This window comes from Bombina bombina, chromosome 9 (assembly GCF_027579735.1).
Source record: "Bombina bombina isolate aBomBom1 chromosome 9, aBomBom1.pri, whole genome shotgun sequence".
Classification (NCBI taxonomy): Eukaryota; Metazoa; Chordata; class Amphibia; order Anura; family Bombinatoridae; genus Bombina; species Bombina bombina.
The window spans coordinates 155,966,565-156,110,743 of NC_069507.1; the positions used below are offsets into that span (position 1 = coordinate 155,966,565).

At 40.3% G+C, this 144,179-nt stretch overlaps 2 protein-coding genes across 3 annotated transcripts; both read left to right on the forward strand.

The window, feature by feature from the left end:
* Positions 1-15,278: 15,278 nt before the first annotated feature.
* On the forward strand, positions 15,279-41,805 carry LOC128640106 (calcium homeostasis modulator protein 2-like). Its single transcript, XM_053692448.1, has 3 exons — positions 15,279-15,391; positions 34,308-34,905; positions 37,626-41,805. The coding sequence occupies exons 2-3, from the start codon at positions 34,363-34,365 to the stop codon at positions 38,040-38,042; spliced, it is 960 nt and encodes a 319-aa protein (XP_053548423.1). The 5' UTR covers positions 15,279-15,391; positions 34,308-34,362; the 3' UTR covers positions 38,043-41,805.
* LOC128640104 (calcium homeostasis modulator protein 2-like) lies at positions 15,315-106,025 on the forward strand. 2 transcript variants are annotated; one of them, XM_053692447.1, is made up of 4 exons: positions 15,315-15,391; positions 74,081-74,252; positions 78,047-78,650; positions 104,125-106,025. In XM_053692447.1, exons 3-4 carry the CDS (start codon positions 78,108-78,110, stop codon positions 104,557-104,559), a joined length of 978 nt encoding a protein of 325 aa, XP_053548422.1. In that variant the 5' UTR covers positions 15,315-15,391; positions 74,081-74,252; positions 78,047-78,107; the 3' UTR covers positions 104,560-106,025. The 2 variants fall into 2 exon arrangements, with proteins under 2 accessions (XP_053548422.1, XP_053548421.1); XM_053692446.1 differs by lacking the exon at positions 15,315-15,391 and adding an exon at positions 71,058-71,787.
* Positions 106,026-144,179: the final 38,154 nt, after the last annotated feature.

A 144,179-nucleotide genomic window follows, 5' to 3' on the forward strand; every position in this document is an offset into this window, starting at 1 on the left:
ACATACATATTGATGTATGTTAATTTGAAAATATGTGCATTGGGTAACTGCAAATCTTCTTTGTTATATATATATTCAAACAAAAAATTGCACTCACATGGCTTTTTCAAATCAATAAGATAACTTTTTAATGGAACGTTTTCAGGGATGTTATCCCCTTCATCAGAATGATAAAAGTGAAGAAAAACACACAATTTATAGTTGTCAGGGTGCCAGGAATCAGACTGAGACGAGAAGTACAAAAATAATCACACATTTATTAATAGCAAAAAATAATAAAAATTCCAAGGAGTCAAAACCAGAGCTGGTAGTCAGAAGAGCCGAGTCAGGAGCCAAAGCGAATAGTCAGAGGAGCCAAGTCAGGAGCCAAAGCGAGTAGTCAGACGAGTCGGTAACAGGAACAAGGAGAACAGCAGAGTCAGGAACAAGCCAGGGATCCGGAACCAGGAGGGACATCAGACAGCAAGGTAATACACAGGAACACTCACAAACAGGTCTGAGACAACGCAAGGGCAAAGCATACTGAACAGAGGCCCTTAAAATAATAATTGATGATATCACAATTCTGAGACTGCAACCTGTCTCACATGGATGATGTACACCAGTCTGGTCATAAAAGGGCATGCAGGAAATGAGCAGCATCACACACTATGCACCAGAGTCAGCAAGAGAGGTGAGTAAAATGGCTTCCAGCAGCACATGGCAAACAAAGCAGGGAAAAAACCCTGACAGTACCCTCCCTTAAACGACCCCTCCCCCGCGGGAGGACAAAAGGCTTATTGGGGAAACAGGCATGGAGGGCACAGAGGAGGGCGGGAGCATGAACATCAGAGGAGGGAACCCATTAACTCTCCTCCAGACCGTAACCCCTCCAGTGAACCAAATACTGTACGCGGCCCCTGGACATACGAGAGTCAATAATGCTGCTGACCTCATATTCTTCATGATTGTCAACAAAGATAGGATGGGGATGAGGCAACACAGTGGTAAACCAATGGTTTCAAGAGGGAGACATGAAAAACATTGGAGATGCACATTGCAGGAGGAAGGTCAAGAGCGTAGGCCACAGGATTGACCCGTCGGAGTATTTGAAAACAACCAACATAACGGGGAGCCAGTTTATTGGAAGGCACACGAAGGTTCAAGTTGCGGGGGGACAGCCAAACCCTGTCACCAACCTGGTAGGAAGACGCGGGCAGACGCCTATGATCAGCCTGGAACTTTTGGCACTGCATAGAACGATGAAGGCAATCCTGAATCTGCACCCATGTGGAACGGAGTTGCCGGAGATGCTCCTTCAAAGTTGGAATACCCTGAGACATGAATGAATCAGGCAACAAGGATGTTTGAAACCCATAATTCGCCATGAACGGGGATAACTTGGAGGAAGCATTAATAGCACTATTACGAGCAAACTCAGCCCAAGGTAACAGTTCAGACCAATTATTGTGGTGATCCAAGACATAGCAACGGAGGAACTGTTCCAGAGCTTGATTAGACCGTTCCGCAGCCCCATTGGATTGAGGGTGATATGCCAAGGAGAAGGAAAGCTGGATCCCCATTTGAGAACAAAAGGAATGCCAAAATCTGGAGACAAACTGGCTACCCCGGTTCGACACTATCTCCTTGGGTAACCCATGTAAACGGAAGACCTCCCGGGCAAAAATTGAAGCAAGCTCCTGAACGGTAGGCAGCTTCTTCAAGGGAATGCAATGTGACATTTTAGAAAAACGGTCAACCACCATAAGGATAACAGTATTGCCATTGGAAACAGGGAGCTCGACAATGAAGTCCATGGAAAGATGTGTCCAAGGACGCTCACCATTAGCAATAGGTTGAAGAAGACATACAGGAAGACATCGAGAAGTCTTATTCTGTGCACAAACTGAGCAGGAGGCAACATACGCAGCAACATCAGAACAAAGACCTAGCCACCAGAATAGACGAGTGACAGACCATATCATTTGGTTCTTGCCTGGGTGACCTGCGGCTTTAGGATAGTGGTAAGTTTGCAAAAGTTTAGTTTGAAGATTCTCAGGGACAAAACACTTACCACTAGGTTTCTCAGGAGGTGCATTGGTTTGTGCCGCCAGGATCTCCTCCCCCAAGGGAGAAGTCAAGTTAGTATGTATGGTAGCCAAAATATGATCAGGAGGTATAACTGGAGTAGGTACAGACTCCTCCTTGAACAGAGGGGAAAATTGTCGAGAGAGGACATCAGCCCTAACATTCTTACTACCAGGCAGGTAGGAAAACACATAATTAAACCAAGACAAAAAAAGCGCCCATCTGGCCTGTCCGGGCGACAAATGTTTTGCTTCAGATAGATAAGTTAAATTCTTGTGGTCAGTAAGAATGAGCACTGGTACGCTAGTACCCTCGAGAGGATGCCTCCATTCCTTGAGTGCAACAATTATGGCCATTAATTGCCTGTCGCCAATTTCATAATTGCACTCCGCTGGAGACAATTTCTTAGAGAAGAAACCGCACGGATGCAAAGAACCATCAGGCATAGGACGTTGAGACAAGAGGGCACCTACTCCAGTCTCAGAAGCATCGACCTCAAGAATGAAAGGCAGGGCACGGTTAGGATGAGCCAGAACTGGAGCAGCAGCAAAGGCAGTCTTAAGACTATCAAAGGCCTTAATGGCAGTCGGTGACCAATGGAGTGGATCATTCTCTTTACGGGTCATGTCTGTGATAGGTTTGACCAAGGAAGAAAAGTTTTTAATAAACTTTCTATAGTAATTGGCGAACCCCAAAAAACGCTGAATAGACAGAACTGCAGACAACTTGTCAGGATCTATGGAGAACCCTGCAACGGAGATAACATAACCTAGGAAGGTTACTTGAGTCTGATGGAACTCACATTTCTCGAGTTTACAAAACAGGCCGTTCTCACGTAGTCTCTGAAGAACCCGTGTAACATCAAAACAATGAGCCTCAAGCGTGGGCGAGTGTATGAGGATGTCGTCTAAATACACCACAACACACTGTTGCAACATATTTCGTAGGACATCATTAATAAATTCCTGGAAAACAGCGGGAGCATTACATAGGCCAAAGGGCATTACAAGATACTCATAATGCCTGCTCCTGGTGTTAAATGCTGTTTTCCATTCGTGGCCCTTCTTAATCCTAATGAGATTGTACCCTCTGCTCAAATCAAGTTTAGAAAAGACCGTAGCTCCCTTGAGGCGGACAAAGAGTTCCGTAATGAGCGGAATAGGGTAAGCATTCTTAATGGTAAGACGATTAAGACCTCTATAATCGATGCATGGTCTTAACTTGCAACCCTTTTTCTTCACAAAGAAATCCAGCCCCTGCAGGAGAGCAGGATTTGCGGATTATCCCCCACGACAGAGCATCGGCAACATACTCCTCCATAGCACAACAGACAGAGGGTAAACCCGGCCCCGAAGAGGAATGGCTCCGGGTTGCAGGTTTATGGCACGATCGTAAGACCGGTGAGGAGGCAACGCACTTTGTCAAAACGTCTAGGAACTCTTGGTACTCCTCTGGCAATTGAGATACTGAAGAAGTGCACAAGACTTTAACTGGTTTCCGAAGACAAGTAGAAATACATTGCAGAGCCCAAGACAAAATTTCGGACCTGCGCCTGTCGAGACTGGGATCGAGACTGGAAAAAGCAGAGAATTTATCACCTGGAACGGGAGGGTTTCAAAATGGAGAGTCCCAACAGCCATGGATAATGGAACGGTCTCGTGAGTAACAAGTGCGCGCTGAAGGGGCCTGCCATCAATGACCTCAATAGCAAGCGGAACGGACCGAGGCAAAACAGGAATGGAGTGCTTTGATGCAAAAGCACTGTCAATGAAATAGCCCGCAACACCGGAGTCAACAAGAGCCTGGGTGACTATGGAGGAGTCCACCCAGGAAAGGACAACCGTGACCAAAGGTTTCTCCTTTAGCAGTTCCGGGGACGAGGATAAACCACCCAAGGTCTGCCCCCGACAGGACCTTAGGTGTAAACGTTTCTCCGGCCGTGTAGGACAAGACTTCAAAAGGTGGCCCTGTAACCCACAATAGAGGCAGAGCCCCTCCCTCCTCCTAAAGGCCCTCTCCGACGTGGAGAGACGCGTGAATCCCAACTGCATCGGCTCAGCAGTACCTGGTGACTCGGGATCAGGAGGCATGGGAGGAGAGGGAGGCATGGGTGGGAACGAACACGTAGGAGACAAAGGAACAGGAGGCTTCCGCAAGCGCTCCTTGAAAGAGGGCCTCTCTCTGAGTCTGATGTCAATTAGGATAAAAAAAGACACCAAAGCCTCAAGATCCTCTGGTAAATCTCTGGCAGCAACTTCGTCTTTAATCGCATCAGAGAGCCCATGAAAGAAGGCGGCAACAAGGGCTTCATTGTTCCAACCTACCTCTGCAGCAAGCGTACGGAACTCAATGGCATACTGAGCAACAGATCTCGTACCTTGCTGAATGGAGATGAGTCGTTTAGCAGCAGAGAAGGAAAGGAGGCCACAAATTCAGGGTAATTTGAAATCACAGGTTTATTAGTCTCCCACAAGGGATTAGCCCAGGCAAGAGCTGTGTCAGAGAGTAACGAGATGAGAAATCCCACCTTAGCTCTGTCAGAGGGAAAAGCCTGAGGTAACATCTCAAAGTAAATGCCCACCTGGTTCAAAAACCCTCTGCACTGAATAGGATCACCTCCATATCTCTGAGGTAGAGGTGCAGAACCGGACATGCTCCTTAGTAGGAACAGGAGCAGCCATAACTTGCGGAACACTTTGGTCCAAATGTGCAGTGCGAGTCAGCAGGGTTTGCAGGGGTAGTGCAAATTGATCCAAGCGGTGATCCTGTTCATCCATTCTGGAAATGATGGTAGGTAAAGGTGGATTATTAGCACCATCAGGATTCATGGCCCTTGTGTAATGTCAGGGTGCCAGGAATCAGACTGAGACAAAAAGTGCAAAAATAATCATACATTTATTAATAGCAAAAAATAATAAAAAGTCCACAAGTCAAATAACAAGCCAGGAGTCAAAACCAGAGCTGGTAGTCAGACGAGCCAAGTCAGGAGCCAAAGCGAATATTCAGACAAGCCGGTATCAGGAACAAGGAGAACAGCAGAGTCAGGAACAAGCCAGGGATCAGGAACCAGGAGGGACGTCAGACATCCAGGTAATACACAGGAACTCTCACAAACAGGTCTGAGACAACGCAAGGGCAAAGCATACTGAACAGAGGCCCTTTAAATAATAAGTGATGACATCACAATTCTGAGACTGCAACCTGTCTCACATGGATGATGTACACCAGTCTGGTCATAAAAGGGCATGCAGGAAATGAGCAGCATCACACACTATGCACCAGAGTCAGCAAGATAGGTGAGTAAAATGGCTGCCAGCAGCACATGGCAAACAAAGCAGGAAAAAAACCCTGACAATAGTGCACAAATCAAAGAATCAAATCCCCTACCTGTCTAATGTGTCAGTGGCGCCAAACGCTAGTGCTGGAACGCATGTTTGCATTCCAATGTCTCGTGTAACTGGAAGAGTAGTAACATCACTTCCGGTTGTGCATATGTAACATATTCACTTAAATCGATAAACATTTAGTTATAACCCCATATGTATTTACAACTGTACTATGCATATGCGATATTGGTATGTTGTTAACATATGAACAAATTCGCATAATGCATACCGCATATTGCGATGTGGGTAGTGATGTCGCGAATAGTTCGCCGGCGAAAAGTTCCCGGGGAACATAGCATGTTCGCGTTCGCCGCGGCGGGCGAACATATGCAATGTTCGATTCGCCCCCTATTCTTTATCATTGAGTAAACTTTGACCCTCTACCTCACAGTCAGAAGACACATTACAGCCAATAAGCAGCAGACCCTCCCTCCCAGACCCTCCCACCTAATGGACAGCATCCATTTTAGATTCATTTGGAAGCTGCATTCTTAGTGAGAGGAGGGACAGTGTAGCTGCTGCTGATTAAATAGGGAAATCGATAGCTAGGCTAGTGTATTCAGTGTCCACTACAGTCCTGAAGGACTCATCTGATCTCTGCTGTAAGGACAGCACCCCAAAAAGCCCTCTGTAGGGCTAGAACACCAGTCTGCTTTTTTTTTTTTTCCTGTGTAATCTAATTGCAGTTGCCTGCCTGCCAGCGTGTGTGTCAGGCTCACAGCGTATACTGTGCCCACTTGCCCAGTGACACCACTCATATCTGGTGTAACAGTAGTGTACATTTGAAAAAACAACACTTCTTTGACTGTGAAATAATAGCAGACAGCTGCCAGTACCCAAGATGGCCGCCAATAAGGCAGATGGGGAGGGATCAGGGAGGTTGGTGGCTAAGGGGGGATGCTACACCACAGCATATGTAAATATGCTAAAAAAATATATTTTTTTAAAAAACCTTTTATTTTAGTACTGGCAGACTTTCTGCCAGTACTTAAGATGGCGGGGACAATTGTGGGGTGGGGGAGGGAAGGAAGCTGTTTGGGAGGGATCAGGAGGTCTGATGTTTCAGGTGGGAGGCTGATCTCTACACTAAAGCTAAAATTAACCCTGCAAGCTCCCTACAAACTACCTAATTAACCCCTTCACTGCTAGCCATAATACACGTGTGATGCGCAGCAGCATTTAGCGGCATTCTAATTACCAGAAAGCAACGCCAAAGTCATATATGTCTGCTATTTCTGAACAAAGGGGATCCCAGAGAAGCATTTACAACCAGTTGTGCCATAATTGCACAAGCTGTTAGTAAATAATTTCAGTGAGAAACCTAAAATTGCGAAAATATTTAAGTTTTTTTAAAATTTGATCGCATTTGGCGGTGAAATGGTGGCATGAAATATACCAAAATGGGCCTAGATCAATACTTTGGGTTGTCTACTACACTACACGTAAGCTAAAATTAACTCTACAAGCTGTCTACATGCTCCCTAATTAACCCCTTCACTGCTGGGCATAAAACATGTGTGGTGCGCAGTGGCATTTAGCGGCCTTCTAATTACCAAAAAGCAACGCCAATGCCATATAAGTCTGCTATTTCTGAACAAAGGGGATCCCAGAGAAGCATTTACAACAATTTATGCCATAATTGCATAAGTTGTTTGTAAATAATTTCTGTGAGAAACCTAAAGTTTGTGAAAAAGTGAACAATTTTTTTTTATTTGATTGCATTTGGCGGTGAAATGGTGGCATGAAATATACCAAAATGGGCCTAGATCAATACTTTGGGTTGTCTACTACACTACACTTAAGCTAAAATTAACTCTAAAAGCTCCCTAATTAACCCCTTCACTGCTGGGCATAAAACACGTGTGGTGCGCAGTGGCATTTAGCAGCCTTCTAATTACCAAAAAGCAACGCCAAAGCCATATAAGTCTGCTATAATGATTAAATACATGGACCCTTTGTGGCTGTCTTGGCTCCCCCTCAAAGCCAAAGGAAGAATATTCCTCTGGCCAGGAATCTTGCCCGGGGTCATATGGCAATGGTGGTGGCATCACTCCCGGGTCAACTGAAGCCATCCAACCATGCTCATGCCTGGGAGCATACTGTTCTTGTGGTTGCCTGAAGACTGGTGGTGGTGGTGACGGTATGGATGTTTGTATCCTTGTGACATGAAGTTCTGTGGAGGGGTCAAAGGATGAGAGGGATTAGTACAGTAAGATATATGTCTATGTGGGCATACATTGTACATTGATACATGCTAGGGCCTATACGGATTCTCATGTCAAACTCTATAACATGCATGTGCACATTGTGAGTTGTTCTCTGATTGATTTGAATATGAGCAGTATACAGGGATGTGTTTCATACAATAGTTATGTGTCTATTCAATAAAAACTCTACATGTGGCTTGTGGCCTGTGTTACTCGAGACATGTTAGTATTGCACTATTCCACCTCATATCATGAATTGCATTGTGTTAAGTAGCAGTAATGTCAAGTATAATTGTAGATGTTTTTGTTAGTAGGCCAAATACCATGCTCCTCATTGTGTACATAAATGTGTGATGTTAAAGGATGTTATATCTCAAATATAAATAATACTAGTGTGTGGGATGTTACTCACCAGCATGATGTGCTGTGGTTGCAGCCCCTGAGTCTCGAACCCCTGGAAGTCCACGGACTGCTGTGATACTCGGGGCCCTGCGTATCATCTCCTGCCAGGTGTTATACTCTATATCCAGGGATGGACCACTGCCTGTTCCCTTCTGGTGCATAGCTTCCAGCCCCATCTCTTCTTTGACCCGCCTATTGCAGTCATTCCAGCGCTTTTTCAGGCCCTCAACATTCGTCCTCTGCGGGATCACACTGTTGACAGCATCCTCTACCACCAACCATGCCGTTTTTATATTTTTGGAAATGCCTTTGCCCTTCTCCTGCCCGAAGAGGGCACTGTAATTGTCCATGATGGCCTGGACAAGGGGAACATTTTCCGCAAATGAGAAGTTTGGACATCTCAACCTCTCATCCTCCATGGCCACTTGGCTTTCTCCCTGTGATGTCCCTAGTGTGGGTTCCTCCCTAGCCTCTCCCTCCTCCCCCCATCTGCACCCTCTGTCCCTCTCCTAGATGTGCCTGCTTTCTGGGGCTCTCAGGCATCTCCCCTCCCATCATCCCTTCTGGCTCTCCCTCTCCTCACTCCACTTACTCCCTGACAGGGACCCCACTGCTCCTCCTATCCAATACTCCTCTCCTTGCCACTCCTCTCCCCTCCTCCCCCTGCCATCCTCACACTAAATCACACTACACACACTCACACTCCCAGTTCAATCACACACAATCACAACCAAACACTCAGCCCATCACACTGTAAATATCAAATAAAATATATGTGAGGTGATAGAAAAAAAGTGTGGTGTGTGTAATATATATATATATATATATATATATATATGTGTATGTGTGTGTGTGTGTGTGTGTGTGTGTGTGTATGCAATATGTAAGAATATGTGTAAGTGTACAAGCTTACTCAACAACAATGCGACCTAACTCCTCTGTTTGCGCCTCTCTCTCTACTCTGACTAACCCTCCACTCCAGTTTAGTGTGTTGTAGCTCAAAGAACAATCCAAAACACACTGAATAAAATAGCGGCTGCGCATGGGTTTATATATGAATAGCGTAATTACGTGTAGCATTTTATCTGAATTCCGGTTTAATTTTTACGAGTGTTAACCTAATTTGCATAAAACTACTCTTTATTGACACTTTCCGTGGACATAATACTGGCGTAAGTTACTTGCAACGACTAAAATGTGTATTTGCGCACATTTCAGAAGATCGCCAGTTTGTCCTACTTACGCCAGTTTAGCATCTAAAGGCACAGTATATGTAATACCCCGATGTGCAAGGTGAAATTACGGGCGGCGTGGGTTTCCACGCTTGCACCGAAGCCTGTGACTTATATGTAATCTCGCCCAAGACTACAGACTAGGGATCAGCATCTCCTTGGTGTTATTGAAGCATGTGAGAGAGCAGGTGTAAATGACCGTTCGTGATGTGTGCGGGTTATAGGACCCTAAAGTGGACTCAACGTCATATGTAGTGACGTGATAGCACGGCCAGATCCAACCTAGTGAAGCTATAATGCAGGCATTTAAATGGCTTTGCATCAGTGCTCGAGTTCAATGTTTGTACGAACTGACAAGTAAAGATAGATTGTTATCATGTGAGGTTTATGCATGTGCTTAGCTGTGCTCCATGAGAGTCACGAGCGCTTAATATCAGCTTCAACAGAAGCCTTAAACGTTTGTTTAATATGATGCAAAAAAAAAACGGCTTAAGCCTTGCCGGTATTTTAATAATGCCGTCACCGGCTCCTAATCGCCGATTACCTACTGGGTGGCAACCCTACTTGTACTGAAGGCTTGCATTATTTGTTTTGCTAACGCTGGACATAATTAACATGGATTATTAAAATGAACTGCACAGTTTGGAATTGTGTAGTAGCAGGAAACACAGCTATCTACACACTAAACTATCTAAAGTTTTTTAGTCTTTTGTCATCAGAAATTATTAGGTGGTTCACTGCATAACACTTTGGTAAGTAAAATACACTTTCTACAAAGTAAATTTATCGGTGCAATAGTACAACTATGCCCCAAGCAAAGAAATCAACTCTAGATCTGCGACAATGGTGATTTAAGACCCCTGCTAAGTGACATTAAACCAGAGATTGCGAATCTGGTATCACTTCATCAGGACCATAAGTATTTTGAACAGTGAAGTAATTACTAATTGTAGTTTATAACTTTTTGCACAGTGGCAATCAACTTTAAAAAGCTGGGGCCCGATCCGATATGCAGCGTAGCCCGCAAAAGCCGGCAACGCCAAATTTTGCGCTGGTTTGGTATCACATATACGGCGTAACATAGAAGTTACGCTCGTATATTTCTGCCTTCGGCCGTAGTTTTTTGGCCCATAGACAGGTATACCAAACCCACGCAGTTTGGTATCCAATATACAGCGTAAGGACTTACGTGGTGAAAATTGAGAAATCTTACTCCATTTTCACCTTGCCACAAAATGCAGGCATAGTAAGCCTTACGCTGAGTATTGGAGCCCCGTAACTCCCTAAACTGCCTGCAAAATAAAACCTAACACCTAACGAATACGCAATGTCTATCTACCTGTCAACCGCAATCCCTAATAAAGTGTTTAACCCCTAAACCGCCGCTCCCGGACCCCGCCGCCACCTACATTAAATGTCTAACCCCCTAATGTGATCCCCCTACACCGTCACCACCTACATTAAAATTATTAACCCCTAATGTAATCCCCCTACACAGCCGCCATCTATATTAAAATTATTACCCCCTAATGTGAGCCCCCTACCCCGCCGCCACCTATTTTAACTACATTACCCCCTAATCTAATCCCCCTACACCGCCGCCACCTATATCAACTATATTACCCCCTAATCTAATCCCCCTACCCCGCCGCCACCTATATTAAAATGATTAACCCCTAATCTAATCCCCCTACACCACTGCCACCTATAATAAATGTATTACCCCCTAAAATACTAAAATGTCCGTACCCTAAACTAAATTACAAATAGCCCTGAAAAGGTCCTTTTGCGGGGCATTGCCCCAAAGTAACCAGCTCTATTACCAGCCGTTAAAAGGGCCTTTTGCGGGGCATTGTCCCAAAGTAATCAGCTCTTTTACCTGTAATCTGACCCCCCTACACGGCCGCCACCTATATTAAATATATTAACCCCTAATCTAATCCCCCTACACCGCCGCCACCTATATTAAATATATTAACCCCTAATCTGACCCCCCTACACCGCCGTCACCTATATTAACTATATTAACCCTAATTATATTAGGGTTAATATAGTTATTATATTATATATATTAACCCTATCTAACGCTAACACCTCTAACTTAATTATTATTGCAATAAATCTAAATAATATTAATCTTATTAACTAAAATATTCATATTTAAAACTAAATACTTACCTATAAAATAAACCCTAATATAGCTACAATATAATTAATAATTACATTGTAGCTATTTTAGGGTTTATATTTATTTTACAGGTAACTTGGTATTTATTTTAACTAAGTACAATAGCTATTAAATAGTTAATAACTATTTAATAGCTACCTAGTTAAAATAATTACCAATTTACCTGTAAAATAAATCCTAACCTAAGTTACAAATACACCTACACTATCAATAAATAATTAAATAAACTACAATTATCTAAACTAAAATATAATTAAATACACTAAACTACAAAAAAAACACTAAATTACAAAAAATAAAAAAAAGATCACAAGAATTTTAAGCTAATTACACCTAATCTAAGCCCCCTAATAAAATAACAAAGCCCCCCAAAATAAAAAAAATGTCCCTACCCTAAACTAAATTACAAAAAGTAATCAGCTCTATTACCAGCCCTTAAAGGGATACTAACCCCTCATTTTTTCTTTCATGATTCAGATAGAGTATGCAATTTTAAGCAACTTTCTAATTTACTCCTATTATCAATTTTTCTTTGTTCTCATGTTATCTTGATTTGAAAAAGCAGTAATCAAAGGTTAGGAGCCGGCCCATTTTTTAGTTCAGCACCTTGGTAGAGCTGCTGATTGGTTTGCTACATTTAGCCACAAATCAGCAAGTGCTACCCATGTGCTGAACAAAAAATGGTCTGGCTCTAAAGCTTACAGTACTGCTTTTTCAAATCAAGATAGCATGAGAACAAAGAAAAATTGATAATAGGAGTAAATTAGAAAGGTGCTTAAAATCTCATGCTCTATCTGAATTATGAAATAAAAAAAAATTGGGTTTAGTATCCCTTTAAAAGGGCCTTTTGTGGGGCATTGCCCCAAAGTAATCAGCTCTTTTACCTGTGAAAAAAAAAGAACAACCCCCCCCATTGCAACCCACCACCCACACACGCCTACTCTAAAACCCACCCTACCCCCCTTAAAAAAACCTAAGTCTAACCCCCAAGTGCTCCTTATCTGTCCTAAAGACCGGCGGAGAAGGTCCTGTTCCAGGCGGAGAAGTCTTCTTCCAGGCGGCGACCTCTTCTTCCAGGAACCAGCCGACGCGGAGCGGAGGAGTTGAAGACCGATGACCCGCGGAGCTGAAGACCGTCCTCTCTGGAACTGAAGACCGGCGATGCAGGAACTGAAGACCGGAGCCATGGAGCGTGGAGGATCCTCTTCATACGATCGCCGTCGTACACTGAATCGGAATTCAAGGTACGCGATTAAAAATGGCGTCCCTTGAATTCCTATTGGCTGATTTGAGCCTTCAAATTCAAATCAGCCAATCGGATGAAAGCTACTTTAATTCTATTGGCTGATTTGATTAGCCAATAGAATAAGAGCTACTGTAATTCTATTGGCTATGCTGCATCTCTAGTTGTCAGAAGCAACAAAAACCTAGGACATCTCAGTACACAGATCTTGAGAGGGTAATTTAAGCCCATGATAATGCTAATATTAAACTATTATTTCTACTTTCTGGAACCACCCTACTTTACACAGTGAGCTCATGGGCTTTTCTAAATGTAGGGCACATTGAATTAAAGTGCATTTACTAATGATTGTTGCATTTACTAATACTTTTATTTACATTTGTTGAGTATGTACTGTAGGTGCTCTGACAAAATGCAGAAGGACATTTGGCAGACAGACATTTGGCAGACGGACATTTGGCCGACAGACAGAAAGCTAAAGAATGTTCCGATGACGGCCGAGGGCAGATGCGTTCCAGAGTGCTCTGTTCTAATCAGAGACTCGGGCGCCGCAACTGCCTCTGGGAACCTTACCATGGGTCCCAGGCGCACGTCTTGTAATTCTCTGTCTGGGAAATTATCTATCTATCAAATCTATCTATTTATCTATCAAATCTATCTATCGTATCTATCAAATGTATCCATTGCATCTATTGATCTATCTATCTATCTAATCTATGTATCTATCTATCAAATCTATCTCGTGGCCGGACTGTTATCCGACAGCCACTTGTGTTTCGGCCAAATGTCCGTTGGCTAAAAGTCCGGCCACGTGTACTGTACAACTGTATAGTCCTGTGTAAAATGTAGGTGGATTCTTTCACCACCCTGCCACTTTCAGAATCCACCTGGATGCAGCGTAGGCAAACCCGAAGCCTAAAAAAACAAAAACAAAAAAAAAAAACACAACCGCCCGCAAGAAATAAATAAAAAACACGTAACCGCCGGCACGAAATAACAAAGAAAACCTAACCGCACACAAAGTTTAACAAACAAAAAAATACTAACCGCCCGCACCAAGTATTAACAAACACCTAAACCGCAAACTCCCACATCGCAAAATAATAAAGTTTGACTGTTAGGGGGTAATTGGTAATTTGCTTAGGTAAAAGAGCTGTTTAACTTAGGGCAATGCCCTACAAAAGCCCTATTGGTAGTTTAGTATTAGATTAGGAGGGATTTTTTTTATAGGGGTATTAGTTTAGGTTTACATTTTTTATTTTGGATAGCTTTGTTAATTTTTTTAATGTAATTTTACATTTTTTATTTTGTGTAGTTTTGTTTGTTTTTTAAATAGACTGTCTTCTGGGCAGGCTTATTGTCTAGTATATTTATAATGTAATTTGAGAGCATCAAAACTAAAGAATTGATTAAAGGGACAGTTTACCCAAAAATGTTCTCCCCTTTAATTTGTTCCAAATGAACTATTTTACCTGCTGGTGTGTATTGAATTGTTTACAAGTAGCTCATTTACCCTTATTTCTGCATTTTAAATAACAAATTTAGCCTGTGGTATCCCCACATATACTGAAAGTGTTTAGACTTGAGTCCAGGTTATCGACAGGTTATGTAAACTCAGCCAGCAGAAGAAATTACACTTCCGGGGGGGTTAGAAGAGATAACTAATAAAATAATTTTCTATTTTTCTCTCTATGTATTGGGTTTGGTTTGCAAACAGACACAAGATAAGGAAGCATGAGTGTGTACACAAAGTGATAACATAATGAGATCTGATTTTACCTGCAAGCTAAACCCATTTCAATAGGCTGTGGTTTCAAAGCACAAAACCAGCAATTTCATATCCACAAATAAACCTGAAAATGCAATTTCTCGTACACTTTATACTCTGCAGCTGGTATAACAAGTCATTGGAAATACATTAACAGAAAAAAACTATTTTACTGTATTACTGTCCCTTTAACTGAAGCTTCTGCTTTTTCAATTTTAAAAATAGTCACCTTGAAAAGAAGCAATTGTATTATTCTTGTACAGTACTTCCCATCAATTGGTGTGTTTTCCTCAGCAGCCAGCGAACATCTATCCCTCAAGCTAGTTGTTCACTTCAGTTTGAAAAGAAAAACTAAAAAATTATTAACATTTTAAAAGCATTCTCATTATATGGGGGATGGGGGGGGGGTCTAAAAAGGCCAATAGTACTAGTCAGTCTGTATGGGCTTTAAACATTTTCAACTTTTCTACAAAAACAAACCAAGCATTTAGGCCAGAAATTCTGATTTACTATGAATGGGGAAGGCAATGAAACTAGGGATAAACCAAAGCAAATACACCCAGCCTTTAGACACAACTAATTTCCATATACAAAACAATTTCCATAAATAATAACCTTTTGCCTCTGGCTGGTTTGCAGTGGGACTGCTGTCTCTCTGGATAATAAACCAATTTACACTATTCAGCCCCTAGTTTCAGATCTCCCTTTTAGTAACAATCTGGTGCTATTTCCTATGTACACGCCCAGCAAAACATTCTGGTGCTACAAACCTCTGTATACGTCAGTCTGTGGTACTAGTGATCTCCCCTCCCTGGCTGCAAGGCATCACTCTCTCTCCAGTACATTTCTGCAGAAGGAATAATAATGGTACAATCGTTGAAGTCCTGCAAAGTTGCAAGTAAGTTAGAATTTAAATGTTTTATTTTCTTCTGCATGTGTCAAGCATTTAAGTTAGCACAAATAAACTGCATATGAAGGGAACAGGATGCATGTGGTTTTATTTACATTTGCAGCTGCTCAAAGTTTTAGTCTAAAATAGCAGACAAATGGAAAAAAATCTTCATGTTTTTAAGGAAGTGAACTTTGCCAAAAGCTGAAACCATTTTATAGCAGAAACTTTAAATATGCCTTCTCTGTGCATTTTATTATGCATTGAATAGATTAATTTATAATTCGAGGACGTGTTAAAACAGAGAGAAGTTTTGGAATGCAGCAAATAGAAATTAGTGCTCTGAGTAAATTCTATGCTCCCAAAGCGCCTAATTAGAGCTTTCGGCAACCACGTGATTAATCAATTATTTGATAGCGCATAGCGGACTGGAATCCACCGGAAGTGAGGAGTAGCCTTTGCTTTTTATCAGTACATTAATGAAAGGGTTAAAATAACACAAGATGAAATAACAAAACACACATTTGATGTCTTTGGGACAGTAGATAAAGTGTATCAAAAAGTGATGGCAATATTTCTGTTATGCTGCATAAGATCACTGCTATGTCAGAGGTAAAATATATTGAAAAACTAAATAATAAAAAAAGAGGTTGACCTGCAGACCCTTCTTCAATTGTAAAACTTTAACATCCAGTTTCACTTTTGAGTGAATGATGTTTCTGTATTGTGACTGATGATGGATAGTCCAAATAGAATATAATTATAAACTTTTGAATTAAAGTTTCTAAGGTATGGAACAGCCTTAAAAGTAAAGCCAGAGAGGTTAAATATAATAATAATATTTTTTTTATATAGATCACTTAAATGCAGATCAAATCATGTATTTTAAACAATCCAAAACTATCATCTATTTTATGAGGCATAAATACTCTGTATTGATTCTTGCTTAGTGCATTAGTACCATTACTTATGTTTTAAGTGTTAAATTACATATGCTAACAATCAATAATTCATTATCTCTGCATTATGTATATCTAGTTATCAATTTAGTTGCCTGCAAATGTTTATTTTGGATTGTATCCCATATTGCACTGCAGTGCTGTTATTTTTTTTTTTGGAAAAAAAATGTAAGTTGTATTTTGGATTACATTTTATTTGGGTTTTTTTAGCAAATATCTACATGCAGACACCCTTGATAAGCTCCTAAATTCTTCCTGGCTCCTAAATTTCAAATTAATTTGCAAACCACAATTTATAATATGCTATTTTCATTGACAAAGGGGGCTCAAATCACTTATGTGTGGACTATTAACCATTTCATTGAAAGAATTGATAAATAAAATAGCCATATGTGTTTTAAATTCTGAATTCTGCATTTGTTTCACAAACAAATGCTGTATATGGCCAGAGGCATTCAGCTATTTTCAGTGCTGGATATATTCGTGTTAAAGTTTAAAGGGCCACTAAACCCAAAATCTTTCTTTCATGATTCAGATAGAGAATAGAAATTTAAACAACATTACAATTTACTTCCATAATTTATTTTGCTTCATTTTTTTAAATATCCTTATTTGAAGAAAAAGCAATGTACATGGTGAGCCAATCACATGATGCTTCTATGTGCAGCAACCAATCAGCAGCTAGTGAGCATATCTAGATATGCTTTTCATCAAAGAATATCAAGAGAATAAAACAAATTAGATAATATAAGTAAATTAGAAAGATGTTTAACATTGCATTCTCTTTCTAAATCATAAAAGAAAAAATGTGGGTGGCATGTCCCTTTAAGACAGAAATAGCTGGATTTTCACAGATATTTGTGTGTTGCACTTTCGCACTAATATATCTGGCGCAGAAAATATCTGAATGTTGCAGCCATATTCAAGGTTTGTTTGTGAAATGAATGCCGCATTCCGGGTGTATGCACATACCTAGATATCACCTAGCCTGACAGGTATTGTAGCCGAAAAACTGTTTTTTATCCACTTTTTCTTCCTGTTAACTTCCTGGAAAGTGTAAGCGTAAGCAATAAGACAGGTTTGTTCATGTTTGTAATAAGATAACTTTGCGTGTAAAGGAACACAAAGAGACCGGGCTTGGGGCAAAGTGAAGTGTTTGGACATTCTATTTCTTTTTTTCTTTTTTTTTTTTTTTACAAAAGATAACCTGAACTGCAACAAATATGAAATGTATATAGTCTGTATGTCTCCCTCTCATTTTCTTTAAAGATACCCCCTAAGAAACATATCTTTAAAGGGACAGTAGTGTAAATATGTTATATAATTCTGCACTATGTGCAGAATTATGTATCATTAACCTAACGACACCTGGAGGGAAAAAAAAAGGATTCTAAAAATTTAACCCCACAAAACTGTGCTTACCTAACTTTTCTTGCCAGCCTCTTCTGCTCTTCTTTTTTTTCTCTTTCTCAAAAGCGCATCACAGGCGCACTGTAGCGCCATTAAGCTAAATGTAGAGCACTCTGGCAAAGGGAAAGCAGGGAAAAGCACTACATTTAGTACAATGGTGCAACCGCAAGGAAGGTAAGGTAAGTAAAGTTTTGGGAGATTAAATCTTTAAAATCCTTTATATTTTTTCACAGATGTCTCTAGGTTAATGTTACATAAATAAATAACATTGTGCTCATGCACGTGGAGTTATTTAAGAGTCAGCACTAATTGCCTGAAATGCATGTCTGTCAAAAGATCTAAAATAAGGAGGCAGTATGCAGAAGCTTAGATAGAAAGGTAATTACAGAGATAAAAAGTTTATTTATATAAGTGTTGGTTATGCGAAACTGGGGAATGGTAAATAAAGGGATTATCTATCTTTTTAAACGATAACATTTTTGGTGTTTACTATCAATTTCTTCCGTTTTCTTCATAGAGACATAAATATCAATAGCATGCTGTTCACTGATTTTGCCTTTCTAAAGGGCCACTAAAGCCAATTTTTTTATTTCATGATTCAGAGCATGCAATTTTAAGCAACTTTCTATTATCAGTGTTTCTTCGTTCTCTTGCTATCTTTATTTAAAAAGCAGGAATTATAAAGTTTAGGAGCTGGACCATTTTAGGTTCAGAACCCTGGATAGCACTTGCTTATTGGTGACTACATTCAGCCAATCAATAAGCAAGCGTAACCCAGGTTCTGAAACAAAAATGGTCCGGCTCCTAAGCTTTACATTCCTGCTTTTTAAATAAAGATAAAAAGAGAACAAATACAAATTGATAATAGGAGTAAATTAGAAAGTTGCTTAAAATTGCATTCTATCTGAATCATGAAAGAATTTTGTTGGATTTAGTATCCCTTTAACTCTGAGAATAAGACCTCATGCACATGCCCAAGAACAATCTTGGAGTCTAAAAAGGCGTGCACTTGTGTACATGCACTGTTTTTCCTATTGTGCTAGTGCAGAGAAGCATAATTACCATGTGATTGGCTCCTATGAGCGTATTATTAATATAATAATAAATATATTTATTAGTAATGCACAAACTGACTCTCCAGCACTATACACAGAGTACAAGAAACATACAAGACACTAAGTTTACTGGCCCCTGTCTACTAGAGTCTGCAGTCTTTCAGACTTTTTTTTGGTATGCAGATGCTGTATACACCCACCAAATGGATGCCCCATGGAGTTAATTTCAATTACAATGTATCTAGTTAATCAAAAGCTGATACTGATTGAATGAATAAAGGGACAGTCTACTTGAAAATTGTTGTTGTTTAAAGAGATAGATAATCCCTTTATTACCCATTCCCCAGTTTTGCACAACTAACACTTATATTAAAGGGACATTGCACACTAGATTTTTCTTTGCATAAATGTTTTGTAGATGATCCATTTATATAGCCCACCTGGGAGTGTTTTTGTAACAATACATAGATTTGCTTATTTTTTTTTTTTTTTTTAAATAACATTGTGCTGATTTTTAGACTGCTAATCAAGGCCCAAAGTATCAGATGTAGACCCAGGTCTACAGAGTCCTGCTACTCCTGTTTGTCTAAAGGGTCTTTTCATATGTAGGGGAGGGGGGTGTCTGCTTTTCCTGATTTCACAGCTCCTTTCACTGGGTGTCCCAGCCTAACATCATCAACAGTGCTAAACTGAGAGCTTCTAAGTAAGTTTTTAAAAGGTTTTATACTGGATTTTTAGATCAGTATCTGTGCATATTCTTCTTTATATTAGTGTCTATTACATGCAGTTATATAAAAAAAAATTGGTGTACACTGTCCCTTTAATACACTTTTTACCTCTGTGATTACCTTGTATCTAAGCCTCTGCAATCTACTCCCTTATTTCAGTGTTTTTTTTTGTTGTTGTTTTTTTTTTTTTTTTACAAACTTGTATTTTAGCCAATTAGTGCTGGTTCCCACATAACTCCATGGGAGTGAGCACAGTGTTATCTATATGGCACAAATGAACTAGTGCTGCCTGGCTGTGAAAAGCTAATAAAATGCACTAAGATAAGGCGAGTTCAAGTAAAGATTTAGAGGTTATAAAGTATATTAATATAACAATGTTGGTGGGGCAAAGCTACGGAATAGGTAGTAAAGGCGTTATCTATCTTTTCTAAGCAATAAGAAAAATCAAGTAGACTATCCTTTAAAGGGATACTCAAGTCCAAATTAAACTTTAATGATTCAGATAGATTGTTATTTTAAACAACTTTCCAATTTACTTTCATTAACATAATGTGCTGTCTTTTTATTTTTACACTTTTTGAGTCACCAGCTCCTACTGAACATGTGCAAGAATTCACAGGATATACGTATATGCATTTGTGATTGGCTTATGGCTGTCACATGATGCAGTGGGAGTGGCAATAGACATAACTTTAAAATGTGTCAGAAAAAAAGTCTACTAATCATTTGAAGTTCAGACTAAGTGCTATTGCATTGTATTTTTATCATGCATTTGTTGATTATGCAAATCTACTTTATTTACTGGTCCTTTAAGGAACAATTATGGTTTATGTTTTTGTATTTCCCTAAAAAAATAAAATAATGCTAGGTTAAAGGGACACTGAACCCAATGTTTTTTCTTTTGTGATTCAGATAGAGCATGCAATTTTAAGCAACTTTCAAATTTACTCCTATTATCAATTTTTCTTCGTTCTCTTGTTATCTTTATTTGAAAAAGGAGGCATCTAAGCTTTTTTTTTTCCGTTCAGGACTCTGGACAGCACTTTTTTATTGGTGGATGAATTTATCCACCAATCAGCAAGGACAACCCAGGTTGTTCACCAAAAATGGGCCGGCATCTAAACTTACATTCTTGCATTTCAAATAAAGATACCAAGAGAAAGAAGAAAATTTGATAATAGGAATAAATTAGAAAGTTGCTTAAAATTTCATGCTCCATCTGAATCACGAAAGAAAACATTTGGGTTCAGTGTCCCTTTAACATATGTGTAACGTAAGTTAACAGAAGTTGTAATCACTTTAAAACAGTTCTGTTAAAGGGACATTAAAGCATTTTGTATTAATATATTTATGCAGGGCTTGACAATTTTGTTCAAAATGTAAGAGCCAGCTTGTAAATTTAGGAGCCAGAAGTGTAAACTCACATACACATGACTGGTGCCAGCCGGGGGAATTGTGGGGCACCCATGGATATCTTGGAGACTCTAAACCAAAACACTGGGGCCTAATTTTAAATTGAAATGAAACCCAACATTTTTCTTTTGTGATTCAGGCGGAGCATACCATTTTTTTTTCCAATTTACTTCTATTAACAAATTTGCTTTGTTACCATGATATTCTGTGTTGAAGAGATACCTAGGGGGTTGTCTAGATCAGTGCTTGACAAATCTGTTTAAAAATTAGTAGCAAGTAAGAATATTTAGGAGCCAGATAGTTGGATTTGTATATAGATATATGGAGAATAACCCAGAAACTTAGGAGCCAGGGGTAAAATTCTAGGAGCCAGTGGCTCCCAGGCTCCTGAGTTTGTCAAGCCCTGGTCTAGATCACTACATGGCAGGAAATAATGCTGCCATCTAGTTCTCTTGCAAATGAATATTCTTGGAAAACTGCTGCCATATAGGGCTTCAAATTACATCCCTGCTTTTCAACATAAGATAACAAAAGAACAAAGAAACACTTATGTGTAGTAAAACAACTTAGCAATATATGGATTTTTCAAATTCAACAAACACGATTTAAATTTCTTTTAAAAATGTTTAGACTTGTCTGAGATTTTATTATCTAACAAGATAACAGAAATACATTGCAATTACATTGCATTGCAATAAGTCCCACACAGGAGCTGCAGAGTACTGCTGTTCCTGAGCAGGAAGTAGCCGGTGAGTCAGTCAGTACCACTTGCACAACCCCTCAGATCTCTCGCTGTGTTCCGCTCATTAGTTGCAGTGCTTGCAGTTTTGGTTTTGCAGGGATTAAACAGACAATTACAGAATCAGTAGTGCAATGAATTAGAACATTGTGTGCACTATTTGTAAACAATTTCTCCCTTTTGATGTGTTCCCAATGATTTATTTAACCTTTTAATGCTGTTATGCTGTTGTATTCCATCACAACGGCACTGGGCTTTAAAGCCGTTATGACGGAATACAACGTCTTCGCAAACGGCTGTCCTGAAGCCTACTAGGCTTGCAGGATTTGATCGCGGTCTGGAGGGCGTTCCTAGCGTTTTAGGGACGCCCCCCAGACCCGATCCCATAATTGAAATATCGCAATCTTTTGCACAATCGCGTGATTTCAATTTGTCTACATCGGAACGCTGTTCCGATGTAGACTTTTTAACCTGGTCATGAAAGGGTTAACCTGCTGTGTAATACATTTTTTACATATAGCTGCTTTACTTTTATTTTTTCATTCCAAATAGCTAGTTTTGACCATTGTGAACATCATATATTGTGAAAAAATGAATATTGCAGCACTAGCAATTAACCTCTTCCTGGCGGGACTTATTTGTCTACATTGGAGCAAAGTTCCAAAGTAAACAAATAAGAAAAAATTGAAATCACACAATCGTTCATGCGATAATGTGAACCTATGACACTAGGCACGCCCTCCAGCCAGCGATCCCATTGTGCAAGTGGCTATGGATTCAGGATAGGACGTTCCATCTGTCCTAATGGCGCTAAAGCCCAGTGCAGTTAGGACAGCATGGAATGTCCTAAAGGTGGGAAAGGGTTAAAAAAGCTGTGTAAAAAAAAAGATAGCAGCACCCATGAACCCTGACCTCAACTCCAATGAAGAAATTTGGGATGAATTGGAATGCCAGTTTCTCAGCCAACATCAGTGACGGACCTCACAAATTCCCACGTCACACTCTAATACCTTGTGGAAAGCCTTACCAGAAGAGTGGAGGCTTTTATAGCCAAAATGTGGATGGGTGGGGGATGCTATCTTGACCATGTTTTCCTGGACAATTATGCGTTACACATGGTGCAGGGAGGAACACGAATAGTCCAGCAGCACTATGTTCTGTTCAGAGGCACAATGCATGTTCCTCCCTGTACACCCTGCAGTATGTATAACTCATAACTGTCCAGGAAAACATGGCTGAGGGGGCAACTCCTAATACCCATGGTTGTGAAATGGGCTGTTCAACAAGCTCATAAAACTGTGATGATCAGGTGTTCACATACCATATAGTGTAAATTATTATTACACCTAATAAATATATATTTCTGATACAGCTAACCTATTGGCTGCCAGTTACATAAATAATACTGTAATTGGATCCCTTTAGCTGCCAGTAGACTCCTTGGCTACTGGTGAAACACAAAGCTGTAATTCACCTAAAGCCACCTGCCCAAACCTTACACCAGATGCACATCCTCAGCAACTACCCCAACTTCTTCCTTTTAGAGCACGTGCAAACAATTACTACTCATATCTTACATATGTGTCTTAGTTTGTGATTGTTTTGCAAGAGTCCCTTTGTTCAGGGGTACAGGGAAGTAAGTCACTAAAAGAAAAAAAAAATCAACCTGTGCTCATTTGTCAAAATGCATTATTCAGTGCAACATTACTCTCAAATATGAAGGTAAATTATCATGCAGCTTACGATTTGTGTTTAATATCCCTTTAAGGAGCAAATAAAGTTCTAACCTCATTGTGAACCTCAAAGCAGTGGCTGTGAATTATTCTATTTCTTTAAAAGTTACATTATAATTTTCCTTTAATGATCATCAATTTATTGAATTCAGAAGGATGGGAAGTTGTTATTTGTTCATGCAAATAATCCCTGGTAGTAGTCAGGGAAATAAGGGTAGGATACACACACCCCTATCCCTCCTAAGGTGAAACAACGTGCCTATAGGGGGGTAGTGCCTAGTGCATAGAGTTAGAAATGTACTGGGTCCCATAATATGAGAGGTAAGGTTAAAGTGAAAGTAAACTCAGGCTATACGTTATTAATATTTCAAATATATATTAAAAATAAAGGTTACTTTAATTAATCATTTTATTTGCAGCCTTTTCTAAATGCTTTTTTTTTTTTTTTTAATAAATATAAATAAGTTTGCCCAAGTCTCTCTGCGATCCTCCAACTGCATGTAAAAAATGTTTTCCTTTGCGGTGGCGAATCTAGTCGTATCAAACTGATTGGGTCCCCTATTGGCGTCAAAATCAGTAATGCGCATGCGGCTAACTCTGAACTCTGTCTCTCGAAGCGCCTTCATGCAAGCCGCATGCGCATTACCAAAGGGAATCCCCTACTATGCTTACATTATAAGTTTTGCTCGTTGTAGTCTTTGGGGAATCCCTCAATGCCGACACACTGCTAGTACGATCTCCGCTAAAATAGTAAACAATGAATTTAGTGACTCATTGTTAGTATGTATCTTAGCGGAGATCGTAAGATTGCGCATAAATTAATTACTTGAGTACGAGCACGCTTCCTTACGTATGCAGCGGGTGGGACTGCTGATCAAAGTAAGAACAATGAAGTCGGAAGAAAGGGAGGGGGCGGAGGAAGATACCGCAGAGTAAGATCACATTTATATAAATATTTCCAAAAATGTAAAAAATAAAAAGTTAGCGACTGAACTTGTTTATAGTCAATTAAACTAAAGCCATATTCCAATATGGTAAACTTTACTTTCACTTAAACCCCTTACCTCTCATATTATGGGACACAATACATTCCCCCCCTTATGGTTTCTAGATGTGCCTAAATAGTGCTTCTTTCCCCTTTTTTCAAGTTGTTATTAGTGTCTGGGCCCTGCGTCTGTCACTGAGCTATCATCCTGGTTGCAAGACTGTTATTTTTGGCTCATGGTAACTAAATTTGTATTTTTCCTTCATACAAAAAATATGTTTTGTGAAATAGCCTAGGATCTGCGATACTTTCTCTTATATGAGACAGCTCATCAGTATATATATAGCAATTAAATGGACACGGAAGTCAAAATTAAACTTTCATGATTCTTATAGAGCAGGGGTCAGCAACCTTGGCTCTCCTGATGGTTTGGAACTACTTTTACCATGATGCTAAGACATTCTTTAGGCTGTCTGAGCATCATGGGAAATGTAGTTCCAAAACATCAGGAGAGCCAAGGTTGCTGACCCCTGTAATATAGAGCATGCATTTTTTGTATTGTTTATTTTTTCAAAAATGACAATTTACTTCCATTATCAAATTGTGCAGTCCTTTTTTTTTTTTTTTTTTAATATAAACACTTTGAGGCACCAGCTCCTACTGAGCATGTGCAAAGGGTTCACAGTATATATGTACTTGAGTCTGTGATTGGCTGATGGATTTCATATTTCAGGGATCAGGAAAGTTGAAGGAAATTTGTAAGACATAAATCTACAATTTATTTGAACATTTAAAGAGTTTTGGGGGGTTTTTTTGCAGTATTTTTTATTCTACATTTGTTAATTATGCAATTTTACTGTATTTCATGTTCCTTTAATATCTCCCTTGCAAGTATAATTCATTGTGGCATTTCTAAACATTTTATTATTATTATTTTTATTTATTTTTTCTTGCAGTGTCGCCAAATAGACTTTCTGTTGCATCATATTCTCCTGCACATATAAATAGCAATAATCAAAAGGAAGCACGCTCGCACAAAAATGAAAGGAAATGCTGTTTTAGACCAGATGTAAAAATAGACATATGGTGCAGAACTTCATTTTTTTAATTGGCTCAAATGTATCCAACTAGTGGATTTTATTTAAATCAAATCAATTAAAATCACAATGTAAATCCCTAATCAGTAAGACTTGATTTAAGTCATGGTTTTATACATAAAAGCTCGTTCTTGATGGTTGTTATAATCTTAATATTAACAACCAGGTGATGGTCTAATTTTTGTATCTGTGTGTTTGGTAGAAGACATGCATTGTGTGTTTGGTGGAAGACATGCATTGTGTGTTTGGTGGAAGACATGCATTGTGTGTTTGGTGGAAGACATGCGTTGTGTGTTTGGTGGAAGACATGCGTTGTGTGTTTGGTGGAAGACATGCGTTGTGTGTTTGGTGGAAGACATGCGTTGTGTGTTTGGTGGAAGACATGCGTTGTGTGTTTGGTGGAAGACATGCGTTGTGTGTTTGGTGGAAGACATGCGTTGTGTGTTTGGTGGAAGACATGCGTTGTGTGTTTGGTGGAAGACATGCATTGTGTGTTTGGTAGAAGACATGCATTGTGTGTTTGGTAGAAGACATGCATTGTGTGTTTGGTAGAAGACATGCATTGTGTGTTTGGTAGAAGACATGCATTGTGTGTTTGGTAGAAGACATGCATTGTGTGTTTGGTAGAAGACATGCATTGTGTGTTTGGTAGAAGACATGCATTGTGTGTTTGGTAGAAGACATGCATTGTGTGTTTGGTGGAAGACATGCATTGTGTGTTTGGTGGAAGACATGCATTGTGTGTTTGGCGGAAGACATGCATTGTGTGTTTGGTGGAAGACATGCATTGTGTGTTTGGTAGAAGACATGCATTGTGTGTTTGGTGGAAGACATGCATTGTGTGTTTGGTAGAAGACATGCATTGTGTGTTTGGTAGAAGACATGCATTGTGTGTTTGGTGGAAGACATGCATTGTGTGTTTGGTGGAAGATATGCATTGTGTGTTTGGTGGAAGACATGCATTGTGTGTTTGGTAGAAGATATGCATTGTGTGTTTGGTGGAAGACATGCAATGTGTGTTTGGTGGAAGACATGCAATGTGTGTTTGGTGGAAGACATGCGTTGTGTGTTTGGTGGAAGACATGCGTTGTGTGTTTGGTGGAAGACATGCGTTGTGTGTTTGGTGGAAGACATGCATAGTGTGGCAGTAGATTAGGGACCCAGTTTGGAAGAGACCCTAATCTGGTCCTGGGCCTATCACGATTTGACCTAATGTCACTAACTCTTCCATTTTGCTCTTAATAAAGAAAAAAAAGTGCCAGACTTTGTGTTGTGTGTGTGTGGTTGTGTGTGTATATATGCATGTATATATATATGTGTATGTATATGTATATATATATATATATTCCAGCCGGTTGGCATTATGAAGTAGCCGGGGAGGCAGCGTATTACTTTGCAATATTATAACATAACATCTTTTATTTATAAATGTCACTTAAGCTATTCAATGCGCAAATTAATTGCATAATTAAACATCGATTGATTAAAGGGACAGTCTAGTCCAAAATAAACTTTCATGATTCAGATAGAGAATGTAATTTTAAACAATTTTCCAATTTACATATATCACCAATATTGCTTTGTTCTCTTGGTATTCTTAGTTGAAAGCTAAACCTAGGAGGTTCATATGCTAATTTCTAAGCCCTTGAAGGCCGCCTCTTCTCTCCGGGCATTTTGACAGTGTTTCACCACTAGAGGGTGTTAGTTCATGTGTGTCATATAGATAATACTGTGTGACGCACGTGGAGTTCAGGTGAGGCAGCTCTGATTGGCTAAAATGGATGTCTGTCAAAAGAACTGAAATAAGGGGGCAGTCACAGAGGTAAAAAGTGTATTTATATAACTGTGTTGGTTGTGCAAAACTAGGGAATGGGTAATAAAGAGATTATCTATCTTTTTAAACAACACAAATTCTGGTGTAGACTGTCCCTTTAAATGATAAATTGAGCAACAAATATTGAAAATATTTACTAATGTTAGCAGGAAGATGTATCGGGCACCCATGGATGTCTTGGGGACTAAAAACCAAGGTGCCAGGGCCTAATTTTAAGGCAACAGTGGCTCCCTGGTGCCTGGGTTTGTTGAAGCCTATAATCATAAAGTAAGACGAGATAAGGGCCTTAATGTGTACAACTGGGTCCTGGGGGAAAAAAAACATATATACTGTACATACATACAATTGTAAACATAATATTCATAATATGAGTTAAGCACATACAAATTTATTTGAAGCATTTAAAATGTTATAGATATTATTACATTGTTAAACATATTTATAAAAACCAGAAAATACAAGAAGATGCATTTAATGTTATATCCATTGGTGACGTGGTCTGGAATGGGTGGTTATTTGAGCATTTACACATTCTTACATTATATAATGGGATGACATGTCCATGCTAAAGTCCCGTTTTTTTAAAAAAATTTGTTGTTTTTTGAACCATTGAAATATACTTTAAATAAACATAAAACCTAAAATGTTTCCTTTATGATTCAGAGAGAGTGTGCAATGTAAATAAATAAATAAGCCTTCTAATTTACTTTTATTATCCAATTTATCCAGTTGTTCTTTAATCTTTTGTGGAAGACCATAACTAGTGCTTACAGGTGTATGACAATAGCTGCCATATAATGCTTCAGACATTAATATGCTCCTGAGCCTACCTACCTTGGACGCGATCCGATATAGATCACAGTTTGCGGCGCAAGCGAGGGAACCGGTGTCGCCCACAGTTTCAGCTCACAACTCGAGCCATCCCATATAAGTCGCCGTCAGATGCTAACGTGCTGTAAGTCTGACAAACCAGCGATGTCCAGAAATCTGCGCAAGTACAAATTTCTGGCGTCGCCAGTGACTTACGGCACGTTAGAAACTGCCGGCGCCTATAAAACCTGACTAAAGTCTAAAACACCCGCACTGTCTAACACGCCTCCCTAACATAGCCCGCACTGTCTAACACGCCTCCCTAACATAGCCCGACACGTCTAACCCTCTATCCGCTATCCCCCCTCACTATCCTAACAATAAAAAAGCTATTAACCCCTAAACCGCCGCTCCCGTACCCCGCCGCCAGCTATATTATATCTATAACCCCCTGAAGTGAGCCCCTAACACCGCCGCCATCTATATTAAAATTATTAACCCCTAATGTAAGCCCCTTACACCGCCGCCATCTCTATTAAAATGATTAACCCCTAATTTAATCTACCTACCCCGCCGCCAGCTATATTATCTATATTAACCCTAAGTATATTATAGTTAATATAGGTATTACATTATATATATTAACTATATTAACCCTAATTATATTAGGGTTAATATAGTTAATATAGTTACTATAGTATTTATATTAACTATATTAACTCTATCTAACCCTAACTAAATTTATATTAAATTAATCTAATTCATTTATAAACTAAAATATTCCTATTTAAATCTAAATACTTACCTATAAAATAAACCCTAAGATAGCTACAATATAATTAATAATTACATTGTAGCTATGTTAGGGTTAATATTTATTTTACAGGTAAATTGTTAATTATTTTAACTAGGTATAATAGATATTAAATAGTTATTAACTATTTAATATCTACCTAGTTAAAATAATTACCCAATTACCTGTAAAATAAATCCTAACCTAAGTTACAAATACACCTACACTATCAATAAATGTAATAAACTACAAACATCTATCTTAAAAATACAATTAAATTAACTAAACTAAATTACAAAAAAAAACAAACACTAAATTAAAAAAAATAAAAAAAAGATTACAAGATTTTTAAGCTAATTTCACCTATTCTAAGCCCCCTAATAAAATAATAAACCCCCAAAATAAAAAAAATTCCCTGCCCTATTCTAAATTAAACAAATTTCAAAGCTCTTTACCTTACCAGCCCTTAAAAGGGCCTTTTGTGGGGCATGCCCCAAAGAATTCAGCTCTTTTGCATACAAATACAATACCCCCCCCCCCCATTACAACCCACCACCCACATACCCCTATTCTAAAACCACCCAAACCCCCCTTAAAAAAGCCTAACACTACCCCCCTGAAGATCTCCCTACCTTGTCTTCACCACACCGGGCCGAACTCCTGATCCGATCCGGGCGATGTCTTCCTCCAAGCGACAAAGAAGAATTCTTCCTCCGGCGACGTCTTCCTCCAAGCGGCAGCAAAGTCTTCATTCTTCCGACGGCATCTTCAATCTTCTTTCTTCGCTCCGCCGCCGCGGAGCATCCATCCCGGCCGACTGCATAACTACGAATGAGGTACCTTTAAATGACGTCATCCAAGATGGCGTCCGCCGAATTCCGATTGGCTGATAGGATTCTATCAGCCAATCGGAATTAAGTTAGAAAAATCTGATTGGCTGATTGAATCAGCCAATCAGATTCAAGTTCAATCCGATTGGCTGATCCAATCAGCCAATCAGATTGAGCTCGCATTCTATTGGCTGTTCCGATCAGCCAATAGAATGCGAGCTCAATCTGATTGGCTGTTCGGATCAGCCAATCGGATTGAACTTGAATCTGATTGGCTGATTCAATCAGCCAATCAGATTTTTCTAACTTAATTCCGATTGGCTGATAGAATCCTATCAGCCAATCGGAATTCGGCGGACGCCATCTTGGATGACGTCATTTAAAGGTACCTCATTCGTAGTTCAGCAGTCGGCCGGGATGGATGCTCCGCGGCGGCGGAGCGAAGAAAGAAGATTGAAGATGCCGCCGGAAGAATGAAGACTTTGCTGCCGCTTGGAGGAAGACGTCGCCAGAGGAAGAATTCTTCTTTGCCGCTTGGAGGAAGACATCGCCGGGATCGGATCAGGAGTTCGGCCCGGTGTGGTGAAGACAAGGTAGGGAGATCTTCAGGGGGGTAGTGTTAGGCTTTTTTAAGGGGGGTTTGGGTGTTTTTAGAATAGGGGTATGTGGGTGGTGGGTTGTAATGGGGGGGGGGTATTGTATTTGTATGCAAAAGAGCTGAATTCTTTGGGGCATGCCCCACAAAAGGCCCTTTTAAGGGCTGGTAAGGTAAAGAGCTTTGAAATTTGTTTAATTTAGAATAGGGCAGGGAATTTTTTTTATTTTGGGGGTTTATTATTTTATTAGGGGGCTTAGAATAGGTGTAATTAGCTTAAAAATCTTGTAATCTTTTTTTTATTTTTTGTAATTTAGTGTTTTTTGTTTTTTTGTAGTTTAGTTAATTTAATTGTATTTTTAGATAGATGTTTGTAGTTTATTAAATTTATTGATAGTGTAGGTGTATTTGTAACTTAGGTTAGGATTTATTTTACAGGTAATTGGGTAATTATTTTAACTAGGTAGCTATTAAATAGGTAATACCTATTTAATAGCTATTATACCTAGTTAAAATAATTAACAATTTACCTGTAAAATAAATATTAACCCTAACATAGCTACAATGTAATTATTAATTATATTGTAGCTATCTTAGGGTTTATTTTATAGGTAAGTATTTAGATTTAAATAGGAATATTTTAGTTTATAAATGAATTAGATTAATTTAATATAAATTTAGTTAGGGGTGTTAGGGTTAGATAGAGTTAATATAGTTAATATAAATACTATAGTAACTATATTAACTATATTAACCCTAATATAATTAGGGTTAATATAGTTAATATATATAATGTAATACCTATATTAACTATAATATACTTAGGGTTAATATAGATAATATAGCTGGCGGCGGGGTAGGTAGATTAAATAAGGGATTAATCATTTTAATAGAGATGGCGACGGTGTAAGTGTCTTACATTAGGGGTTAATAATATTAATATAGCCGGCGGCGGTATAGGGGGATTAGATTAGGGGTTAATAATTTTTATATAGGTGGCGGCGGTGTAAGGGGTCAGATTAGGGGATAGATAAGGTAGATGGCGGCGGTTTTAGGGGCTCACAGTAGGGGGTTAGTTTATGTAGATGGCGGCGGGGTCCGGGAGCGGCGGTTTAGGGGTTAATAACTTTATTAGGGATTCCGGGGGGGGGGATCGCGGTTGACAGGTAGATAGACATTGCGCATGCGTTAGGTGTTAGGTTTATTTTAGAAGATCGCGGTTGACAGGGAGATAGACATTGCGCATGCGTTAGGTGTTAGGTTTATTTTAGCAGCCAGTTTAGGAAGTTACGGGGCTCCAATAGTCAGCGTAAGGCTTCTTACGGCTGCTTTTTGTGGCGAGGTGAAAATGGAGTAAGTTTTCTCCATTTTCGCCACGTAAGTCCTTACGCTGCATATTGGATACCAAACTGCGCGGGTTTGGTATACCTGCCTATGGCCCAAAAAACTACGGGCGACGGCAGAAATATACGGGCTTAACTTCTAGGTTACGCCGTATATGTGATACCAAACCCGCGCAAATATTGGCGTCGCCGGCTTTTGCGGGCGACGATTTATATCGGATCGACCCCCTGATTTTTAACAAAGGATTTCAAAAGAATTTAGTAGATTTTAAAGTTGTTTTATGATTGTACTCTATCTGAATCCTGAAAAAAATAATCTGGGTTTTAGTCTCTTTAATAAAATGTATACTCTGTCCCAGTCCATAACCTCAACTCTCCGCCTGTTGATATTTTTAAAACCCTCCATATCACTGACTCTCCCTGTCTTTATCCATGGCCTAATGCTTACACAATGGTACAGGCAGTCAGATGCTACTGCCTGTTGTAATGTCGGATCGCAGAGTTCTATGTGCAGAGCTGTACCAGCCCCATTTACATATAGTAGGCGGACACACATGCTCCATCATCCAAAACTACAGGGGGCGGTACAGCTTCTGATTGCCTCTGCCACCTGCTGTATACAGATAGGCAGAGGATCGAGACATAAGCGGTGAGCGCTAAGGAGGTTATAAAAATATTGATAGGGGAGAGAGTTGAGATTTCAGACTGAAACGATAATTTTATTGACAAGCATTTCAATGGATCCAAAAATAAAAATCGAAGATAAAACTGCCTGTATTTGTAACGGAAGCATCAACCTTCAGCATATAAGAATCAAACGTTAAAGGGACAGAAAGCTCTTCAATTCTGTCATGCATATAAAAAAGCACTATTTTAAAAATGTTAAAAAATATTTTGTGTGTTTAAAAAATGCTTTTGTTAACCGCTTAATGCCGGTAGGACGTTCCATGCCGTTCTAACAGCAATGGGCTTTAACGCCTTTAGGACGGCAGGGAACGTCCTACTTTTTTAGGCGTCCTGCACCCTCTTCCTTTTATTTAATCGGACTGGGGGGAGTGCCTAGCATTTCAGTCAGTCCCCCATTATCCTTAATATCATGTGATGTTAAACACTTGCACCTTGCATGAAGGGGTTTAAAGGGACTGTAAATCTTAACCCCTCTATTAATATATATAATAATTAACATTAATATTGTAACGATTGAACTCAGTTTGCAGAGTATAAGTGCTATGGAAGCGTTTTAAAACCAGTTCAAATAATTACCTCTTTCAATATCCACTATCCGCCCATGCAGCCACAGATATGTTTGTTTTTCATTGACAGCGCTGCCGTTACGTCAATCATTACCTTCAATACGCCCATTTTTGGATCCGGAGCGTGCATTTACACTTCTATTACGCATGCGCAGTTCAACCATGATTAGCATTATCATTAAACTATCATTAGCATTATGTAATATGAAATAAAAATTTTAATTTTCAAAAATAAGTCTTTAATAAAACATTACTTTCTATTTATTTAGTTGCTCATTCGTCAATAGGAGTGACTCACCGCTCATTCAGATACACAGTATCTCAATGCACGATGAAGCATTGAGATTCAGTGTATACGGCTGCAGACTGAGTGTAATGCGCATGCGCACGTGGAGAGGGAACGCGCGCTGTCAAAATTGCAGAAGACGGACGTTCGCTCTGCTGTTGGCTGCAGGGGCTATGACAGTAAATATTGAAAAAAATAATCAAACTCGTAGGCGGACAGAAGATGCGTTTTTGGGTAAGTATAAAATACTTATTTAAACGCTTCCACTGCGCTTTTGCCCTGCATAGTAAAATGAATCAATATAATAACTTGTATATTTTAATTTATTGGGAACTAAAGTTAAAGGTTTACTGTCCCTTTAAGTTGTTTTGATTTTGAAGCTAACTGTATACAACTGGGCCTTAACCCTTACCTGCCCGTACTTATTTGTCTACATCGGGGGGGAATCCGATGTAAACAAGTAAGTGAAAAATTGAAATCACGTGCTTGTTCATGCGATCGTGTTATTTCAATTATGGGTGGGAGTGCATATGAAGCTTGGCACGCCCTCCCGCCCACAATCCCATTTTGGAAGAGCCTTTGGATTTAGTACAGCCAAAAGGCTATGACGTTCTATGCCGTCCTAAGGGTTTTAAAGCCCAGTGCGGTTAGGACGGCATAGAACGTCATAAGGGTGGGAAGGGGTTAAAGGGACATTGCAGTATAAATATTACTCAAGCTTACAGACATATTCAAGCTCTCTGTTACTAACACGTGCATACACCTGCCCAGTTTGCTAATACTTAGCAATGATTCTGCTTAGAAGCTGCAGTATAAAGGTTTTATTGAATCATTCATAATTATTTTTAAAGACTAATAACATCAATTTACAAAAATAGTTTTATGGTATTTATTTAAAAAGTGTAATTTTACATTTAAAAAAAAATGAAGTAATTATTTAAATTGAGTCATCTCTGATAGAAATTGTTTATTTTAATTTCATTATAAAATGTGAAATTAAAAGATTCTGTAAAATTGAAAAAAAAAAAACCTAAACACTTTTTAAATCCTTTTTTCTTTCAGTTTGAATATTTCAAATTTCTTCAGCAACGAGGGTGTAAAATCAAAAACAAACAATATGGCTGCCTTAATATCCGAAAACCTGAAATTCTTCGCCCTATTTTTTAAAAGCAAAGATGTTATGATTTTTAATGGACTAATTGCACTGGGAACAGTGGGAAGTCAGGAGTTATTTTCTGTAGTGGCGTTTCACTGCCCTTGTTCTCCAGAAAGGAACTATTTATATGGATTAGCTGCAATTGGAGTCCCAGCTCTTGTGCTATTTCTAATTGGCATAATACTAAATAACAACACATGGAATATGGTGGCAGAATGTCGAACAAGGGCGCTAAAGAACTGCTCTGTGCCGGCCACATCATTACTTTTTGGGTCCATTATAGGCCGAGCAGCGGTGGCTCCTATCACATGGTCTGTGATCTCACTGCTCCGTGGTGAAGCCTATGTGTGCTCCATGAGTGAGTTCCTGAAAGTCACCTCATTTCATAACTTCCCGCTTGGGTATGGACCTGACACTATGGCTCGATTCCCTTGCAAAGATACGCCAGCAGAAGTCATCGCCTTTAAAGAAGAAGTGATAAGAAGACTAAAGTATGAATCTCAGGTGATTATTTTTGTTACATCTATTTTTGTTTATTTTTTTAATTATACTTTATTATTACTTATTACTCAAAACTGTAATAGAGGCAAAAGTGGTAAGGTTACCATTTGTGATGTCTTCCATGTTCTCATTCTTTTTTTCAAAACTGGAAAATCCACTACGTTCAGAATTTTAATGAAAGGATAAGGGGGCAAAATAAATAATACAAAGTTTGTTTACTACACAAAATTAATTATTTTTTATCACACTCTCAAAGTATTTGCTTCCCCTTTAACCTCTTAAGGACTGGGCATTTCAGACTAAAATTTCCCGAAAAGACCAGAGCATTTTTGCCATCACTCCATTTAAACAGAAATAGAGCCCTTTTAAAAAAAAATACCTATTAAAACTATATATATATATTATTATTATTTTTTTTAGTAAACAACCCAAAGTATTGATCTAGGCCCATTCGGTATATTTCATGCCACCATTTCACCACCAAACTTTAGGATTCTCACTGAAATTATTTACACACAGCTTCATGGCACAAATGGGTGTAAATGCTTATCTGGGACCAGCTTTGTTCAGAAATAGCAGACATATATGGCTTTGCCATTGCTTTTTGGTAATTAGAAGGCCACTAATTGCAGTTGCGCACCACACTTGTATTATTCCTGGCAGTTAATCAGGTAGGTTTGAAGGTTAATTTTAGCTTTAGTGTAGAGATTACCCTCCCACCTGACATTTCCCATCCTCTGATACCTACCTCATCCTTCTCAAACAGCTCTTTTCCCTCCCCTACCCCCCAATGGTCACCCCAATCTTAGATACTGGCAGACAGTCTGCCAGTATGCAGTTTTACACTATATATATATATATATATATATATATATATATATATATATATATATATATTATTCTCCTTAGTGTAGGATGACCCCCTTACCTTCCCACCTCCCTGATCCCTTCCAAAGAACTCTCTAACCCTCCCTTTCTAGCTAATTCCTGCCATCTTAGGTACTGGCAGCTGTCTGCCAGTACCCAGTTTTCTATTTTTTTTAAAATGTATTTTAATTAAAAAAAAATAATAATTCTGTAGTATAGCTGCCCAGCTCCCTCCTCCCTCCCTCATTTACCCCCTCCCCATCCACGATCCTTTCCCTACCCTCTAAGTGTTCTCTCCTTCCACCTCCCTGCTGCTCTCAGATATAAAAAATTCTGTAGCGTAGTGGTCCCGCCCCCCTCCAGCGATGGGTCGCCCACCCAGTATGGTGCTGGTCATTACGCTAGAGCTGCATAGTATATATGTGACATCAAATAATCATCTAAAACAAGTCCTGAAGTGGACATTATTGCTCAATATATGGGTGCTTGTCACTCTTGCACATTGCATATGCACAAATCAGCAGCTCTGTATGCTTCAACAGTGGCTCCATATGCATGTAAAATGGGCCAATCTCTCAATTATTAAAATAATTAAAAAAAAACTTATTTTATAAAGCATTTATATAGTAGAAAGTATATTAAACTGTATGCTGGGCACATGCAGTCTGGCACATTGTGCACTATAATTCCCCTTTAGACATAATTGAATACGTTTGTATTTTGATCCTTTAATAGCTATAGGACAGTATGCTTGTAAATAGCAGGCTTATAAAAGATTGGTTACAGCCACGAGTGTCCTTTAAAGGGACCTCTATTCTCATCTCATATCAGGCTCCAAAGTACAACAAAGCAACAACGTTTCGGGCCTGAAATCAGCCTTTAGTCATGACTAAGGGTTAATTTCAGGCCAGAAATATTGTTGCTTTGTTGTACATTGGACGCTGATATGAGATGAGAATAAAGGTCCCTTTTTAATGGGACAATCAAGTCAAAATATTAAACCTTCATGATTCAGATAGAGCAGCAATTTTAAACAACTTTCCAATTTACTACCATTAACATAATGTGCACATTCTTTTTATATTTACACTTTTTTTTTTGAGTCACCAGCTCCTACTGAGCATGTGCAAGAATTTATAGAATATACGCATATGCATTTGTGATTGGCTGATGGTTGTCACATGATACAGTGGAAATAGACATAACTTTGAAATTTGTCAGAAATAAATCTACTACTCATTTGAAGTTCAGACTAAGAGGCCCATTTATCAAGCTCTGTATGGAGCTTGTGGGCCCGTGTTTCTGGTGAGTCTTCAGACTCGCCAGAAACAGCAGTTATGAAGCAGCGGTCTAAAGACTGCTGCTCCATAACTCTGTCCACCTGCTCTGAGCAGGTGGACAGGAATCGCCACAATTCAATCCGATCGAGTACGATCGGGTTGATACCTCCCTGCTGGCGGCCCATTGGCCGTGAGTCTGCAGGGGGCGGCGTTGCACCAGCAGCTCTTGTGAGCTGCTGGTGCAATGCTGAATACGGAGAGCGTATTGCTCTCCGCGTTCAGCGAGGTCTTGCGGACCTGATCCGCACTATCAGATCAGGTCCGCAAGACCTTTGATTCATAGGCCTCTAAGTGCTATTGCATTGTCTTTTCATCATGCATTTGTTGATGATCTAAATCTGCTGTATTTACTGGTCCTTTAAAGAACACTCGTGGCTGGAACTAATCTTTTATACTTTTGTTCCTGGAAAAGTCTATCCCTGTGTTTCGTGCCTGATAAGTTTGCTGCTGTTTTCTACACCTGAATCTTTGGTAAATAGCATGCTCACAGTGTTTGACTTTTTTTCTTCATTATAGTTCCTTGGTTGGATGCTGATTGCGATAGTGGCATCTTCAATATTTCTACTCAAGTGTGTCCAACATTGCTCTTCACCTTTAAGCCATCACCAGCAAGCGTATTGGAATCAGTATCGCACCTGTGAGAAAGATCTCTTCAATCGCACGTCTGAAGTCCACGCTAAGATTCTCGCTGCTAATAATGTAAAACAGTTTTTTGGTTTTGTCTCATTGGACAAAGAAGAGAAGGAGCTTATTAACGAGTACAAAGTGAGTGAGGAGCAACCAAGCCCACAGTGGAATGAGATAACAGGAGTTTATCTGTACCGGGAAAACAAAGGATACCCGTTGTATAGCCGCCTTCATAAATGGGCCAAACACATTGTTGGCAACGGCACAGAACCTGTAAGCCGGGAAATGGCGCTTCTTGCCGTTTAAGATTCTATAAGGATATTACATTTGACAAGAAATTATTAGAATACCAGTTCTGCAGACAGCATGATTGTAGGCAAATGGGTTGCTGTACTAAAGCGGTAGTCAATTGAAATGTTGTTCCTCTTTAACAGTGGTCCGTAGACATTTTTGATACACAGGCTAGGTTATAATTCTTTTATAAAACCACTTTACTTTTTTCTCCCCTTTAATATGTTCGCAATTATCAATTTTGCTGGAGTGTATTAAAATGTTTACAATTAGCCCCCTCGCCTTTATTTTGTTAACTGAAGTAGTGCCTGTTGAAGCTGCTGTCTATACAATACTGCACGATTTTCTATAGAAAAGCTTTGTAAACAAGAGACAGCAGCAGCAATCAACCTCTCAGTGTGGGTGGGAGAGAGAGACCCCAGCCCATTTGAAAGCATGTTTCTGTTTTAGCTTTGAATACAATGAACTATCAGCTGTGTGCCTCAATACAATGTCCCTTTAATGTCTTGCTTTAGTGTTTTTGTGTAAACATCTGAAAATATAAAAATAATATTAAATGTTTGCTTGTATTTTAACATGTATCATATTGATTAAAGGGACACTAAACCCAAATTTTTTCTTTCATGATTCAGCTAGATCATGCAATTTTAAGCAACTTTCTAATTTACTCCTATTATCAATTTTTCTTTGTTCTCATGTTATCTTCATTTGAAAAAACAGTAATGAAAGGTTAGGAGCCGGCCCATTTTTAGTTCAGGACCTGGGTAGCACTTCCTGATTGGATTGCTACATTTAGCACAAATCAGCAAGTGCTACCCAGGTGCTGAGCAAAAAATGGTCTGGCTCTAAAGCTTACAGTACTTCTTTTTCAAATCAAGATAGCATGAGAACAAAGAAAAATTGATAATAGAAATACATTAGAAAGGTGCTTAAAATCTCATGCTCTATTTGAATCATGAAAGAAAAAAATTGGGTTTAGTATCCCTTTAAAGGGATAGGAAAGTCAAAATTAAACTTGCAGGATTCAGATAGAGCATTTAATTTTAAGCCACTTTTACATTCACTTTTATTTTCAAATGTGCTTCTTTCTCTTGCTATACCAAGCTTGAAAAGACTACTCACATATCCTACACTAGTGGGAACTAGCTGGTGATTGGTGCCTGCACATATTTGTCTCTTGTGATTGGCTAACTAGATGTGTTCACCTTGCTGTCAGTAATACAATGCTGTTCCTTCAGCAAAGGATAACAAGATAATGAAGCAAATTTGATAATAAAAGTAAATTGGAAAGTTGTTTAAAATGATATGTTCTATCCAAACCATGAAAGAACATTTTGGGGTTTCCTGTCCCTTTAACTTTCTAGCTGCCAAAAAAGGCAAAACATTTCAAACCACCTTGGCAAACAAGGAGTTACTGGGAATTTAAATATGTAAAAGAAATGGCGATATTTTAGCACCACCGTAATGATTTTAACATTTTATTGCAATTCTTAAAAAATGTCTGTTTGTGAGGGTATTTGAATTTGAGATTAAAGGGACACTAAACCCAACAATTTTCTTTCATGATTCAAGTAGAGAATACAATTTTAAACAACATTCCAATTTACTTCTATTGTCTAATTTGCTTCAATCTTTAGATATCCTTTGTTGAAGAAATAGCAATGCACATGGGTGAGCCAATCACACAAGGCATCTATGTGCAGCAACCAATCAACAGCTACTGGGCCTATCTAGATATGCTTTTCAGCAAAGTATATCAAGAGAATGAAGCAAATTAGATAATAGAAGTAAATTAGAAAGTTGTTTAAAATTGCATGCTCTTTCTAAATCATGAAAGAAAAAATTTGGGTTTCATGTCCCTTTAAGATTGGATTTCCTTACGCACTTCGGATCTTGTAACATAACAGACTGATTGGTGTGAATGCACCACACTTCATTTTGACTAATCACATGCAATGTGTACTCACAAATCCATATCTTCATATGTTTCATGGTTGGCTCTAAATGCAATTATAAAAAAACAATGACACAGAAATCGGAACAGATTCATAGAAGTAAACATGTTTATAACAGTTATAACTTATAATAGGACCAAATAATCCTCATTTGTTTTTTACACTTTTGTATTTCTTTAAAATGTTTGTTATAATTCATTATCCTTTTTTTTTCTTAAACTAAAAAAAACAAAAACAAACAGATTTGGTATATTGTTACGATTTTATGATCTTTTCTTATGTCAATATCTTTCACGTGCATCTTTATTGGGTTCCTTTGTTAATTTGTATGAAATGTCTTAGAGAGAATTTGCAACAACAATTTTGAAGGGACTTCCCAGACAAAATTGCAAGATACTTCAGTGCGTTTTAGTTTTGGTTCTAAGTATTTTTGCAATGGAGTTTTATTAGCAGAAGTTATCACTGTTTTCCGTTATAGATTGTATGTACTGTGCATGCGCACGTGAAGCATATCTAAGCATGCTTCATGCATCAGCATTTTAAACACTGTGTCTGGTCAGAGAGCTGGCAGTGACTTGTATGCTGTAAATTCAGTCATACCAACACAATGCAAGACGCCTACCGTTCTCTGATGAGATAGGCTTGTGAATAGAGCATATCTAGATATGTTTAATTGTATGTGCACAGTAAAAGCTTTACTTGAAAGCATTTTTGCTAGTGCAAATATATTGCAAAAATGCATTGAGTTTTGTCTGGAATGTCCTTTTTAGATCATCTTAAAGGAATATTAAAAAATCAAAAATTAAACATGCATGATTTAGATAGAGCATGTCAGTTTAAGAGACTTTTCAATTTACTTCAAATTTACTTTGTTCTTTTGATATCCTTTGTTAAAAAGCACATCTAGGGAAGCTCAGGAGCAGCAATGCACTACTGGGAGTTTGCTGCTGATTGACTGTTACACGCCCAGAGACAGAACTTTTTTTTCACTTTCTGCGCTGAGATTTTTTTAGTGAAAAATGTTTCTGCAGGTCATTTTTAAATAAAATAAAATTGTAAATTTGTCAGTTACACTAAAGCACCAGATCAATTGCAATGTGTTGGTTAACTTGAGAATAAAGCAATATTTAAAGTTTTATAATCTAGTGCAGTAGTTGAAAATTGCATTGCAGATTAGCTGCAGACAAAAAAAGTAATTGTAAAATGTCTCTTGAATTAATTGGTTTCCTTTTCACTTAGTCTAACATAGAAATGGAGTAATAAAGGTGCATTGCTCATACGAACATCTTACATTCAGAGAAAAACAGCTTCGCAGACTGTGAAAAGCTAGGGAACGAGCTTGCAAAAATCTCAGAGCCAGACAAAAATCAATGCACTGCTGCAATGCAGCACTACTGCATATTTGACTGTTGTCTTCAAACAGCATTTTGCTCTGAATGCACTGTGTTAAGGAAAACTTATACAATGCAGCCAGAGAACAGCTCTGTTTAAAAAGAACAGCCTAATGTGGAGCAGCACTGAGAAGATAAAGTGCTAACAGTTTTTGTTCTTTCTGCAGACATGCTGCATTTTCTGCGATGACATCTCAGATTACTCTGTGTTCTGCCTTGGGGGTTACACGTTTCTCTTGTCGTTGGCTCACAGTAGTGCATTGCGGGAGTTGAATCACATTGTTACAATGAAACAAGCATACAATAATAATATGATCTAACACATCATTTTCTTTTTGCCCTTTTTACACCACTTTAAAGGGAACATAAAACTCAAAATGTTTAAAATTGTATGATCCATCTGAATCACGAAATAAACAACTTTCCAAAGTACTTCTGTTCTAAAATGTTCTTTGTTTTTTTGCTATCCTTTGTTGAAAAGCAAGAAGGCACGTTCAAGAGTGTGTATGTGTCTGCAACATTATATGGCAGCAGTTTTGCAAAAATGTTCTACATTAGCAAGTGCAGTAGATGGCAGCACTATTTCCTCTTATGTTGTGCTCCTAACGTGCGCGCTACCTATCTAGATATCTCTTCAACAAAGAATGACAAGTGAACAAAGCAAATGTTATAATAGAAGTATGATGAAAACGTTTTTTAAAAAAATTATATTCTCTATCTGAATCATGAAAGAAAATGTTTGGATTTCATGTCCCTTTAAAGGGACACTCAAGTCAATATTAAACTTCATGATTCAGATACAGCATGTTATTTTAAACAACTTTCCAATTTACTTCCATTAACAAAAAGTGCACAGTCTTTTTATATTTACACTTTTTGAGTCACCAGCTCCTACTGAGCATGTGCAAGAATTCACAGCATATACGTATATGCATTTGTGATTGGCTGTCACATGGTACAGGGGGAGTGGAAATAGACATAACTTTGCAATTTATTTTTAAAAAATCTACTCATTTGAAGTTCAGACTAAGTGCTAGTGCATTGTCTTCTTATCATGCATTTGTTGATTATGCAAATCTATTGTATTGATTGGTCATTAGCAAATATAAGATTGCTCATTAGTAAGCATCTTTAACCTAAGTAAAAGATATTTGAATGTAAATGATTTCTCAGGACAGGATATATGTGTACAGTGTTTAAATTGTACAGGTGCATGTAACATTATCAAATAAATACTTTTTCACATTTTTTAAAAAAAAAAAAAGGTTGTGACTTTTCTAATATTGTTACCAAGTTATAGGTATCAGGTCAGGTTTTGCACTTCAACAATGTTTGGTTTTTTTATTTTAGAAAAATAAAAATAAAATTTGCACCACCAGTAACATTAAAATGATAAAGTTATAATCTGGGCAAGGAGTGAAACCAATCAATACCCAGAGACTGTAACCATATAATAATATACAAAGGTAAAAATAATGCTTCTTTTCAATACAATTACATTCCAGTACATTGTGCATTCCCTGCAAGATTCAATTTAAAGGGGTAAACAAGTCAAAATTTAAAGGGGCAGGAAACATAAAATTTATTTCCATAAGGCAGGGAGAGTCTACGACTTCATTCCTTACTGTTGGGAAATACAACACCTGGCCACCAGGAGGAGGCAAAGACACCCCAGCCAAAGGCTTAAATATCCCTCCCACTTCCCCTATCCTCCTAGTCATTCTTTGCCTTTTGTTACTAGAGGAGGATGGCAGAGAAGTGTCAGAAGATTTTGGATAGTCCTGTAATGGGTATGTTCCCTTCTAGAGAGGACTGGAGATTTAAGTAATCATGTCAACCTCTCAGTGAGAGTATTGATGAAAATTAGAGTCTGGAGATGCAGAGAAAGTTGTCGACTAACAACTCCTGAGCAATCAGTGTTGACGAGTTTCACTGCTTGCTGTTACACACTCAGGTCCCTGTCAGAGCGTCACTGCAAGACTGTCACACTTGAGAGGCTGTATCTGTCTATAGCAGGGATTCTAATATACGGTCACAGTGTGGCTCCTTAATAACTCAATAGGATCAAGGGTTAATATTTCCTTCAGGGAGATTATTAGGAACAGTTTGGGGGATTTTTATGTACTGCTTTCACTTTGTGAGGGTTTGGGCTCATAAGACTGTGTGCTTTTGGCTTGGAACAAACAGGTTTCACTTTCGTTTTTGAACAAATATCCTGAATCATGATTTCCAGGCTAACAAATTTTAAAGGAGTTGCGCAGTTTATATTAGCTTAGCGCCCTTTTTCTGCTGCTGCAGTGCCGCTTCTAACTGCGCACTCGCAGTCACAATTTTGTGCACAGCACGGGGGTGGGTAGAGCAGGAGGCTAAGCTGTCTGGCCACATATTTCAGGTGCAGGGGCTCCCATCTGCCTATTTGGCAAGCTAGGACTTCACTTGTCACTTTCCGGCTGAGCACTACTTAGTTCCACGATGGTTATTAGTTGATGACCCATTGAGAGTGCCCCCCCCGATCCTCCCTCCGCATCTTCCGCCATTACCATCAATATTGTCGCGTACCCCCAACCGGTCCGCCAAGTACCACAGGTTAGGAACCACTGTCCTAGACGACAGAATTTGTCAAGGACTGTATGTTTGTATGTTTGTGTATATGTATATATATACTAAGTGTTAATAACTATATATCATTAGGCAATATTTACATATCATAATACAGCCTATACATGTAACCTAAAGGTAGTTTTCTATCATTTATAATGATTTTGTATACATAGTACCCTCAGAAAGATAGTACAGTAATCAGAAAGGTTATAGTTGTTTTAAATAAATATAGACTATAATTAGCATTCTCTAGCAAACCAAAGAGAAGATTGTGGCTTACAGGTGGGGGGAAAAGGAAATTGTTAATTTTATTTTTAACAAAATTTTAATGAAGATAGATAGATATAGAGGATTTGATTTAAATTGAATCAATTACAATCACAATTTAAATCCCTAGTCAATAAGACTTGATTTAAATCATAGTTTTCTGCATAAACTCATTCTTGCTGGTTTTTATAATCTTAATATTTACAACCAGGTGAAGGTCTATTTTTTAGAATAACATTTCTTTCTAATGGCAGTGAGAGTCCACAAATTCCTTCATAACCTATGGGAAATACTTCACGTGGCCACCAGGAGGAGGCAAAGACACCCCAAACTGAGCATTGAAATATCCTTCCCACTTCCCCTACCCTCCCAGTATTTCTTTGCATCGTTTCATGGAAGTAGGCAGAGAAAGGTGCTCTCAATGGATTGTTTCCTGCAAGAGAGAGCAGGGGAGTTGTTGAAAGCCATGTAATGCTCTTAGTAGAGTTTTGGTTTGTGCTAGCTGCTGGATGTCGAAGGGAAGTTCCTATGCCTCTTCCAGTATAATCATGCTATCCTCCCTTTTAGGCAAACAGTTAGTTGCATTGATAGTTAAGTCCTGACTTTTATTACATTATCCTCTCTAATGGCTCGTTGCCTAATAGAGACAAGATTTATTTAATCAGATTGCCAATAACTATAAAGGGGTTTCTCATAGACCCCAGGGACAGTAAGGGGTTACATCAAACGCCTTTATTATTGTACAAAATATAAGGCAATTCTGGGCCATACATGAAACCTCAAGATAGAGGTTGTTTCAGAGGGGGCACAGTAGAGTAAAAGAATAAAAAGAGAAGGCGCTCCAATGGTATAGTATTTCACTACTCCACCAACCTCAGCTTCTCATACACGAGGAAGAATACTCACAATTTGACCTGCACTAAAGTAAGTGCAAAATAGGCAAGCTGAATCATGGTACTATATGGTACTACTTCTTCAGACAGAGAAGAGTATGAAGTATTTTATTAATGTTTTTAAAGTTTTAATTAACTAATCCCCTGTGCCTAGGTTGTTTTATTTTTACACTGAATCATAATGGTTTGATGATTTAATATACCCATTTGATACTTGTGGAGTCTTTCTCTATTCCTGAGAAAGCTTTTCTTACCGGATGGGGCTGGGGGCTCTGATTCACCCTATATTGCACTTGTTTTAGTTCAGTTCAAATTGTGAGTATTCTTCATTGTGTATGAGAAGCTGTTGTTGGTGGAATGTGGAGTAGTGAAATACTATACCATTGGAGCACCTATTTTTATTCTTTTGCAGTATCCTGGATTTACATTTGGAGAAAAGCTGATCCTTGGTGTGATTTTAACCTTTGGATGGAAGCCTGAACTGGCGCCTTTATTATGTGAACTTCTTTACAGTGGGACACATTTTTTATACACATTAAAGTAACAAGCTCAGAAGCGGCACCGGGTCCTCCAACAGGACTTGCCATTCGGACCTGGTGCACGCTGCTGCCAGCTGATATGGGGCGACTTGGTAAAAGGCGCTATGTTGGCTTCATGCCCCCAGAAGCCTACGCTCGCACTCTGGACACTGTACACTTGCTGTACACTTGCTCTTCCTACGTATAGGGCCTGCATTGGTGGGCAGGTCGTCGACTCCCACCGCATTCAGTTTTGGCGCCATCCACTTCTTGCAGTGAATGCACAACAGCTTCGGAGCGGCAGTGTAAGAGTCCAGGCCTGATAAAGAGGTGGTGAGGCACCTCAGACGGAGCATTTAGTTACAGTAGTCTTTGGGGCAGGAAACTTGGGAAAATAGCTGTGGGGCTAACAGAAATTTTACTCTATTATTGTGCACCATCAGTGTCAAATCCTGTCCCCACTATATAGTCATTATGTATGATTCTATGCTTGAACTCTGTTTGAATCTAATAAATGCATGCTATGCAGGTTACATACTATGTGTCCTCTTGCTAAATTATGAAGCTTGTGCCTTTTATCTGTTCTGCAGTCTCATTCAGGGGGCACTGGTGTTCAGCCGTCCATGGTGTCCCCGCCATCTCATTCTACTCCTCGACGTTCTGCGGACTCACAGACCTCAGTATGCTCAGATATTGCAGTCCTACAGCCGCAAACGGTGACCCCTATTACTGCACATACAATCCTCTGCGACCCCGTTGCTCGAACACATTCCGGGTTGGAACTTTCTCTCATGATTTTGCAGCCCAGTTAAAATATGTGGTTTCTGCTGCCCTGAGTTCTATGCCAGTTGCAGGGAAAATGAAGAGGAAGGTTAAGCACTGTTCCTCTGGGTCTAGAACCAGCAGTCTTGCTGGAGCTGCAGCTGTCAGCCATATACAACCTGCTGATGTTAATGAATTCTTGTTTAGATCTGAAGGAGAACTTTCATTCTCTGAATCTGAAAGGGATTTAAAATTGAGCACTTAAGATACTTACTTAAAACGTTTTAAGTACATTAGGCATACCTGAGTCTAAACCCATTGGGGATAAACAGGTACATAATCTCAATAAAGGAAATTGGTGGAAAAAAACACCAGTAATTGACTATCTACAATAGTGGGAGATTCCTTTTTCTAATTTTTGTAGTCTTTTTTTTTTTTGGTGGTTGCAAATACCAGAAAAGAAAGACTAAAAAAATTAAAGAGGAATTTATAATTTATCAACCCATAAACTAACAGATGATGAAATTAGAGTTTTGGGGAAAGCTTTATTGTTTAGTCCCAACAATTCACACAAATTATTTCATCTTTGTGTAGATTTGAATAGATTCACTCATAAATTGTCTTAAAGAAAATATTTTGCAGAGAAAAAAATAAAAGTACATCTTGTCCCTCTTTTCCCTTTCTTTTGAGGAATTTGGGTTGTTAAAGGTTAGATAACCTGCTATTTTCTGTTGGGACCATGCCTGTGTCTCTTATTATGGTTAATATTGTTTGGACATTGGATGATGTAGATAGACTAGCACTATCTGCTGTTTCATCTGTAAATTCTCATAATGGTTCATAACAATTGTTTGACCTATAATTATCTAATCTAGCTATGCCATTTTCTTCTTAAATGGAAAGAGTCCAGAGCTGCATTCATTACTTTTGGGAAATAAGAACCTTACCACCAGGAGGAGGCAAAGACACCCCAGCCAAAGGCATAAATACTCCTCCTACTCCGATCATCCCCCGGTCATTCTTTACCTTTCGTCCCAGGTGGTGGGCAGAGAAGTGTCAGAATTTTTCATTTTTGTTTTTGTCTCTTATGGAGGGTAGTACTCTTCGGTGTGGGACAGGAGTTTTAAGTTAGTGTCCGGAGATGCAGGAAGAGTCTTTCTGTGAAACCATCATGACTCATATTAACAGCTCCTCATGCAATCGGCGTTGTCAAACTTTGCTCCGCTGCCTGCTTCTCTCAAGTCCATGTCGGAGGCGATGCTACTATCCGTCACACTTGAAAGGCCGTAAGGCCGTGTTCCTGTTCCACGGCGTAGATTCCGGTAAGATCATTTCATTTTACTTTATCATCAATGTACTGTAATGTGAATGTTTTCCCGAGAGGTTACAACACCTTGCGGGTCTAACTATATGACACAAGGGTCTCAGTGAGTCTCTGTTAGTATCTTGGAATCGAGGGTTAATGTCTCCTGAGGGGGGTTATTGAACAGGCGGGTTTATAATCATGTTTGTTATGTGATTCAACCTGCGTATGTGTGATGCTTATGGGCTTGTGGTTTGGAACTTTTAGGCCTATCTTTTATTTGGGCGTGCTCTTTTGGACTATATGGTTCACCTTGTGTTCGGGCATGGTTACATTCCATTTCCCATTTCCACATTCCCGACCATGTGGTGAAGGAGATATTCTAGTCCGCAGGGGTCTGGTCATAGGAGGTGGTGAGTGCCCCAGCCATTGGGGGTGTAAGGTGCGGTTTTTGGTTTTACTACTTTAGTCCATATTTATATATCCTCCATCCAGTTATGGAGGATTCTGATGCATGGACTGTGCTAATTTCAGATTCAGTTACGGAGGATTCTGATACAGAGACTATTTTGATTTCAGATTCTGTGTCCGGTGACGAATCCAGATTGGCCTCGTTGACACATGTCAATCAGTTTTGTTGTGTATGCCAGGGTCAGCTGAGCCATCCGCCTCTGGGTGTCCCGTCCTCCAAGAGGCGAGTTTATGGTTCCTACATGCGGTGTGGCGTGTTCCCCCCCCCCCTGATGTTGCAGCACATCTTTGCTTCCATATAATGTTGGCGATTGCAGAGTCCAGATGTTTATTTGAGAATGTGCTTGTGCCCTATTGTCCCGGGCCTTCCGCCTTGGGGAGGGCCTCTACAATTCCCTGAGGGTGTAACTGTTCCTGAGTGTTGTGCCTTTCTTTACAGGATTGTGCGCCTTCGCGTATTGCTCAGACATATTTTTCAGTTATTGAATGACCCTATCGTTAACCGATACAGGGAATTTCAGTCTGATAATTCGAATGGTGCACCTCATTAGACATGTGGGGATGGGGTTATCTCCTGTTTGTCATTGTTTGAGATCTTTCCCAGTTTTTAAAAGATAGGGCTCCATATAGCTGGTCCTGCGGGTAGGCCTGTGTCTTTTGGGTGTTAACCTTCGGGTTGCCTTATATTTTATTTTGTTTCCGATGGGATGTCTTTTATTTGTTTTTTGTTTCCTTCGGGAACCATCTGGGATTGATACTCTTTCTTACTTCTTCGGAAGTCGTTTGCACATGTTAGTCCTATGTTTAATAATGTCTGTTTTCTTTTTCCCCTATGAGGGAGAATTTATGCAGCTTCCCGGTTAGGACCCTGAGTACAGGCTGGTCCTGCCGGGTTTGTTCGGTTTTGTGGCTGTTCAGACACATGGCGCTGTTTCTGCTGGATTGGTTCGGTAGTAGCGCTGAGTGCTCAGGTTATCATTATTTTTCCTGTTCAACTAAGCATTCGAGAGGACATGTAGGTTCGTAAGGCGGGAAGGATTGTTTCAGTCCTTCTAGCCTTTAGTCATAGATGACCGGGCAGGGGAGTGTTCCGCTGTGCAACTCTGACATCTGATTTCATCAGAACCTAGAGTTTCCTCCTCCAGGTGGGGGAGGTTAGTGGGATTAGCGCCTCGTGACCGTAGTTTGAGTGGTTTGGCCTTCAGTTTTAGGCCTCTGGATGGTCCTGTTGGGGCTTGATCCAACAGCTTGTATGGATAGCTGTCCAGCATGCGGAAGGTTTTGCAATTGAAACCTGTTGCAGCTTTTGGCACCTTAAAGGTGTACGTGTAAGCAGTTTCTAGTGTATCTAGATGCAGCTCTTGCTCTTGGGTGTGTGTGATCTGTCTGAGTTAAGAAACCTTTGGGTTTTCCGCCATTGTCTCCTGGTGAGTTGGATCTCCTTTTAGGGATAAGCTTTCCGGATGATGTTTGATCCCTGTGGGGACTTGTTTAGCTCAGGGTTCCCCGGAGCTGGGAAGGCTTAGCGCCTTTCTCTTCCCTGTGTCCTCTGCCTGTGTGGAGGTGATGGGGAGACCAGCCCTGCTAGTAGGGTTTTGTGGACCTCGAGGTATCCCTTCTGTTGTCCTGAGGCTTTGAAAAGTCACTTTATGCGACTTCTAGCATTGCTCCTTGAAGCATTGGACTTTGGCTAGGGGTGGTTCCTTCCTTTGGTTGGGGCTTTTAAGTTCTCCTTGCTATCCGGATTCTGTTTTTGACCAGTTGGGGTGTTTAGTTCCAGGGTATGGTTGCCTGAACTATTGGGTGCCCGGACCTGTTTTTTTCTCCCTGAGGCTTCCGCTTTCTGAGGGATTCGCTCCTTTTGCCTGTCTCAGATGAATGGGTGGCTATGACTGTGTTTGGTGAGCTACTTGTAGTGGGGTCCTTTTCTAGGACATTTGCTTTGGGATTTTTTCTTCCCAATAAGCCGGTGGCTTCGGGCCTTGAGGACAGTTGTTGCCCTTTCAGCCTCTTCCCTTTTTCTTTAGGGGATATTCTCCTTCCTATGGAGTCCTTCTGGGGATTCTCCTGATCGGGAAGTGGAGGGTGGAATTGGTTCCACCTGGTGTCTTGTTGGCTCAGAGTCAGACTGTGGGGCCTTGTTTGATAGATCCTGAGGTCTAAGGCCTTGTCTATTTTCAGAGTCGGGTTGTACTTGTACTCTGGGGGGGATGGCTGTACCATCTTTGCTCTCGTTCCTGGACCAGTTTCGGGATTCTTTATTACCCTGTATTGGATCCCTGTGGCTGGGTGGGTTCAGCTGGGTGTGGGTCTGCAGGTCAGGATGTCTGAGCGGTCTAAGGATCGCAGTCTCCTCTGGACGTTGAGTCTATCCTGATAGCTCAGTCTACTAAGAAATGGTTTTTCCTTTCTCCTTGTTCCTTTGATAGGAGAGGGTTTACTCTTCCTTCGGGTTCTGAGGTATACTCTCCTCAGGGGGCCTTGTTGGAGGCTTTGTGTTCCCCTTTTTAGGGACCTGTGAGTAGGTCCGGCGGCTTAGGTTGCCTGGAGCATGCCCTCTGTCAAGGGGCTGTTTTTTGCGGTCTTTTTCGTGAGGACTGCTTCTTCTTCATTGCAAGCTCCCTCTGAGTCGTCCTGTTATGGACTCTGTGTTCTCAAACTTGGGGTTTTTCGCCTGGGGCTTTGACACGCTTTCACGGTCGAATACTTTGGTGTTCTGTGGGCAGGCACTGGGAGGACTTTGCCTCTTTAGTAGCGTTCCAAGCTTGAAGGATGTTGGGGAGACGTCTTTACTGTCTCTATGCCCGGTATTATCCCTTCTTCCCTGTTTGGGTCCATTTGGGTCTCTGTGAGCTGGACCCACTCTTGGAGGTGTTCTTTTTTGTATAAGGGACCTTTCGGTTTCCTCGGTTCTCCTTGCCTGGTTCCCTTGGGGATTTTGGCTGGTTTCCCCTTCATTTGTGAGTGGTGAGTGGTTGGGGACCATCTGTTGGGCAACGGTGTCTCTTGTTGGACTGTTGGCTCAGTCGAGTCAGTTTTGTCATTTATTGGATTTAACTGCTCTGTCTCAGTTATCCAAGGATGAGTTGCACTTTAAGGCTTCAGAGGATGAACTTTCTGGTACGGAGTCTGCTGCCTCTAAGCCTCCTGCTGAGGAGGAACCAGCCTTTAGATTTAAGATTGAACACTTATGTTTTCTTCTAAAGGAAGTCCTGTCTACATTAAAGGTTCCAGAGGCCAAGCTTCCTGATGAACCTTTGATTCCTAAATTAGACAGAGTTTACGAGGACAGGGTAGTACCTTTTAACTTTTCCTGTGCCTGTAAAGATGGCGAACATTATTAAGGATGAATGGGACAGAATTGGATCTTTATTTTCCCCTTAGTCTTCCTTTAAAAAATGATTTCCGGTCCCAGACTCTAAATTGGAGTTGTGGGGTTCCATCCCTTAGGTGGATGGAGCTATCTCCACACTTGCCAAATGTACTACCATCCCGCTGGAGGATAGCTCGTTGTTCGGAGAGCTGATGGATAAAAAGATGGAAACTCTTCTCAGAAATATGTTTCAACATGCAGGATATTTGTTTCAACCGGCAGCGGCTGATGCCGCGGTTGCTGGAGCAGCTACCTACTGGTGAGACTCCTTATCGGAATTAATCGAGATGGAGGGTCCCCTCGACATTATCCAAGAAAGAATTAAGGCCTTGAGAATTGCAAATTATTTTGTCTGTGATGCAAACATGCAGATTATTTGCCTAAATTCTAAGGCTTCAGGATTTTCGGTTCAGGCCCATCTGGTGCTCTGGCTGTAGTTCTAGTCTGCGGATATGACTTCTTTCCCTCCCCTTTAAGGGAAAGATTTTTTTTGGTCCAGGCCTGGACTCTATTATCTCTACGGTTACAGGGGGCAAGGGCGCCTTCCTACCGCTAGATAAAAAGAGCAAGTCTAAGGGACAAGTTTCAAATTTTCGTTCCTTTTGATTTGATAAATCCCAACGACAGCAGTCCTCTGCTAAGCCCGAGCAAAGCAAGAGTATTTGGAAGCTGGCTCAGTCCTGGAATAAGTCTAAGCAGAGCAAGATGCCCACAGAGACTAAATCGGCATGAAGGGGCGGCCCTCGATCCGGCTCTGAATCGTGTAGGGGCAGACTGTCGCTCTTTTCAGATGCTTGGTTCAGGGACGTGCAGGATCCATGGGTCCTGGAGGTCAAAGCTCAGGGATACAAGATAGGTTTCAAGTCTCATCCACCCAAGGGCAGATTTCTCCTCTCAACCCTGTCTTCCAGACCAGAAAAGAAGGAAGCCTTTCTTGGGTGCGTGAGGGATCTGTCCTCCTTAGGAGTCATTGTCCCAGTGCCTATCGCAGAAAGGTTTGGGATACTATTCAAACCTTTTTGTGGTCCCAAAGAAGGAGGGAACTTTCTGCTCGATTCTGGACCTAAAGTGCTTAAACAAATTTCTAAATGTCCCCTTGTTCAAGATGGAGACGATAAGGTCCATTCTTCCCTTCAGTAAGGACAGTTCATGACCACTATAGATCTGACGGATGCTTACCTTCACGTTCAAATCCACAAGGACCACTTCCAGTTCCTAAAGTTTGCATTCCTGGACCAGCCCTTCCAGTTCATTGCACTTCTGTTTGGTCTAGTTACTGCTCCAATAATTTTTACAAAGGTTCTAGGGGCTTTTCTAGCCGTCGCCAGAACCTGGGGTATAGCAGTTGCTCCCTACTGGGACGATATTCTGGTACAAGCACCATCTTTTCGTCTGGTCGAGGACCATTCGGACTATCTTCTCTCTATTCTTCAATCTCATGGATGGAAGATAATCCTAGAAAAGAGTTATTTTATCCCAAGTACCAGGGTGGAATTCCTGGGTACTATAATAGAGTCCATATCCATGAGGATACTTCTAACAGAGCAAAGACGTTGCAAGCTAGCTGCAGCAAGTCTTGCCCTCCGGACCTCCTTAAGGCCCTCTGTGGCTCAGTGTATGGAGGTGATTGATCTCATGGTGTCCAGAATGGACATCATTCCCTTTGCCAGGTTTTGTCTCAGACTGTTTCAACTGTGCATGCTGCGGCAGTGGAACAGTGATCATTCGGATCTGTCTCAACAGATTTCTCTGGACAACAGGTCGAGAGAATCGCTCTCTTGGTGGCTCTGTCCAGATTATCTGTCCCGAGGGACATCCTTCTTAAGACCATCCTGGGAGATTGTGACTATGGACACAAGACTTTCAGGATGGGGGGCTGTTTGGTGTGTCAAGAAGGCATAGGGCCTGTGGACTCAGAAGGAATGCTCCCTCCTGATCAACATTCTGTAACATTGGGGCATCTTCAATGCTCTGAAGGCTTGGCCCCTTCTGGGTTCGTCCCAGTTTATCAGATTCCAATCAGACAATATAACCTCGGTGGCTTACATCAACCATCAGGGTGGAACAAGAAGCTCCCTAGCATTGAGGTAAGTATCTTGGATTCTGGAGTGGGCGGAGGCCCACATCTGTTCACTGTCAGCAAACCACATTCTGGATGTGGACAACTGGGAAGCGGATTTTCTCACCAGACAATACTTTCATCCATATGAATGGTCTCTCTATGCCAAAGTGTTTGCTAAAATATGCAACAGGTGGGGGACCCTGGAGATAGATCTCATGGCATTCCGTCTCAATACCAAGCTACCCAGATATGGGTCGAGGTCCAGGGATCCTCAGACCGAGCTAATAGATGCATTAGCAGTGCCTTGGAGTTTCAGTCTAATATACCTTTCCCCGCCGTTACCACTCCTTCCTCGTGTAGTGGCCCGCATCAAGCAGGAGTGGGCACCAGTAATACTGATTGCCCCATCATAGCCGCGAAGGATGTGGTTCGCAGATCTGGTGGGGATGTCATCATCTCCTTCATGGAAATTACCTTGTCGCAGGGATCTGCTGGAACAAGGTCCTTTTGTTCATCAAAATCTAGATTCTCTGAGGCTGACTGCGTGGAAATTTAACGCTTAGTCTTAGCCAAGAGAGGTTTTTCTGAGAGAGTTATTGATACTCTCATTCCAGCTTGTAAACCGGTTACTCGTCGCATCTATCATAAGGTGTGGAGAGCCTACTTATTCTGGTGTGAAGAGCGTGGATTTTCCTGGCATAAAGTTAAGGTTGCCAGGATCCTATCGTTTCTCCAGGATGGACTGGAGAAGGGCCTTTCTGCCAGTTCCCTGAGGGGACAGATTTCAGCCCTGTCTGTTTTACTGCTGCAGTATCTATGGGAGTTGTGATCCCTGTACCACAAGCAGAGAGGGGAAGAGAATTCTAACTATGTGTTATATACAAGCAATACTGCAATAAAAAATGCTCTATATATGCATAATATATATCAGCACATATTTAGCTCTGCAAAAGATCAACATACAAAATGTTTTAAAACTATTTAAAAACTCTATTTTTTTTTTAGTAAATGGGCCTTGTCTCGTTGTCATCCCTTGAAAAATATATATTTTTTTCTTATCACCTTAGTGCAAAAGATAACTTATATATGTCACAGGAATATGACTGCAGAGACTTGCATCAGACTCCTTTTGGTTGCTTTAACCCCCCCCCTCCCCCACACACACACGCTGGCAGCAATTTCAAGCTACAGCACAAGCCTCAAAAGAGCTAATCATTACCCTTATTTGTCCCTTCCTTGCCCATATTATTCAAGTTACCTTTCCCTCCTATCCTTGCACCTGGCCGGGTTTCAGCCACGATTCTATGGAACTGCAGCGTCTGAGACCTGCAGGAATGCCCACTAACTTTGAACGCTGACGTTGTGGAAGCATATTGCTTTATCAGAGCGCTGTTTTAGGGATATGTTGGACCCTTGGTGGCGTTTGGGCTGGGTACTGAGAGGGAGCTCACTTAAGAACCCCGATTGTTCACGTGTCATCTGACCGGGAGGTTTAGTAACCCCGGCTAGGAAACTCCTGCCCGGTTACATTATAGACTGCACCCAAGTCCTTTACATCACTGTCGGTCGGGCCCCTGACCATGGATCAGAGCGCTTTTGGACGGTATCAAGAAGGGCCCCCGAGCTATTCAATGGTACCCTGGGATTGCCACCACTCCCATAGGATCACCCCCAAAACAGTGAGATTATGTTATGTGGGTATTTCTGGCTATGGTGACCGGATTGTGGCGCCAGGCTGTCTGGGCAAGGTATTGTGTTTTAATGTGATTATGCTCTTTATCAGATTTTGTTGTATAACAACACAGCTTTGACGATAGTACCATCACGATATACATCCGTAGCAAATAATCACTGTGTAGAATGTTGCAGAGTCATAGCTTTGGATTTGGAGACAAAAAGTGCAAAAAATAATCATACTTTTATTAATAGCAAAAAATAATAAAAAGTCCACAAGTAAAATAACAAGCCAGGAGTCAAAACCAGAGCTGGTAGTAAGACGAGCCGAGTTAGGAGCCAAAGCGAATAGTCAGACGAGCCGGAATCAGGAACAAGGAAAAGAGCAGAGTCAGGAACAAGCCAGGGATCAGGAACCAGGAAGGACGTCAGACAGCCAGGTAATACTCAGGAACTCTCACAAACAGATCTGAGACAACGCAAAGGCAAAGCATACTGAACAGAGGCCCTTTAAATAATAAGTGATGACATCACAATTCTGAGACTGCATCCTGTCTCACATGGATGATACACACCAGTCTGGCCATAAAAAGAAGTGCAGGAAATGAGCAGCATCCCCCACAATGCACCATAGTCAGGAAGAGAGGTGAGTAAAATGGCTGCCAGCAGCACATGGCAAACACAACAGGGAAAAAACCCTGACAGTACCCTCCCCTCAATGACCCCTCCCCTGCGGGAGGACAAAAGGGAAACGGGCATGGAAGGCACGGAGGAGGGCAGGAGCATGAACATCAGAGGAGGGAACCCAAGAACGCTCCTCTGGACCGTAGCCCCTCCAGTGAACCAAATACTGTACACGGCCCCTGGACATACAAGAGTCAATAATGCTGCGGACCTCATACTCCTCATGGTTGTCAACAAAAATAGGATGGGGATGAGGCAACACAGTGGTAAACCGATTACAAACCAATGGTTTCAAGAGGGAGACATGAAAAACATTGGAGATGCGCATAGCAGGAGGATGGTCAAGAGCGTAGGCCACAGGATTAACCCGTCGGAGTATTCGAAAAGGACCAACATAACGGGGAACCAATTTATTGGAAGGCACACGAAGGTTCAAGTTGCGGGAGGACAGTCAAACTCTCTCACCAACCTGGTAGGAACTTGGTGCGGGCAGACGCCTACGATCAGCCTGGAACTTTTGGCGCTGCATAGAACGATGAAGGCAATCCTGAATCTGCACCCATGTGGAAAGGAGTTGCCGGAGATGCTCCTCCAAATCCGGAATACCCTGAGACATGAATGAATCGGGCAACAAGGATAGTTGAAACCCATAATTCGCCTTGAACAGGGATAACTTGGAGGAAGCATTAATAGCACTATTACGAGCAAACTCTGCCCAAGGTAACAGTTCAGACCAATTATTGTGGTGATCTGAGACATAGCAACGGAGGAACTGTTCCAGAGCTTGATTAGACCGTTTCACAGCCCCATTGGATTGAGGGTGATATGCAGAGGAGAAGGAAAGCTGGATCCCCATTTGAGCACAAAAGGAACGCCAAAATCTGGAGACAAACTGGCTACCCCGGTCCAACACTATCTCCTTGGGTAACCCATGTAAACGGAAGACCTCCCGGGCAAAAATTTAAGCAAGCTCCTGAGCGGTAGGCAGCTTCATCAAGGGAATGCAATGTGACATTTTAGAAAAACGGTCAACCACCATAAGGATAACAGTATTGCCATTAGAAACAGGAAGCTCGACAATGAAGTCCATGAAAAGATGTGTCCAAGGACGCTCACCATTAGCAATAGGTTGAAGAAGACCCACAGAAAGACGTTGAGGAGTCTTATTCTGTGCACAAACTGAGCAAGAGGCAACATACGCAGCAACATCAGAACGAAGACCTGGCCACCAGAATTGTCGAGTGACAGACCAAATCATTTGGTTCTTGCCTGGGTGACCTGCGGCTTTAGGATAGTGGTAAGTGTGCAAAAGTTTAGTTAGAAGATTCTCAGGAACAAAACACTTACCACTAGGTTTCTCAGGAGGTGCATTTGTTTGTGCAGCCAGGATCTCCTCCCCCAAGGGAGAAGTCAAATTAGTACGTATGGTAGCCAAAATATGGTCAGGAGGTATAACAGGAGTAGGTACAGACTCCTCCTTGGACAGAGGCGAAAATTGTCGAGAGAGGGCATCAGCCCTAACATTCTTACTACCAGGCAGGTAGGAGACCACATAATTAAACCGAGACAAAAATAGCGCCCATCTGGCCTGTCGGGGAGACAAACATTTTGCTTCAGAAAGATAAGTTAAATTCTTGTGGTCAGTAAGAATGAGCACTGGCACGCTAGTACCCTCGAGAAGATGCCTCCATTCCTTGAGTGCCAAAATTATGGCCAGTAATACCCTGTCGCCAATTTCATAATTGCACTCCACTGGAGACAATTTCTTAGAGAAGAAACCACATGGATGCAAGGAACCGTCAGGCGTAGGCCGTTGATACAAGAGGGCACCTACTCCAGTCTCAGACGCATCGACCTCAAGAACGAAAGGCAGGACAGGGTTAGGATGAGCCAGAACTGGAGCGGCAGCAAAGGCAGTCTTAAGACTATCAAAGGCCTTAATGGCAGTAGGTGACCAGTGGAGTGGATCATTCTCTTTACGGGTCATGTCTGTGATAGGTTTGACCAAGGAAGAAAAGTTTTTAATAAACTTTCTATAGTAATTGGCGAACCCCAAAAAACGTTGAATAGACCGAAGACCAACTGGGCGAGGCCACTGCAGAACTGCAGATAACTTGTCAGGATCCATGGAGAAACCTGCAACGGAGATAACATAACCTAGGAAGGTTACTTGAGTCTGATAGAACTCACATTTCTCGAGTTAACAAAACAGGCCATTTTCACCTAGTCTCTGAAGAACCCGTGTACCATCAGAACGATGAGCCTCAAGTGTGGATGAGTGGATGAGGATGTCGTCTAAGTACACCACAACACACTGTTGCAACATATCTCGTAGGACATCATTAATAAATTCCTGAAAAACAGCAGGAGCATTACATAGGCCAAAGGGCATTACAAGATACTCATAATACTCGCTCCTGGTGTAAAATGCTGTTTTCTTCTATAAGGTACGACGAGTCCACGGATTCATCCTTTACTTGTGGGATATTATCCTCCTGCTAACAGGAAGTGGCAAAGAGCACCACAGCAGAGCTGTCTATATAGCTCCTCCCTTAGCTCCACCCTCCAGTCATTCTCTTTGCCTACTCTAAGTACTCGGAAGGGTAAAGTGAAAGAGGTGATAAAATATTAGTTTTTAATTTCTTCAAGCAAGAGTTTTTTGTTTTAAATGGTACCGGTGTGTACTATTTACTCTCAGGCAGCAGATGGATGAAGACTTCTGCCTGGAGGATGATGATCTTAGCATTTGTAACTAAGATCCAGTGCTGTTCCCACAGAGGCTGAGGGGTACAAGAAACTTCAGTGTGAGGAACGTTTTCATGCTTTATAGCAGTGAGGTATGTTCAGTCATTTTTTCTGGAGAGACTGTGTATTTCAGAAAGGCTGACAGTATCCCCATGAGGGTAAGGGTAAGCAGTAATCCTAAGAGCTATAGAAAGGCATTACTAAGCTTGCATAAGGGGCTAATTTAAAAAATGGTTGACACTGAGTTTTGAATGTTTGTGGGCAAACGTTTTTATGAACTGGGAGTGCTGTTAACGTTTTGTGGGCAATAACGTTTTTTGGGCAAACTTTATTGAGGGTACACTTGGCTTATTTTTGGGTCTCAGAACCCACATGTGTAATTTTAAACTGCTCTGGTGCGGTTCTTTGAGGCTGTAGAGACATCGAGTGAGATGGGCGGGGCCTATTTTCACGCCTCAGGTGCGCAGCTGTTTTCACTCAGCAAGCTCCAACTCCTGAGGGCTCTTGTGGATGTTTTGGGCCAAATCAAAGCTTTAACCCCATATTTACCATCCCTGAGGGCAGGTAGACGCCACAGCAGGGCTGTGGCAAGGTGCTGGGGGTTAAATGTTAAATTTCCTTGTGGGGCAAACTTAACAGCATATATTGTGTCTGCTATAAAAAATTTGAAAAATTTGGTGCATTTTAAAGCAGTTTTGTAGAACGTGTATGCTTTTTTTCTCTTAAAGGCGCAGTACCGTTTTTTAAGATTTATTTTTTTCACTAAATAAAGTGTTTTCATGCTTGTTTGTAGTCATTACTAGCCTGTTCAACATGTCTGACATTGAGGAAAGTCATTGTTCAATATGTTTAGAAGCCATTGTGGAACCCCCACTTAGAATGTGTCCCTCATGCACTGAAAGGTCTATAAATGGCAAAGAACATATTTTAGCTACTAAAAGTATGTCGCAGGATGATTCTCAGTCAGAAGGGAATCAGGTTATGCCATCTAAACTCCCCAAGTGTCACAACCATTAACGCCCGCACAAGCGACGCCAAGTACTTCTAGTGCGTCTAATTCTTTCACCCTGCAAGATATGGCCGCAGTTATGAATACTACCCTCACAGAGGTTTTATCTAAGCTGCCTGGGTTGCAGGCGAAGCACAGTAGGTCTGGTGTGAGAACAAATGCTGAGCCCTCTGACGCTTTATTAGCCATATCCGATGTACCCTCACAATGTTCTGAGTTGGGGGTGAGGGATTTGCTGTCTGAGGGAGAAATTTCTGATTCAGGAAAAATGTTCCCTCAGACAGACTCAGATATGACGGCTTTTAAATTTAAACTAGAACACCTCCGCTTATTGCTCAGGGAGGTTTTAGCGACTCTGGATGATTGTGACCCTATTGTAGTTCCAGAGAAATTGTGTAAAATGGACAGATTTCTAGAGGTTCCTGCCTACACTGATGTTTTTCCGGTCCCTAAGAGGATTTCGGACATTGTTGCTAAGGAGTGAGATAGACAAAGTATTCCCATTCGCTCCCCCTCCTACTTTTAAGAAAATGTTTCCCATATCAGATACCATGCGGGACTCGTGGCAGACGGTCCCTAAGGTGGAGGGAGCTATTTCTACCCTGGCTAAGCGTACAACTATACCTATTGAGGACAGTTATGCTTTCAAAGATCCTATGGATAAAAAATTATAGGGTCTCCTAAAGAAAATATTTGTTCATCAGGGTTTTCTTCTCCAACCTATAGCGTGCATTGTTCCTGTAACTACTGCAGCTGCTTGTTGGTTCGAGGCTCTGGAGGAGGCTCTTCAGGTTGAGACCCCATTAGATGATATTCTGGATAGAATTAGGGCTCTCAAGCTAGCTAATTCTTTCGTTACAGATGCCGCTTTTCAACTGGCTAAATTAGCGGCAAAGAATTCAGGTTTTGCCATTTTAGCGTGTAGAGCGTTATGGCTTAAGTCCTGGTCTGCTGATGTGTCATCAAAATCTAAGCTTTTAGCTATCCCTTTCAATGGTAAGACCCTATTCGGGCCTGAACTGAAAGTGATAATTTCAGACATCACTGGAAGGAAAGGCCATGCCCTTCCTCAGGATAAGACAAATAAATGAGGACCAAACAAAATAATTTTTGTTCCTTTCGAAACTTCAAAAGTGGTCCCTCTACCTCTTCCCCTGCTGCAAAGCAAGAGGGGAATTTTGCTCAATACAAGTCAGTCTGGAGACCTAACCAGACTTGGAACAAGGGTAAACAGGCCATGAAGCCCGCTGCTGCCACCAAGACAGCATGAAGGGGTAGCCCCCGATCCGGGACCGGATCTAGTAGGGGGCAGACTTTCTCTCTTTGTTCAGGCTTGGGCAAGAGACGTTCAGGACTCCTGGGCTTTAGAAATCGTAACCCAGGGGTATCTTCTAGATTTCAAAGATTCTCCTCCAAGGGGGAGATTCCATCTTTCTCAATTGTCTGTAAACCAGACAAAAAGAGAGGCGTTCTTACGCTGTGTAGAAGACCTATATACCATGGGAGTGATCTGTCCAGTTCCGAAAACAGAACAGGGGCAGGGGTTCTACTCCAATCTGTTTGTGGTTCCCAAAAAAGAGGGAACCTTCAGACCAATTTTAGATCTCAAGATCCTAAACAAATTCCTCAGAGTCCCATCCTTCAATATGGAGACCATTCGGTCTATTTTACCAATGATCTAGGAGGGTCAATATATGACCACCGTGGACTTAAAGGAAGCGTATCTACACATCCCTATCCACAAAGATTATCACCAGTTCCTCAGGTTCGCCTTTCTGGACTAGCATTACCAGTTTGTGGCTCTTCCCTTCGGGTTGGCCACAGCTTCCAGAATTTTCACAAAGGTGCTAGGGTCCCTTCTGGCGGTTCTAAGGCCGCGGGGCATAGCAGTGGCGCCTTATCTGGACGATATCTTAATTCAGGCGTCGACTTACCAACTAGCCAAGTCTCACACAGACATCGTGTTGGCTTTTCTATGATCTCACGGGTGGAAGGTGAACGTAAAAAAGAGTTCACTTATCCCTCTCACAAGAGTTCCATTCCTGGGAACTCTGATAGATTCGTGGACATGAAAATTTTTCTGACGGAGGTCAGGAAATCAAAGATTTTAACCACCTGCCGAGCTCTTCATTCCATTCCTCGGCCATCAGTGGCTCAGTGTATGGAGGTAATTGGACTAATGGTAGCTGCAATGAACATAGTTCCGTTTGCTCGCTTGCATCTCAGACCACTGCAACTATGCATGCTCAAACAGTGGAATGGGGATTATGCAGATTTATCTCCTCAGATAAATCTGGATCAAGAGACCAGAGACTCTCTTCTTTGGTGGTTGTCACAGGATCATCTGTCCCAGGGAATGTGTTTCCGCAGGCCAGCATGGGTCATAGTGACGACGGACGCCAGACTATTGGGCTGGGGTGCAGTCTGGAATTCCCTGAAAGCACAGGGTTTGTGGACTCAGGAGGAGGCTCTCCTCCCGATAAATATTCTAGAACTGAGAGCGATATTCAACGCGCTTCAGGCTTCAGATTCATAAGATTCCAGTCGGACAATATCACGACTGTAGCATATATCAATCATCAGGGGGGAACAAAGAGTTCTCTAGCGATGATAGAGGTTACCAAAATAATTCGATGGGCAGAGACTCACTCTTGCCATCTATCAGCAATCTATATCCCAGGAGTGGAGAACTGGGAAGTGGATTTTCTAAGTCGTCAGACTTTTCACCCGGGGGAGTGGGAACTCCATCCGGAGGTGTTTGCACAATTGATTCAGCAATGGGGCACACCAGAATTGGATCTGATGGCGTCTCGTCAGCACGCCAAACTTCCTTGTTCAGGTCCAGGTCAAGGGATCCTCAGGCAGTACTGATAGATGCTCTAGCAGTACCCTGGTCGTTCAGCCTGGCTTATGTGTTTCCACCATTTCCTCTCCTTCCTCGTTTGATTGCAAGAATCAAACAGGAGAGAGCTTCAGTGATTTTGATAGCACCTGCGTGGCCACGCAGGACTTGGTATGCAGACCTGGTGGACATGTCATCTCTTCCACCATGGACTCTGCCACTGAGTCAGGACCTTCTGATTCAAAGTCCGTTCCAGCATCCAAATCTAGTTTCTCTGCGGCTGACTGCTTGGAGATTGAACGCTTGATTTTATCCAAGCGGGGTTTCTCTGAGTCGGTCATAGATACCTTGATTCAGGCTCAAAAGCCTGTCACTAGGAAAATTTATCATAAGATATGGTGTAAATATCTTTATTGGTGTGAATCCAAAGGCTACTCATGGAGTAAGATCAGGATTCCTAGGATTTTGTCCTTTCTCCAAGAAAGATTGGAGAAAGGGCTATCAGCTAGTTCCTTAAAGGGACAGATATCTGCTTTATCAATTCTACTGCACAAGTGTCTGGCAGATGTTCCAGACGTTCAGTCGTTCTGTCAGGCTTTAGTTAGAATCAGGCCTGTGTTTAAACCTGTTGCTCCGCCATGGAGTTTGAATTTAGTTCTTAAAGTTCTTCAAGGGGTTCCGTTTGAACCTATGCATTCCATAGATATTAAGCTTCTATCTTGGAAAGTTCTGTTTTTAGTTGCTATCTCTTCGGCTTGAAGAGTTTCTGAACTATCTGCATTGCAATGCGACTCGCCTTATCTTGTTTTCCATGCTGATAAGGTGGTTTTGCGTACCAAACCTGGATTCCTTCCTAAGGTTGTTACTAATAGGAATATCAATCAGGAAATTGTTGTTCCTTCTCTGTGTCCTAATCCTTCCTCTACGAAGGAGCGTCTGTTGCACAACTTGGACATGGTTCGTGCTTTGAAGTTTTACTTGCAAGCAACCAAAGATTTCCGTCAAACATCTTCTTTGTTTGTTGTCTATTCTGGAAAACGTAGAGGTCAAAAAGCTACGGCTACCTCTCTTTCTTTTTGGCTAAAAAGCATCATCCGTTTGGCATACGAGACTGCTGGACAGCAACCTCCTGAAAGGATTACAGCTCACTCTACTAGAGCGGTGGCTTCCACTTGGGCTTTTAAAAATGATGCTTCTGTTGAACAGATTTGTAAGGCTGCGATTTGGTCTTTGCTTCATACCTTTTCCAAATTTTACAAATTTGATACTTTTGCTTCTTCGGAGGCTATTTTTGGGAGAAAAGTTCTTCAAGCAGTGGTGCCTTCTGTTTAACCATCTGTCTTGTCCCTCCCGTTCATCCGTGTCCTGTAGCTTTGGTATTGTATCCCACAAGTAAAGGATGAATCTGTGGACTCGTCGTACCTTATAGAAGAAAAGTAAATTTATGCTTACCTGATAAATTAATTTCTTCTATGGTACGACGAGTCTACGGCCCGCCCTGTCATTTTAAGACAGATTATATTTTTTATTTTATTTTAAACTTCAGTCACCTCTGCACCTTGTAGTTTCTCCTTTTTCTTCCTGTACCTTCGGTCGAATGACTGGGGGGTGGAACTAAGGGAGGAGCTATATAGACAGCTCTGCTGTGGTGCTCTTTGCCACTTCCTGTTAGCAGGAGGAAAATATCCCACAAGTAAAGGATGAATCCGTGGACTCGTCTTACCATAGAAGAAATTAATTTATCAGGTAAGCATAAATTTATTTTTCCATTTGTGGCCCTCCTTAATCCTAACGAGAATGTACGCTCCTCTCAAATCAAGTTTAGTAAAGACCGTAGCTCCCTTGAGGGGTTCCGTAATGAGCGGAATAGGGTAAGCATGTAAGCGGAATAGGGTAAGACCATGTTTCGATTATGACCCCTATAATCGAAACATGGTCTTAACTTGCCACCCTTTTGCTTCACAAAGAAGAAGCCAGCCCCTGCAGGAGAGCAGGATTTGCGGATGACTCCCCGCGACAGAGCATCGGCAACATACTCCTCCATAGCACAATTCTCTGCAACAGACAGAGGGTACACCCGGCACCGAGGAGGGATGGTTTTGGGTTGCAGGTCTATGGCACAATCGTAAGACCGGTGAGGAGGCAACGTACCGGCACGCACCTTGTCAAACACGTCTAGGAACTCTCTGTACTTCTCTGGCAATTGAGATACTGAAGAAGTGCACAAGACTTTAACTGGTTTCCGAAGACAAGTGAAAATACATTGCGTGGACCACAACAAAATTTTGTACCTGCGCCAGTCGAGACTGGAATTCTGCTTTTGGAGCCAGGGATAACCCAGAACAACCGGAAAATGCGGAGAGTTTATCACATGGAACTGGAGGGTTTGTGGACTCAGGAGGAGGCTCTCCTCCCGATAAATATTCTAGAACTGAGAGCGATATTCAACGCGCTTCAGGCGTGGCCTCAGCAGGCTTCGGCCAGATTCATAAGATTCCAGTCGGACAATATCACGACTGTAGCATATATCAATCATCAGGGGGGAACAAAGAGTTCTCTAGCGATGATAGAGGTTACCAAAATAATTCGATGGGCAGAGACTCACTCTTGCCATCTATCAGCAATCTATATCCCAGGAGTGGAGAACTGGGAAGTGGATTTTCTAAGTCGTCAGACTTTTCACCCGGGGGAGTGGGAACTCCATCCGAGGTTGTTTGCACAATTGATTCAGCAATGGGGCACACCAGAATTGGATCTGATGGCGTCTCGTCATAACGCCAAACTTCCTTGTTTGGGTCCAGGTCAAGGGATCCTCAGGCAGTACTGATAGATGCTCTAGCAGTACCCTGGTCGTTCAACCTGGCTTATGTGTTTCCACCATTTCCTCTCCTTCCTCGTTTGATTGCCAGAATCAAACAGGAGAGAGCTTCGGTGATTTTGATAGCACCTGCGTGGCCACGCAGGACTTGGTATGCAGACCTGGTGGACATGTCATCTCTTCCACCATGGACTCTGCCACTGAGACAGGACCTTCTGATTCAAGGTCCGTTCCAGCATCCAAATCTAGTTTCTCTGCGGCCAACTGCTTGGAGATTGAACGCTTGATTTTATCCAAGCGGGGTTTCTCTGAGTCATAGATACCTTGATTCAGGCTCAAAAGCCTGTCACTAGGAAAATTTATCATAAGATATGGCGTAAATATCTTTATTGGTGCAAATCCAAAGGCTACTCATGGAGTAAGATCAGGATTCCTAGGATGTTGTCCTTTCTCCAAGAAGGATTGGAGAAAGGGCTATCAGTTAGTTCCTTAAAGGGACAGATATCTGCTTTATCAATTCTATTGCACAAGCGTCTGGCAGATGTTCCAGACGTTCAGTCGTTCTGTCAGGCTTTAGTTAGAATAAGGCCTGTGTTTAAACCTGTTGCTCCGCCATGGAGTTTGAATTTAGTTCTTAAAGTTCTTCAAGGGGTTCCGTTTGAACCTATACATTCCATAGATATTAAGCTTCTATCTTGGAAAGTTCTGTTTTTAGTTGCTATCTCTTCGGCTTGAAGAGTTTCTGAACTATCTGCATTGCAATGCGACTCGCCTTATCTTGTTTTCCATGCTGATAAGGTGGTTTTGCGTACCAAACCTGGATTCCTTCCTAAGGTTGTTACTAATAGGAATATCAATCAGGAAATTGTTGTTCCTTCTCTGTGTCCTAATCCTTCCTCAAAGAAGGAGCGTCTGTTGCACAACTTGGACATGGTTCGTGCTTTGAAGTTTTACTTGCAAGCAACTAAAGATTTCCGTCAAACATCTTCTTTGTTTGTTGTCTATTCTGGAAAACGTAGAGGTCAAAAAGCTACGGCTACCTCTCTTTCTTTTTGGCTGAAAAGCATCATCCGTTTGGCATACGAGACTGCTGGACAGCAACCTCCTGAAAGGATTACAGCTCACTCTACTAGAGCGGTGGCTTCCACTTGGGCTTTTAAAAATGATGCTTCTGTTGAACAGATTTGTAAGGCTGCGACTTGGTCTTCGCTTCATACCTTTTCCAAATTTTACAAATTTGATACTTTTGCTTCTTCGGAGGCTATTTTTGGGAGAAAAGTTCTTCAAGCAGTGGTGCCTTCTGTTTAACCATCTGTCTTGTCCCTCCCGTTCATCCGTGTCCTGTAGCTTTGGTATTGTATCCCACAAGTTAAAGATGAATCCATGGACTCGTCGTACCTTATAGAAGAAAAGTAAATTTATGCTTACCTGATAAATTAATTTCTTCTATGGTACGACGAGTCCATGGCCCGCCCTGTCATTTTAACCCCTTAACGACGCATGTCGTACAGGGTACGTTGCACACAACCTGGTCTTTAAAGACCAGCGACCTACCCTGTACGACATTAGGGTTTAAAGCGGCTGGAAGCGATCCTGATCGCTTCCAGCTGCTTTCTGGTTATTGCAGTGATGCCTCGACATCGAAGCATCCTGCAATAACTCTCCTTGGCCATCCGATGCAGAGAGAGCCACTCTGTGGCCCTCTCTGCACCGGACATCGATGGCCGGTATTGTTGGTGGGTGGGAGCCAGTCTGGGAGGCGGGTGGGCGGCCATCGATGGGCCGTGTGATGTGGAGGGGGGCGGGATTGTGGGCGGTATCGCCGGGGCGCACGTACGGGAGCGTGCACAGGGCACGTGCATGGGAGCCGGGAACGGGTAGGGAGCGGGTGGGAACCGCTACACTGTGGAAAAAATGTGAACCCTAGTGGGAAAAAAATAAATATTAAAAATGCTCTAAGGGATCTCAGAGGGAGGGAGGTGGGGGGCAAGCTACACTACAGAAAAATTATAAAAAAAATAATAAAAAAATATATTTTATTGTAAACTGGGTACTGGCAGACAGCTGCCAGTACCCAAGATGGCTACTAATACGTTAGAGGGGGAGGGTTAGAGAGCTGTTTGAGGGGGGATCAGGGAGGTTGGGGGCTAAGGGGGGATCCTAAACATTAGCATATGTAAATATGCAAAAAAAAAAAATTAAATACCTTTTATTTTAGTACTGGCAGACTTTCTGCCAGTACTTAAGATGGCGGGGACAATTGTGGGGTGGGGGAGGCAAGAGAGCTATTTGGGAGGGATCAGGGGGTGTGATATGTCAGGTGGGAGGCTGATCTCTACATTAAAGCTAAAATTAACCCTGCAAGCTCCCTACAAGCTCCCTAATTAACCCCTTCACTGCTGGGCATAATACACGTGTGGTACGCAGCTGCATTTAGCGGCCTTCTAATTACCAAGAAGCAACGCCAAAGCCATATATGTCTGCTATTTCTGAACAAAGGGGGTCACAGAGAAGCTTTTACAACCATTTGTGCCATAATTGCACAAGCTGTTTGTAAATAATTTCAGTGAGAAACCTAAAATTGTAAAAAATGTAACTTTTTTTTGTCATTTGATCTCATTTGACGGTGAAATGGTGGCATGAAATATACCAAGATGGGCCTAGATCAATACTTGGGGTTGTCTACTACACTACACTAAAGCTAAAATTAACCCTAGAAGCTCCCTACATGCTCCCTAATTAACCCCTTCACTGCTGGGCATAATACACGTGTGGTGCGCAGCGGTATTTAGCGGCCTTCTAATTACCAAAAAGCTACGCTAAAGCCATATATGTCTGCTATTTCTGAACAAAGGGGATCCCAGAGAAGTGTTTACAACCATTTATGCCATAATTGCACAAGTTGTTTGTAAATTATTTCAGTGAGAAACCTAAAGTTTGTAAAAAAAATTGATCTCATTTGGCGGTGAAAGGGTGGCATGAAATATACCAAAATGGGCCTAGATCAATACTTTGGGATGTCTGCTAAAAAAAAATATATACATGTCAAGGGATATTCAGGGATTCCTGAAAGATATCAGTGTCCCAATGTAACTAGCGCTAATTTTGAAAAAATGTGGTTTGAAAATAGCAAAGTGCTACTTGTATTTATTGCCCTATAACTTGCAAAAAAGCAAAGAACATGTGAATATTGGGTATTTCTAAACTCTGGACAAAATTTAGAAACTATTTAGCATGGGGTTTTTTTTGGTGGTTGTAGATTTGTAACAGATTTTGGGGGTCAAAGTTAGAAAAAGTGTGTCTTTTTCCATTTTTTCCTCATATTTACAATTTTTTTATAGTAAATAATAAGATATGATGAAAATAATGGTATCTCTAGAAAGTCCATTTAATGGCGAGAAAAACGGTATATAATATGTATGGTTACAGTAAATGGGTAAGAGGAAAATTACAGCTAAACACAAACACCTCAGAAATGTAAAAATAGCCCTGGTCCTTAAGGGAAAGAAATTGAAAAATGGCCTTGTCCTTAAGGGGTTAAGACAGATTATATTTTTTATTTTATTTTAAACTTCCGTCACCTCTGCACCTTGTAGTTTCTCCTTTTGCTTCCTGTACCTTCGGTCGAATGACTGGGGGGTGGAGCTAAGGGAGGAGCTATATAGACAGCTCTGCTGTGGTGCTCTTTGCCACTTCCTGTTAGCAGGAGTATAATATCCCACAAGTAAAGGATGAATCCGTGGACTCGTCTTACCATAGAAGAAATTAATTTATCAGGTAAGCATAAATTTACTTTTCCATTCGTGGCCCTCCTTAATCCTAACGAGATTGTACGCTCCTCTCAAATCAAAATTAGTAAAGACCGTAGCTCCCTTGAGGGGTTCCGTAATGAGCGGAATAGGGTAAGCATTCTTAATGGTAAGACGATTATGACCCCTATAATCGAAACATGGTCTTAACTCTCCACCCTTTTACTTCACAAAGAAGAAGCCAGCCCCTGCAGGAGAGCAGGATTTGCGGATGACTCCCCGCGACAGAGCATCGGCAACATACTCCTCCATAGCACAATTCTCTGCAACAGACAGAGGGTACACCCGGCCCCGAGGAGGGATGGTTTTGGGTTGCAGGTCTATGGCACAATCGTAAGACCGGTGAGGAGGCAACGTACCGGCACGCACCTTGTCAAACACGTCTAGGAACTCTCGGTACTTCTCTGGCAATTGAGATACTGAAGAAGTGCACAAGACTTTAACTGGTTTCCGAAGACAACTGGAAATACATTGCAGGGACCACAACAAAATTTCGGACCTGCGCCAGTCGAGACTGGGATTGTGCTTTTGGAGCCAGGGATAACCCAGAACAACCGGAAAATGCGGAGAGTTTATCACCTGGAACTGGAGGGTTTCAAAATGGAGAGCCCCAACAGCCCTGGACAACGGAGCAGTTTCGTGAGTAACTAGTGCGGGCTGATGGCGCCTGCCATCAATGGCCTCAATAGCAAGCGGAACGGACCGAGGCAAAACAGGAATGGAGTGCTTTGATACAAAAGCACTGTCAATGAAATAACCCGCAGCACCGGAGTCAACAAGAGCCTGAGTGACTATGGAGGAGTCCACCCAGGAAAGGACAACCGTGACCAAAGGTTTCTCCTTAAGCAGTTCCGGGGACGAGTATAAACCACCCAAGGTCTGCCCCCAACAGGACCTTAGGTGTGAGCGTTTCCCGGCCGTGTAGGACAAGACTTCAAAAGGTGGCCCTGTAACCCACAATAGAGGCAGAGCCCCTCCCTCCTCCTAAAGGCCCTCTCCGCCACGGAGAGACGCGTGAATCCCAACTGCATCGGCTCAGCAGTACCTGGTGACTCGGGACCGGGAGGCATGGGAGGAGAGGGAGGCATGGGTGTGAATGAACACGTAGGAGACAACGGAACAGGAGGCTTCCACAAGGGCTCCTTGAAAGAGGGAAAACAGCAGAATCAGGAACAAGCCAGGGATCAGGAACCAGGAAGGACATCAGACACCCAGGTAATACACAGGAACTCTCACAAACAGGTCTGAGACAAAGCAAAGGCAAAACATACTGAACAGAGGCCCTTTAAATAATAAGTGATGACATCACAATTCTGAGACTGCATCCTGTCTCACATGGATGATGCACACCAGTCTGGCCATAAAAGGAAGTGCAGGAAATGAGCAGCATCCCCCACAATGCACCATAGTCAGGAAGAGAGGTGAGTAAAATGGCTGCTAGCAGCACATGGCAAACACAACAGGGAAAAAACCCTGACACATCCACTTCAACCTCTCTTTGGGGAAGTGGAAAATTCAGTGTGCATAACTAAATTAAAGGAAAAACTGTGAAATGAAAAAACTGTTAATGAAAACGTTTTTTGTGTGTTAACAACATATTAGTTGATTTTAGTTGAGGTATGTTAAGTGATTTAAGCAAACATCCATTTAAAACTTTACTTAGTTTAATGGGACATAAAAGTGCAAAAACAAAATTCTCTAATGCATTACAGTATTTTATTATTGCACTTTTGCTTGCATTTAACTATGTGTTTACACCTTGCAAAGAAGTTAACCCCTTTCCGCCATTAGGACATTCCATGCCATCCTAATTGTGCTGGGCTTTAGAGCCGTTAGAACAGCATGGAACGTCCTAGCCATTTGGCTATCCTAAAGCCTCTGCGGCTTTCTAAATGGGATCGCGGACTGGAGGGTGTGCCTAGCGTCATAGGCACTCCCCTATCCCATAATTTAAACCACACGATCACATGAACGATTGTGTGATTTCAAATTTTTCATATTTTGTTTACATCGGAACTTTGTTTCAATGTAGACAAATAAGTCCAGGCGGGAAGGGGTTAAACACATGGTTAAAGACAGCATCAGAACAGCAATACACCAGCTAGCTGAACACATCTTGTAAGCCAATGACAGGAGGTATGTGTGTAGCCTCCATTCACCAGCTAGCTCTTGCTAGTGCCCTGAACTTACCTAAGTATGCTATTCCACAAAGGATACCAAGGGGTGAATTAAATTAAAGTGTCTATTAAAATGCCATGCTCTATTTGAATTATGAAAGTTTCATTTTAACTTCACACCCCTTTAAGAAATGTACACAGATTTGACAGCAGTTCCAAGCCCATCCCAATACTATAAATATACACACTCTAGATAAAGTCTAATATAAGAAGCCAAAATATTTGTCCGACTTGGTTATAGGATGACTATGTTGATTAGATTTTCACCTAATGCGCCAATGACAAATGGAGTTAGGACATCTGAAAATGGATTTGGGACCCTCCTCGCCTATGAGGCATCAGACAGATATTGCTGCACACAGGGATTGTGCCTACTACGTGGACTAGAAACACTGGAAAGCAGGAAGTAAGTTTACATTTCTATATACTTTGCATGCAGTCTTACAGTAGATGGCAAGACAATATTTTTCTAATGCATTAGCAGCCATTAGACACTTTGCAGAGATAACACAGAAGTTTAACTTTTTTATTTAATTAATCTTTATTGACATTTTACAAGTTATACAACATACAAGGTACATAGAATACTCTCCCCCCTCCTTTTTAGTGATATCAAATGGAAAAATTGTCATGCTTGCCGACTCTAAATAGCCGTGCTATACACTGCAGAAACCCCCTCTGTCAACTGAAGGATTAAAGGCTTTTGCATGAAGATTGTGCGTTTATTAGTTTTCTTTACATATTTCTGCTACTCATAGCCACTCCACCCTGTGATATTTTCTCTCTCATTCTTATAAATGTCTTTTTGAGTATTATTTGAGTTGCAGAGTGATTAATATGGAAGCTTACGTCATTTTACAGATGGATCAGAATAAATGTATTTGTCTGAATCAAAACCAAGACAAATGACGAAAAATAAAAATAAAACACTTAACTTGGGTGTTATCCTCCATTGAATTTATTTCTATATCCAGTTTTGTGTTGGAAGGTGTTTTATTTATTAAGCTTCTCCACCTAGGGTTAGGTATGGACACATAGGGATAGCTGAATAGTTTAAGGAAATGTGTTAAAGGGACATGAAACCCAAAAATTTTCTTTCATGATTCAGATAGAGAATACAATTTTAAACAACATTCCAAATTACTTATATTATTTAATTTCTTCATTCTTCAGATATCCTTTGTTAAAGAAATAGCAATGCACATGGGTGAGCCAATCACGCAAGGCATCTATGTCCAGCCACCAATCAATACTGAGCCTATTTATACAGGCTTTTCAGCAAAAAATATCAAGAGAATGAAACAAAATAGAGAATAGAAATAAATTGGAAAACGTTTTAAAATTGCATGTTGTTTCTAAATCATGAAAGCTAAAATGTGGGTTTCATGCCCCTTTAAATCTGTTTATATCTGTTTGTCTGATAAATAATGATTAATGATAGTTTTCTTGTTTTGTGTGGGGGGCCGGAGTGTGGGTTATAGCGTATCTTCATTAGAATGGATGAATTAAAGCCCATCTACAATATTGTTTCCATTTCAGATCTGATTATACAAATTGGAAACGTTACCATTACTTTAAGCTTTGTGGTATGTTCCTCCAATAAACATTTGGAAAACATTTTCATCCTTCAGCTTTTGTTTAGCTTAAATAATGGGAAACAATGGTTTTGTATCTTGATAAGGTCCTTATATGTAAGTGCGTTATTAATGAACGTAACTATTAGGAGTAAGATGAAGGCTAAAGAAAAAAAAAAGATTTGTAGACTGGGAGAAAAAGAACAATTCATTGCAAATATAATGTAATATGAAAACTATATTGAATGCCCTGTATATCACATGAAATCTGTTAGATACAGCATATCACTCAGCATTAAAGGGGCAGGAAACCTCAAAAGTTCATTTTATAATTCAGATAGAACATACAATTTGTAACAACTTTAGAATTTACTTTTATTATCAAATTTGTTTAATTCTCTTGTTATCCTTTGCTGAAGGAACAACATTGCACTAATGGCAGCTAGCTGAACACATCTATTTAGCCAATCACAAGAGACAAATGTGTGCAGGCACCAATCAGCAGCTAGCTCCCACTGGTGTAGGATATGTGCGTATTCATTTTCAACAAGGGATGCCAAGAGAATGAAGCGCATTGGAAAAATTGAAGTGATTTTAAAAGTGTCTGAAAATGGCATGCGCTATCTGATTCTTGCAAGTTTATTTTTAACTTTCCTATCCCTTTAAAGGTATATGAAACCCAAAAATGTTCTTTTGTGTTTCCTATTTACTTATATGATAAAAATTTGCTTTGTTTCATTGGTATTCTTTGTTGAAGAAATACCTAGTTAGGTGTCTAAAGCACTATATGGCAGGAAATAGGGCTGCCATCTGGAATAGATAACATTCTTGCAAAACTGCTTTTCTGGAATAGATAACAAGATTACAACCCTGCTTTTCAACAAACGATACCAAGAGAACAAAGAAATGTGATCATAGAAGAGAATTAGAAAGTGGTTTAAAATTGAATGCTCTGAATCATGAAAGAAAGATTTTGAGTTTCATATCCCTTTAAATAACAAACACATGATCCTGTTGTAGTGTTATAAACAATGGTCATGATAAAAGTCATATTTTACACAATATAAATGAATTATTTTTAGACATATAATATTCTGGGGGTTGCTCTGTATTTTTTATTTCTAGGTTACAAAACATTTGTGGTTACAAACATTTATGCAAATCTGCATTTGGATAACCGTACATGTATAATTGTAACGTGTAACCCATGATGGAATGTGGCAGGTGCAGCCCGATTTAGAAACGCATAAGGACTTTCATGTAGTGAATAAGAAACATTGCAGATCGCAACTCTAAGGTAAGGTTGCTATGTTTCTTGTTTTGTTTTTTTGTACATAGTTGCAGAAATTCTAGAAGAGTTGAATAGTGTCCTTTGTTTCCCATTTGTGAATAAAATAATTTAAACTTAAAATGTAATACCCCATAAAGGGCCAGATTACAAGTGGAGTGGTATTTAACACTCCCGCTTGTGCGCTAACTCTGCTAGAAGGGAGATTTTTCCATGAGTCGGGTAGCGCTCGTAATACAAATTGAAAGTAAAAACTTTTTTTGCTCGCCATGCGTAAAAAGCCAAACTTTGACTATTGCATGCGCGTTTAACGTATTTCCCCATAGACGTCAATGGAGCAAAAAAAGTTGGGGGGAAAACGCTTCTTGCGTGCAAACCCGATTACACCCAACATGAATAATATGAATATTTCACATTCCAATGTTCTTCACATAGCAGAATATGTTCTATTTATTCATACATAAATATTTCTACATATATCTGATAGTATTTTGTTTCATATATATCTATACCTATATATACTGTATACATGATTATATATAGGTATAGATATATACAGATATCTAGGAATATCTATTACTAAACACTTAGAACACATTCTGCTATGTGCAGAACATTGGAATGTGAACTATTTACAGTAAATACATAGTTAACACCTTTATTAAATATGAGAATTACATAAATATGATTTTACATGTTTTCATCTACTGCAAATGGCTCCAATGCACTTATTATGTATACATGTGTGTACATATGTATTTACATGTGTATATATGCCTGTAAATACATATATACACATATAAATACATATGTACACACACACACACATATATATATATATATATATATATATATATATATATATATATATACATACACATATTTAGAGATGTATATGTAGAATATTAAATAATAGAAGCACATTGGAAATGTAAATCATGAAACTTTAGAAAATGTTGACTTTGACGTCTCTTTAAATTACAGAAAAGAGGGCAAAACATAACTGAAAATGTATTGCAAAGTTGTTTTACTATGTGTAATTAAACATTTTATTCTACAATTTTAAAGTGTCTAATGTCCCTTTAATGCCAAAACCCTGCTCAGGTGGTATTTAACTCCAAAAAGTATTCACGCTCTTCTGGGTTGAGCAGGGGTAATGGAACTACACTACATATGGTGGTCTTTTCCCTTTCTGCTGCTGTTCTGGTGCTTTATATAAAAAGTTTTAAACCAACAGTTTGTTCTAAACCTCATGATAGCCAAAAAAAAAAAAAAATCACACACATTGGAGACATTTTGTAAAATATGTCTCTTAATTTCTATAAGTAATATTATACAGTGCTAGATCATTAAAAGCTTAGGCTTGGAAAACATATTATTTTCCCCCACTGAGACTAGACCCAAATGTTATCTTTTGTGATTCAGATAGAGCATGCAATTTTAAACAACTTTCTAATTTACTCCTAGGGATCCATTTATCATTGTGCGGACGGACATGATCCACTATAGCGAACCATGTCCGCCGCACATCGATAAATGCTGACAGTATACGCTGTCGGCATTTATCATTGCACCAGCAGTTCTTGTGAACTGCTGGTGCAACGCCACCCCCTGCAGATTTGCGGCCAGCAGGGGGTGTCAATCAACCCGATCATATTGGATCGTCTTGATTTCCGGCGATGTCTGTCCGCCGCCTCAGAGCAGGCGGACAGGTTATGGAGCAGCGGTCTTTAGACCGCTGCTTCATAACTTGTGTTTCTGCCGAGCCTGAAGGCCCACCAGAAACACGGGGCATCAAGCTCCATTCGGAGCTTGATAAATAGACCCCCTATTAATCAATTGTTCTTTGTTCTCTTGGTATCTTTATTTTAAAAGCAAGAATGTAAAGCTTAGAAGCCGGACCATTTTAGGTTTAGCACCCTGGATAGCGCTTGCTTATTGGAGGCTACATTTAGCAAATCAATAAGCAAGCACAACTCAGGTTCTGAACCCGAAATGGGCCGGCTAAAAAATAAGAACTGATGGGAAACCTTCACAGCAAGTCCCCACAGTGGGTCAGAGGTGTGAAAAGCTCTCATATTTTTGATCACTACAATACTTTGATTACAACTAGCAAAGAAAAAAAAGCCAAAAACATGTGACAAGGTCCATCATGTTTTAACATATTTTAATTGATAAATTACAGGAACATTAAAGGGATATGAAGCACAATCATTTTCTTTTGTGATTCAGACAGAGCATATTATTTTTAAAAAGTTTCCAAATTACCTCTATTATCAAATTTGCTTCGTTCACATGATATTCTTTATGGAAGAGATACCTAGGTAGGCATCTGGAGCGCTACATGGCAGAAAATAGTGCTGTTATCTAGTTCTCTTACAAATGGATACGTTTCTTGCAAAACTGCTGCCATATAGTGCTCCAGAAATGGACTGGCTCCAACACATACGCCCCTGCTTTTCAACAAAGGATACAAAGAGAATGAAGAAATTGTATGCTAGAAATAAATAAGAAATTTGTTTAATATTGCATGCTCTATCTGAATCATGAAAGAAAAATGTTAGGTTTCATGTCCCTTTAGGTTTCATGTCCCTTTAAACACAACATAAAACTTAATTATAGTGAAAAAATGCCATGTAAATTCATTATTTATTTTTCCAGACTTTTCTGTAATTGATTTCTTCAGATTATGCTTATTTACTCCTCTAAAGGGGCAGGAGTGTATACTGTAGACTTTGTAACCCTGCAACATGCTATACTGTACATTGGTTGCCTAAATCAGTGCAGGAGCTCATTTACATTTGTCCCACTAAATCATCCCAGCATAGGTGAAATGATAAACATACTTAAAGGGATAATAACCCCAATTGTTTTATTTCATGATTCAGATAGAGCATGCAATTTTAAGCAACTTTCTAATTTACTCCTATTATCAATTTTTCTTTGTTCTCATGTTATCTTGATTTGAAAAAGCAGTAATGAAAGGTTAGGAGCCGGCCCATTTTTAGTTCAGTACCTGGGTAGCGTTTGCTAACTGGTTTGCTACATTTAGCCACAAATCAGCAAGTGCTACCCAGGTGCTGAACAAAAAATGGGCTGCTCTAAAGCTTACAGTACTGCTTTTTCAAATAAAGATAGCATAAGAACAAAAAAATTGATAATAGGAGTAAATTAGAAAGTTGCTTAAAATCTCATGCTCTATCTGAATCATGAAAGAAAAAAAAATTGGGTTTAGTATCCCTTTAAAGGGATACTAAACCCAATTTTGTTCTTTCATGATTCAGATAGAGCAGACAATTTTAATCAACTTTCTAATTTTCTCCTATTATCATTTTTTTTTGCGTTCTCTTGCTATCTTTATTTAAAAAGCAGGACTGTAAATCTTAGAAGCAGGAGCCGGCCCTTTTTTGGTTTAGAACCTGGGTTATGCTTGCTTTATTGGTGGCTAAATGTAGCCACCAGTAAGCAAGCACTATCCAGGGGGTTGAACCTAAAATGGGCCGGCTCCTACGCTTATATTCCTGCTTTTTAAATAAAGATAGCAAGATAATGAAGAAAAATTGACAATAGGAGTAAGTTAAAAAGTTGCTTAAAATGGCATGCTCTATCTGAATCATGAAAGAAAAAAAATGAGGTTTAGTGTCCCTTTAAGTGCTGTATCTCTAGACTACATGACAGTTTAAATGGTTACGATATTTTTGCGCAATTCTTTTGCAGTGTAGTGATTAGTTGTATACAATGCATTGACTAAAACAATGCTATCAATAGTAATTTATTGCAGTATTTTTAATTTTGTTTTCTAGTGTTACTGTTTCCGATTTCTTCATCAACTTAATTTGGCAGTGGGTGCTATAAGCAGGAGAAATGTCTGCTCTCATATCAGAAAACTTGAAATTCTTCGCCCTGTTTTTCAGAAGTCGTGATGTTATGATATTTAATGGGCTGATTGCACTGGGAACAGTGGGAGGCCAAGAGTTATTTTCTGTAGTGGCGTTTCACTGCCCTTGTTCTCCAAAAAGAAACTATCTGTATGGACTTGCTGCCATTGGCATCCCAGCTCTTGTGCTATTTCTAATTGGCATAATACTAAATAACCACACATGGAATATGGTGGCAGAATGTCGAACAAGGGCGCTAAAGAACTGCTCTGTGCCAGCTACATTCTTGCTTTTTGGATCCATTGCAGGCCGAGCAGCAGTGGCTCCTATCACATGGTCTGTGATCTCACTGCTCCGTGGTGAAGCCTATGTGTGCTGCATGAGTGAGTTCCTGAAAGTCACCTCATTTCATAACTTCCCGCTTGGGTATGGACCTGATACTATGGCTCGATTCCCTTGCAAAGATACGCCAGCAGAAGTCATCGCCTTTAAAGAAGAAGTGATAAGAAGACTAAAGTATGAATCTCAGGTGATCATTTTTCTTGTATATAATTTTTGTACTCACCGGTTTAGGACTTCACCATTCAAAGTACATAAAACAGTTATAGATTATTATTATTATTATGATTATTAATAATGTCTATTTGTAAAGAGCTAACGGGTTACACAAAGATGGCACTGAAATACTATACGGCATGTATTGCTGCCCACATAAAAAAATATGTAACATTACAATAGTTTCAAGAAAAAGCAGTGATGGCCAACTTCCTGACTGTAGACCAATTTTCGAAAACCGTTATAGGCCACATATAAATGTATGGCTATTAAACAAACAAGTAATATATTTCCTAAAAATGTACAGAGGCACAGATCCAGATTTAGGGTACCATGTGTCTGCTTTTCTCCCCTCCAAAGGGCTCTTTTGAGTTGTGGCCAACCCCAAGCACACACATATTTAGTTATGCTTTTTCCTAGGGCCACAAAAACTATGGCACACATTGTTTTTCCCCTGGAGCTGCATAAACTAGTTGGCCATCCCTCAAGTGAAATATAGGTATAGTAACTGGGGTGGCAGGAAAAAAATGCATATAATGAGGGCCCTGCCTAATGAGAGCTATCAATTATGCCATCATTATGCCTCCAAATACGATCATTTAAAAAAATCTTTAACTTTTTCACTAACTTTGGGTTTTCACTGAAATTATTTACATACTGCTTGTGCAGTGATAACACAAATTGTTTTAAAAGCGTCTCCGAGAACCTTTTTGTTCAGAAATAGCAGACATGTATGCATTTTGGTAATTAGAAGGCTGCTAACTGCAGCTGCGCACCACATTTGTGACATTCCCAGCAGTGATAGGGTTACAGGAATTAGCTGGTAAGGGTAATATTATTGTAGTGTAGGGATTACCTTCCAACTTGACACCTCCCACCTCTCTGATCCCTCCCAAACAACTCTCTTCTGTAGTGTAGGGATCCCCTTTCCCACCTCCACAAATCATTATGTAAGGATCCCCTCCTTCCCTTCAAAACTACTTTTTTGTAGTGTAGGGTCCCACCCCTCCCTTCCCCACTGGGCCACCCACCCGCCTCCCGCCTTCCCCCCCTTCAACTTCCACCGGCACAAATAAATGATCATTACAGTGACACAAACAGTGTTGTTGTCTGTAACCATCAGGCAATCTGGCTTCATATGGTAACAGAGATCTGATCATGGTCCATTACCATATGAAGGCAGATGCCTGCATCCCACAAACAGCAAATTGACAACAGAGACTGCTTGGGCTTCCTAAGGGTCCAATGTAGATCTATGTTATGTGAAACGCTGGGCTTTGGACTACATGATGTAGATCTACATCGGTTTAAGTTAAGGGGTTATTTCAATTTGAAATGCATAGTCTTTTATGAAAAACCAAATGCTGAATTACTTGAGAGTGATGCAGCATGTCTGAGAAAATATAACGTCATCTCTATGTATTAAAGAAGATATTTTACCTAATTTTTTTCTCAAAAGAAACATCCCATTTTAAAGGGAGTTTAACCACCCAATCAGGATTCTTGTCCCAGGACTTACAAAGAAACATACATCTAGCCTTTGCAGGCACAGCCACTTTATTTTCCACCTCAATTTAAGGATGTTCCATAAATCTGATAATGCTGATTGGCTGTTTTTTCACTATACAAATAGTAAAAAGTAACTGAAGGATAACTGCTCAAAGAGCACTTACCCTGGTCACCTTAGGACATTTTGAGAAAAAAAAACTTACTTTTTTATATAGACATAGTTGCCAACATTTTAAAAATAAATCCAGGGATACTTTGCAGCAGAGCAAGCAATCAAGTTAACACACACACACACACATATATATACAGTAAAAGCACACTGGTCTAAAAGAGGCTGCTTCTGGGTGGTAAATCGCCATAGAACAAGCCACTGAGCTGTTGTTCGTTCCTGGTAGAGCGCTTCTCTCTTTGTATGCAAATTATTATGACCCTGGGGAAGTCTCCCTATGGGTGATGGGGGAAACCAGATGTGGACTCCTTGCCCAGTGTGCTTAGAGGAATGTGGCTGCACCTCACTGACGAGGCCCATAGGAGGCCGAAACGATCGTCTGGGGTTGTCATGTTCCTTGTTCAGAGGAGAATTGCCTGGTATTTCGGGGCTGGACTGACCTTACTTGGCAGGATCAGACTGATATACTTCAGGAAAATTTTCTTCTGTGAAAAGCACACTGGTCTAAAAACATAATTTATGTAAGAACTTACCTGATAAATTCATTTCTTTCATATTAGCAAGAGTCCATGAGCTAGTGACGTATGGGATATACATTCCTACCAGGAGGGGCAAAGTTTCCCAAACCTTAAAATGCCTATAAATACACCCCTCACCACACCCACAATTCAGTTTAACGAATAGCCAAGAAGTGGGGTGATAAGAAAGTGCGAAAGCATAAAAAATAAGGAATTGGAATAATTGTGCTTTATACAAAAATCATAACCACCACAAAAAAAGGGCGGGCCTCATGGACTCTTGCTAATATGAAAGAAATGAATTTATCAGGTAAGTTCTTACATAAATTATGTTTTCTTTCATGTAATTAGCAAGAGTCCATGAGCTAGTGACGTATGGGATAATGATTACCCAAGATGTGGATCTTTCCACACAAGAGTCACTAGAGAGGGAGGGATAAAATAAAGACAGCCAATTCCTGCTGAAAATAATCCACACCCAAAATAAAGTTTAATGAAAAACATAAGCAGAAGATTCAAACTGAAACCGCTGCCTGAAGTACTTTTCTACCAAAAACTGCTTCAGAAGAAGAAAATACATCAAAATGGTAGAATTTAGTAAAAGTATGCAAAGAGGACCAAGTTGCTGCTTTGCAAATCTGATCAATCGAAGCTTCATTCCTAAATGCCCAGGAAGTAGAAACTGACCTAGTAGAATGAGCAGTAATCCTCTGAGGCGGAGTTTTACCCGACTCAACATAGGCAAGATGAATTAAAGATTTCAACCAAGATGCCAAAGAAATGGCAGAAGCTTTCTGGCCTTTTCTAGAACCGGAAAAGATAACAAATAAACTAGAAGTCTTTCGGAAAGACTTAGTAGCTTCAACATAATATTTCAAAACTCTAACAACATCCAAAGAATGCAACGATTTCTCCTTAGAATTCTTAGGATTAGGACATAATGAAGGAACCATAATTTCTCTACTAATGTTGTTGGAATTCACAACTTTAGGTAAAAATTCAAAAGAAGTTTGCAACACCGCCTTATCCTGATGAAAAATCAGAAAAGGAGACTCACAAGAAAGAGCAGATAATTCAGAAACTCTTCTGGCAGAAGAGATTGCCAAAAGGAACAAAACTTTCCAAGAAAGTAATTTAATGTCCAATGAATGCATAGGTTCAAACGGAGGAGCTTGAAGAGCCCCCAGAACCAAATCCAAACTCCAAGGAGGAGAAATTGACTTAATGACAGGTTTTATACGAACCAAAGGTTGTACAAAACAATGAATATCAGGAAGATTAGCAATCCTTCTGTGAAAAAGAACAGAAAGAGCAGAGATTTGTCTTTCAAGGAACTTGCGGACAAACCTTTATCTAAACCATCCTGAAGAAAAATAAGTCTTCCAGACTCTATAATATATCTCTCTAGATACAGATTTACGAGCCTGTCACATAGTATCAATCACAGAGTCAGAGAAACCTCTTTGACCAAGAATCAAGCGTTCAAACTCCATACCTTAAAATTAAGGTTTTGAGATTCTGATGGAAAAAAAAAACCTTGAGACAAAAAGACTGGTCTTAACGGAAGAGTCCACAGCTGGCAAGAGGCCATCCGGACAAGATCCGCATACCAAAACCCGTAAGGCCATGCTGGAGCTACCAGCAGGACAAATGAGCATTCCTTTAGAATATTGGAGAATACCCTTGGAAGAACTAGAGGCGGAAAGATATAGGCAGGATGACACTTGTAAGGAAGAGATAATGCATCCACTGCCTCCTCCCGAGGATCCCGGGATCCGGACAGATACCAGGTAAGTTTCTTGCTTAGATGAGAAGCCATCAGATCTATTTCTGGGAATTCCCACATTTGAACAATCTGAGGAAATACCTCTGGGTGAAGACCATTCGCCCAGGTGCAACGTTTGGCGACTGAGATAATCCGCTTTCCAATTGTCCATACCTGGGATATGAACCGCAGAGATTAGACAGGAGCTGGATTCCGCCCAAACCAAAATTCGAGATACTTCTCTCATAGCCAGAGGACTGTGAGTCCCTCCTTGATGATTGATGTATGCCACAGTTGTGACATTGTCTATCTGAAAACAAATGAACAACTCTCTCTTCAGAAAAGGCCAAGACTGAAGAGCTCTGAAAATTGCACGGAGTTCCAAAATATTGATCGGAAATCTCACCTCCTGAGATTCCCAAACCCCTTGTGCCGTCAGATACCGCCACACAGCTCCCCAACCTGTAAGACTTGCATCTGTTGAGATTATAGTCCAGGTCGGAAGAACAAAGAAGCCCCCTGAACTAAACGATGGTGATCTGTCCACTATGTCAGAGAGTGTCGTATAATCGGTTTAAAGATATTAATTGAGATATCTTTGAGTAATCCCTGCACCATTGGTTCAGCATACAGAGCTGAAGAGGTCGCATGTAAAAACGAGCAAAGGAAATCGCATCTGATGCGGCAGTCCTAAGACCTAAAATTTCCATGCATAAGGCTACCAAAGGGAATGATTGTGACTGAAGGTTTGACAAGCTGATATCAATGTTAAACTTCTCTTGTCTGACAAGGACAGAGTCATAGACACTGAATCTATCTAGAAACCTAAAAAGGTTACCCTTGTCTGAGGAATCGATGAACTGATTGGTAAATTGATCCTCCAACCATGAACTTGAAGAAACAACACAAGTCGATTCGTATGAGATTCTTCGAAAATGAAAAGACTGAGCAAGTACCAAGATAACGTCCAAATAAGGAAATACCAAAACCCTGTTCTCTGATTACAGAAAGAAGGGCACCGAGAACCTTCGAAAAAAATTCTTGGAACTGAGGCTAGGCCAAACGGTAGAGCCACAAAACTGGTAATGCTTGTCTAAAAAGAGAATCTCAGACACTAAAAGTGATCTGGATGAATCGGAATATGCAGATACACATCCTGTAAATCTATTGTAGACATATAATGCCCTTGCTAAACAAAAGGCAGGATAGTCCTACAGTAACCATCTTGAATGTTGGTATCCTTACATAACGATTCAATATTGATAGATCCGGAACTGGTCTGAAGGAATTGACCTTCTTTGGTACAATGAAGAGATAAAATAAAACCCCAGCCCCTGTTCCAGAACTGGAACTGGCATAATTACTCCAGCCAACTCTAGATCTGAAACACATTTCAGAAATGCTGAGCCTTTGCTGTGTTAACTGGGACACGGGAAAGAAAAAAATCTCTTAGCAGGAGGCCTTAACTTGAAGCCAATTCTGTACCTTTCTGAAACAATGTTCTGAAACCAGAGATTGAGAACGGAATTGATCCAAATTTCTTTGAAGAAAACGTAATCTGCCCCATACCAGCTGAACTGGAATAAGGGCCGCACCTTCATGGGTACTTAGGAGCTGGCTATAGGTTTCTATAAGGCTTGGATATATTCCAAACTGGAAATAGTTTCCAAACTGATACCGCTCCTGAGGATGAAGGATCAGGCTTTTGTTCCTTGTTGTGAGAAAAAGAACGAAAAATGATTATTAAACCTAAATTTACCTTGGATTTTTTATCCTTTGGTAAAAAAGTTCCCTTCCTTCCAGAAACAGTTGAGATAATAATTTATTACCCTGGAAAGAAAGGGAAAGCAAAGTTGACTTAGAAGACATATCAGCATTCCAAGTTTAATCCATAGAGCTTTTCTAGCTAAAATAGCTAGAGACATATACCTGACATCAACTCTAATGATATCAAAAGATGGTATCACCAATAAAATTATTAGCATGTTATAGAATAATAATAATGCTATAAAATTATGATCTGTTACTTGTTGCGCTAAAACTTCTAACCAAAAAGTTGAAGCTGCAGCAACATCCGCTAAAAATATAGCAGGTCTAAGAAGATTACCTGAACATAAGTAGAAAGGATTCAATTTTCCTATCTAAAGGATCCTTAAATGAAGTACTATCTGCCGTAGGAATAGTAGTACATTTAGCAGGAGTAGAGACAGCCCCAAACCTTAGGGATTTTGTCCCAAAAAACTCTAATCTGTCAGATGGCACAGGATATAATTGCTTAAACGTTTAGAAGGAGTAAAAGAATTACCCAAATTGTTCCATTCCCTGGAAATTACTTCAGAAATAGCAACAGGGAGATTAAACACTTCTGGAATAACTACAGGAGATTTTTAAAAACCTTATTTAAACGTTTAGATTTAGTATCAAGAGGACCAGAATCCTCTATTTCTAAAGCAATTAATACTTCTTTAAATAAAGAACGAATAAATTCCATCTTGAACAAATACAAAGATTTATCAGCATCAACCTCTGAGACAGAAACCTCTGAACCAGAAGAACCATTATCAGTATCAGAATGATGATGTTCATTTTAAAAATTCATCTGAAAAAAGAGAAGTTTTAAAAGACTTTTATGTAAACTAGAAGGAGAAATAACAGACATAGCCTTCTAAATGGATTTAAAAAGTAAAATCTCTTATGTTTATCAGGAACACTCTGAAAATTAGATGTTGACGGAACAGCAACAGGTAATGTAACAGTACTAAAGGAAATTTTATCTGCATTAATAAGTTTGTCATGACATGCAATACAAACAACAGCTGGAGAAACAGATACCAAAAATTTATAGCAGATACACTTAGCTTGGTAGTTCCAGCACCGGGCAGTGATTTTCCTGAAGTATCTTCTGACTCAGTTGCAACGTGGAACATCTTGCAATATGTAATAGAAAAAACAACATATAAAGCAAAATTGATCAAATTCCTTAAATGACAGTTTCAGGAATGGGAAAAAAAATGCCAGTGAACAAGCTTCTAGCAACCAGAAGCAATAAATAATGAGACTTAAATAATGTGGAGACAAAAGCGACGCCCATATTTTTTTAGCGCCAAACAAGACGCCCACATTATTTGGCGCCTAAATGCTTTTGGCGCCAAAAATGACGCCACATCCGGAACGCCGACATTTTTGGCGCAAAAGGACGTAAAAAATTACGCAACTTCCGGCGACACGTATGACGCCGGAAACAGAAAAGATTTTTTGCGCCAAAAAAATCTGCGCCAAGAATGACGCAATAAAATGAAGCATTTTCAGCGGAAAAAAAGTCAAATTTTTTAAGGTAAGAAAAAAATGATTGTTTCAAATGCATTATCCCAAATATGAAACTGACTGTCTGAAAATAAGGAATGTTGAACATTCTGAGTCAAGGCAAATAAATGTTTGAATACATATATTTAGAACTTTATAAACAAAGTGCCCAACCATAGCTTAGAGTGTCACAGAAAATAAGATTTACTTACCCCAGGACACTCATCTACATGTTTGTAGAAAGCCAAACCAGTACTGAAACGAGAATCAGCAGAGGTAATGGTATATAAATAAGAGTATATCGTCGATCTGAAAAGGGAGGTAAGAGATGAATCTCTACGACCGATAACAGAGAACCTATGAAATAGACCCCGTAGAAGGAGATCACTGCATTCAAATAGGCAATACTCTCCTCACATCCCTCTGACATTCACTGCACGCTGAGAGGAAAACCGGGCTCCAACTTGCTGCGGAGCGCATATCAACGTAGAATCTAGCACAAACTTACTTCACCACCTCCATAGGAGGCAAAGTTTGTAAAACTGAATTGTGGGTGTGGTGAGGGGTGTATTTATAGGCATTTTAAGGTTTGGGAAACTTTGCCCCTCCTGGTAGGAATGTATATCCCATACGTCACTAGCTCATGGACTCTTGCTAATTACATGAAAGAAAGAGGCTGCTTCCGGGTGGTAAATCGCCATAGAACAAGCCACTGAGCTGTTGTTCGTTCCTGGTAGAGCGCTTCTCTCTTTGTATGCAAATTATTATGACCCTGGGGAAGTCTCCCTATGGGTGATGGGGGAAACCAGACGTGGACTCCTTGCCCAGTGTGCTTAGAGGAATGTGGCTGAACCTCACTGACGAGGCCCATAGGAGGCCGAAACGATCGTCTGGGGTTGTCATGTTCCTTATTCAGAGGAGAATTGCCTGGTATTTCGGGGCTGGACTGACCTTACTTGGCAGGATCAGACTGATATACTTCAGGAAAGTTTTCTTCTGTGAAAAGCACACTGGTCTAAAAGAGGCTGCTTCCGGGTGGTAAATCGCCATAGAACAAGCCACTGAGCTGTTGTTCGTTCCTGGAAGAGCGCTTCTCTCTTTGTATATATATATATATATATATATATATATATATATATAAACACCAAATGTTGGGCACAAGAGGTAGCATTTTATATGGCTGTCTTTATAACAGAGGGTTGATAGCACAGCAATACAAAAAATATTTATGTATACTATTTTAATTAGAGGTAAAGTTTCTAGACAGAATCGAATGGCAAATACAGATATCTCCCAACCATTTAAAGCACAATCCTGCCAACTTTTAATATCATAATTTTCAATAATTTGTCATATTTAGTGACATCACAGTAAGAGACGTCATAGAGAAGAGATTAAATAAGACAGTTACATCTGGGCACCTGCTAGTTGCTCTGTACCAGTATTATCACTTAGATCCTTAAGAAGTGGACCTCTAACTTTTAACATTTGTCCACCAATCATATAAAAAGGACATAAAGCGCTGTGATCCCAATAGCATATGATCAGTCACTCGTAATCTGTCGCTTAACCGAGTCTTCTTGTTGGTAAAATGGACGTGCCATGTCTCGGTCTTGTGGGTTAATGTTCGATTATCTATGCTCTTAGCTTTTTGGTAATGGCATTTGTCCTGCTCTCAAAGTGCAGCTCCGGTGCACGCCAGGCACAGCTTCTCCGTCCGTTTGTTAATAGCACTTGTCAGGTCTCAATTAAGTCATTACTCGGGCCAGCGCGGTCCTTAGCTAAGGGAGCTCCTCTAATTACTTAAGACTCTCAGGAAGCAATAAGATGTCTGTCCATGCTCACTTCAGTCCCTCTATTAAAGCAAATATTAACAGTTAGGAGCACCAGACAAAAAGTTAAATAAAATATAACTTTAGGGGGGCGGAGCTAACTGGTCGAGCTGGGAAGACGTGTTCCACAAGAGCTCCTAGCTATTCTATTAAAAAATAGATTATATTTTGTCTAATTGGGCACCAAAGTGTCTCTCTGGTTGTATATTATACTTCTGAAGACTAAGGGGGTTTATAATTCAGTGAAGAAGCTACTGTAATCTCGAAGATCAAGCTGATCGGAGCTCTAGGACTCCAATACAGAACTGCAATCTCTGAGACAACTCTCACCTGTCGGGTGATTGTGGGACTTGTAATAGCTGTGTCGCTTGGCTACGGAGGGTCGTGGCTACACTCTGGAGCTATTAGGTGACACCTCACTTCAGCAGCGGAGTTCACTACCTGCTCCACGCGCCACTCCAGTGCTCGGCTTTTGCACTACCCCCTGTCTACTTCGAGGCTTCCCTCTGGGGGGGACTTTCCCTGACTGCAGCGTCTGCTGAACCTGCAAACGAAAGAACTCCAGCTAATACAAACAAAGGGAGCTAGGATCAGAAGTGCGCCTTTCATCTTTTGGCGCGAAAAGCCGCCGTTTTAACAACTAGCAACTGCTAATCTCCCGCAAGGCGTTCGCCCGAGCTTCCGGCACTTGAACTTTCCAGCTGCAGAGTCTATCGTCAGGGGGTAAGCCCTATTCTTTTATAAGCTGACTCCTTGCACACTGAGACCTTCTGTCTGACTCACCTAACGGACTACTGCTGTTTGAGGAGCCCTCTGTTTACTTAACTGGGCACGTAACGCTCCTCATATGTTCTTAGGATTTTAGTCAGAGAAATATCCCCATACACTGAATGTGAAGGAGCGATTGGGGAGAGTGACGACTGACATCTAAAGCCGCACTGTGTATAAACCCTCACACCGGACTTACACTTGCAGTAACTTCTCCTCCGGTTAGGCTGAGAGGCACAGGAGACGTCCCAGATAGGAGATTGTACCGGTCCTTGGGACACAGAGGAACCCTTTATACAGATACCAACTCTGATTACTACAGGATATTCATTGTATCACTTTAGCTAGCCTAGTCTTCAGCCTGTAAATCCTCACATCCCCAATTACAACCTTGAATACAGCCTTAGACCAGCTCCTTATAAGTTTAATTTCTCCAGCATTTTTCTAAGCTGAGATAAGAGAGCTATAGACCCAGTCTGATGTTCATCTGGAGATATTAACTGTAATATACGGCAACTTACAAAACTCACTTAATTCACCAACCACTGACTCGAGTTTATGTTCTGAGAAAACAGAGACTGCATCCTAACATTGACTGCTGAGCTTGACCTCTAAGATCTAACACTCCACAGATCTACAGGTTACCTCCTCCTCACTGCTAGGCTTAGCTTGGATTAGGGAAACACCAGTAGTGGGGAAGTGTATGGTGGTCCTAAAACTGTACACGGATGAAGTCTACTACAGCACAGATGTAAATACTTTCTCTTTCTTCCCCACTGCACCAAAAGAGCTGTAAGAGATAGCAGCCTCATTTACCAAAAGCAGTTTTGACTTTATATCACAAGTTAAAGCTTAAGAAGTATATACACCTCACACATATATAATTACTCTGTATTTAAGAGAATAGAGGCAGCCTCACAGATATCTCTCTTCAGGGAACACATACTATTTAGTACTACTAGAGACACATCTAACAAATCTTGTCTAACAACACCCTCCCCCCTTTCCTGCAGGGTATACATACCTGTGGGTCATATCCTCTTTTCGATTTCCCCACTTCGCCTATAGGGGGCAGCTCCCCTGGAGGGTGATTGTTTATTCATAGGCAGTTGATGAACCAGTATCATTTCTAGTACACTCTCTTTCAGTTAGAGGCTCCACATTGGAATCATACTTTGATTACTATCTGTCTACTATTTCCACATTAGCAGTGACTACACCCAACATGCAGTGCTAGACCCACAGATACAGTGAGATTAGGTGTCTACCCCCCTGACTCATCTCCTATCAAGGAAGGATCACTAAACCAGATACATCTACAGTTTCCCCCCCCCCCCCGAGTCCTTTTTTGGTTCAAGATACATACGTCCTCAATGGCTCACAACATAAGGAAGAAACAAAAACACCAGGGCCACCCTAAAAGGACTATGAATGACCATTTTCATAGTAAAAATCTCTCTGACCCAGAGGGATCAGAAGAAGACTCTAGAGATACTACCTCGCTATACAATGAACCTACTAAACCAGTTACTTCCTTGAAGGACCAGCGTATTGTCTCTCAAACTGACATTCTCGACTCTATTAAAGCTTTAGCAGATAAGATGGACACTCACCATTCCTCCATCAGACAGGACCTCAGACAATCAGTGAGTGAATTGAAGAGAGATATTGCTTCCCTTGGTGAGCATACAGAGACGCTGGAATGCAAGCATGAGGATCTCCATGTGGATCACTCTAATCTCCTTGCATATTCTCAAAATCTACAGATCTCAGACCTAGAGACAAAGTTAGCAGACCTGGAAGATAGGTCGCGACGCAACAACCTCCGCATTAGAGGGGTCTCTGAAGAAGTAAGTTCATCTGACTTATGTAACTTCCTTTCTGGTCTCTTTAAAGAGCTAATTGGATCCTTCTCTGAACAAGAGTCTTTAATAGATAGAGCGCACAGAGCCCTATGACCACAAAACTCATCATCAGAAGCACCTAGAGACATCATAATTCGGCTACATCATTATACGTTCAAGGAAAAGATTTTAAGAGCCTCCTTCTAAAATAAGAATCTGACAGCTCCGTATGACACAGTACAAATATTCCCGGATCTCTCCCCACACACGTTAGCTAAACGTAGGACTTTCCAACAACTTACACTACTACTTTCAACGCCAGAATATAAAGCATAGATGGGGATTCCCCGTAAAGATTTACTTCCAGCACAAAGGTCGCTCATATGTTGTCTCCAAACCAGATCAAGGGATGAAGATACTTCAATCACTGGAACTTACCCAAACAACAGATCAGAACCTCCAGGACCCGAAACAGTCCGGATCCTTAAATTCATCTGCACCCGAATAACAACCACTGCCCAGAAGATCCACCCCGCAAAAGAAAATAGTTGAAACTTTGGATTCTAGGACCTTGCCTTAACACTCCACCTCCTTTTCCTTAATGAGGTCATTAAAACTAACCAAGGAGAGGGTTTGAGCTCACATACGGGTACTTCCCTTACCCCTTTTTGCTCATTATTACCACTCCTCTCTTTAGAAGGGACCTCTCCATGTCTCCTTTACACAGTTGGACTGTTTTGCGAGAAGTTATGCTGAGCTCACAAACGGGTACTCTACTTACTCCTTATTCTCAACATAGCTTTCAATCCTTCGCATCCACCATCACCGGACGGGTTTGAATAATAGGAGTTCGCTCCATAATATTACATTTTGTTTAAAACTGTTATGTTGTTACTTGTTGATAACTTGTTTATTCCATACGTTGGAGTTATCCCCATTTTAGACACTTATGTCATTATGTTCTGCACAATACAGGCATTTAAGTACACTATATTTTTGATACACTCTTTATACTCACTAGACTAACTGGGAGTGAGGCTTTACTTCAAGACCGTCACTATTATCCCGCACTTACAATAGGGACATAATTTATAAAACCTCACATAGACTACTCTTAGACTCCCTTAAATCGCTTACACCCCTCTTTGTCCACACATCAGTCGTGACACTTATTTGTACACTTATACTCTAAAATCACATATATGGTCTTCATTTTAAAGATAGTGGTCCATAGATGAGATTACAGTAGACGAAATACCATCCATATAAGCATACACCACTTTATGAGGCACATATACATTACATTATTTTACCAGTTATCTTCTTTTTATTTCCATTTTGTTGACAAGACACATAATTTAGATAAGAATGCAGGAGATAAACTCCTCGAATGTTGAAAGTTATATTATATTCATTGGTCTTATTATACTTTAAATATGGTCTCTGTAATGATGTGAGATTATTTCTAGGATGGGTTTGTCACGGGGGGACAATATATAAGAGCAATCCTGGAAATTCAAGCAGCTCCCCTTTACACATATTTGGAATCGTCTTAGATTTAAAATTTACATGACCTACTCTCTCCCCCTGTATACCTACTAAGACTACCACCACTCCTACTACATCCTTTAGCCTATTAAGTCCATTATGACACCCTAGATACTAACTAATGATGCTTACCTCAGAGATCTAGGTGTGGCATTATTTAATGGTACAACATTGCCTAGAACCAGCTCAGACATCTCCGCCTCCCCTCCCCCCCCCTTTCCCCTTCCATACTCCAAGCGGTGCTTACCCACTGTTTCCCCACAACTACTATAAAGCCCAAAAGTGACTGTTTTTCAGACTAGTCTAACATATACGATTCAATTCAATTCTAAAATGGCCCATAAGTGGCCTGCCAATTAGTCCGCCAATTAAGATAAAAATATTATAAAATAGAGGTTAGACTAGCCTTGCTATTATTATACATGGTTTTCTTTATACATTGCCCTACAGCTGTTTTTATTTACTATATATTGACATGTTTATTCTTGACTTGATGAGGCGTTCATTGTATGATGTTTGTATTTCAAAACCTCAATAAAAAATTATAAAAAAAAAAATTATATATATATATATAACTTTAGGGGGTCCATATCTTTCAAAAATTATTTTGTATCTCTTAAAAAGCTTGAGAGATTTCCCACCATGGGTTGTAACATTGCGTCAAGCCATTGTGAAAGATGATCTAATAGAGACCCAATTCCACTTACAATTTTATGTACTTTGGGGAGATAGTTGAAAATTTAGTTATTGGTTTTTCTACATACAGAAAGTCACAAGTAATTTTATCCAAAAAAAACATCTTCTAGACCATCATCTAGAAGCTGTTTTAACTCCCTTTGGAAAAGTAAAGTAGGGTCAAAATCTAAAACCAGATATTGAGAGTGGTCACTTAGCTGCCTTAATGCATCTGTAATGAAATCTACATGGTCTAATACTACCACTGAGCCTCCCTTATCAGCAGCTCTAATAACTATTTCACTGTTTTCACTAAGACCCCTTAGTGCTTTTTTTTTCTGCCGTGGTTAAATTCCAATGTACTCCCTGATTCTCATTGCATGATTTTGACAACTGAGTGATATCTTTTTCACCCTTTTCTGGAATTTTTCCAGAATGGGGCCCCTGCTGTGCATGAGATGGAAGGAAGATGCCCTCTTAAATGTTGGGATCATAGTTTTTCCAAGCCCATTAAAATCTGGCATATCACACCTACCTTCATACAGCAGAGTGTCTAGATTTTCTAAGTTGCATGCTTCACTAAAGGTCAATGTACTTCTCATAGGTGTAAAACTATCTGGATCAGTCTGTGTAATCCTATATAGATTTAAGTCAGATTTCCCAAAGTATTTTTTCAAAGTCAAGTATTGTATCAACCTGTTCACATCCACTAAGGTCTGTAAGAGACCAAAATCCTGAGAAGGCATGAATGAAAGGCCCAAACTCAGAACCCTGGTTTCAATCTCTGTCAGACCGTGGCTGGACAGGTTGATCACCAAGTTTATCTGTACTGCATCTGAGACCTCCCCCATCTGGTTGGGTAAATGGCCTTGTCTGGCAATGTCTCCTCCTCTCCCCCCCCCCCCCTTCTAACTTTTTTGAGAATCTGGAAAAAACCTTTTTGACTTATTAGGGGCACCAGAACAATCTGTTCTGGTGATGAAGTTATGTCGGCACAGAATACTTAGATGTTTTATCCTGTGTAGTGGATGATCGTCTGAGCACACTCCTGGCCCCATAATTATGTTGCTTGATCCCTCTCATGGCCAGTAGGCTCTGATCTCCCTTCATCACCTGATCCTTCACCTGAAGTAAATGCTTCCTCTGCTGATTCCGCTTCACTTTCATAAAAAGTGAACATTTTGGTAAATTGACAGCCCCCCTTTTATTTTTACTTTCTCCTATTTGAGGATTTCCTTTGAGGTGGTCTGTTAGTGGTCAAATCTTTTCTGAAAGTGAATCTCTGACATCTTTTCCAAATATAAACCTTGTTTGCATCATAGTCAGCCTGGTCTCTGAGGTATTTATTAATCTCCATAAGGAGTTGTTTAGCATCTGCAACCGCCCCCTAGAGTATCTAATCAAATACTGGATATTGTGTTTCTTGGCTACGCAGATTTAATGCTACTTGAATTGGATCTATTTGATATGACACCTCCTTTAACAATTTATATTTAAGGGCTTAAAAATTAGCATATGAGCCTACCTAGGTTTAGCTTTCAACAAAGAATTCCAAGAGAATAAAGCAATTTTGATAATAAAAGTAAAATGGAAAAAAAAAAAAATGACATGCCCTATCTGATACATGAAAGTTTGATTTTGACTAGAATGTCCCTTTAATGCTTGTTTAGGTGAAAACCCTGACTAGAATTCCCCCATGGCCTGTCATTTGTTGACATCTTTAAAGACGATTCTTGATCTATCTAACAAGACTACTTTATCTTAAAAATATTTATTCATGAAAAATATTTTACAATTACCAACAAGTTAAGCATTTTTGAAGTAAAAGTTATCAATGTTTTCATTGTGAGCTTTTACTGTGCCTGTGTGTATATCTAAATATGCTCTATGCACCAGTATTTTAAACAGTGTATCTGCTCATATAGCTGGCAGTAACTTGTGTTGTGTAAACTCAAGGCCGGCTCAAGATATTGTGCTGCCTGGGTCCGAGAATGATGCTCCCCCAGTATTAACATTACTGATAACTATATCATCTTACTAGCCTGGCTTCTGACCTTACTAAGCCTGCCTACCTGCAACCAATGCTTTTGCACAGGACTGGAATGTTCTGGATCTGACAGTGACTTACTCAATCACTGAAGTTCTACCCCTTGTCAAGTGCTGCCTGGGTCCATTGGACCCACTTGGTCCCATGGTTGAGCCGGCCCTGTGTAAACTGAGTCATTGCAAATGTATTATAAGGCACTGTAAGCTCTCTGAGCAGGTACACTGTTCAAAATGCGGGAGCAAGAAGCATATTTAGAAATGCTTCATGTGCCCATGCACAGTTAAAGCTTTCACTTAAAACCCTGATGGCTTTTGCTAGGAGCATTTTTGCTAATGCAAGATTATAGCACTTTCAAAAGTAAATTCCCTGATGTCTATTTTATTTATTGCTGGAATGTCCCTTTAACTCATATTTTAATCGCAAGAACGCCCATGTAAAAAACACAGGAAAAGATTGGTGAAACGAGCCTCAATACATTTTGAACATGATCTTGCCTGAACAACAAGGTCCAACAATTAGTGCCCATTAATCTAGCCCATTGTCTTATAAGAGACACATTCTGGAAATGATGCTAAATATGTCTGCATTAATTTCTTTTTACTTGAAAATTTTGTTATAAATGTTTACATTCTGTCTTTATTTAAAGGGACAGCCTACTCCAGGATTGTTATTGTTTTAAAAGATTGATAATCCCTTTATTACCCATTCCCCAGTTTTCAACAACCAACATGGTTATATTAATATACTTTTTACCTCTGTAAGTACATTGTATCTAAGCCTCTGCAGACAGCCCCCTTAATTCAGTTCTTTTGACAGCGGCCAAAGGGGTGCGTTAGCTACGCGTGCTTTTTTTCCCCCGAACCTTTTAAATACCGCTGGTATTTAGAGTTCACAGAATGGCTGCGTTAGGCTCCAAAAAAGGAGCGTAGAGCATATTTACCGCCACTGCAACTCTAAATACCAGCGTTGCTTACGGACGCGGCCAGCTTCAAAAACGTGCTTGTGCACGATTCCCCCATAGAAAACAATGGGGCAGTTTGAGCTGAAAAAAAACCTAACACCTGCAAAAAAGCAGCGTTCAGCTCCTAACGCAGCTACATTGTTTTCTATGGGGAAACACTTCCTACGTCTGCACCTAACATTCTAACATGTACCCCGAGTCTAAACACCCCTAACCTTACACTTATTAACCCCTAATATGCCGCCCCCGCTATCGCTGACCCCTGCATATTATTTTTAACCCCTAATCTGCCGCTCCGTATACCGCCGCAACATACATTATAGTTATGTACCCCTAATCTGCTGCCCCTAACACCGCCGACCCCTATATTATATTTATTAACCCCTAATCTGCCCCCCACAACGTCGCCGCCAGCTACCTACAATAATTAACCCCTAATCTGCCGATCAGATCTCGCCGCTAGTCTAATAAATGTATTAACCCCTAAAGCTAAGTCTAACCCTAACACTAACACCCCCCTAAATTAAATATAATTTAAATCTAACTAAATAAATTAACTCTTATTAAATAAATTATTCCTATTTAAAGCTAAATACTTACCTGTAAAATAAACCCTAATATAGCTACAATATAAATTATAATTATATTGTAGCTATTTTAGGATTTATATTTATTTTACAGGCAACTTTGTATTTATTTTAAACAGGTACAATAGCTATTAAATAGTTAATAACTATTTAATAGCTAAAATAGTTAACATAATTACAAAATTACCTGTAAAATAAATCCTAACCTAAGTTACAATTAAACCTAACACTACACTATCAATAAATTAATTAAATAAACTACCTACAATTACCTACAATTAAACCTAACACTAAACTATCAATAAATTAATTAAATAAAATACCTACAAATAGCTGCAATGAAATAAACTAACTAAAGTACAAAAAATAAAAAAGAACTAAGTTACAAAAAATAAAAAAATATTTACAAACATTAGAAAAATATTACAACAATTTTAAACTAATGACACCTACTCTAAGCCCCCTAATAAAATAACAAAGCCCCCCCAAAATAAAAAAAATGCCCTACCCTATTCTAAAATTAAAATAGAAAAGCTCTTTTACCTTACCAGCCCTGAAAAGGGCCCTTTGCGGGGCATGCCCCAAAGAATTCAGCTCTTTTGCCTGTAAAAAAAAACATACAATACCCCCCCAACATTACAACCCAGCACCCACATACCCCTAATCTAACCCAAACCCCCCTTAAATAAACCTAACACTAAGCCCCTGAAGATCTTCCTACCTTGTCTTCACCTCACCGGGTTCAGCGATCGGTCCAGAAGAGGGTCCGAAGTCTTGATCCAAGCGGCGGCTGAAGAACTCCATCATCGGGCTGAAGTCGGAAGTCCATCATCGGGATGAAGTCTTCTATCAAGCCGCATCTTCAATCTTCTTTCTTCCGGAGCGGAGCGGAGCCATCTTCTTCCCAGCCGACGGTTCCTTTAAATGACGTCATCCAAGATGGCGTCCCTCGAATTCCGATTGGCTGATATGATTCTATCAGCCAATCGGAATTAAGGTAGGAATATTCTGATTGGCTGATGGAATCAGCCAATCAGATTCAAGTTCAATCCGATTGGCTGATCCAATCAGCCAATCAGATTGAGCTCGCATTCTATTGGCTGATCGGAACAGCCAATAGAATGCGAGCTCAATCTGATTGGCTGATCCAATCAGTCAATCGGATTGAACTTGAATCTGATTGGCTGATTCCATCAGCCAATCAGAATTTTCCTACCTTAATTCCGATTGGCTGATAGAATCCTATCAGCCAATCGGAATTCGAGGGACGCCATCTTGGATGACGTCCCTTAAAGGAACCTTCATTCTTCAGTTGGGCGTCGGAAGAAGAGGATAGATCCGCACTGGAGGTCTTCAGGATGGAGCCGTTCATCGGATGAAGATAGAAGATGCCGCTTGGATCAAGATGGTTGCCGGTCCGGATCTCCTCTTCTTCCCGGATAGGATGAAGACTTTGGAGCCTCTTCTGGACCTCTTCAGCCGACGCTTGATAGAAGACTTCAGCCGGATTATGGATCGCCAGCCCCTGCTTGGGCTTGGATGAAGACTTCGGAGCCAGGACGGATCGGTGTGATACCCGGTGTGGTGAAGACAAGGTAGGATGATCTTCAGGGGGGTAGTGTTAGGTTTATTTAAGGGGGGTTTGGGTTAGATTAGGGGTATGTGGGTGGTGGGTTTTAATGTTGGGGGGGTTGTATTTTTCTTTTACAGGCAAAAGAGCTGAATTCTTTGGGGCATTCCCCACAAAGGGCCCTTTTAAGGGCTTGTAAGGTAAAAGAGCTTTGAACTTTTTTAATTTAGAATAGGGTAGGGCATTTTTTTATTTTGGGGGGCTTTTTTATTTTATTAGGGGGCTTAGAGTAGGTGTAATTAGTTTAAAATTGTTGTAATATTTTTCTAATGTTTGTAAATATTTTTTTATTTTTTGTAACTTAGTTCTTTTTTATTTTTTGTACTTTAGTTAGTTTATTTAAATGTATTTATTTGTAGGTATTGTATTTAATTAATTTTTTGATAGTGTAGTGTTAGGTTTAATTGTAGATAATTGTAGGTATTTAATTTAATTTATTTATTGATAGTGTAGTGTTAGGTTTAATTGTAACTTAGGTTAGGATTTATTTTACAGGTAATTTTGTAATTATTTTAACTAGGTAACTATTAAATAGTTATTAACTATTTAATAGCTATTGTACCTGGTTAAAATAATTACAAAGTTACCTGTAAAATAAATATAAATCCTAAAATAGCTACAATATAATTATAATTTATATTGTAGCTATATTAGGGTTTATTTTACAGGTAAGTATTTAGCTTTAAATAGTAATAATTTATTTAATAATAGTTAATTTATTTCGTTAGATTTAAATTATATTTAAGTTAGGGGGGTGTTAGGGTTAGGGTTAGACTTAGATTTAGGGGTTAATACATTTATTATAGTAGCGGTGAGCTCCAGTCGGCAGATTAGGGGTTAATGCTTGAAGTTAGGTGTCGGCGATGTTAGGGAGGGCAGATTAGGGGTTAATACTATTTATTATAGGGTTATTGAGGCGGGAGTGAGGCGGATTAGGGGTTAATAACTTTATTATAATAGCGGCGCGGTCCGGTCGGCAGATTAGGGGTTAATAAGTGTAGGCAGGTGGAGGCGACGTTGAGGGGGCAGATTAGGGGTTAATAAATATAATATAGGGGTCGGCGGTGTTAGGGGCAGCAGATTAGGGGTTCATAGGGATAACGTAGGTGGCAGCGGCGTGCGGTCGGCAGATTAGGGGTTAATAAGTGTAGGCAGGTGGAGGCGACGTTGAGGGGGGCAGATTAGGGGTTAATAAATATAATATAGGGGTCGGCGGTGTTAGGGGCAGCAGATTAGGGGTTCATAGGGATAACGTAGGTGGCAGCGGCGTGCGGTCGGCAGATTAGGGGTTAAAAAAATTTAATAGAGTGGCGGCGATGTGGGGGGACCTCGGTTTAGGGGTACATAGGTAGTTTATGGGTGTTAGTGTACATTAGAACACAGTAGTTAAGAGCTTTATAAACCGGCGTTAGCCCAGAAAGCTCTTAACTACTGACTTTTTTCTGCGGCTGGAGTTTTGTCGTTAGATTTCTAATGCTCACTTCAGCCAAGACTCTAAATACCGGCGTTAGAAAGATCCCATTGAAAAGATAGGATACGCAAATGGCGTAGGGGGATCTGTGGTATGGAAAAGTCGCGGCTGCAAAGTGAGCGTTAGACCCTTTCCTGACTGACTCCAAATACCAGACGGCGGTAAAAACCAGATATACAAAAAATGGACTATACCAGCTGAATAAGCCAGTTGGTCCTAAAGAAATGCTTTTTTTGCACTGTAAATAGATTATGGAAATTAGTTCGGTTGATTACTGGAACTTGCAGTTAAAGAAAGTATGAGACAAGACTTAAAATATAACCTTTATTTATTTAGTTTTAAAAAAGACAGCATCAAATATGTGCGTATGCTACCCTTAAAAGAGTTAAAAACACACTCTCTGTTGATTGTACGATGCTTATCTTATACAATACAAAATATGTGAAGTACTTAGTAATCCTGTTATAAGACCAAGATTATATTCTAGGTATATTTGTATGTTGACCTAACAAAGGGCTGTATGGCCTTGTAGGTGGCCAATCCTTCAGATTATCCCTAGGGGATATTAATATATGGTATACCTGTTATACTTAAACTCTGTGGTCTTTATAGATAAGTGTTCATTTAGGGCATTTTGAACAGCAGTATACAACTATGTCACCAATACACAGTAAGCGAATACTAATGTGTACACTTGCAATTAAATATATGTTGATTACTCTAGGTTTTGAAGATTGCCTTTATGTCAGTTGCTTCAATGCAAGGCTTATGCTTAATTATTGTGATAATTTTTTCAACTCTGACAGATATTAATTAGATTCTGTGTGGTTGTGCATATACAGCTACATAGAGGAGTAATCACAGTCTTGTGATGGTGCAAATTTAAGATAGTCTGCACTCAGAAGTGCTACACCAAGTGGTGTCAGAATAATTATAGTTATAGCATCATAATAGGTTTTGTGATTTCCCAGCCAGTCTAGAGCTGTATTTCAAGTATATACTTAAATTAAATCTTGTTTATTGCGCTTTAGTCCAATGTGAACTTATATGTTCTGTTACACTGTTTATGCTTAAGTAGTGCTACAGCGTTACTAAATTACAGCTTGTGATAATTGACACAATGTATCTAGTATTTAATTATATTGATGATACAGCATGTAAGGTTAGTAGTACGTTTTTGTTCTATACCACTCTATGATAGTATCCGGATTGCTGTGACAATATTGTCTCTAATCTTTATCCCCTAGTATGAGTTAACACAGCGTTTCAAAATTATGCTATGCAGGTGCACCGGTTAACTATTTATACGCTAGGATAAATAATCGTTACTGCTGCTTAAGCCTGTGAAAAGCCACAGGTTACTAAGTACGAATTAACTAAAGTTAGTTTTTTAAGCTAAAGTATTCCTATTAATTTTTACAACAAGAGAGGCAGTTAAAAATAGCGAGGACCCCTATATCAAAATTTCTCCCTAAACATAATTGTACCTGTCACCTAGTGTGAATACTAGGTTTTCTAAAGAACCTATTACTGAGAACTATTACAATGAGTTCAAAATTTCTCCCTAAACATGGCGGTAAAAACCAGCGTTAGGAGCCTCTAACGCTGGTTTTCACGGCTACCGCCCAACTCTAAATCTAGCCGTAAGAGAACAAAGCAAATTTGATGATAAAAGTAAATTGGAAAGTTGTTTATAATTGCAGGCCCTATCGGAATTATGAAAGTTTAATTTTGACTAGACTGTTCCTTTAACTCATTGATACAGATGAATCCTGTATGTCGAGTATCCTAAGGGTTTTGGAGTCCTGTAATAGTGTGCATCTCGCCAACATCGCCAAGACCACACTATTACTACTTGCCTCACTCATGCCTTAACCCCTTAGTCAATGCCCAGGGTACATCAGCTGACGTTAAGGGGTTAACCCATTATGTGACTTCAAAAGGACAGATCTTCCTTATATGGAGTATACCTATTAACAATATTTAAGGTGACAAAAAGTGTCGCGCTAATTAGCGCTTTCACTCATGAGCAAACACTGCTGGAAAGTAAACTTTAAACACGGGTGGGTTAGCAGGCCTATTACAAGTTGAAAGTAAAATCTTTGCATACTAGCAAAACCTGATATGCGCTAACTTCAGGACTTCGGATATTGCAACCACTCTAAATTCTTCTTCCCATAGACTTTAATGGAGCTTGCTGTTAAAACAAAAGATACCACTTATCACTTGCTAACCTAATAATGTGTTAGACCTACAGCATTAAACCCAAAGGTAGTTATGAATATTTTACATTCCAATGTTCTTCACATAGAAGAAATTGTTCTATTTATTTATATATATATATATGATTTTTTTTAAATATATATCTATACCTATATATCTATATGAATATATATATATATATATATATATATATATGAATATATATTTAAAATACTAAGAACATTTTCTACTTTGTGAACAACATTGCAATGTAAAATATTTACAGTAAATACACAGTAAAAAAAACAAAACATTAAAATGTAATAAAAATTATTATTAATGTTTTAAGGTAATTGAGTGGAAAGGGCACAAAAGTTTTTGTGTGTATGTATGTATGTGTATGTATATGTGTATATATATATATATATATATATATATATATATGTATGTATATGTTGATATTTATGTGTATATATGTGTTTATACATTTATAAATATAGGTACACGTGTGTGTATGTACAGGTGTACAAACTTGAAAAATTAGAATATCGTGCAAAAGTTCATTTATTTCACTAATGCAACTTAAAAGGTGAAACTAATATATGAGATAGACTCATTACATGCAAAGCAAGATAGTTCAAGCTGTGATTTGTCATAATTGTTTTGATTATGGCTTACAGCTCATGAAAACCCCAAATCCACAATCTCAGAAAATTTAAATATTGTGAAAAGGTGCAATATTTTAGGCTCAAAGTGTCCCACTCTAATCAGCTAATTAAGCCATAACACCTGCAAAGGGTCCCTGAGCCTTTAAATGGTCTCTCAGTCTGGTTCAGTAGGAATCACAATCATGAGAAAGACTGCTGACCTGACAATTGTGCAGAAAACCATCATTGACACCCTCCATAAGGAGGGAAAGCCTCAAAAGGTAATTGCAAAAGAAGTTGGATGTTTCCAAAGTGCTGTATCAAAGCACATTAATAGAAAGTTATGTGGAAGGGAAAAGTGTGGAAGAAAAAGGGGCACAAGCAGCAGGGATGATCGCAGCCTGGAGAGGATTATCAGGAAAAGGCCATTCAAAAGGATTGGGGACTTTCACAAGGAGTGTACTGAGGCTGGAGTCAGTGCATCAAGAGCCACCACACACAGTCGGATCCTGGACATGGGCTACAAATGTAGTATTCCTCTTGTCAAGCCACTCCTGAACAACAAACAACGTCAGATGCATCTTGGAAACTTCACACTGGACTTCAAGCATCTTGCAGTGTGTGCCTCTCCATTCTTTCTCCATACTCTGGGTCCTTGGTTTCCAAATGAGATGCAAAATTTGCTCTCATCAGAAAAGAGGACTTTGGACCACTGAGCAACAGACCAGGTCTGTTTTTCTTTAGCCCAGGTAAGACGCTTCTGACGTTGTTTGTTGTTCAGGAGTGGCTTGACAAGAGAAATAAGACATTTGAAGCCCATGTCCAGGATCCGTCTGTGTGTGGTGGCTCTTGATGCACTGACTCCACCCTCAGTCCACTCCTTGTGAAAGTCCCCAACACTTTTGAATGGACTTTTCCTGACAATCCTCTCCAGGCTGCAGTCATCCCTGCTGCTTGTGCACCTTTTTCTTCCACACTTTTCCCTTCCACATAACTTTCTATTAATGTGCTTTGATACAGCTCTTTGGGAACATCCAACTTCTTTTGCAATTACCTTTTGAGGCTTTCCCTCCTTATGGAGGGTGTCAATGATGGTTTTCTGCACAACTGTCAGGTCAGCAGTCTTTCCCATGATTGTGATTCCTACTGAACCAGACTGAGAGACCATTTAAAGGCTCAGGAATCCTTTGCAGGTGTTATGGCTTAATTAGCTGATTAGAGTGGGACACTTTGAGCCTAGAATATTGCACCTTTTCACAATATTCTAATTTTCTGAGATTGTGGATTTGGGGTTTTCATGAGCTGTAAGCCATAATCATCACAATTATGACAAATCACGGCTTGAACTATCTTGCTTTGCATGTAATGAGTCTATCTCATATATTAGTTTCACCTTTTAAGTTGCATTAGTGAAATAAATGAACTTTTGCACGATATTCTAATTTTTCAGGTTTCACCTGTATGTATGTATGTATGTATGTATGTGTGTGTATATATATATATATATATATATATATATATATGTATATATATATATATGTATATGTTGATATTTATGTGTATATATGTGTTTATATATTTATAAATACATGTACACATGTGTGTGTGTGTGTGTGTGTGTGTATATGTATATATGTGTGTGTGTATATATATATATATATATATATATATATACACACATACACATATTTAGACATATATATGACTCAGAAACAGGGGCATTAAGCTCCATTCGGAGCTTGATAATTCTGCCCCTAAGTCTTCACTTGCAAACCCCGACATGCGCTAAATTTGTTTGTGCTCCAGCAAACGCATTTATTCTCAACTTGTAATTTGCGCGCAAATTAGCAAGGACGCAATATTGCTTATCGAGATCTGCGCTAACAATAGCGCACCACTTACAATCTAGCCCTCTGTGTATTATAAGATATATTGTACTTTGTTCGCTGATTATTTTATTTTTTTATTCTAGTTCCTTGGTTGGCTGCTTATTGGTGTAGTTGCTTCATCAATTTTCTTACTGAAATGCATCCATCATTGCTGTTCACCTTTAAGCTATCAGCAGGACGCATATTGGAATCAGTATCGCTCTTGCGAAAAAGATCTGTTCAATCGCACAGCTGAAGTCCATGCAAAGATTCTCGCTGCCAATAATGTGAAACAGTTTTTTGGTTTTGTCTCATTGGATAAAGAAGATAAGGAAATGGTGACTGAGTTCAAAGTAGATGAAGTGCAACCAAGTCCATTGTGGAACGAGATAACAGGAGTTTATTTATACCGGGAAAATAAAGGATACCCATTGTATAGCCGCCTTCATAAATGGGCTAAAAAAATTATTGGTATAGATAAAGATGAAGATAAAAATAAAGATTATCCAATAAAAGAAACCTCACTTCTTACAGTTTAAAATGTACCAGACGGGTATTGTGTTTCACGCTAGCGAACACCTAGAGCAGACATCCTCAAATTTGTCCCTCTTGAGGTTTTGGAACTACATTTCCCATGATGCTCAGTCAGCATATCAGCTGGCTGAGCTTCATGGGAAATGTAGTTCCGAAACCTCTGGAGGGCCAAGTTTGAGGATGTCTGACCTAGAGTATATGGAATATTTTGAACAGCAGGGTACAAAATATAAAAACTATGGATACATTTATTTATAGTAACAGTGTTTGGAAGGAGAAAATGCTTTAATGGAATTATATTGACTGTTAACCTAATTCTGCACAACTGAGATAGACAAGATGCAATTACTCCCATTTACTGGAATTTTTTCAATTTGCAACAGCAATCGCCAAGCACTAATGATTACAGAATAATGCTAAAGTACCATCCTAATGCATCTTTGTTCACAAGCCAAACATACACCTTTGTGCCTTGCTAACATCTTGTTTTATTATTTGTGTATTCTTTGTTATCTGCAACAGGAACCATGTGCATTGCAACAAAATACAGAACAGAAACCAAAAAAACCTTATGGCTGTTGACATTTTTTATTAAATTTTAAAATAGCATTTACCCAAATAATCTTAAAGGGATATCTGACAGACTGAAAGTCAGACAGACAGACAGTAGGGTTGCCAGCTGTGCTCCATAAAAATACCGGAAGACCTAAGGGGGACTGGACACGGAACCTAGCTGGGTTCACACAATGTCCCCACAAAAGCTCAACCTTAGGCCCCACCCTTGATCCCAACACATATATTTTTCACCCCTTGGTTGCCAGTAGCACATGTACGTAGTAGTGATGTGACCGCTTTGGCTGAAAGTATACACCCAGCACTGATTGAACACGCCCATGGTTGTCTGTAACACATATAATAGTAACTGTTTTTGAGCCATATTTCTAATGCATAAAGGCCTAGAAGGCCCTTTACATTTAGCTGACAGGGGTCTTAAAATGTCCACTATTTTAGTACAGATTGTATTGGACAGCCTGCTGAAATACTGGACACCCTATTTGTATGGTTCAGATCAACTATAATTAATATAAAATTGATACAGACATAAAGGCTATAAATGTGGGGACTCTACTATTAAATAATGACAGACCTAGCACCTGCAGTTTCCTAGCTATACTGCACAATTACATATGCTAATTAGTATGGCTGGTAACCTCAGAGGTAATCACATGACATGATCCTGAGGCTCAGCCATAGCTCTGTAGATATTACCAGACCAATGCTGTTCATGTCATTTTAATAATCTATCCCCAACATATAAGCACTGGATACTCAGGATTTATAATGAGAGTTTTGTTAGAACCTAAAGGGACAGTAAACACCTTGCAAAGATATTTCTGTTACCGTCCTACAGAATAACATATTAGCCAAGTGTAAACATTTGTTTAACAAAATAAAATCCTGTTTACTGCAATTGGTTTTCAATAGAAAAACTGCACCCAACACTCGCCTTATTTGAAGGAGCCAAATACATTTGAGTCAGCAGACAACAAGTGTCAGGGTTACTGCTTGCTAATGATCTGTCCCTTTAAGAGCCTCCTATATCAAGCACTTCCCCCCAGCATTCATTGCTGGTTAATTGAGAAAGGATTCACAGCACAAGCGTTACACTGAGAGTTTTCCTCACTCTCCAACAGCCTCATAAATTCTTATTTGAAGAGTTACTGATAACATCTCTTATTTTTCATTCCTACATCTAGCAGCTCTTCTACTCAATTCAACACTGGAAGATATTTCATACTATAAGGAAATCAAACTAACTCGACATCAAACCCTGAAGCATTTACAAGGTAACAGGATTCAAGCAGCTTCATACACAGCACAGCAAGTAGCGGTGACGTCATCAGCTGCAGCCGCAACCGCTCTCCCTCTGAGTACCACGCTGCTGTTCATAACAAACGGACAAGTAACAATTCCTGTGTTCTCAGGTCAGACCTAATTATTTTATTATTAATCGTTATCCTTACTTATTTTGATGAACTTTACCTGCCTAATTAAGGAATACTATATTTTACGTTACTGCTTAATTTGAACTGTTTGCATTATCAAATGCCCTGAAAGTAATACAGTTTATGAAGTTAATAAACTGTCACTTATTGGGCAAATAGTAATACATTATATGAAGCACTGACAACGAATTCATCAAGCTTCTTTTATGTTACAAACCTACTTTTGAGGAAATTGTTGGTTCTTATTTATAAAACAAAATTAAATGCTTGTTCAAATTGCTACAAATACAGACTATTACAGAATTAACCAGCCATAAGGAAGAAAGGATTTAGTGTTTGTGTACACAGAATTATCCTATACTAAACATATACTTTCAACAGCAATTATGGAACAAGATCTTTTAAGTGATAAAGTTCAAGTCTTGTCAGACAGATTAGAAGCTTTATCAGGTTCTTTCCATGAATTACAAGTGGAAAATCAGGCTTTGAAGGCCTGCTTAAGAGAGACTCTGGCACCTAAACCTGCAAGTGCAGATTCTATCCCTGAACCTTTGGTCTCCCCCCCAGAAAAATTCTCTGGTGACCGTTCAAGATTCAGAGAGTTTAAAAACTCCTGTTTGTTGCTTTTTCAATTAAAGCCACGTACTTATCCCACAGAAAGATCAAGAGTGCTCACTGTGATATCATATTTGAGGGGGGAACCTAGGGCTTGGGCTGACTCTTTTTTTGAAAATGATGATGCAATACTGGGATCTCTAGATGAATTCTTTGATCAAATGTCAGCATTATATGATGACCCTTTCAAACAGGTCACAGCTGAAAACTTACTTAGATCTTTAAAACAAAGAAAGAACCCAGTGGAGTCTTACATCACACAATTTAAAATTTCTGCCCGTGATTCGGGATGGAATGAGGTCTCCCTTAAAACTCAATATCGTTTAGGATTATCTGAGGATATAAAGGATGAGCTTTCACGCACAGGTATTCCAGATTCATTGGAAGATTTCTTTTCTCTCACTATTAACATAGATAGACGGCTTAGGGAACGCCGCTCTGAAAAGGCTAGCGGTACAAAAAGCTTTCTCTCCACACCTGTTTATCAAACTAAGGAATCACCACAACCTATAGACATAGGCTTCATAAAGGGTCCCCTCTCCTCTCAGGAAAAGACTAGGAGGAAGTTGCATAGTTTGTGCATGTATTGTGCCTGCCCTACACATGAAGTAAAGGACTGCCCAGTTCTGGCTAGGAATAAGAAGGGTAGGTTGCCTAACATCTCTGAATCCCTGTTAATGAAAACCATTAAACCATCATATTTAACTATCCCTATTATTTTACAGTGGGATCAAATCAGGATAACAACTGAAGCTATCCTGGACACCGGCTCATGTAGAAATTTTGTTGATTTTTCTTTTGTGAAACAGAATAAAATACCTCTAGTCTCTAAGAAAACTCCAGTCTCTGTGAAGGTCATTGATGGCTCTTTTTTAAAATCAGGTCCTGTCACACACCAAACTACACCATTACAGGTAATATCTTGCACACACATCACAGAAACACTCACTTTTGATGTCATATCTTCACCAATGTTTAATGTAATCCTTGGTATAAATTGGTTTTGTAAACACAAACCAACTATAAACTGGAATGACCTCAGTTTATCTTTTCCTCATCTCACTCAAAATGGTGAGACATCATCAGATTTAATTATGCTACAGGTTGAGGATAATATTTTACCCAAACAATATGCAGACTTCTCAGATGTTTTTAATAAAAAAGAAGCTGAATGTTTGCCCCCTCATAGGGATTACGATTGTCCTATTGATTTACTCCCAGGAGTTTCAATTCCCTATGGACATATCTACCCCCTTTCTAAACCAGAACTAGAACACCTTAAAAATTATATCGATGAGAACCTCCGAAAAGGTTTTATAAGACCTAGTACCTCTCCTGCAGGTGCAGGCATATTTTTTGTTACCAATAAAGATGGCACGTTAAGACCAATCATTGATTACAGGGAATTGAACAGGCGTACCAGAAAAAACAGGTACCCCCTACCTTTAATCCCTGAATTAATTGAAAGATTAAGGGGGGCCTCAATTTTCACTAAATTGGATCTTCGAGGTGCCTATAATCTTATACGAATGAGAGCTGGCGACGAATGGCTCACTGCTTTTCGGACTAGATATGGGCTATTCGAATATACAGTGATGCCATTCGGTCTGTGCAATGCCCCAGCAACATTCCAATGCTTAATCAATGATCTTTTCAGAGATATTTTGGATGTATATGTTGTTGTCTATTTGGACGATATTCTAGTTTACTCACAAAATTTAGATCAACATAGAATGCATGTTAGAGAAGTTCTCACTAGGTTACGAAAAAATAACCTATACGCTAAACTAGAAAAATTTATATTTGAATCAAATAATATCTCTTTTCTGGGGTATAACATCTCTCCTGAAGGAATCAAGATGCAAGATGACAAGGTTCAGGCCATTCATAATTGGCCGACTCCTCAATGTAAGAAAGATGTTCAACGTTTCCTTGGCTTCTCAAATTATTATAGGAAATTCATTCCTGGATTTGCTGCTATTACCAAACCTCTTACTGAACTCACCAAATTGAATCATCCTTTCAGGTGGACAAGCCATACTCAACAGGTATTTGACCTTTTAAAAAATAAATTCACTACAGCACCCATTCTCCAATACCCGGATTTAGAAAAGCAATTTATCCTGGAAGTTGACGCTTCTGAGTTCGCAATAGGGGCAATCCTCTCTCAAAGGAAATCATTCAAAGAACCCTTACATCCGGTCGCATTCTTCTCTAGATTGATGCAACCAGCAGAGTTAAATTATCCAGTTGGTGAGAAAGAATTACTTGCAATAAAGTGTTCCTTCGATCACTGGAGGCATTTGCTTGAGGGTGCAACACAACCAACTGTCATATATACTGACCACAAAAATCTGCAATATCTTCAGTCTAATCGAACTCTATCCTCCAGACAATTACGCTGGAGTCTTTACTTCTCTCGTTTCCATTACATCATTACCTACAGGCCTGGTACAAAAAATGGCAAGGCTGACGCCCTCTCTAGACAAGGTCCTAAACCTATAATACCATGCATTCCTACTACTATTGTTCCTAAGGACTCTATCATTGGAGTTATAACAAGTCTAACTACAGTGATAAAAGATGCTACTGCTATTGATCCATCAGTACCTCATACAGATCTTACTTACAATTCTGATGGCTTACTCTATAAGGACGGGAAGCTATACATACCTCCAAATCTTAGATCTTCAATCTTGAAAACAGTTCATGAGTCTCCCCTTGCTGGACACATGGGAAGGGATAAAACTTTGGATTTACTTAAGAGATCTTTTTGGTGGCCTACTCTTAACCTCGATCTCAAAGAATATATTTCTAAATGTGTTATATGCGCAACCTCCAAACCTTCTAAACAACTCCCTGTGGGTCTTTTACAGCCTTTACCTGTACCTCAAGTACCCTGGGAGGCGGTATCCCTAGACTTTATCGTGGACTTACCTCTCTCCAACAAATATACCACTATAATGGTTGTCACCGATCTATTCTCAAAGATGGCACATTTCATACCGGTTACCTCCCTACCCACTTCCAAGTTCACCAGTGAATTGTTCATTCAAAATATTGTAAGACTGCATGGAATACCTAAAACCATCCTTAGTGACCGTGGAACCCAATTCACATCTAAGTTCTGGAGAAATTTGTGTGCTGCTCTGCATATAGAACAAAAACTCACCACTGCTTACCATCCTCAGACGAATGGGCAGACGGAGAGGGTGAACCAGTGGCTAGAGCAATACCTACGTTGTTTCTGCTCTCACCAACAAGATTCTTGGGCCACCTACTTGCCCCTAGCAGAATTTGCCTATAATAATAATAAGAGTTCTACAACTGGCACATCACCATTTTTTATAAATTATGGTTTACATCCAAATTTCACACTACTTCCGAAGATTGACACCCCATGTCCTCAGGTGAATGATCTGGTTAATGACATTTCTGCTAACTTTTCTTCAATTCGTGAACATATTCTTCAGGCACAGGCATCACAACGCAGGTACTACGATCTTCGCCACAGACCTAGTCCTCAATATTCCGTAGGACAACAAGTATGGCTCTCCACTAAGAACCTCAAGATACCTTATCCTTGTAGGAAACTAGGTAAACTCTTTTTGGGTCCTTACCCTATCGTCAGGGTAAATGGTCCAACAACAGTTACACTCCAACTACCATCAACTTTTAAGATACATCCAACTTTCCATGTGTCTCTTATCAAACCTTGCAACCTACCCATAACAAATATTACATCAGAAGACCCAATACCTTCTGCTAATCTTGATTGCCAGTATGAGGTTCATAGCATTCTGGATTCTAGACTACGTCGTGGGAATCTTTTCTATTTGGTTCATTGGAAAGGTTTTGGCCATGAGGATGATTCCTGGGAGCCTGCCTCGAACATATCTGCTCCACGTCTGATTTCCCTCTTCCATAGACGTAACCCTGATCGTCCTAGGCCTTGAACCTCGCTGTGGTTCTTTTTGTGGGGGGCTCTGTCAGGGTTACTGCTTGCTAATGATCTGTCCCTTTAAGAGCCTCCTATATCAAGCACTTCCCCCCAGCATTCATTGCTGGTTAATTGAGAAAGGATTCACAGCACAAGCGTTACACTGAGAGTTTTCCTCACTCTCCAACAGCCTCATAAATTCTTATTTGAAGAGTTACTGATAACATCAACATTCAACCCTGAAGCATTTACAAGGTAACAGGATTCAAGCAGCTTCATACACAGCACAGCAAGTAGCGGTGACGTCATCAGCTGCAGCCGCAACCGCTCTCCCTCTGAGTACCACGCTGCTGTTCATAACAAACGGACAAGTAACAATTCCTGTGTTCTCAGGTCAGACCTAATTATTTTATTATTAATCGTTATCCTTACTTATTTTGATGAACTTTACCTGCCTAATTAAGGAATACTATATTTTACGTTACTGCTTAATTTGAACTGTTTGCATTATCAAATGCCCTGAAAGTAATACAGTTTATGAAGTTAATAAACTGTCACTTATTGGGCAAATAGTAATACATTATATGAAGCACTGACAACGAATTCATCAAGCTTCTTTTATGTTACAAACCTACTTTTGAGGAAATTGTTGGTTCTTATTTATAAAACAAAATTAAATGCTTGTTCAAATTGCTACAAATACAGACTATTACAACAAGGCTAATCATTGCCATTAAGTTAGTATAAAGGGAATTGTTTTGCAGTTGTTGTCTATTAAAGCCAATTAGGAAAAGATTTGATGCAGTTAGCTCTGAAAAGTCAGCAGGATGTACAATGTAAAATTTTCAGAGCTAAATTACATGAAAAGGGGCAAAATAAATGAGTATAATGAGTATATGACACATTTGTTTTAATATACATAATTAAACATCTTGTTAAAGCTACACTAATAACAAAAGTATTGGTATAATGTGATGCCTGGTTGTCATGGTGACAGCCTTAGGGGAATGGCTTATGTGATGCAGAAGTTATGTCACAAAACCAACTGACAACACAAAGCCACCACCCTCATAACTGCTGCTTACTTTACTAGAGTTGTCAGACTGATCCTGCTGAGCTTCAGTAATCACAGACATGTAAATATTAGTTATCCAATATATGTATTTCCCATTACAGTACAGCTAATGTTTTACAACCACAGCTCTGTATATGTGCTGGTATGAAGAACAGTGACTAACTCTAACACAATGCAAATAGCATCCATTGGAAGGTGCAGGTATGAACACCAATCACTACAGGTAGTGTTACCATGATCACCCTAACTCAGTAACTGAATATTACTAAGTCAAATGTATATACATTGTAAAAAAATACCAATAAATGACAGAAGTAATAGCTTAAACTTTGTAGCTTCCTATGGGCACCAGTACTCTGAGACAAAACATACAATACAAACCGTACATAATAATGATCAATATTATCTTCACACCTTTATTTAAAAATACATATATTTTAATATTATAGCATTATAAGTATTATAGTCATAACTGTAGGACACACCAATGCCTTTCTGTGCTTCCTCCACATATCTTTATAAGACTTGCAGCTGGCAGTAAAGGCTTTAAACCAGCTGATAAGAATTACTGCATCATTAGTCTGCAAATGCACTAAAGCAAGGACTTCTAGTAAAGGCCTAGAATATAAACCCCACGGTATGGGTCTGCAATTTATATGCTGCACACTCACTGGTGCTGGGACCCTCATTAAACACTGCACTGTAAGGTGCCGCATCTGATGCAGCTGTTTTTTCTGCTTGACCCGGATGAAGAAAAGACAACTGGTGATCTGAAATAAATTCAGATCAGACTGATGCGCATTTGGCCTGCAGTATACGCGCTGATAGCAGATATCCTCACGCTGCAAACTCACTAGTGCTGGGACCCTCATTAAACACTGTACTGTAAGGTGCAGCATCTGATGCAGCTGTTTTCTCTGCTTGACCCGGATGAAGAAAAGACAACTGGCAATCTGAAATAAATTCTAATCAGACTGATGCGCATCTGGCCTGCAGTATTCGCACTGATGGCAGATGTCCTTCAACGATTTTAATATTACTAAACTGTAAGTATCTAAGGTAAGATTTTCTGAGATTAACACATTTGTAAGCTCTTTGAGCAAGACATCTCATTACCACACTAGATTGTAAATACAGATCCTGCTCCAAGAGCCTAGGTCAGATCATTTCTCACATTTCTGTAGCGCTTTTCCTTTACTTTCCCATTTCATAAAAATCTTTAGCTTTAATTTGGTTCTGTATGTTTAAAGCTTTCTGTACTTTTCAAGGCTTATTGATATAAGATATACAAATCATCTCTGTGACACTAGAACTTGAATCATAACACCAACAATAAAGCATAATTACACTTACACTGCTATAACTTTAATAAACTGATATTAAATCAAATTGAATGGCTTAAATCCACTCTCACTGCACATATCTGTATAATGTAATAATGTTAAGGATCTTGGCAAAGAGAATACAATGATATAATTAATGTGTCTGCACTTATATCCTCAATGCAATGCCTTGACGTAGGGACTCCAATAATACTTCTGTGACACTAAACTTGAATGTCTATAGTCACCGTGGGACAAGTACTAGTGTTGGATTTTTGAAGCAGAGAGCCCTAGTGAAGCATGGGATGGTCCTGTATTTTATACCTCAGATTAAAAACTGAAAAAATACTGCATTATAAGCTACAGTGTGTCATGCACCTATCTTCTTGCATTGGATAAAAAAAATCCTTCCAAGATGTGCATAGACCGATTCATAGCTGGCAAGCAGTATAACAAATACTGGAATACTCTATGGCAGTGGCAGGAAGACTGAAGATTTCAGGGGGACTAGTGTTATGTCACATGCTGAGTGCAGTCTTACAACAGGGATCTCTTTTATTTCTCTACACTGTAAGTACCCAGAGGTAAGTTCTCTTTAAATGCAATATTGTAAGCTCTTTGAGCAAAGCACTGAAACACTAGATTGTAAGCTCCTTGGAACAGGGTCTGCACTTACACCCATGGAAATCCTTTAGAGCAGGGACTCCAAATAAATGTATTGTTGTTTATAGAGTGAGATAAACCCTCCATTTAATTAGTTCAGCAAGAAATAAATATACAATGGATAGAATATACAAATTATCCTACAGAGTGTATTACTAATTCAAAATGCATTTTTAATATGGTGACCCTTATGCTCCTATCAGTTTAAACCAGTAGTGTAGCAAACTGTGAAATAGATGAGGCTTAAATAACACAGCATCAACCATAGGCAGCCTGTTTCGCTACTTTGGGACTCTCTCACTCAAGTCATTATGGTTGATGCTGATGTCCTCGAGCATTCCACCCTTTGCTATAGGGCTGCCCATTATATTGAAATGGATTTTGAATTATAAGTGTTGCAATTTTGCACAGATAAGTATATTTGTTTCTTGCTAAGATTAATACAATGGAGGGATGAGCCCCAAGCGGGCCAAACAGGCTGTCTATGGTTGGTGCTGCTGTTCTGCTCAAGCATTGATTTCATGCTTTGTAAGTGTGATCACGAAAATGAATGTAATCATCAGCAAAACTGTCATATAGCCTTAAACCTAAAATCAATGCTTGAGTCCAATAACATAGCACCTACATCATACTGACGAGCCCCAATGAGGGCGAAACAACCTGCCTTTAGTGAAAAACCACTTTACATTTATAGTATAACAATATATTATTCCCCTACAAGACACCACTCTTTTTGTACTGGGTTTGTATGTAAGCAGACCTATTATAGAATAATAAGGCTTCCATATATTTAAGATTTTGCCTGATTTCCAAGTGTCCTTGACATATTAAAAGGTTTCCTACCTAAAACTATGAAATGGTCAGATGTTCTGCACATATCTGCAATAAATATGTTTGTATATTTATATGAGGACACAAAGAATATCTCTTAATGATAGCAGCAACTGGATCCCCCGAAAACCCTAGCAGTTATGCCCATTATAACTGCTATGATTGTAAAAGTAAATTTCTTTTTACTTGAAATTTTTGTTATGAATATTAATATTCTGTCTTTATTTAACCCCTTGACACAAATTAATCCTGTATGTCACGTATCCTAAGGGTTTTGGAGTCCTGTAATAGCATGCCTCTCGCCAACATCGCCAGGTCCACACTATTACTTCTTGCCTCACTCATGCCTTAACCCCTTAGTTGACACACAGGGTATATCAGCTGATGTTAAAGAGTTAAACCATTATGTAAACAAATAATCAAAGAAAAGAGCAATTCAAAAATAAGAATTGCTAAAGAATGACACAGGCCACACAAAAACTGTATGAAAAATAGCAGGTTTTTATTGTTTGAGAGTATGCTTATCCAATTACCAAAGAAAAACTCATTAGTGCTGTACAATTAAAGTAACACATTTTATGGAGTTAGGAACATGTATGAACAATTGCAGACAGTGGGGCCGATTTATAAAGCTCCGTATGGAGCTTGATGCTCCTGTTTCCCCGCAAGCCTTCAGGTTTAAAGACCGCTGCTCCATAATTTGTCTGCCTGCTCTGAGGCCGCGGACAGAAATCAACCTGATCAAATACGATTGGGTTGATTGACACCCCCTGCTAGCAGCCAATTGGCCGCGAATCTGCAGGGGGCGGCATTGCACCAGCAGTTCACAAGAACTGCTGGTGCAATGATAAATGCTGACAGCGTATATCGATGTGCAGCGGACATGATACGCTACATTGTATCATGTTTCGCTCGCACCATGATAAATCTACCCCATTGAATCTATATGAGACGCACTTAGTGCTGCCTGCACGCCTCACTAGAACACAAAGACAGCCCACATCATATAGAAATGTTCCTGAAGAAACAACTGCACCTCCAAAAGCAAAGAATATATGTTGCACCTGTAAACCATCTCACTTATAACAAGCTGTAGGGGGAGGAATCAGCTCCTTAAAAAACTTCCTTTGTAGCAAAACAAACTGCTGTAGATGCTATGCTGCTTGTATATATTTGTACATCTGCTGCAATCGACACATTTACTTGCCACTGAGATCCCTCATATTGCATCCATGTGTGCCTCGATACAGCCAGTTGAAATTTGCATGATGAAGCTTGAACTTTCTTTCCCCATACATATTCGCTCACTCTGTGAATGTTTCCAGCAACAAACTGTTCCTCATTGTGTGAACTCCTGTGTTACAAGTTTGCAGTGGTTACGTGACCTCCTTTAGTGATTCAAAGGCCTCTAGTTATCAGATCAGGTCCGACAGACCTTGCTGAATACGGCGAGCAATACGCTCGCCGTATTCGGCATTACACCAGCAGCTCACAAGAGCTGCTGGTGCAATGCCGCCCCCTGCAGACTCGCGGCCAATAGGCCGCCAGCAGGGGGGTGTCAATCATCCCGCTCGTACTCGATCGGGTTGATTTCCGGCGATGTCTGTCCGCCTGCTCAGAGCAGGCGGACAGGTTCTGGAGCAGCGGTCTTTGTGACCTCTGCTTCATAACTGCTGTTTCTGGTGAGCCTGCAAGCTCGCCAGAAACACGGGGCATCAAGCTCCATTCGGAGCTTGATACACAGTGACATCGCTACAGGGGGGTGAGGCAGGGCAGACACCCCCCCTAGGAAATGGATTGCCCCCCCGCTTGCCCCCCCGCCAGCCCCGGCACTGAATAATAATGCTGGACTCTGGAGGGAGGTGGAATGTGAGTACATGCGATGCTGGCGTTATTTGCATGCTCCTCCAGATAGTTCCAGTGTGGTCACGTTCCTTCACAGCATGGAGGATTGAAGGAACATGACCGGTGATGAGTCTGGAGACTGGAAGAGGGAGGAGGAGTCAGCAGGTGCTGTCGTCGTGTCACGTGTGGTGTGCTGCAGAAGCACGGGGGATTGGGAAGGAGCAGCCCAGTATTCCTCGATATGCACCAGGAACCGTAAGACATCTACCCAACGAGTGGGGCAGGTGGTTAACAAAGTCTTAGTGGAGTAATCTGTGCCACTAACTTTCTATAGATTTTTTTTTAGGATTCCCTCTCTGTTTGAAGCATTTTACCTTTTGAAATGATTGAGGTATTAAGCCAAAAAAAAAATACACAATATGTAGTATGTTTTAAATCCCCAGATGGTTTAATTTTTACCACTATAACTATGAAAACTATATGAAGCATTACCAATACATAATTTAATCTACCGTGATAGAATGTGCCATGTAAATTAACTGTGTTCGAGAAGTAACAGGAGTCGAGTTTCAATGATTCATTTTTAATGTCTGAAGTCTATTGTTGAGGAAGTTAGCTCAGTTTCTTTAAGACTTATAAACTAAAAGCACAGAGCATTAAAGGTGACATTTATTCTGTGACGTTATCCACATCCTAGTAAAACCCAGAAGCTGGGCACATACTTCTGAAGAGTAAAGGAATGGTTTATATAGAGCTATGTTTGCAGAGGAGAGGGAGGGAGGTGGGGGTAGGTCCTGTCTCCCGTCTCCATACTACAGTGGTCCCCAACCTGTTTTACGTTTGGAAACCCCTGAAATTCCAGCAATGTTCTTGATTTATTTTTATATATTGAAACTAAAATTAATGAAAATGCAAGTAGGCATCATTGCACTATGCTAGTAAGAACATCCATTAAATATTTAGTTTGGTTAAAAAAAAAATCTTTAAGGTATCCTTTAGTAAATCTATATACTTTAAAGGGACATGAAACCAACATTTTCTTCCGTGATTTAGAAAGATCATGCAATTTTAAACAACTTTCCAATTTACTTTAATTATCAAATTTGCTTCATTCTCTTGATAACCTCTATTGAAATGCATATCTAGATAGGCTCAGTAGCTGCTGATTGGTGGCTGCACATGGAAACCTCATGTGATTGGCTCACCCATGTGCATTGCTATTTATTCAACAAGGGATATCTAAAGTATGAAGCAAATTAGATAATAAAAGTAAATTGGAAAGTTGTTTAAAATTGTATTCTCTATCTAAAATCATGAAAGAAAAATTTGGGTTTCATGTCCCTTTGACATAAGATCATATATTTCCTTTATAATATAACACAATCCAAACCACAAATTGGCAATTTTTTAGGAGTAAACAGTATTTATTTTTAAATAATATTAATTATCAAGGATGGATTGTCTTGTTACTCTGGTATTTTGGAATCTTATCCTATATAATAAAAGGCCAAGTGTGTTTGTCCGAAGCTGTCATGCACAGTAGAGACTGCGCTCGAGGACAAACACACCTGGCCTTCCAACTGATCTGCTGTGTGGTGGAGTGGGCGTGGCCAACGGGTGCGACGTGGGCTGGGCCAGGCGTGACGCGGGCAGGGCAGACATGACGCGGGCGGGGCCGACTGCCTTCAGTGCCTTAGAGACAAAAAGGTCTAAAGAGGGGGGATAGAGAGAGCAGAAGAGGGGGGATAAAGAGAGGGAGAGAAACAGCAAAAGAGAGGGGGAGAGTGCACAAAAGAGAGGGGGGAGAGAGCACAAAAGAGAGGGGGAGAGAGCACAAAAGAGAGGGGGAGAGAGCACAAAAGAGAGGGGGGAGAGAGCACAAAAGAGAGGGGGAGAGAGCAAAAAAGAGAGGGGGGAGAGAGCACAAAAGAGAGGGGGAGAGAGGACAAAAGAGAGGGGGAGAGAGCACAAAAGAGGGGGTAGAGATCACAAAAGAGAAGGGGGAGAGAGCACAAAAGAGAGGGAGGAGAGAGCACAAAAGAGAGGGGGAGAGAGCACAAAAGAGAGGGGGAGAGAGCAAAAAAGAGAGGGGGGAGAGAGCACAAAAGGGAGGGGGGAGAGAGCACAAAAGAGAGGGGGGAGAGAGCACAAAAGAGAGGGGGGAGAGAGCACAAAAGAGAGGGGGAGAGAGCAAAAAAGAGAGGGGGGAGAGAGCACAAAAGAGAGGGGAGAGAGGACAAAAGAGAGGGGGAGAGAGCACAAAAGAGGGGGTAGAGATCAGAAAAGAGAAGGGGGAGAGAGCACAAAAGGGAGGGGGGAGAGAGCACAAAAGAGAGGGGGGAGAGAGCACAAAAGAGAGGGGGGAGAGAGCACAAAAGAGAGGGGAGAGAGAGGCTACATATGCCCCAAAGTGTGCCCGTTGATGACGTGTTTTGCCCCTCCCACTAAGGTGTTTAGCCAGGGCTTCGTCAGATGCTTAATTTGGTCAATGTCCATTCTTTTATAGGGCAAAACCTATTTTACTGCATAGGTATTTAAAGTTATACGTATCGTGTTAAAACAGATGATCATTAGGTATATTTACATGTGGAAGGGTACCCCTCATCAGCATGTCCTTTCTCAATATTTCAAAATATCATAATATTAGCTTTATTTACACATCACAATGTATGTAACATTTCACACAACATTAATTGCATGTCAAACAAATACATTGTAGTAAAATATGTAAAATTCACTTTCATTACGGTAGGTATATTGTGACTATTAGCTAATTTATAGTAAAGCAGCATATTCCATTTTTTCATTCAGACCTTTTGGTGTTAACGTTTATAATCTTTACATTCACTTGGCTTCATGTTGAAGAAGGATCCTATCAATATTCACCCCTCTAGTTTTTTTTTAATATGCTCTATTCCTATACAGTTTGCTTCATGGAAATCTTCAAAATGTCTAGCAACAGTGCTGTTACTATCTTTATTCTCAATGTCATATCTATGTTCCCTCACTCTGTCCTTCAGTTCCCAGCAAGTTTGCCCTACATAGAACCTAGGGCATGAGCAGGATAACAGATAAATAACCCCTGGGGTGTTACATGTTATCCATTGTTTTATTTGATAGGTTTGTGAGTGGGTAATAGAAAATGTTTTAGTTTTTTGAATACTACTGCAATAGGTGTATGTGGCACATGGGTGACATCCTACTCTATGGGGTCAATTTATCAAGCTCTGTACGGAGCTTGATGCCCGTCTTTCCGGCGAGCCTTTTAAAGACCGCTGCTCCATAACTTGTCCGCCTGCTCTGAGGCAGCGGACAGAAATCAACCTGATCAAATATGATCGGGTTTATTGACACCCCCTGCTAGCGGCCGATTGGCTGCGAATCTGCAGGGGGCAGTATTGCACAAGCAGTTCACCAGAACTGCTTGTGCAATGCTGAATACGGACAGCGTATGCTGTCCGCATTCAGCGATGTCTGGCGGACATAATACACTACAGCGTATCTTGTCCACCAGACTTTAATAAATTGACCCCTTTGTTTTAATTCCAACCAATTTTTAACAGACTCACTACGCTCAAACTCGAAGTGAACTAATTTGTCTCTTAGACTTGGTGCTCTCTTTGTGGTTATAAGGAGAACTGGTGAAAGGCTATAATGCAAAGTCTTGTCGGCTAGCAGTATTGGCGAATGTTTGCGCATAATACTCTGAATTTTATTACAAGGAAAGAGACTTTATATGTTGCTTAACCTTTTCTTTTTACTGCTCACAGCACTTAAAAGCAATATAAACATTAACAGAAAAACACAGTAAACCAAGAACACAGATAATAAAGCAATGAAAGAAAGCCTTGTGTGGTCAGACAAAAAAGTGACCAATGAGAGTAGTCCAAATATCCATAAAGAGTCCATTAACTCTGTAATCCTTCTCTTTTCTTTTTGCTGCTCATAGGATAAGATCATAATTCTATATTCACTTTATTGTTGCATTAAAGTTTTATGACTGTTTTGTTTCAAATTTATATGCTTATTTTGTTATTATTATTAGTTTATTGTTTTGTTTGTTATAATCGTTTTTTCCTGTAGTCTACTTTATCCTTTTTTTTCCCTTTAACTTGTTTTTATTTCCCCCAATATTACAGTACGTTGCTATCTGTAGTCTTAATCCATATTTAGTTTATTGTAGCGTTTTTTTCTATTATCCAACACACATTTGTAACTTTGCATGCAAGTATATCATAATCCATAACACAGTCATTCCCCTTTGCCTCATCTTCTAGCTATCCGACATTGCTAGTGCAGAGTCGGAAATCTCAGAGAAAGCTATCTCTAAAGAACCTTCCCTAGACCCTTATATTGTTAGGGAATGGCTTCAGCAGACTGTGTATTTAATTGGTGACACAAATACATCAATTGACACTCAGAGACGAAGGTTGGTCCTAAGACGTATTGACCCAAAAATCAAGACTTTGCCCCAACAGAGATGGGCCCGAATACCAGCAAAACAGGTTGGGGAGCCAAATGCGGCTCTATTATCACCGGAGGCAAATGGTCATCGGTGGAACAACAATAACACATCAACAATTTGGAACTTTTAGCAGGATCCTTTGTGGTGAGCTTCTCCAAATTCAAAAATCCCTTGACCATTCATCTCAGGATGGACAATATATCTGCAGTCCGTTAGATCAACAAATTAGGAGGTACCAATTCCAAATAGCTCTCAAATTTGACCAAGGATTTCATACATTATTGCCTTTCTCAGAACATTTTTATTCAGGCGGAATATGAGACTTGCGAATATGGCAGCGGATTGGGGTTCCAGATATCTGCTGGATTTAAGCGACTGGAAACTCAATCCTCTACTTTTCACAAGATTTTAACTTTGAGGGGCCCCTTCTGTCTGGACCTTTTTGCATCGTCTAAACTTTCAACTGAAACCTTTTTAAAGTTGGAGACCGGATCCAGAAGCGCTAGCGACAGATGCCTTTCTTCAGAATTGGCCAACCCAGAGAGCTTATGCCTTTCCCCCATTCTCCATAATCACTCGAACGATTGCCAAGATCAGGAGAGAACAGATTTCCCTAGTTCTGATAACCCTTTGGTGGACTTCTCAACCCTGGTACCCATCTCTTCTAGAGATATTATACCTTCCACCTCTTCTGCTCCCTCATCAAATAGACATCCTTTCAAACCCCATAGAAGATTTTCACGATCTTGCCAGAATAGATTCTCTCAATCTCATTGCATGGACAATGTCAGGAATTCCTGGTCAATTGAAGGACTTTCTTCAGAAGCAAAAAACCTATTACAACACTCTTGGTCCCCAGGAACTAAAAGGCGTTACCTCTCTTCATGGAAGAAATGGTCTGGTTGGTGCGATCAACGACATCTGGATCCCTTTTCAGCTCCTATAAGTGAAGTGCTAATTTTTTTTACTTCATTATTTGAAGCTGGTTTGGCATACAGATCAATCAATGTAGCTAGATCAGCTATTTCAGCAGGTCATGAACTATTTCAGAATTCTACATATATCTGGTTGTCGTCTTATGAAATCTATTAAACTTAAACGTCCCCCATCTTTTAAATATTTTCTCATTTCTGGGATGTTAACCTAGTTTTTTCCCTTTTCAACAAATAGCCTGAAAACTCTAATCTCTCTTTTAAACAGCTTTCAGCTAAGTTAGCCACTCTTTTATGTTTACTTTCTTGCAGAAGGGTATCTGACGTTAAAGCCATAGATTACAATAATAAAATGTTCTCTCCTCAAGGTGTTATTTTTCTTTTGTTTTGAAGAACTAAAACTTCTTCTTCTACTTTATTTTATTCTTATTTTTCTGATTTCCCTCATTTATGTGTTGTTTTGTGTCTTAAGGAGTATAAACGTAGAACTGTTTCTGTCAGAAATTCTACACCTTCTCAACTTCTGATTTTCATCCTCATCTTCCTGTTTCCTTTACTACCATCACTATATGGGTTAAGTGGGTCATGATTCAAGCAGGTGTAGATGATTTTTTTTCTCTCCTTATTCCATCAGAGGTGCTACAGCTTCAAAAGCTTTTTCTAATTCTTGTTCTCTTCAAGAGATCTTAAATGCAGCGGATTGGTCCTCTGATTCTATTTTTTGCCAATTTTATTTTAAGCCTATTCACAATATTCCTACTCTTTTGATATCATGACTTATTTGGCTTTGAACTAGCAAAATATGAAGTCTCTGTCCTTATAATTAAATACTAATTATCCTAGCTTTGTGAAGGAATAATCTAGATTTTATTAAAGAGACGGAGACAAATATTTTCCCTCCAAACCCTCTAGGATGGAATGTATATATTCACATTTATTATAACATATTTTTTATATTTTTCAGCTTCAATTCTTCCCAATTCAGGAATCTAAGAGACTGAATCTACTTGTCAAGGTTTTTCCCTGTTTTGTTTGCCATGTGCTGCTGGCAGCCATTTTACTCACCTCTCTTCCTGACTATGGTGCATTGTGGGGGATGCTGCTCATTTCCTACACTTCCTTTTATGGCCAGACTGGTGTACATCATCCGTGTGAGACAGGATGCAGTCTCAGAATTGTGATGTCATCACTTATTATTTAAAGGGCCTATGTTCAGTATGCTTTGCCTTTGCGTTGTCTCAGACCTGTTTGTGAGAGTTCCTATGTATTACCTGGCTGCCTGACATCCTTCCTGGTTCCTGATCCCTGGCTTGTTATTTGACTTGTGGACTTTTTATTATTTTTGGCTATTAATAAAGGTGTGATTATTTTTGCACTTCTTGTCTCAGTCTGATTCCTGGCACCCTGACATTACGCAAAGGACATGAATCCTGATGGTGCTAATAATCCACCTTTACCTGCCATCATTTCCAGGATGGATGTACAGGATCACCACTTGGATTAATTTGCACTAGCCCTGCAAACCCTCCTGACTCACACTGCACATTTGGACCAAAGTGTCCCGCAAGTTATGGCTGCTCCTGTTTCCGCTGCTGCACCTATGCCTACCAGGAGCATGTCCAGTTCTGCACCTCTACCTCAGTGATATGGAGGCGATCCTATTCAGTGCAGAAGGTTTTTGAACCAGGTGGGCATTTACTTTGAGATGTTACCTCAGGCATTTCCCTCTGACAGAGCTAAGGTGGGATTTCTCATCTCGTTACTCTCTGACACAGCTCTTGCCTGGGCTAATCCCTTGTGGGAGACAAATAAACCTGTGATTTCAAATTACCCTGAATTTGTGGCCTCCTTTCAAAGGGTATTTGATGTTCCGGCTCGCTCCTCCTCTGCTGCTAAACGACTGTCCATTCCGCAAGGTACAAGATCTGTTGCTCAGTATGCTATTGAGTTACGTATGCTTGCCGCAGAGGTAGGTTGGAACAATGAAGCCCTTGTTGCTACCTTCTTTCATGGGCTCTCTGATGCGATTAAAGACAAAGTTGCTGCCAGAGATTTACCAGAGGATCTTGAGGCATTGGTGTCTTTTTTGATCCTAATGGACATCAGACTCAGAGAGAGGCCCTCTTTCAAGGAGCGCATGCAGAAGCCTCCTGTTCCATTGTCTCCTATGTGTTCTTTCCCACCCATGCCTCCCTTTCCTCCCATTTCTCCTGGTCCCGAGTCACCAGATACTGCTGAGCCGATACAGTTGGGATTCACGCGTCTCTCCGTGGCGGAGAGGGCCTTTAGGAGGAGGGAGGGGCTCTGCCTCTATTGTGGGTTACAGGGCCACCTTTTGAAGTCTTGTCCTACACGGCCGGGAATCACTCACACCTAAGGTCCTGTCGGGGGCAGACCTTGGGTGGTTTATCCTCGTCCTCGGAACCGCTTAAGGAGAAACCTTTGATCACGGTTGTCCATTCCTGGGTAAACTCCTCAATAGTCACTCAGGCTCTTGTTGACTCCAGTGCTGCGGGCTATTTTATTGACAGTGCTTTTGTTTCAAAACACTCCATTTCTGTTTTGCCTCAGTCCGTTCCACTTGCTATTGAGGCCATTGATGGCAGGCCCCTTCAGCCCGCACTCGTTACTCACGAAACTGCTCCGTTGTCCATGGCTTTTGAGGCTCTCCATTTTGAAACCCTCCAGTTCCAGGTGATAAACTCTCCGCATTTTCCAGTTGTTCTGGGTTATCCCTGGCTCCAAAAGCACAATCCTGACAAGTTATCTGCAGTTCTGCAGTGGCCTCGCCCAGTTGGTCTTCGGTCTATTCAACGTTTTTTGGGGTTCGCCAATTAAAAACTTTTCTTCCTTAGTCAAACCTATCACAGACATGACCCGTAAAGAGAATGATCCACTCCATTGGTCACCTACTGCCATTAAGGCCTTTGATAGTCTTAAGACTGCCTTTGCTGCCACTCCAGTTCTGGCTCATCCTAACCCTGTCCTGCCTTTCATTCTTAAGGAGAAACCTTTGATCACGGTTGTCCTTTCCTGGGTGGACTCCTCCATAGTCAATCAGGCTCTTGTTGACTCCGGTGCTGCGGGCTATTTTATTGACAGTGCTTTTGTATCAAAGCACTCCATTTCTGTTTTGCCTCGGTCCATTTCGCTTGCTATTGAGGCCATTGATGGCAGGCCCCTTCAGCCCGCACTCGTTACTCACGAAACTGCTCCGTTGTCCATGGCTGTTGGGGCTCTCCATTTTGAAACCCTCCAGTTCCAGGTGATAAACGCTCCACATTTCCCAGTTGTTCTGGGTTATCCCTGGCTCCAAAAGCACAATCCCAGTCTCAACTGGCGCAGGTCCGAAATTTTGTCGTGGTCCTCGCAATGTATTTCCACTTGTCTTCAGAAACCAGTTAAAGTCTTGTACACTTCTTCGGTATCTTATTTGCCAGAGGAGTACCGAGAGTTCCTAGACGTTTTTGACAAGGTGCATGCCGGTATGTTGCCTCCTCACCGGTCTTACGATTGTGCCATAGACCTGCAACCCGGAGCCATTCCTCCTTGGGGCCGGGTGTACCCTCTGTCTGTTGCAGAGAATTGTGCAGAGAATTGTGCTATGGAGGAGTATGTTGCCGATGCTCTGTCGCGGGGGATCATCCGCAAATCCTGCTCTCCTGCAGGGGCTGGCTTCTTCTTTGTGAAGAAAAAGGGTGGCTAGTTAAGACCATGCATCGATTATAGGGGTCTTAATCGTCTTACCATTAAGAATGCTTACCCTATTCTGCTCATTACGGAACTCTTTGACCGCCTCAAGGGAGCTACAGTCTTTACTAAACTTGATTTGAGAGGAGCGTACAATCTCGTTAGGATTAAGGAGGGCCACGAATGGAAAACAGCATTTAACACCAGGAGCGGGCATTATGAGTATCTTGTAATGCCCTTTGGCCTATGTAATGCTCCTGCTGTTTTTCAGGAATTTTTTAATGATATCCTTCGAGATATGTTGCAACAGTGTGTTGTGGTGTACTTAGACGACATCCTCATACACTCACCCACACTTGAGGCTCATTGTTCTGATGTTACATGGGTTCTTCAGAGACTACGTGAGAATGGCCTGTTTTGTAAACTCGAGAAATGTGAGTTCCATCAGACTCAAGTAACCTTCCTAGGTTATGTTAGCTCCATTGCAGGGTTCTCCATGGATCCTGACAAGTTATCTGCAGTTCTGCAGTGGCCTTGCCCAGTTGGTCTTCGGTCTATTCAACGTTTTTTGGGGTTCGCCAATTAAAAACTTTTCTTCCTTGGTCAAACCTATCACAGACATGACCCGTAAAGAGAATGATCCACTCCATTGGTCACCTACTGCCATTAAGGCCTTTGATAGTCTTAAGACTGCCTTTGCTGCTGCTCCAGTTCTGGCTCATCCTAACCCTGTCCTGCCTTTCATTCTTAAGGAGAAACCTTTGATCATGGTTGTCCTTTCCTGGGTGGACTCCTCCATAGTCACTCAGGCTCTTGTTGACTCCGCGGCTGCGGCTATTTTATTGACAGTGCTTTTGTATCAAAGCACTCCATTCCTGTTTTGCCTCGGTCCATTCCGCTTGCTATTGAGGCCATTGATGGCAGGCCCCTTCAGCCCCCACTCGTTACTCACGAAACTGCTCTGTTGTCCATGGCTGTTGGGGCTCTCCATTTTGAAACCCTCCAGTTCCAGGTGATAAACTCTCCGCATTTTCCAGTTGTTCTGGGTTATCCCTGGCTCCAAAAGCACAATCCCAGGCTCGACTGGCGCAGGTCCGAAATTTTGTCGTGGTCCTCGCAATGTATTTCCACTTGTCTTCAGAAACCAGTTAAAGTCTTGTGCACTTCTTCGGTATCTCAATTGCCAGAGGAGTACAGAGAGTTCCTAGACGTTTTTGACAAGGTGCATGCCGGTATGTTGCCTCCTCACCGGTCTTACGATTGTGCCATAGACCTGCAACCCGGAGCCATTCCTCCTCGGGGCCGGGTGTACCCTCTGTCTGTTGCAGAGAATTGTGCTATGGAGGAGTATGTTGTCGATGCTCTGTCGCGGGGGATCATCCACAAATCCTGCTCTCCTGCAGGGGCTGGCTTCTTCTTTGTGAAGAAAAAGGGTGGCGAGCTAAGACCATGCATCGATTATAGGGGTCTTAATCGTCTTACCATTAAGAATGCTAACCCTATTCCGCTCATTACGGAACTCTTTGACCGCCTCAAGGGAGCTACGGTCTTTACTAAACTTGATTTGAGAGGAGCGTACAATCTCGTTAGGATTAAGGAGGGCCACGAATGGAAACAACATTTAACACCAGGAGCGGGCATTATGAGTATCTTGTAATGCCCTTTGGCCTATGTAATGCTCCTGCTGTTTTTCAGGAATTTTTTAATGATGTCCTACGAGATATGTTGCAACAGTATGTTGTGGTGTACTTAGACGACATCCTCATACACTCACCCACATTTGAGGCTCATCGTTCTGATGTTACATGGGTTCTTCAGAGACTACGTGAGAATGGCCTGTTTTCTAAAATCAAGAAATGTGAGTTCTATCAGACTCAAGTAACCTTCCTAGGTTATGTTATCTCCATTGCAGGGTTCTCCATGGATCCTGACAAGTTATCTGCAGTTCTGCAGTGGCCTTGCCCAGTTGGTCTTTGGTCTATTCAACGTTTTTTGGGGTTCGCCAATTAAAAACTTTTCTTCCTTGGTCAAACCTATCACAGACATGACCTGTAAAGAGAATGATCCACTCCATTGGTCACCTACTGCCATTAAGGCCTTTGATAGTCTTAAGACTGCCTTTGCTGCCGCTCCAGTTCTGGCTCATCCTAACCCTGGGTTATCCCTGGCTCCAAAAGCACAATCCCAGTTCTGCTCCAGTTCTGGTTCATCCTAACCCTGTCCTGCCTTTCATTCCTAAGGAGAAACCTTTGATCACGGTTGTCCTTTCCTGGGTGGATTCCTCCATAGTCACTCAGGCTCTTGTTGACTCCGGTGCTGCAGGCTATTTTATTGACAGTGCTTTTGTATCAAAGCACTCCATTCCTGTTTTGCCTCGGTCCGTTCCGCTTGCTATTGAGGCCATTGATTGTAGGCCCCTTCAGCCCGCACTCGTTACTCACAAAACTGCTCTGTTGTCCATGGCTGTTGGGGCTCTCCATTTTGAAACCCTCCAGTTCCAGGTGATAAACTCTCCGCATTTTCCAGTTGTTCTGGGTTATCCCTGGCTCCAAAAGCACAATCCCAGTCTCGACTGGTGCAGGTCCGAAATTTTGTCGTGGTCCTCGCAATGTATTTCCACTTGTCTTCAGAAACCAGTTAAAGTCTTGTGCACTTCTTCGGTATCTCAATTGCCAGAGGAGTACCGAGAGTTCCTAGACGTTTTTGACAAGGTACATGCAACCCGGAGCCATTCCTCCTCGGGGCCGGGTGTACCCTCTGTCTGTTGCAGAGAATTGTGCTATGGAGGAGTATGTTGCCGATGCTCTGTCGCGGGGGATCATCTGCAATTCCTACTCTCCTGCAGGGGCTGGCTTCTTCTTTGTGAAGAAAAAGGGTGGCGAGTTAGGACCATGCATCGATTATAGGGGTCTTAATCGTCTTACCATTAAGAATGCTTACCCTATTCCGCTCATTACGGAACTCTTTGACCGCCTCAAGGGAGCTACGGTCTTTACTAAACTTGATTTGAGAGGAGCGTACAATCTCGTTAGGATTAAGGAGGACCACGAATGGAAACAGCTTTTAACACCAGGAGCGGGCATTATGAGTATCTTGTAATGCCCTTTGGCCTATGTAATGCTCCTGCTGTTTTTCAGGAATTTTTAAATGATGTCCTACAAGATATGTTGCAACAGTGTGTTGTGGTGTACTTAGACGACATCCTCATATACTCACCCACACTTGAGGGCTCATCGTTCTGATGTTACATGGGTTCTTCAGAGACTACATGAGAATGGCCTGTTTTGTAAACTTGAGAAATGTAAGTTCCTTCAGACTCAAGTAACCTTCCTAGGTTATGTTATCTCCATTGCAGGGTTCTCCATAGATCCTGACAAGTTATCTGCAGTTCTGCAGTGGCCTCGCCCAGTTGGTCTTCGGTCTATTCAACATTTTTTGGGGTTCGCCAATTGAAAACTTTTCTTCCTTGGTCAAACCGTAAAGAGAATGATCCACTCCATTGGTCACCTACTGCCATTAAGGCCTTTGATAGTCTTAAGACTGCCTTTGCTGCAGCTCCAGTTCTGGCTCATCCTAACCCTGTCCTGCCTTTCATTCTTGAGGTCGATGCGTCTGAGACTGGAGTAGGTGCCCTTTTGTCTCAACGTCCTATGCCTGACAGTTCCTTGCATCCGTGTGGTTTCTTCTCTAAGAAATTGTCTCCAGCGGAGTGCAATTATGAAATTGACGACAGGGAATTACTGGCCATAATTTTGGCACTCAAGGAATGGAGGCATCTTCTCGAGGGTACTAGCGTGCCAGTGCTCATTCTTACTGACCACAAGAATTTAACTTATATATCTGAAGCAAAATGTTTGTCACCCTGACAGGCCAGATGGGCGCTATTTTTGTCTCGGTTTAATTATGTGGTCTCCTACCTGCCTGGTAGTAAGAATGTTAGGGCTGATGCCCTCTCTCGACAATTTTCGCCTCTGTCCAAGGAGGAGTCTGTACCTACTCCTGTTATACCTCCTGACCATATTTTGGCTACCATACGTACTAATTTGACTTCTCCCTTGGGGGAGGAGATGCTGGCTGCACAAACCAATGCACCTCCTGAGAAACCTAGTGGTAAGTGTTTTATTCCTGAGAATCTTCGAACTAAACATTTGCACACTTACCACTATCCTAAAGCTGCAGGTCACTTAGGCAAGAACCAAATGATTTGGTCTGTCACTCGACAATTCTGGTGACCAGGTCTTCGTTCTGATGTTGCCTCCTGCTCAGTTTGTGCACAGAATAAGACTCCTCAATGTCTTCCTGTGGGTCTTCTTCAACCTATTGCTAATGGTGAGCGTCCATGGACTTCATTGTCGAGCTCCCTGTTTCCAATTGCAATACTGTTATCCTTATGGTGTTTGACCGTTTTTCTAAAATGTCACATTGCATTCCCTTGATGAAGCTGCCTACCGCTCAGGAGCTTGCTTCAATATTTGCCTGGGAGGTCTTCCATTTACATGGGTTACCCAAGGAGATAGTGTTGGACTGGGGGAGCCAGTTTGTCTCCAGTTCCTTTTGTGCTCAAATGGGGATCCAGCTTTCCTTCTCCTTGGCATATCACTCTCAATCTAATGGGGCTGTGGAACGGTCTAATCAAGCTCTGGAACAGTTCCTCCATTGCTATGTCTCAGATCACCACAATAATTGGTCTGAACTGTTACCTTGGGCAGAGTTTGCTCGCAATAGTGCTATTAATGCTTCCTCCAAGTTATCCCTGTTCATGGCGAATTATGGGTTTCAACCATCCTTGTTGCCCAATTCATTCATGTCTCAAGGTATTCCGGCTTTGTAGGAGTATCTCCGACAACTCCATTCCACGTGGGTGCAGATTCAGGATTGCCTTCATCGTTCTATGCAGCGCCAAAAATTCCAGGCTGATCGTAGGCGTCTGCCCGCGCCTTCCTATCAGGTTGGTGAGAGAGTTTGGCTGTCCTCCCACAACTTGAACCTTCGTGTGCCTTCCAATAAATTGGCTCCCCATTATGTTGGTCCTTTTCGAATACTCCGACGGGTTAATCCTGTGGCCTACGCTCTTGATTTTCCTCCTGCTATGCGCATCTCCAATGTTTTTCATGTCTCCCGCTTGAAACCATTGGTTTGTAATCGGTTTACCACTGTGTTGCCTCGTCCCCGTCCTATCTTTGTTGACAACCATGAGGAGTATGAGGTCAGCAGCATTATTGACTCTCATATGTCCAGGGGCCGTGTACAGTATTTGGTTCACTGGAGGGGCTACGGTCCGGAGGAGCGTTCTTGGGTTCCCTCCTCTGATGTTCATGCTCCCGCCCTCCTCCATGCCTTCCATGCCCGTTTCTCCAATAAGCCTTTCGTCCTCCCGCAGAAGAGGGGTCTTTGAGGGGAGGGTACTGTCAAGGTTTTTCCCTGTTTTGTTTGCCATGTGCTGCTGGCAGCCATTTTACTCACCTCTCTTCCTGACTATGGTGCATTGTGGGGATGCTGCTCATTTCCTGCACTTCCTTTTATGGCCAGACTGGTGTGCATCATCTGTGTGAGACAGGATGCAGTCTCAGAATTGTGATGTCATCACTTATTATTAAAGAGCCTCTGTTCAGTATGCTTTGCCTTTGCGTTGTCTCAGACCTGTTTGTGAGAGTTCCTGTGTATTACTGGCTGCCTGACGTCCTTCCTGGTTCCTGATCCCTGGCTTGTTATTTGACTTGTGGACTGTTTATTATTTTTTGCTATTAATAAAGGTGTGATTATTTTTGCACTTCTCGTCTCAGTCTGATTCCTGGCACCCTGACACTACTTGATTTGATTCAACAATTCTCTACAGCTTTTGAGCATCATCTTAATAGTTTGGATTTATCTTCTCAACTCAGCTTCAAAAACAGGCTCTTCACTTCTACTATCAAGTTTTCGTTCTTCATGATGTTCCTTATGTTCGCAGTGCTCTTCATTGGATTTCACGTTTTCTCTGATTGGAACTTTTCATCAGTGTTCAGCATCAAAGATCAAAGAGGAGGATTACAGATTTACTGGACTATTTGGATATTTGGACTACTCTCATTGGTCACTTTTTTGTCTGACCACTCAAGGCTTTCTTTCATTGGTCTATTATCTGTGTTCTTGGTTTACTGTGTGTTTCTGTTAATGTTTATGTTGCTTTAAAGTGCTGTGAGCAGTAAAAAGAAAAGGTTAAGCAAAATATTTGTCTCTGTCTCTTTAATAAAATCTAGATTATTCCTTCACAAAGCTAGGATAATCGGAATTCCTTTCCAATCTTAGTAACTGCCCCACTGGTATGCCTCCCTTGAGTGCTTTTGAGTGATGGCTAGTAGCGTGAAGAAGGCTATTAGTAGCTGTGTCGTTTCTGTAGACCTCTGTTACAATTGTTCCATTCGATTTTTTAATTTTGAGATCAAGAAATGTAATCTCATCCCTACTCATTTGGTGAGTAAGAAAGATATTGTATTTGTTTACATTTATAATGTCTTTCTTACTCAACAAATAAGTAGGGATGAGATTAAAGGGACACCCAAATGATCTTAAAGGGACATCCGAAAGATCGACAAACTGACAGACTGACAGAAAGACAGTAGGGCTGCCAGCTGTGCTCCATAAAATTACCGGACAACCTATAGGTGACTGGACAAGGGATGAAGCTGAGTTCACACAATGGGGCCGATTTATCATGCCCTGTACAGCCCCTAAAGCCTCTGTTTCCGCATGAGCCTTCAGTCTCCCCGGAAACAGGGGTTAAGAAGCAGCGGTCTTAAGACCGCTGCTCCTTAACTCGTCCACCACTTCTGTCTTGTCCACCGCCTCTGAGGCGGACAGCAATATGCCAGATCACATACGATCGGGTTGATTGACACCCCCTGCTAGCAGCGAATCTGCAGGGGTGGCATTGCACAAGCAGGTCACCAGAACTGCTTGTGCAATGATAAATGCCGACACATTTATCGATGTGCGGCGGACATGTCCGTCCGCAGGATAATAAATCGGCCCCAATGTCCCCACAAAAGCTCAACCTTAGGCCCCACCCTTGATCCCAACACATATATTTGTCACCCCTTTGTTGCCAGTAACACATGTACGTAGTAGTGATGTGACCCCCTTGGCTGCCAGAAGTAAACACCCAGCAATAATTGAACACCCCCATGGTTGTCTGTAACACATATAATAGAAAATGCACAGTGTAACTTTTTTTAGCCATATTTCTAATGCATAAAGGCCTAGAAGGCCCTTTACGTTTAGCTGACAGTGGTCTTAAAGTGTCCACTATTTTAGTACAGATTGTATTGGACAGCCTTCTAAAATACTGGACACCCTGCTATTTGTATGGATCAGATCAACTATAATTAATATAAAATTGATACAGACATAAAGGCTTCTAAATGTGGGGACTCTACTATTAAATAATGACAGACCTAGCTCCTGCAGTTTCCTAGCTATACTGCACAATTACATATGCTAATTAGTATGGCTGGTAACCTCAGAGGTAATCACATGACATGATCCTGAGGCTCAGCCATAGCTCTGTAGATATTACCAGACTAAAGCAGTTCATGTCATTTTAATAATCTATCCCCAACATAAACGCATTGGAAACTCAGGATTTATAATAGGAGTTTTGTTACAACTATAAGGGACAATAAACACCTTCTGTTATCGCCCTACAGCCAAGTCTAAAATCCTATTTTACTGCAATTGTTTTTCAATAGAAAAACTGCACCCAACACTTGCCTTATTTGGAGGAGCCAGATAAGTTTGAGTAGGCAGACAACAAGGCTAATCATTGTTAGTATAAAGTGAATTGTTTTGCAGTTGTTATCTATATGTGATGCAGAGTTAGCTCTGAATAGTAAGCAGGATGCAGTTCCAGCTCAATGTACAATTTTCAGAGCTAAATTACATGAAAAGGGGCAAAATAAATAATGAGTATAATACAAAGTTGTTTTATTATGCATAATTAATTACCTTATATTAAAGCAACACTAATAACATAACTAAAGGCAAAACTGACATGGTATAATGTGATGCCTGGTTGTCATGGTGACAGGATTAGGGGAGTGGCTTATGTGATGCAGCAGTTATGTCCCAAAACCAACTGACAACACAAAGCCACCTTCCTCATAACTGCTGCTCACTTTACTAGAGTTGAAAGAGTCAGACTGATCCTGCTGAGCTTCAGTAATCAGTGACATGTAAATATTTGTTATCTAATATCTTTATTTCACAGCTAGCACATTACTAGTGCTTTACAATCACAGCTCTGTATATGTGCTGGTATGAAGAACAGTGACTACCTACAACACAATGCAAATGGCATCCGGTGGGAGCTGCAGGTATGAACACCAATTACTACAGGTAGTGTTACCATGATCACCACCCCTCATTAACTGAATAAAACTAAGTCATCATCTTTATATACATTGTAAAATAATACCGATAAATGACAGAAGTAATAACTTAAACTTTGTAGCATCCTATGGGCACCAGTACTCTGAGACAAAACATACAATACAAACCGTACATAATAATGATCAATATTATCTTCACACCTTTATTTAAAAATACATATATTTTAATATTATAGCATTATAAGTATTATAGCCATAACTGTAGGACACACCAATGCCTTTCTGTGCTTCCTCCACATATCTTTATAAGACTTGCAGCTGGCAGTAAATGCTTTAAACCAGCTTTAAGGATGGTAAGAATTACTGCATCATTAGTCTGCAAATGTGCTAAAGCAAGGACTTCTAGTAAAGGACTAGAATATAAACCCCACGGCATGGGTCTGCAATTTATTTGCTTTAAACTCACTGGTGCTGGGACCCTCATTAAACACTGTACTGTAAGGTGCAGCATCTGATGCAGCTGTTTTTCTGCTTGACCCGGATGAAGAAAAGACAACTAGTGATCTGAAATAAATTCAGATCAGACTGATGCGCATCTGGCCTGCAGTATGCGCGCTGATGGCAGATATCCTCACGCTGCAAACTCACTGGTGCTGGAACCCTCATTAAACACTGTACTGTAAGGTGCCGCATCTGATGCAGCTGTTTCTTCTGCTTGACCCGGATGAAGAAAAGACAACTGGTGATCTGAAATAAATTCAGATCAGACTGATGCGCATCTGGCCTGCAGAATATGCGCTGATGGCAGATGTCCTTAAACGATTTTAATATTACTAAACTGTAAGTATCTAAGGTAAGATTTTCTGTGATTAACACATTTGTAAGCTCTTTGAGCAAGACATCTCATTACTACACTAGATTGTAAGTACAGATCCTGCTCCAAGGGCCTAGGTCAGATCATTTCTCACATTTCTGTAGCGCTTTTCCTTTACTTTCCCATTTCATTAAAATCTTTAGCTTTAATTTGGTTCTGTATGTTTAAAGCGTTCTGTACTTTTCAAGGCTTATTGATATAAGATATACAAATCATCTCTGTGACACTAGAACTTGAATCATAACACCAACAATAAAGCATAATTACACTTACACTTCTATAACTTTAATAAACTGATATTAAATCAAATTGAATGGCTTAAATCCACTCTCACTGCACATATCTGTATAATGTAATAATGTTAAGGATCTTGGCAAAGAGAATACAATGATATAATTAATGTGTTTGCACTTATATCCTCAATGCAATGCCTTGACGTAGGGACACCAGTAATACTACTAGGTTATAAGCATCTTGCAGCTGGTTTACAATTTTATCTGAGAACTGCAGCACCCTCTAGAACAAGGACTACCATGTCTGTGACACTAAACTTAAATGTCTACAGTCACCATGGGACAAGTACTACTGTTGGATTTTTGAAGCAGAGAGTCCTAGTGAAGCATGGGATGGTCCTGTATTTTATACCTCAGATTAGAAACTGAAAAATACTGCATTATAAGCTACAGTGTGTCATGCATCTATCTTCTTGCATTGGATAAAAAAATCCTTCCAAGATGTGCATAGACTGATTCATATATGGCAAGCAGTATAACGAATACTGGAATACTCTATGGCAGTGGCAGGAAGATTGAAGATTTCAGAGGGACTAGTGTTATGTCACATGCTGAGTGCAGTCTTACAACAGGGATCTCTTTTATTTCTCTACACTGTAAGTACCCAGAGGTAAGTTCTCTTTAAATACAATATTGTAAGCTCTTTGAGCAAAGCACTAAATCACTAGATTGTAAGCTCCTTGGAACAGGGTCTGCACTTACACCCATGGAAATCCTTTAGAGCAGGGACTCCCATTGTACCAAATAAATGTATTGTTGTTAATAGAGTGAGATAAACCCTCCATTTAATTAGTTGAGCAAGGAATAAATATACAATGGATAGAATATAAAATTTATCCCACAGAGTGTATTACTAATTCAAAATGCATTTTTAATATGGCACCCCTTATGCTCCTGTCAGTTTAAACCAGTAGTGTAGCAAACTGTGGAAATACATGAGGCTTAAATAACACAGCATCAACCATAGGCAGCCTGTTTCGCTACTTTGGGACTCTCTCACTCAAGTCATTATGGTTGATGCTGATGTCCTCGAGCATTCCACCCTTTGCTATAGGGCTGCCCATTATATTGAAATGGATTTTGAATTATAAGTGTTGCAATTATTCACAGATAAGTATATTTATTTCTTGCTAAGATTAATACAATGGAGGGATGAGCCCCAAGCGGGCCAAACAGGCTGTCTATGGTTGGTGCTGCTGTTCTGCTCAAGCATTGATTTCATGCTTTGTAAGTGTAGTTACAAAAATGAATGTAATCTTCAGAAAAAGTGGCATATAGCCGTAAACCTAAAATCAATGCTTGAGTCCAATAACATAGAACCTACATCATACTGACGAGCCCCAACGAGGGCGAAACAACCTGCCTATAGTGAAAAAACACTTTACATTTGTAGTTTAACAATATATTATTCCCCTACAAGACACCACTCTTTTTGTACTGGGTTTGTATGTAAGCAGAACTATTATAGAATAATAAGGCTTCCATTTATCATAAAATTTAAGATTTTGCCTGATCTCCAGGTGCCCTTGACATATTAAAAGGTTTCCTACATAAAACTATTAAATGGTCAGATATTCTGCACATATCTACAATAAATATGTTTGTATATTTATATATGAGGACACAATGAATATCTATTAATGATAGCAGCAACTGGATCCCCCAAAAACCCTTGCAGTTATGCCCATTATAACTGCTATGATTGTAAAAGTAAATTTCTTTTTACTTGAAATTTTTGTTATAAATATTAAAATTCTGAGGCCTATCTATCAAGCTGTCAACTGTGCTGCATTCGCCGGGACCAATATGCTCTCCTAACATCAACTAACATCGCGTCCGTGGACCTGAATACGATCTCCATATTTATAAAAAAGCAATCAAAAAGCAGCGGACTGTTGTTAACTAACAGTCATCGATCTCGCTGCTATTCGGCTTTTTCCCAACTTTATTTATACCCTGTCACTAAAGGCCACCACTATACTAAAACTTTTAACCCCTATCCCGCCGCTCCCGGACCCCGCGGCAACTAAATACATGTATTAACCCCTATTAACCCCTAAACCCCTGGCCTCCAAAACATTACTACCACTTACTAAACCTATTAATCCCTAAACCGCCAGCCCCCCACATCGCCATAAACTAAATTAAGCTATTAACCCCTAAACCTAACAACCCACTAACTTTACATTATAATTACCTCATCCCTATCTTATAATACATGTAAACTTACCTTTAGAATTAAAATAAACTATATTAAACTATTAATTAACCTACCCTAACAATTATACTAAAATTACATTAAACTATATTAATCTATTAATTAACCCTCCCTAACTATTATACTAAAATAACATTAAACTAACAATTAAATTAACTATATTACATATTTATAAACCTAACCCTACTCAAATTATTTAAATCTACAATTAAAAATGACTAAATTACAAACAAATAATAACTAAGTTACAAAAAATAAAAAACACTGTTACAAAAAAATAAAAAAACCACAGTATCAAAAATAAAAAATAATTACACCTAATCTAAGAGCCCTATCAAAAAAAAAAGACTCCCCAAAATAAAAAACCCTAGCCTACACTAAACTACCAATGGCCCTTAAAATGGCCTTTTGCGGGGCATTGCCCCAAAGAAATCAGCTCTTTTACATTTTAGCTATACCTGATTGGAATAGCTAATAGAATGCAAGCTCAATCCTATTGACTGATTGGATCAGCCAATAGGATGAAAGCTCAGTTCTATTGGCTGATTGCAACAACCAATAGGATTTTTCCCCTTTAATTCCTATTGGCTGATAGAATTCTATCAGCCAATAGGAATGTAAAGGACCCCATCTAGGATGACGTACCTTAAAGGGAAACTTCATTCGTTGTTGACCATCGGAAGAAGAGGATGCTCCGCGCCGGATGTCCTGAAGATGGAACCGCTCCGCTTTGCGCCGGATGGATGAAGATAGAAGATGCCGCTTGGATGAAGACTTTGACCCCCTTGGATGAAGACTTCTGCTGGCTTCACTGAGGACTTCTGCCGCTTGGATGAGGATGGATGTCTGGTCTTCGAAAACTGTAAGTGGACTGTCGGTGGTTAGTGGTAGGTTTTTTTAAGGGTTTATTGGGTGGGTTTTAATTTTAGGTTAGGGACTTTGGGCAGTAAAAGAGCTAAATGCCCTTTTAAGGGCAATGCCCATACAAATGCCCTTTTCAGGGCAATGGGGAGCTTAGGTTTTTTAGATAGGGTTTTATTTGGGAGGGATGGTTGTGTGGGTGGTGGGTTTTACTTTTTGGGGGTTTTGTATTTTTTAAGGGCCATTGGTAGTTTAGTGTAGACTATGGGGGTTTTTTTATTATTTTTTTTATTTTGATAGGGCTATTAGATTAGGTGTAATTCTTTTTTATTTTTGATTCTGTGGTTTTTTATTTTTTGTAACTTAGTGTTTTAGATTTTTTGTAACTTACTTGTGACTTTTTTGTAATTTAGTAATTTTTTATAGTAGATTTAAATAACTTGAGTAGGGTTAGGTTTTTAAATATGTAATATAGTTAATTTAATTGTTAGTTTAATGTAGTTTTAGTATAATAGTTAGGGTAGGTTAATTAATAGTTTAATATAGTTTAATGTAATTTTAGTATAATAGTTAGGGTAGGTTAATTAATAGTTTAATATAGTTTATTTTAATTCTAAAGGTAAGTTTTAATTTATTATAAGATAGGGATGAGGTAATTATAATGTAAAGTTAGCGGCTTGTTAGGTTTAGGGGTTAATAGCTTAATTTAGTTTATGGCGATGTGGGGGACTGGCAGTTTAGGGGTTTATCGGTTTAGTTAGTAGTAGTGATGTGGAAGGCCAGGGATTAATAATATTATTACAGTTGCGGCGGGGTCCGAGAGCAGTGGGATAGGGGTTAATACTTTTAGTTAGTTGCGGTGGGCTCCAGGAGCAGCGGGATAGGGGTTAATACTTTTAGTTCGTTGCGGTGGGCTCCGGGAGCGGCGGGATAGGGGTTAATATATTTATTTAGTTGCGGTGGAGTCCGGGAGGGGCGGAATAGGGGTTAATAACATTATGTTGGTTGTGGTGATGTCGGGGGTGGCGGATTAGGGGTGTTTAGGCGCAGGGCTTATGTTAGGGTGTTAGGTGTAAACGTAATTTGTTTTCTACCATAGAAACAATGGGATATCTGGCAGCATCAAAGATAAGCTTTCACTGCTTTCAGACACCAATTAATTCCTATGGCATCCGCGACCTCCAGGGTGGCGGACTGAAAACCAGGTACACTGGGCCAGAATAGTGGCGAGCGTACCTGTTAGAAGTTTGATAAATGGCAAAAGGTGTCAGATAGTGCCGAATATGTATTTGGAACATCTGTAATGACGTAACCATCGATCTGTGTCAGATTGAGACCGGCGGATTGTATGCTACGTCACAAATTTCAACTTTTGCCGGTCTGTAGGCTTTGATAAATGGGTCGAATCAAGCTCGCCACAATTACGCTGCGGAATTCCAGCATATTTGCGGTTGACGGCTTGATAAATATCCCTCTCTGTCTTTATTTAACCCTTTGACACAAATGAATACTGTATGTCGTGTATCCTAAGGGTTTTGGAGTCCTGTAATAGCGTGCATCTCGCCAACATCGCCAGGACCACACTATTACTTCTTGCCTCACTCATGCCTTAACCCTTTAGTCGACACACAGGGTATATCAGCTGATGTTAAAGAGCTAAACCCTTATGTAAACAAATAATATAAGAAAAGAGCAATTCAAAAATTAGAATTGCTAAAGAATGACACAGGCCACACAAAAACTGCATGAAAAATAACAGGATTTTATTGTTTGAGAGTAAGCTTATCCAATACCAAAGAAAAACTCATTAGTGCTGTACAATTAAAGTAACACATGGTATGGAGTTAGAAACATGTATGAAGAATTGCAGACAGTGGGGCCGATTTATCAAGCTCCGTATGGAACTTGATGCCCCTGTTTCCGCGCGAGCCTTCAGGCACACCAGAAACAGAAGTTAACTTGTCCGCCTGCTCTGAGGCCGTGGACAGAAATCAACCCGATCGAATAGGATCGATTGATTGACACCCCCTGCTAGCAGCAGGAAACGGCATTGCACCAGCAATTTACAAGAATTTCTGGTGCAATGCTGTCAGCATTTATCGATGTGCAGCGGAGACATGATACGCTACATGGTATCATGCTCGCTCGCACCATGGTAAATCAACCCCAGTGAATCTATATGAGAGGCACTTAGTGCTGCCTGCACACCACGCTAGAACACAAAGACTGTCCACATCATATATAAATGTTCCTGCAGAAACAACTGCACCTCCAAAAGCAAAGGGGATATATGTTGTACCTGTAAACCATCTCACTTATAACAAGCTGTAGGGGGAGGAATCAGTTCCTTAAAAACTTCCTTTGTAGCAAAACAAACTGCTGTAGATGCTATACTGCTTGTATATCTTTGTACATCTGCTGCAATCAACACATTTACTTGCCACTGAGATTCCTCATATTGCATCAATGTGTGCCTCGATACAGCCAGTTGAAATTTGCGTGATGAAGCTTGAACTTTCTTTCCCCATACATATTCGCTCACTCTGTGAATGTTTCCAGCAACAAACTGTTCCTCATTGCGTGAACTCCTGTGTTACAAGTTTGGTTACGTGACCTCCTTTAGTGATTCAGAGTGTGCCCGTTGATGACGTGTTTCGCCTCTCCCACTAAGGGGCTTAGCCAGGGCTTCGTCAGATGCTTAATTTTGTCAATGTCCATTCTTTTATAGGGAAAATCCTATTTAACTGCATAGGTATTTAAAGTGATACGAATCGTGTTAAACAGATGATCATTAGGTATATTTACATGTGGAAGGGTACCCCTCATCAGCATGTCCTTTCTCAATATTTCAAAATATCATAATATTAGCTTTATTTACACATCACAATGTATGTAACATTTCACACAACATTAATTGCATGTCAAACAAATACATTGTAGTAAAATATGTAAAATTCACTTTCATTACGGTAGGTATATTGTGACTATTAGCTAATTTATAGTAAAGCAGCATATTCCATTTTTTCATTCAGACCTTTTGGTGTTAACGTTTATAATCTTTACATTCACTTGGCTTCATGTTGAAGAAGGATCCTATCAATATTCACCCCTCTAGTTTTTTTTTAATATGCTCTATTCCTATACAGTTTGCTTCATGGAAATCTTCAAAATGTCTAGCAACAGTGCTGTTACTATTTTTATTCTCAATGTCATATCTATGTTCCCTCACTCTGTCCTTCAGTTCCCTGCAAGTTTGCCCTACATAGAACCTAGGGCATGAGCAGGATAACAGATAAATAACCCCTGGGGTGTTACATGTTATCCATTGTTTTATTTGATAGGTTTGTGAGTGGGTAATAGAAAATGTTTTAGTTTTTTGAATACTACTGCAATAGGTGTATGTGGCACATGGGTGACATCCTACTCTATGGGGTCAATTTATCAAGCTCTGTAAGGAGCTTGATGCCCGTCTTTCCGGCGAGCCTTTTAAAGACCGCTGCTCCATAACTTGTCCGCCTGCTCTGAGGCAGCGGACAGAAATCAACCTGATCGAATACGATCGGGTTTATTGACACCCCCTGCTAGCGGCCGATTGGCTGCGAATCTGCAGGGGGCAGTATTGCACAAGCAGTTCACCAGAACTGCTTGTGCAATGCTGAATACGGACAGCGTATGCTGTCCGCATTCAGCGATGTCTGGCGGACATAATACACTACAGCGTATCTTGTCCACCAGACTTTAATAAATTGACCCCTTTGTTTTAATTCCAACCAATTTTTAACAGACTCACTACGCTCAAACTCGAAGTGAACTAATTTGTCTCTTAGACTTGGTGCTCTCTTTGTGGTTATAAGGAGAACTGGTGAAAGGCTATAATGCAAAGTCGTGTCGGCTAGCAGTATTGGCGAATGTTTGCGCATAATACTCTGAATTTTATTACAAGGAAAGAGACTTTATATGTTGCTTAACCTTTTCTTTTTACTGCTCACAGCACTTAAAAGCAATATAAACATTAACAGAAAAACACAGTAAACCAAGAACACAGATAATAAAGCAATGAAAGAAAGCCTTGTGTGGTCAGACAAAAAAGTGACCAATGAGAGTAGTCCAAATATCCATAAAGAGTCCAGTAACTCTGTAATCCTTCTCTTTTCTTTTTGCTGCTCATAGGATAAGATCATAATTCTATATTCACTTTATTGTTGCATTAAAGTTTTATGACTGTTTTGTTTCAAATTTATATGCTTATTTTGTTATTATTATTAGTTTATTGTTTTGTTTGTTATAATCGTTTTTTCCTGTAGTCTACTTTATCCTTTTTTTTCCCTTTAACTTGTTTTTATTTCCCCCAATATTACAGTACGTTGCTATCTGTAGTCTTAATCCATATTTAGTTTATTGTAGCGTTTTTTTTTATTATCCAACACACATTTGTAACTTTGCATGCAAGTATATCATAATCCATAACACAGTCATTCCCCTTTGCCTCATCTTCTAGCTATCCGACATTGCTAGTGCAGAGTCGGAAATCTCAGAGAAAGCTATCTCTAAGGAACCTTCCCTAGACCCTTATATTGTTAGGGAATGGCTTCAGCAGACTGTGTATTTAATTGGTGACACAAATACATCAATTGACACTCAGAGATGAAGGTTGGTCCTAAGACGTATTGACCCAAAAATCAAGACTTTGCCCCAACAGAGATGGGCCCGAATACCAGCAAAACAGGTTGGGGAGCCAAATGCGGCTCTATTATCACCGGAGGCAAATGGTCATTGGTGGAACAACAATAACACATCAACAATTTGGAACTTTTAGCAGGATCCTTTGTGGTGAGCTTCTCCAAATTCAAAAATCCCTTGACCATTCATCTCAGGATGGACAATATATCTGCAGTCCATTAGATCAACAAATTAGGAGGTACCAATTCCAAATAGCTCTCAAATTTGACCAAGGATTTCATACATTATTGCCTTTCTCAGAACATTTTTATTCAGGCGGAATATGAGACTTGCGAATATGGCAGCGGATTGGGGTTCTAGATATCTGCTGGATTTAAGCGACTGGAAACTCAATCCTCTACTTTTCACAAGATTTTAACTTTGAGGGGCCCCTTCTGTCTGGACCTTTTTGCATCGTCTAAACTTTCAACTGAAACCTTTTTAAAGTTGGAGACCGGATCCAGAAGCGCTAGCGACAGATGCCTTTCTTCAGAATTGGCCAACCCAGAGAGCTTATGCCTTTCCCCCATTCTCCATAATCACTCGAACGATTGCCAAGATCAGGAGAGAACAGATTTCCCTAGTTCTGATAACCCTTTGGTGGACTTCTCAACCCTGGTACCCATCTCTTCTAGAGATATTATACCTTCCACCTCTTCTGCTCCCTCATCAAATAGACATCCTTTCAAACCCCATAGAAGATTTTCACGATCTTGCCAGAATAGATTCTCTCAATCTCATTGCATGGACAATGTCAGGAATTCCTGGTCAATTGAAGGACTTTCTTCAGAAGCAAAAAACCTATTACAACACTCTTGGTCCCCAGGAACTAAAAGGCGTTACCTCTCTTCATGGAAGAAATGGTCTGGTTGGTGCGATCAACGACATCTGGATCCCTTTTCAGCTCCTA

Coding starts and splice junctions, on each gene's coding strand:
- LOC128640104 (XM_053692447.1), top strand. CDS start 78,108: ATGTCTGCTCTCATATCAGAAAACTTGAAATTCTTCGCCCTGTTTTTC. Junction 78,651..104,124: donor GACTAAAGTATGAATCTCAG/GTGATCATTTTT, acceptor TTTTTATTCTAG/TTCCTTGGTTGGCTGCTTAT.
- LOC128640106 (XM_053692448.1), top strand. CDS start 34,363: ATGGCTGCCTTAATATCCGAAAACCTGAAATTCTTCGCCCTATTTTTT. Junction 34,906..37,625: donor GACTAAAGTATGAATCTCAG/GTGATTATTTTT, acceptor TCTTCATTATAG/TTCCTTGGTTGGATGCTGAT.